Source organism: Colias croceus, chromosome 9 (genome assembly GCF_905220415.1).
Source record: "Colias croceus chromosome 9, ilColCroc2.1".
Classification (NCBI taxonomy): domain Eukaryota; kingdom Metazoa; phylum Arthropoda; class Insecta; order Lepidoptera; family Pieridae; genus Colias; species Colias croceus.
Genome location: NC_059545.1, coordinates 4,662,223 through 4,806,401, shown reverse-complemented (window position 1 = coordinate 4,806,401; position 144,179 = coordinate 4,662,223). Strand labels below are relative to the sequence as shown.

Below are 144,179 nucleotides of genomic sequence, written 5' to 3'. Positions count from 1 at the left end.
ACTTTTTAACAACTGAATATAGGTAGTTGTTTATTGACACATAAGAAATACATCTGACTATAGCAATAATAATAGTTGGAGGTTGCTTTATCAAACTAACATTTTGAAATAAAAAATAAATAAAAAGCACCAACCTATACAATTTATAACAAGAAGAGTATTAACAAAGAATACGCTGAAAACTATAAAGTACGCAGAACAACTGTTAAGATTGCTTCGAGACACAAACAATTTAAACAGCACAATTAAACACAATATATTTATAATTAGAACGAACATTGTGACGTATGATTGCGTCAATTGCAATATAATAGACAATTACAAAGAATTATACCCAAAGTGCTGACGTAAGAAGTATGTATTTTCGTACTACCTACGGATTAATAAAACACCACTGACGCAGTTTTATTAGCCGAAATAAATTAACGAATAACTATGTAATCACAATTAAAATAATTCGCTTCTTGGCACCATTGAGATATAAATTATTCCCTAGCATATCCGTGTCTCGGTCTAGAATACGTATTTTATAAAAATAAAGTCATTGTGTAACGCGTTTCAGCCATTTGCAATTTATTTGTTTATTTTTCAATTATTTCATGTCTATAATCGGGTTAAGGTATAAGCTACTAGCTATGTAAAATGTTAAATATTTATAACTCAACAAATCCAATAATGGGAATTGCAACCTCTAAATCTTTAAATACAATACATTGTGTTACAACTAGGAGAGTTGCTATAAGACAATAAGTCATGGCAAGACGTTACGCCTTACGTACAAGTAATAACATACAAAGTCAGAATAATAAAAAAAAAAAAACAAAAAAAATGTTCAATAAAAAAATTCAGTAACAAATTTTTCCCAGTCATTAAGACATCCTTTTCAGCATTTAAATGCTTGTGGTAGAACATCTCGCTCACCCGACATAACAATAACTTTTACTGTTACACGAATAACATTTTCTTTTATAAAGTGATAAAGGAAAATATTACGTAAAAATTAAAACAAACAAAAAAAACCGCCTATAAACAAACACTGTCTATTTGATGAAAACAGCCACAAAAACTAACGCAACAATATCTAATAAGTGAAAGCAAGCAAAACAGCGTCGTGTTTAATCACACCGTACCCTGATTAGACGACCCTCGCCATAAAAACATTATCGTTTCGTCCCTCCGTAAAAAACATAAAGAATAATACAATGGCCGATCCGATGCATTCGATATTGGCAGTTAGGCGCATCCATGGCGTGCTGATTACATCTCCTACTTATATATTACTATTGGCTAGATTTAATGGTGCTAAAAGACGTATTGTCAGGAACTATTCAAGATAGTATATTCTCGAAATTTATGCAATCGAAAGATATTCTCAACATCAGAAATAAGATTTGGTATTATTCGTCTGGTCTTTTAATGTTTTGAACACTACTTTTGTTTCAATTTATAATCAATTCGATCAAAAATAGTACCTAAATAACGTAAGAAATAAATTTATATAATTCAATTAAATTTCTTAGATAATTTTTATATGAAACAATGTTCGTAATTATCACAACTAACAATATCTACAATTGATACGATGGAAAAACTAATTAACTTCACTTTCAAAGATGAAAAATGTGAGCTTTCATTAAAGGATAATGGTTTATTCCAATTGTAAAATCATCTAATAGATACTTTATGAATAGTTCAATCAGTCGTAATAGCTTTCAAGTTGCGAAAACGTCAATTAAATTGATCATTTTGAATTATAACTCAATTGTTTCTTACTAAAGGTACTGTTAAAACATATTGGTTAGTATAATAACGATCTAGACATGATAATAAATTAAATGTGTTGTTCAAAACGAAACATCCAATCAGTGTTTATTTTTATGAGTATAAAAGTAAATCTTCAGTTTCTAAGAAAAGACACTCGTAAACTATACAATATTCAGTAATTGAATAAATTGAAACCACCATTAAAATTTAGCACAAGAAAACCCTAATGAATCATTATTTAGGGGCTTTTCACTTCGTTTTTTAGATGTTTCATCTCTTACGCTATATATCAATTAATTCCAAGATGGGAAAACACGTAACGTATATTTTAACGAAAATAAATGTAATGTACGATCGGAAACAGCGAATTTTCCTCTTCAATTACAAAGATGGCCAGCTACACAAATAGCCTTGGGGTAAAATCTCAAAGCATTGAAAAAAACATTCGAGCATTTCTGGCGATATGCTTAATGCACCCCCACACAAATTATCGATTAGAAGCTTTTTTATGCAAGAGGGATCGCTAGGGGAGCGAGCCTGGGGAGAGGTCTGAAACAAAAAACGAGTGAAGAGTGAAATAAAAAGTTTAAACAAGTATGCAATGGTGGCCCCAAGATGTAAGAAAATCAATAGTCGATACCGCCCGATGCAAATCTTCTGCAAGTCCATTTGAATTTCAATTCGATAGAATTTGAGATGTTGACGTAATTCCGTGTCGGGATTGCAAATTATTTCGTTACAGGAAAGAAATAGTGCTTTCCATTTTTAGTATCCGTGGCACGGAGAGAAATTTTAAAGCGTGATCAGTGTGAAGTTAATATCAACGTCTCAATTACTTTGTAATTAGTAAAAAAATGTGTGCAAATGAAGCACTAGGCAAGCATTATGATTTCGTATTTTTATATTATCCATAAATTTATCATTAAACACAAGCATAAAAAAGTATTCGAGACAATACAATCCAACTTTTCCTAATATTTCCAAAGTATAGAGAATAAGCATACAAAGTGTTTGTCTGCAAGCAGCGTAATGGAGACAAAATCCAGATTTAGCCACCAATGGCGAAGGTACACATCAATCAACGGCAATCCGTAAAAAACACTCCGAGCAGTACACTTTGCCCAATTAAAACGCCCCTGGGCTCAGATGTGCACTCTTCTTGATCGTTCGAGCGTCATCTTTAAATTTCCGTCGTTAAGATTTAATTTTTATCAGCCCCCCTTGAGGGACGCGGGGCAACCTGTCGCGCCAAATATTTTCCTCCTGCAGTTTTTTCCCTTCGATGGCACTTACACGCCTCCCCTCGGTACGCATTTTTTTATCATTAAAACTCGGAGTGGGGTCGCCGAACCCGCGTTGCCAACTCGCTCTGTCATAACAAAACATAATCTTACGAAAGCTTCTTGCGTATTGCAACGTCGCTTCTCCTAATAACTATGTGGGACATCTTAAAGGACGAAAAAAGCAAGCTTTATATCTAAGCAATCAATTTTCCCATATGCAGATCAGTAGCTATACCAAGTAAACAAATAGACGCCATACTATTTCAGTCAGTCAAACTTCTTTCCTACATTAGCCATAGTCTTATAAAATAGAACCCACACACATCTTGTGATCATTTTCATGGCTCTCTAGTGACCTTGAAATCAATCGGTACCCAAGATCATATTTTTGAGACAGGTGAAATATTTAATAAAAAACTGGTTATATTATCTACAAGTATCGCAAAAGACATCCATAATAAAACCCTTTAAACAATTTTCCATCCAACCAATCGAGAAACAAACAAATACGTTTGTAACGTTACAATGACCCGGCGCGGCGCACGTCCATCCCGTTTTCCAACTTTTTCCGCTCTCGGCCACTTATCACCCGCTCGCCCCTCTCCCGCCGCCCCCGCACCCCCCGCTCGCCACTAATTGCGTCCGTTAATTAGGAAACGTCATGAGTGTTTACCGAGAGAGCTAAGTGTGAAGTTCGGACCCCACTAATGCTGCCGTGAAATTACTTCCGGAGTTGAAACTTTTTCAGAAAATCAACTTGGATTAATTAGCTGATGGCTGGGATTAGACGCTGTCTGCGGTCTAATAAGATTATGGGAGTTTTGTTTCTGCAAGTTTTCAGCTTTACTTACCTTAATTTGGTTGGCGGTTGTTTAATGCTTCTTTGTAACAAAGTAAACAACGTTAAGTCATGATCACATTATGTTATTGCAACGCTCGATATAGGTCGGTTTACTTAATTTAACTAATAATAAGATTGTTCAGTTAAAAGGAAAAATCACTTAGTAGGAAAACATTATTTTTATGATCTGTACATATTTCTAAATTGGCACAGAGAATGAGATATCAAGATCAAGGCATCTTCAAACTTATGAAGATCTGTTGATTAATAATAGTTTTCAACTAAAAGGATAATTTATTTCATTAAAATTATTAAATTTAAATATAATTTAAATCGCATATTTAAATTGTATCTAAATTAAAGATAATGAAAAATGTACGTTACAAAAATGTTAATCTACCAAAACTTAAACTATGTATTATTATGCGAATTTTAAACTGCCGCTAAATTTAAACCAACTACAGTTTAACAACACTCGCACCCATTAATAAGAAAGCATTAAACGTCGTCTTAATAGACAAGAAAATGGAAACAACACAGTTGATACCGTTCTAGGTGAGTCATCTTTAATTAACACCTTACGGCTTAATTACACCGGGGTAAATGAAATGTGCCATCGTGACCGACTTTGTTGAGTCTACTTACACGACTACGACCGATTACGTGGTATTAGTTTTATTTTAAATAATAGTTTGTGTATTGTTTTGTAGGTTGTTTGATATATAATGTGGCTTCGAATTATTGGATTGGTTGGATTGGATAAACAAAAGGATCAACAAATGAAAGCTAATGATGGATAAATTTTTAACAGATTTATGTTCTAAATTTTCGTAAGTTTTTTATTTTTAATGGTGACAGCATTAATTAAACTACAAAACTTTTGTAAAACAGACTAGAATAAAAATAAATATTAAGAATTTTTTCCCTACTTAGAATTTTGGCAAAAAGAATATGTGACTGGCAGCTTGTAAATGCGTACATAATACGCAATATCTTATACCTTGTCTTCATAATTAAGTATTCATTGTCGTACCAGCAGTCAGAGAAAAATAGCATTCATGGTCTTGTCTTATTAACATTCCACCCCCGTGCGCTTCCGATGAGTAATTGCTTTCTTAATTCGCGTCATCCATCCTCAAAATAGGGCAATTTTTCATTCGGCTACTCCAGACTTATATGGACCTATGAAAAACAAACTAACGCTATAAAAGAAAACAAATTATAAGGCAGTTTCGTTCAATAAACCTTCGGCTTTTGTTGAAACCCCTTTGTTGCGAAATTTCAGTCGCGAAAAAGGCTAAAGAAATATTTTACAACTCATAATAATAGTCGTAATGTTAATTAGTGAAAGCCGGGCTTAACAACGTGAAATCGTTAGTCGTTGTTTGCGCGCTGCTGGTTTTCTTTCCCTTCCTAGGCCTTAATTTATTCCCCAAAATATAAAAGGATTCTGGGGAGACGGCGAGCGTCGTTAACGATATTGTAATTTTATTATTTGTATTTTTTTCGAATACTTTTAATCAGCAAGTCTCAGCTCGCTGGGTGGGAGGGGGATGTAAATCAGATTTCGATTTCAATTAGCGAAAACTCCTCAAGGAATGATCCGCTCGAATGAATGAGTATTGATGAGATTGCTCTCATTACAGATCGATGTTCAATAGGACCACGTAATTAACGTATACATTTCAAATAGGAGATGTTTCTATGCAAATTTAAATGATGAAGACATTCAAGTTAATTTAAGTAATTGGATACTTTAATCAATGACAAGTGAAAGGATACTTCAATCAAATGTATGTAATAAAATTTGTTTGAAACAAATAAATTTTAAATAATCATAACTTGCACAAAAACGAGTAAACAAAGCGCGTCCTTGTCAGGGTTATTTCGAACAATTAAGAAATCAATAAAATAATACATCGAAACACCGACTTGCCACTTCATTTCTATGAAAACAATCAATACTAATTGCTAACAGTTTGGAATCAAATCCACGTCATAACATACCTAAGCAGTAATTAGACGCGATTGCACGCGAGCCACAAATAATTCATTAAAGCCTTCAGCCATCACATTCACTTAGACTGTCATGTGGTTTAAACTTAGAGTGGAGTAATTACTGAAGGCTGAAAGGTTAGAAATAATTGGATAATACGGTGGGCTATGCACTGTAATGACACTTAGTTGCACTTGCTAATGAGGCCAAGGAAACCGCTACTCTGTGTTCGCTTTATTACTTCAAAATTTACATTGTTTTCAGGAAACTTGCAGCTGTTTGTAATATACAGCTTTTATAGCAATTACAATGTAAATTGAATTTATATCAATTTGATTAAACCGTACACAAGAGCAACGATTTATCTTTTAAATATTATTTCTACTATCACAAACACTCCAATCTGTGTTAATACTAATTTCGTTGGCACTCACAAAATTTATGTGCAGTCCTCAATTTTTTAATTAAAGATAAAAAGCGATTTCAGAGAAGGCAATTTGCCTTAATTTTATTTACATTGAGTCGACGTAAATTTACATTTAACGCAAATCAAATATCCATAATAAGAGTAAAACAAATTAGAGGTCGTTTAAAAATGTTTCGCGACGAATTCAATTTGTACCAAGTCAGTCGACACGAACCAATTAGAAAGCCGGACGCCAAGGAAGCCGCAATTAAAAAGAATCCTCAAATATCTTCCGACTTAATGACTTCTTTGCTTGTTAATTCCTTGTCACGAAGGAAAAAACCGGAGTCGGATTAATTCCAAGTGCGAGGCGATTGTTTGCATAAGCCGACGCTGGGGAAACATCACCTCTTCGCCACCGGCTTAAAAAAATAATTAAAATTCGTAATCACTCTTGACTCGCCCCAATGCGGGGAAGATTTCTTTCGAGGCTTTGCATTGCGACTTAGCGATTTCTTTTCATTACAGAAATGACTTTATTACGAGCACCGATTCGCTTCCAGACAGGCTCTTCGGAAATGTTTATAGGTGCCTTTAAAATTCTACATGCACGCTACTTCGGAAGTTTAGACGCTTCGTTACGGGTAACCTACAAAACATGTGCAGCGACCAATAAAATCTATGCGGCGTGAACCTTAAGTCAATAGGGTAAGGTTCAAAGTGACGAAGCCGGCTAGACGGTTGCGGTGTCTAAGCTGTTCATCCTCGCATGTTCGATGGTAGTTTCACGTCCTCTTAACAACATATTTGGGCATATTTCGATTACCATAAAGCGCTCGATGTGATATATAGTACGTGCATTTATTGTTTCGGTATGGAGTTCACTCACATAAATCCGTGTGTTGATCGTTCTGTCTTTTAGTTTGTAAACCTTTATGTATCTTTAAATGTGTAATCCTATTAAATGTATATATGGTGAATAGCAGTTATTTTAAATTTGAATTTTTATGATTGTAATAACGAAATGGGCTTCTTTCCTGTCTCAAATACGCTTTTCTTGGTTGTATTGTTTTAAGATATACTCGAGAGGCTTTTAAATTTAAAGTAAAATATTACGTCGCACTCAATAGAATGTAAAATAGACCACAATGGGCAGACATTTCCTTGGTACATTCAAAAGAATTCAAGCTTATCACGGTCTTAAATTAATAAGTATTCAAGTTGAGCCAAGTAAAAATGAATAAAGCTCGTAACACCGAACAATAGCGTAATAAGGATGGTGCATTTTGTCCCTGAGAGCTCGCTTGCAAAACAACAATAATTCATCTCCCTGTGAAAAGATTTTCAGCGTTATTCCACTTGAAATTATTATTATTTTTTCTTGTCGACGTCTTGCCATTGTCTCGGACCCGAGGTAAGTAATGAAGAAAATTGGGGGTTCTTTCGGGACTGTAAGACTGCGCTGTCCAACAATGGTATTAACGTATAATGAAATCCTTTTCAAAATTCCTTCAGTCTGATGCATTCATTTAATTGCGTATCCTTCACAAATTTACAAAGACTTACATAAAATATCCGAGCTATATTAAATACTCCCCATACTTTTATAAATTTATACTCCCCATTCTCTACTTCTATATATCATACTGCTTAATATTCAAAAATTCTTAACTGAATACAATAAAAAGCCACTACAATGACTCCTAAATATTATGACAATTACATTTACAACAATCGATTCACCAATCCCATCTCAGCAGTGGCAAAGTTTCGAGGCCTAAGGCAATATCGTTGCCACTTTCTCAAGTCAAATATTAGTTTGCTATTTACATATGCAAAGCGGTTTACCTAAGCGATATTTCTTTGTCCAACCCGTCTCTGGGCATCCAGCATTTTTAATCTCAAGTCGGGACACGTGGGGCCTTTCCAACCCTCCATGTTTACCTCCCGAAATAGTTTAACGGGGACGATTTGCATCTACTTATGCGGACTCCGTCTTCGCTTGTTAACTATGCCCTTTTTTCTTTTTCGCCAATCTAAATATTCTTTAAATCAGCATATTATGTGGGTTTAGGACTGATTTGGAACTATGCTAGTGTACTGTGTAGAGCGTCTGGTGCAAGAGCTTCATGTAGTTTAAGTTGCTATAATTAAAAATAATTATTATAGATTCACTAGGATTCACTTAGAAGAATTTATTTATATTTAAATTTTCATTCTATATGTTATGTTTTATTAAAAATAGCTACTCCAAATTATTTGAGAAGTCCTTAAAATCAATCGATCGATGGTGACAAATAAAATAATAATCTAATGTTGATTAGGTATTGTAAGGTACATTAAAATCAAAACTGATCACTCCCGTGTAACGACATAAGTTTAATTTATACCCAAGGAAATGTGACATGCATAGGAACTACAGCTGTTCTTAGTAATAAATTTTTCATTATGATTACCAAGAGTAAAAACTTCAGAGGATTTATTTTGCGATGTACCTATCTGTCCTGTAACATGAAAGTGTTTGTACAAAACTAAATTGGCTTTTTAAATTGGTTAGTTTTCGCGAAAATATGATCCGACCTAAAATCCTATGTACACAGGAGTGTTCCATAAAGATATGGGCAGGTTAGAGACGTGGGTCTAATCGATATCCTTATAATGATTGCCGGAGGAACTCGCATACGAAATAAGGAGGGCGCTTGACGTTGAGGTGTCCGGGGGGCGAAGGGCGGGGGGTACAGATATGAGACGATTTAGATTTTTTCCCTCTTCTATTCTTTCGTTTTTTTGGGGGAGCCCCCTCGAAAAGGGTGAGGAATTTAAGACGCCGCGATCGATTTTTCGCGTATGCATTGGTATTCTCGTAATGTCTTAACTTAAGATTAGAGTTATGCTTTTTGCGTACGTGCCGGCGTACGCTATTTTAGATTCTAAGGGCGTAGGATATAGTTCAAAATGAAGTGTGCAGTTTATCAACGTGTGCACGCTGAGAGAGAGCGGAGTTGCATTTATTTTTTGCCAGCATGTTTAAGGTGACACGCGTACATACGTGAAATATAGTTTGATAAAATCATAAGCGTGAAGAACGTTGTACGAAATTTTTGAATGCGATTGTGTAATGCTGGGTAGTTTTAAACTAGTATTTCTTTATTTATCAAGTTTATTGCACTGTTTTTATCTTTATTAAGATTTTATAATTTGAGCCTGTTTTAGAAGGCGTTTTTGGGCATTCTTATTGTACTGATATAATCTCAATTCTTGTAAACTATTAAATAAAATTTTAGTAGGATTATAAGCTAGAAATAAACTAGATTAACTATGGGACAAATTTTAGCAACGTAAGTACAGTTTATAAAAACAATACAAGACTATAAAATGAAATAAATAGGACAAAACTTTTTATTATAATATCTTAAATTTTTTAAAGATACACGATCATAATACCAAAGCTTTCACCAGATACCATAAAGGCTATCTCTTAATAACTGGTATTAAAAAAGGAATAATATTCGTTCATTAATAGATTACCGGCAAACGCCGAGGCGCGAAGTGAGGCCTAAAAGCCTTCCCACAAAAAGGTCTCAATTAAAAATCTGACGGAAGCTTTTAGAAGGTAATCCTTCAAATTGTTTCCAACGCCCCCTCATTAACACCGAAAGTGTTAAAAAATAAACTTTTTAATCTTTATTACTTGACGACTGCGCTAAACGGGTTAAATTATTATAGAACAGGCGTTATCATTTTTTACTCCTTTACCCTTCGCTGGTGTAATTTATCAGGTTGGGGTGATTCTGTTATATTTTATATCTGTGTCTTATTCAGAAATCTGGTTGTGTTCATTAATTTTCTTTTAAACGGCCTTGTCCTCATTGCTATTGATGTTTGATACTTTATTTTCTTCTTTGATTATGGTGATTGATAATTTGGAGAAAAAAATATAGGTAGGTAATTCTATGTTTCTTTGTAAGTTTCATGAGACACTTTTCATAAATTGGTTGAATGGAATCTCTCATAGAGTCATTATACCTACTTTAGATTCTTTTCAAAATCTGTTTTATTGCCCAATAAATTAAACAGGTATAAAATATTAAATATAAAAGTACAATCTAAGCTAACTAACTAACTAACTAACTATTATATTTCTTAATCTTTACTTAATATTATAAAGCTGAAGAGTTTGTTTGTTTGAACGCGTTAATCTCGGGAACTACTGGTCCGATTTGAAATTCTTTGGGTGTTAGATAGCCCATTTATCGAGGAAGGCTATAGGCTATATAATATCATCACGCTAAGACCAACAGGAGCGGAGCAATGCGGGTGAAACCGCGGGGAACAGGTATAGTAAATAATATAGGTGCTGTTTCGTTTAAATTACTGTAAAAATGAAATTAGAACAAAGTCTAAATTATTAAACGAAAAAAGAAAAATAGCAATAAAACTTTCGCGTTAAGTTAATATTCATTATTATTCAAAAACAAACAAGTTACAAAGCCAATAAGTAATTAATTACGCAAATCCAAACAAAGCTAGAATCATTAATAAAAGCAACAAAACAAATTAAAAAGAAAAGCGAACAGATTTCAAAGAAAAAAAGCATTTCCTTGACAAGTTTTATTTACCGCAAACATTGTTAACGCTGAAAAAGTTCCAACGTCATTAAACTCATTAATTAATTCAAATGAATCCGCGAGAAAACATTTACATTCCGCTTCCCTTTTGTTTCGCCAAATAAAAGAAAAACCGAGTCACCGAAGTCTTAAAAAATCTGCTAAATGGAAATTAAGCGCTTAATAAACCCGCCAGTGTCGACTAGAATTAATTAATACTTCTTGTCTTGCAAGTTTTTTGCCCCAGACATTAGACAATATCATTGCTGGGGTCGGCGAGGGAGTGCCTGCATAATGGTGTAATAATTAACAGTCCCTCGGTTTTAAGATTCGTTTTACATCGTGATTTTATTATTTGACAAATTTTGGCCGTGTTTTTCTGGAGTAGCGTATAGCTTACAATTTAAGGTGTATTAATCTCTTAAAATTTACATCTGATATTGAGCTCCATGGTGACATTCAATTCAAGATATATACCATTTTTATATTGATCAGAACTGAATAGATTTTTTTATACATTAAAATTAACCTTGAATAATATATAACAAACAGGAACGAAGTCATTACCTGGAACCAGTAATATAGGTACCATTGACCACCATCAAATTACCTCACAATAATGTTGGGTGCGTATGTAAACATGCCTATAGCCGTCTCAATTAGTGGCACAGAAAAGTTAAATGTTCAAAATTGGTTTATCCAGTAAGGAATTCCATAGCTTTTGAGACTGTTTAACTTCTTAATTAGTAACTCGACGCGTTTTTTTCGAGCCGAAGAATGTCTTCCAGCGTTTTCTAGCAACATATTGTAATTTATTTTTAAAGACATGTTATGGTCACCATTGTTTTATGGCGAGGCGTTAAAAGGATATTGTTGAACTTTTTTTTTCTATTTTTCAAGGCAAACCATTATGAGCATATTAAAAATTTAAACTATGAATAACTCGAAGGACCACACATTTATGATCAAATTCGTAAAGCGACATATTTTTTTTCCACATTTATAAACAGACATCACAGAAAATAAACAAGTGTAAACTTCAATTAAACTTCCAATCGCACTTTATCATAAAACTTGTTTGACAAAAGATTGCGTATGTTAATATTGTATTAAAATAAAATTAACTTTATCATGACACCGTTTTAAACTTGCTTATAATATAGAAATCACTGATTATAAAATAAATTTAAATCTCGAAGTGGGGTTCCAAATGGTCCCGTGTCAATACTTTAAAGAATATCTGTACGGGACGAAAGCGTGAACGAATTAAAAATTCTGTACACAAAATTATCTTCGCATAAACGCCATGTACGAGGCTCGATCTGATAATGTGGCCCATTAATTTGAACAAAGTTCGCGTCGACACAACCGTTCGCCGTATAAAGGTGAGGCGACAAAATTTATAAGTTCGATTACTTTAATCTCGGTTAACTTATGCGAGTACAATTTCAATGCTGACAAAAGAAATGCACGCAATAAATCGTGACCCTCTTATCTGTTAAATATACACGTATTGTTGTAAGTGCGAACAATCTAGAACTATGTGGGTAATTAATATAATGAAGCGTCAAGATGCACGCGAACTTTTGTTGTTGCGTTGAGCGGACCAGGAAAATTCATTTTGATGCTGTAATACCTACATTATGCAACTTTATAAAAAAGTTTATGTCTCTTTCTTTTTTATCGCTATATTTATATACCATACATAGTCTTTATCTATATTTGAATTAGCTTGTATTATTAAATTTACATGTAATTTGAATGACCTTTGCATCGATAGAGTTGCAGTGTTTTTATTTACCTCAAAAATTTATCGTAAAGTCGAAGAAGTTGTTATGTTTCAAGAATGTCAGTCAGGTTGTTAAATAGGAGAAAACATCCCACTTTGAAGTTTATAAGAACAAATCTCAAAGGTCCAAGAATGCGACGAATTAAGTGTCAACTTTTTTTAACAACGAAAATTCTTATCATTGTGAAGTTTTTAAAAAATTATCGGGTCGCGCTGATAATCATTTATCTCTGGACACAACGTAGGAGAAACATTATAAAACTGGTGCAATCTTTACGAAGCTTACGCTTAATCAATTTAGTACTAATGAGGGCAATATGAATCGCGCCTCTTAATCCCTTACTCGAAGGCTGGCCGCAATAAATAAAGGCATAAGAGCACCAGCCATATTTCTCGATTAAGTGCGAAAGTGCACATTCGATCGTGAAAGAACGGAACGCGAAACAAATTATAAGTTTGCATTACATCGAAGGCCTTTATTGTAACGTATGTGTGGCATTCTTTACACATTTCCGATGGACGTTGCACTTGAAATATGTTCGTGTTTATTTAATATTGTCGCATGGGAGTACACAGTGGTAGGCACGTCATTACAGCTCGGATTGGTCACGCAAATCAGATCTCCCTGTCCTCGCAATTATAATCAAGTGCGGCAGAACCGTCGTAATTCTAAAGTAATCAAAGGTTCAGTGTTTGCATATCTGTAAATATGCGTAGTGAAATGGCTGTCTTTGCATCATTTGTTTTGAGACGAGAAAATAATGAAGTCTTCGACTAACGTTTGCATTCGGAATAGAAATGTACTTGAATTGGGAATTTTAGCCTCTTGCTGTTGTTATTTCGTCGTTTCGTCGTTTCAGCCGTGGGACGTCCACTGCTGGACAAAGGCCTCCCTCAAGGATTTCCAGTACGACCGGTCACCGGCGGCCTGCATCCAGCGGCTCCCTGCCACTCGGACCAGGTCGTCCGTCCATCTTGTGGGAGGTCGTCCCACGCTTCGTCGTCCAGTTCGTGGCCTCCATTCCAGAACCTTTCTGCCCCAACGGCCATCGGTTCTACGGGCTATGTGCCCCGCCCATTGCCACTTCAACGTACTAATCCGGCGAGCTATGTCGGTGATTCCGGTTCTCCTACGGATTTCCTCATTTCTGATTCGATCTCGTAGGGAAACTCCGAGCATAGCCCTTTCCATAGCATGTTGGGCGACGCTGAGCTTGTGCACAAGGCCCAGGGTTAGAGGCCACGTCTCTGTTCCGTAGGCCATCACTGGTAACACACACTGCTCGAAGACTTTAGTCTTCAGGCACTGAGGGATTTTGGACGAAAAGATGTTCTTTAACTTCCCGAACGCTGCCCATCCGAGTCGGATTCGACGATTGACCTCCTTCCCGAAGTTGGACCTGCCTAATTGGACGGTTTGTCCTAGGTAGACATATTCGTCAACAACTTCGAGAGTAGAGTTTCCAACAGAGACTGGAGTGGGCACAACATGGACATTCGACATGATTTTCGTCTTGTCCATGTTCATGCTAAGGCCCACTTGTTGTGAAACTCTGTAGAGGTCATCGAGCATTGCATTAAGGTCTTCCATGGATTCTGCCATGACTACGATATCATCGGCAAATCGAAGATGAGAGATGTACTCGCCATTAATATTGATGCCAAGTCCTTTCCATTCCAACAGTTTGAAGGCATCTTCCAAAGCAGCGGTAAAAAGTTTGGGCGAGATCACATCGCCTTGTCTTACACCGCGCTGCAATGGGATTGCCTTTGTACACTGATCTTGTACTCGGACTGACATGGTGGCGTGTTCGTACAAGCTTCTCAATACTTCGATGTACCGATAGTCAATACGGCACCGCTGGAGAGACCTTAACACGGCCCAGGTCTCGCTCGAATCGAAGGCTTTTTCATAGTCCACAAACGCTAAGCATAGTGGCAAATTATACTCCTCGGTTTTCTGTATAATTTGCCGCAGCGTGTGGATGTGGTCTATGGTGCTAAAGCCTTTACGGAAACCGGCTTGTTCGGGAGGCTGGAAGTCATCTAACCTGCGTTCGAGACGATTCGTGATAACCCTTGAGAACAGCTTATAAACATGGCTCAAGAGTGATATCGGTCTGTAGTTCTTCAATAGGGTCTTGTCTCCCTTTTTGAAGAACAGAACAACCACACTCCTGCTCCATGCTTCAGGCGTTGTGCCCTCGAGTAAGGCGGAATTAAATAGCGTCTGTAGCATTCTGAGGATTGGTTTTCCACCCGCTCTCAGAAGCTCAGAGGTGATTCCGTCCTCACCCGGCGCCTTGTTGTTCTTAAGCTGTTTCAGAGCTATCCTAATCTCGTACAGGCTGATGTCCGGGATATCTTCGGTGAAATGTCGGGTTAGTCGGGCTCTTGGGTCTTTCGCCGGACTAGAAACAGGCTTGGCAACTGAGGTGTAAAGTTGCCGGTAGAACCTCTTGACCTCTCCTAATACCTCTGGCTTGGCCGACACTACTACGCCACGATCTGTCTTCAGCTTCGTCAGCTGGCTCTGCCCAATAGACATATCTCTTGCAAACACTTTCGAGCCTTGGTTTCGCTTAATCGCTTCCTCAATGCTTGAAGCATTAAAGGAGCGAATGTCGTGCCGCAGAGATTTAGATATCCGTCTATTGAGCTGCCTATATGACTTAGCATCTTCAGATGTGCGCAGTGGCATAGAGCGCCAGTCTGCCATTAGTTTCAGAGTTTGGTCCGAGAGTTTTTGCGGATTTACTTTACGGGTTTTAAAGTGGGACCCAACCGCGCGGATAGTTTCTACCAGCCTGTTATTTAGATCGTCCACAGAGACGCTACTGTCGAGGCAAGCGAAGCGATTTTGGAGCTCCAGTTGAAAGCTTTCGGGGTTTTGGATCTGGGCATGGCAAGGGCGGAGCGTAGACTTCATTAGACGTGATCTTTCACGTTTGACATTAATATTCAAGATGCCTCGTACCATTCGGTGATCGCTTCCGGTTTTCACCCTATGGATCACAGAGACATCTTTGAATATTTGTCTCTTCGTGGTCATAATGAAGTCTATCTCATTTTTCGTCCTTCCATCCGGGCTCAGCCAGGTCCACTTCCTGTGATTCGGTTTCTGGAAGAAGGAATTCATCATAAAGAGTCCTTCCTTCTCCAGAAAATCAGCAAGTTTCTGGCCCCTCGGATAACGTTGCCCAAACCCAAATTGCCCCACTCTCAACTCATCATCGCCTCTCTTCCCCAACTTTGCGTTGAAATATCCCATCACAACATTGAAGTGTGTTTTCGAGGTATGTATGGCTCTACTTACGTCCTCATACATAATCTCCACTTCTTCATCGGAGTGAGCCGAGGTCGGTGCGTAAACCTGTATGACCTTCAGCGAATATCTTTGAGATATTCTGAGTATAAGGCACGCTACCCTGCTCGACACACTCTCGATGCTTACGATGTTGTTGACGAGAGATTTGTGGACGATAAACCCGACTCCACCTTGGGACTGTTGGTCGCCCTCCCGGTAGAAGAACAAATTACCAGACGTCAACGTTATCGTGTCCTCCCCCTCTCTTCGGACTTCTGATAACCCTACGACATCCCATCGTAATTTGCTCAATTCTTCTTCCAGCTCAACTATCTTTTCGTCCGTCCTTAATGTGCGTGCATTGTATGTTACCAGGGCCAGGGGTCGTGTGGAGTGGTAGCCGGATCTCATCCGGTGATTCTTAGCACCCCTTGCCCCGCCGTTACCATGGCCGCTACCGTAGCCTGGAATAGCGGGGCTGCCGGGTACTAGGGGCCTGGTTGGTGGTGTGCTATCCATGAGGGGATAATGCCAATACTCGCCACGCTTGGCAGGCGGGTTGGCGAGCGCAGTTGGTGGTAGGTAATGAATCGCGGAACGCTGCTGCCCGTTCCGGTATGATGTATCCCTTAGTCGCCTTTTACGACACCCACGGGAGGAGATGGGGAGGTGCTATTCTTAAACCGGCACCCCACGGCACGTTTGTTATTTCACTTTTACATAATTGAAGATATTTTTTGTAGTCTACGAGAAAATGATACCAAATTAAAGTGGTCGTTTTTGTTACTACGAGAGGTCATACCTACACCAAACCAAAATAATCAACCCTGATGTTAAAAAATGACTTTACGAAACCGTTTTTATAATTGAAAAATACAAAAAAAATCGTCAGCAACATAGCCCTAATACCTATTCAGTTAACAAACCAGTTAAACCCCAGTTAATAACAATAATACTTAGTTGATTAAAAATAGATAAAGTATGAAAAATATTAGTATTGTTGACACTCAATCTCCATAATCCATAGGAAAGCTTCTTATAATAAATAATACGTGTACTCGTTAACAATAACTCGCTGCGTAGGCGCTGCGGATCGACAGCGCTGCACTGATTTTAAATAAGCTTTCTCTTAAGCATCGCTTTAAGCGCTTTATTACTAAGCGCTGATGAGATGGAATTCAAATTACTCAGGCCGTGTCGCATATTTGAAATCTACGTTTTTGAAATTGTTTTGGAATAAGGTTAATATCAAGGGACAGTTCATCATTATAAAATAACGATTAAAATTGATTGAAAAACCTCTCTTACATTTTTTTCTCTTTCAATAACGACCCAGTGTCAATCTTATAATGCTTAAAACAAAATTCCAAATTAAAAGAAAATGTGTTAAAACTGCTCAAAAACTGGAATAAGTATATTCCAAAACTCGAATAACTTTCACGGAACAATACAAAAGCTTTCATATAAAGAAACGCAAATGATCTCATCTTAAACGTGTATTTCCATTAAAACAAGATATTTGAAACACAATATATTAAAAGGGCATTGACCTCACCTACACGTGAACTAAAAAGATAAGGGAAAAATTATATTACTTTATATGAAAACTAACATTCTTAGGACAATGTCACCTTGGAAAATTATGACGTTTTAGAATGCACTTTATACTTTAATAAGGAAGTTGAATTATTTCAACTGATTTATGTAACTCCACTTTAGCTTTGCGATAAAGCTTTGACTTATATTTATTTCATTTAATTATAAAGCAATATTATGATATCTTTAAACAGAAAGCCGTTGTGCAAAAATCTTTCTAAGTACATGATGCATGGGTAACTTTATAGTTGATTTTTAATTTAACTGTAATATACTTATATTACAGTTACTTTCATCACTATAACATTAAGCCATTATTAAGGCATTGACCATTTAATTTCATAGACAACTCATGCCTTGTCAAACCTACAAAAACTACAATTTAAAACGACCCCATTTAAAAAGTGACCAAAGCTAGAACTGCCAAAAACAACTCGTACCTACAAAAATAGACTCTCAAGTCTCACCCCTCAAGATTTTCAACACTTGATGATGTAGGTACGTCGGTAAACAAATATAACTTTCTATTAAGTTTTAATCTTATCCATACATTCGAATGCAGCAAACGCGATCTCGAAGCCTATCTCTATAAACACGAGAGCGAGTGGGCGTGTTAATAGAGAAATTACTCGAATATAAAATAAACATAAAGGTGTCTGTAAATTGATAGTGGTTGCGCGAGTCGTGCCATGTTGATTGTAATTTGTAGCTCGCCTGTCTGATCTGTATATCCTATTATACGATTGTTATTAAGGAAGGATGGTTTGATGGCGTTGAGGATGACGATGGGTAGTGTAGTAGAATTCTTCTTCCTAAGGAACTTCTGAACTTCTGCGTCCTAAGGATCAAGGGAATTGGTGCAGTTTGCGAGGATGATGAGGGGTAGTACAGTAATATTTTGGTAGCTTCTGCATCCTCTGGTTTCCTTGACTAAGAAGAAGAAAATTTTCAGAAAGATGTGTATTGTGGATTTCCTAATATATTTTAAGAATAGAAGAATCAACAAACAAGCATGTTTTTCTAAAAGCTCTTTTCAATACGGGTATGAAAATTTTCGTAATCTTAAATGTATTTATAGCATTCATTGAATGAATAAAGACATTTCTTTAATTTAGATTAGCTTAAAAATGTCGTAGACCGTACCATTTACATTTGATACACACTTCCATGATTACGTAATGTAGAATGTTGAGACAAGATGACGCCATAAGGCGATATGATGATATTTATTTGAAACTTAAATGCGTTTTCAATATAATTTAAAAAACATCATAAATAACATTTATAGACTTCTTAATCTAAAATTATCAGGATTATATACATAAAACAAATATGTATAATTTTGGTGTGACTTAAAATATATTTTTTTATGAAAGGTAAGAAAATATCCAACACAAGAAAATATCAAATATATGGTACCTACATGTTTTGTAATGTTTTACTATCATTGAGTGATTTACTTACTTAGTCCGGTTTCCCGAAGAAATGGCCAAAATTCATATCTGTGTCAACCACAATAGTCAATCACTAATGAAAATACCTTTAATAAAGCAACAAATCAACAAAGTATAGTAAAACAAATCGTGCTCATACATCACTTCGCCTTCTCCTTTTATGACGCCAGTTCGCAATGTCCGCTAAAAGCTATTCACTGGCTCGTTTTAAAGTTAACTACGTGAAAATAAAAGCAACGGCTCAATCTTGACTATTTATTTACTTACAAACAAGGTGCAAGACCAGCTTCGTGGTGTGGTTTGTCTAATAGAGTAACACGATTTCGCGTTGAGACGGGGTTTTTGGTTTTTTAATTTGCTTTGCGGTTATTTATGTTGATATCTCTCTCAAGTTCATGTTTTGAAATGGTTGAAAACTTGAAGTATTGTCGTTAGATGAGTTGCGCACAAAGCTTTAATATTATAATAGATAGGATTGACATCTTTTTCAACGAAGGGAACTAAGAATAATAAATTTTCCTCCGTTACTTATTAAATACAATTATTATTATCATATCTGATAGATTAAGAACAGAATTCAGTCTCCAGAGAGTCTTATTATCATACCGTTAAACTAATTTCATAAAAAAGAGTAGTGATCTCAAGCAAGATCACTCCTACCCAAAAATCCTCAACATCAATTAACTCCCATTAAAACTTGATGAAATAAGGACAGGAAGCGCACGGAATGTTATTGTCCAGTTATCAAAGGCACGTTAAACCATCAAGGCGCGGGCAATAAAGCTGGGCTTCCATATCATCCTATCGATAATGATGGAATGACGCCTACGTATGAATTAATTAACACATGCGTGATATTCGGAACAAGTTCGGTATCGATGTCAACGATCCAGCCAAATGGAACGGAACTATAAACAACAGCGACATTTTTATGATGTCGGGTTAATCTTCAATGAGTCATCTCAACATAATGGCGATTGGGCGCGACAAGTGCTATTTTTTGGAGCCTACAGGTTATTAGATGAAAATGAAAGGTTATGTCATGTCAATTCTAACGATGTATGGAGCTAGCTTTTCCTCATAGATGATTTAAAAAACTTGTATCAAAAAATACGGTGGAAGTCGAAAAAAATGGTTCATTGACATAGAATGGAATCATCAAAAGTTTTAGCAATAACTTTGGATTCTGAAATAATACAGACTAGACGAACTAATGTGAAAATTAAATTATTGGGAAAATTTCACTCAGGTATTAAAATTGTATTATACCTACCAACTTTTAAAATTATCTTTCAAGATATTCATTTTCAAAATTCTGCTTTTTTAATTATTTTTATGTCATTTCCACTTGAAAAACATTCAGAACATTATCATTTTGAGTGTTAAATTATGTAGGTACATCTTGGACACGACTAATGACCCACATGTCATGATTATAAATCTAGAGAAGATACAACGGGTTTATTCCTAAAACGAGTAACATTTATCGGACACAGGGTCTGATATCGCGAGCACGCGCGAAAGTCGAACGCATATTTTAGTCTAAATGAGAAGATGAATGAAACGAGTTTACAGTTACAACGATACGTGTAAAATAAAACGATGAACATAACGTTTTTACTGCGAATTTTTACGATCGCCTTAAAATGACATCATTTTGACAACAAATAATTTTGTGCATGTACAAACATTTATTTTTGCATGAACTTAGGTTATGTTTACGGGACTTTCGCCTTTAGAAGCACGCTGGAGGATTGAAATTTGGCGAAATTACCGTATCTCAGGTGTAAGTGGTTTGGTGTGAATACGGCTATAAACCGATATCGAGATTGCATTGAATAAAATCGGACCTGATCATTTTACAGGTAATTGTGCCAGGTGCATTAGTAATCTAAGGTGACCAAAATTAAAAATTTAATGCGCAGTTTTTTTGTTTCGAATTTTTCCAGTTCGACATTGATGAAAGTTGCTGTTTATTACTTGACGTGCTCTATCTCTATCTCTATTATTATTTAAGTCAGCTCTAAAGTACTGTTTTAAATATTCATCACGGTGATGAATGATGATAATGTTTTAAAGATTTATAATAATTACAAAAGGAGTGGTCAAAATTTCCATACAACATTGCATAACACAGCCTAATAACACCATTTCGTGTTATACCGAAATATCTATCATTTCTTAGTGTTGTAAAAGCGGTTTATGAATGAAATGACCGGCGCACACACGCACAGGCACAGCGCTGTGTTTGTGTGCGTCGGTTTTTTGTGAATGGCCAGTGACATCCGGTCCTATACAGTATACAGTATCAAAGACAGGTTTCCTTATCACCTCTCGGGCACTGTCTAAACACGAGATATAAAAATGGTGTTTTATTGCGTTTTACAACTCTCGATCCATGAATATCGATGAAGCGTACCCGAATAATAGGGTTTGAAGTAGGCGTAGGTGTCAATGTGATATAACCAGAAAGGATTTTGGAACTGGAAATAATAATAGCGCTGGTTTTTTTAAGTTAATACTCGACTGTTATGATATTGTTATAAATCACGCGATCGAATGATTCATCTGGAATTTTTTATCGAATGATTTGGTTTTTATCAGTGCTTGTCAAATTAAATACAGTGTTTCAGTTAATTCAAGTTATGATTAATACTGAGGCGATTGTAATCGTTGGCTCTTAAATCTTTTTTTTTTTTCAAATTTTTTGAGATTTTCTATTAAATATTCCTTACGTCACATTATCACATAGTTCTTCCCAAACTCAAAATCGGCAACAACCTTAAGGTCACTCAAGTCCTTCAGGTAAAAATAACAGGCAATTATATATCGTTAAAATACAACATAATATGAATAGTGATATAAACGTAGCAATAATTTCTATTTTATGCGTTTGCCTAACAAATAATAGCAAATCGAAACACCGCTTGTCTTGTTCGAGAAACAAGAACGCTAACAGCTATTGAAATTTTCACAGACACAACACAAAGCGACATTCAATACCGACGCAATAAAAAGCGAGTATAAAGTAAATCAGAATGCCCTTAGTAAAATAAATTTAACGTTAGCACCAAGAACAGACAGCGAACCGAAACAAAAAGTACGCACCCTTCCCAAACCGAGTCAGAGTTAGAGCAAAACAGGGACTCGCCTTATCAAAATTTAAATTTGGTAAAAAGCGGGGGCCGTCTCATTTCAATAACCGTTATATATCCCGTCGCCCGGCGTCCCGCTCCGCGTCCCGCGTCGCCGCACAACTATACGTGATTGATGGCAGACCAAAAACAATGGCCAATTCCCGCAACCCGGCCAAAACGCGAATACTAATAAACGCTTTATTTTATTTGGACTCGAATAACGAGACTCGATAATAAATATCGCAATCGCCTTAGAATCGAGATTATCGGCTTCGCAGCTGCTGAATCTCGAATAAGCCGTGTGCACGCTTTTTGCCCTGCACCCATTATCAAGGAATAGGAAGAAGTGTTTTGTATAAGTGATTGATTAAATTACAGATTTGCTTTATTCAACGATTAAAATATAATTATGGGATTCCTAATGGAAATTCCCGCTGAGCATACTCTTCGAGAGGCTGGCATATTTTTTTGTTTAATTTATAAATCTTATATCGGTCTCAATCTATGCAAAAATCTGCAGTTCTTCATACAACGTCAATAAACAATGAGGAATGTAGATCTCCAAATAAATAACCTACAAAAGTTACCTTAATGATAATATAATTAATAATGTTGCAGGACTAACTAGAAACGTAATATTTGACTGTTTTTATAAAGGTATCAAAAGAAGAAAAACATAAGAATCAAAGAACTTAACATGCTATACCTACATGACAACGAACAAAAATTTCACACAACACCAACTAGCCCCACATACGACCAGCCCATACAATTAGACGTTTACAAGTCTTGCAGCACTAAAGCTGTGTTTTATTAACAAACCAATGTCATTAAACAATTCAACCATGTATCTCAAATGTGTCATCAGCTTTCATAGTTCTAAGGTAACAATTACAGCTATTTTCCTGTTCAACTGCTTGCAATGTGTAAAAAATGTGGGATATTTGATGCGTGTAATTTCGCTCGCTAAGGCCGTTGATGCGTGGCTTTATGTGACTTGCTCATCATGCGTTGCCACCTCACATCAGAATTTCATTAAGAGGGTACATTTGGAGACTGCTGCGTGTTTCACTGAATTGACTAAATCGGCGACTAAATGATTCTCTTTTGATCGTGCTGCAATAACTGTTTTGATCAGGACGATTCAGAAACATCATCTCTGCATAACGTTTTTGCATGTTTTTTTTTTTTATAATAGAAGACTGCAAATCTATGTAGGTAACAGAATGTATCAAGTAATTAGTAGTAGCTGGTATTTAACCACGATACAAGATATCTGACATAAAAGTTAAACATCATAAACTCAGTAAACTTAATAGTCAATATAAAATCTCAGAACTCAAGTGTTTACCTTACGACTTACCATTTGTATTTATTACAGAACAAACTCCGTAATGACATAGATGGCTAATAAGTAACAGGACGACAAAATGATAGTCGCCTTCGATTTTTAATGTACTACATAATTCTTTTACCTCGTCATGGTTATTACCTACTTTAATGCTGTGTTTCGCAACATAGTTGTTACCACGGTATCATCATTTAAGACAATAAAGTGCAAGCAATTTCCTCCTTTATGTCGTTAAAATAGTGGTCAATGGTCTATAGTTATAGTCGTTACGATAATCATGATATTTGAACTACTAGATTTGTTTTGATGATCAATCAAAGTCGAAGTAATGGTCATCTATTTGCATATTAGGAAATTTTCAATGTAATGAGAAACATTTAGACCTCCAATCATCCTAACTTTATAGGCAGTCGTGAATTTGGGTGAACAGTATGGGCCTTGTTGGGAAAAAATAATCATAAGAAGAATATTTTTGAGATTATCTAAATCGCTTAAGATCTCAACTAGATTCAGAGTAAATATTATGAAACAAATTGCATAAAACATTTAAATAACCGCATAAAAATTTAGTAAAATCTACTTACGAAAATGGCAATACAGTTCCACTTTTCGCATCAGCAAAGTATTCCCCTCATATCCCTATAAAAGCTAACAAAACATGAAAATTGTCACTCGATCCACCGATAGCCCAATACAGTAAGGAATTAATCCTGCCTCGCAGACACTGGTGCAATTAACAGCCAAAAACAAATAAGTGAAGAACATTTTATTACAAGCTGTTTTGAGTATGGAATATTAATTTCCGTATTACGGTCGAAACACGATTATCATAATAATGCTTTGTATTAATGAAGGCTTGGAGGCAATTAAAATTTTTATGTTAATAAATGACGATTTGTCGAACCCAGTGTGAGACCGGTCGAACGCGGTTTTAGTGTCCTATTCATTATTAATTAATCAAAAATTGTATCCACTTGATGAGTTTTGTCTCTTAACGATTGTGTTTTTAATGAGGAATTTCGGATCGTAAATTTTGTGGCGATGTGTGATTTTTATTAGTTTCTATCTACAGTTTAATTATAGATTCATAATTCGATCTATAAATTTTGGAATGTGAGGTTAATTAACCGGTGACAGCTATTAAGAATATAAAAAACATTGGTCGTTGTTATTAATATTATCTCAATGGTCGTTGTTTGAAAATTGCGTGATGAGGACAAAATATGCCACACCTAGAAAATGAGAAACAACAAAAACGTTATTTAAATAACAGTTTACAACATTTTTTAAAAGATTTATTTTTAATTGATAAAGATCTATTTTTAATTGTTTAATTTCTATCATTAGAAATGTTTTGCGTCAGTATAATGATAATCGCAATCAAACTCTCTAATTAGCAAATTTCTTTTCACGTAGATAGGTAGTTCCTATTATTTCTGCACGTATAAAGTTGATTTTTACAATTACTCCGAAGTTATAAGTACGCTAATATAAGCCAATACAGATGAGGTTGAAATTGCTGTATTTACCTTCAATTACTCCTTACTCCGTTATTATCAGTAAATAAGCTGTGAAACAATAAAACAAGAAAGTCTAATAAGCGCGTTATGGAACAAAATAGTTGATGATTAACTTTAATCATACATATGGGTTATTACGGTATATACCTACGTACAAACAAACAAAAATTATAACCAGGTAATTAAAGAAAGGGTTCCGTTTTATAATGGCCTGATAATTTGGTTTAGAGCAATTTTATAGTTATTTTCGTAAGTGGCGAGCGATTATACTTAGATGCTTCAAGGAACGTGATAGATTGCCACAATTTTAATATAATTACGTCGGTTATTAAGTTCGAACGGTTTATAATTTGTATTGAATTCAGCTGTTGTTCTCACTGATTTTATTGTGTATTGTTTTATTGTTGTCTTTTAGCTGTGTGTTATGTTTGACTCTATGACTTACTAGTTCAAATTCTAGACGTAGGTATCTAGTACAAACAGTAAATAACAAGTTTTTTTTCGGTTAATAAAACAATACTTACTTTTTCAATTTGCACACTTTTCGTACTTTCAGACAATTTAAATGCTGCCCAGTTCTTTCGAAAACATTGCTTTTCCTTACATTGCATTTGTTAAAAATAACAAAGTGAGCAATAACAATCATATTTTACATTTTTTTTTCAATTTGTTATGTTTTTTTTTTTGTCAATTCAGAAATTCATCCAATAGATATGGCAACGTCACGTCCTCAGTTCATTGCCAGCATAAAAAAGTAAATAAAATTAATTCATTATTTCATCAGGCAATTACGGCACGGACGGAGGCGTTCGAACAAAGGGGATCGGGGCTTGCCTGAAAATTTCATTTGGCTCCAATTATGTTGTTCAATATTGAATTTTCTGACAATAAAGCCTGTAGCTAACTTGGCGCGAATCTGAAACTAGTATCGATTGTCTGTTGAGATTTTAATTCTATGAATATTAAATACCAATACGTATTATATTATATTACGTTTATATAAGATTTTTTAGATTAATGTTAAGATATAGTTGTATGTATCTAGATTTTAGACTGTTTAATAAAATGTGTATGTGTAACAATAACAATAAAATAATATATATAATAAATGATCAACGAATAATCAACGATCATTCACGAGGCACACTGATAAAATATCAAAGTTATAAATTATCAACCTCATTTTAATCACAATACTGAGACGCATTTCACCAAGAAATATCAATACAAACAACACTTCAACTATAGCTACAATAATAGCACTATGCCTATAGTATACTATGTGACAAAGGCTTAGCCTTATCCAGATACGGGACAGCCTCCGTGCGACAGAGACAGCAGCACGCAACAGGTGGTCGTTGGGAGCAATTAAAAGCTCTAATTAGTAGGGGCTTAGCTTTAAAGCTTTTCAGATATAACCACTAGAGTTAGGGGAACGATTTCCTCTTGTTTACGGTTTAAGCGGTTTCCTTTGTCGGATCGAGTTGATTTAAGTTTTAATTTGGAAATTAAAAGTCGCTGATTGGCGGTGTGAAATGACAAGAATTAAAAATTTGCAAACAATTTTTGTGTGGTTGATTTAAGTTTAGACTTAAATCTATCATATAGTTACGTAGGTACATACATACGGAATGAATCTATGAAAAGTTTTTAATAAAACATAATATATAAAGTATTTCACTACCTACATCTAAATTTTATATCCACTTTAGCTTTCCTTGGAATATCTGCATTTCCTTATCAAAGGCCCCAACGATTTTTAAAGAAGGGTGAGGCGGGTGGCATGCGCGTGTGTGCGTCTCGTGTGTGACGATTCATCTATATGTGTTAATGCGTTTTCTTTTTACCAATTTTTGGTGTGACCGTGTTTTTGGAAAAAGTTGGATATTTGCACTCATTATAACAATAGTGGGGAATAATGTAGTAGTAATAGTATTTAATGATGAATACATTTTTATCGTTTCTTTTTAATTCGATTTTGTTAAAAATAAGGTAGATAGGTACTTATATCATATATGATTATTTCACTTAAATCTTTAATACTTATTATATGCAAGTATACATAAATTCACGATAAATAATCAGACTTCTACTGTAAATAAAATATTTTAATACTTGCGTAAAAAAAACTCCTCGTTTTTTAGAGTATGAGTATGTATATCTAATAAAGAGATAAACACATGCACTCTACAATATACATTTTTATTTTTTTATTCTTGTAGCTTAAACAATGATTTCCATAATAAAATTCAAATGACTCTATCCGCCCAAAAGCATATGCACCCACATCTTGGCTTCACACGATCGAAGCGTGCATATTATTTGCGCACACATGCACACGTGCGTACCACGTGCGTGTGTGCGTGATATTCACGATTTTCGCATCGATGGTGTTGGTATTGATTCTGTATTGTCGTTAGCTCGCGACATGTAAAAGAAAGGGTGTAAGGTTGGCTATACACTATTTTAATAAAGATTGTATTAAATTTATTTTGTTATTTTTCGCATTTTTAAATAGGTAAATTAAATTAAAATGAAAAAAATGAATTGCAATGTTATACCTAGTTTGAAAGGAACAATGTTATATTTGTCCTTATAAAAAAGCCTTGAATTCCAACAGCAAATGTTTAAAATGTTACGTTGGTTTATAAGAACTTTGTAAGGACAATAAAACTTATAAAATAAGTGTGTGAAAGTATATTTAATATTTATCGTATGATATAATTCATTGATATTGTATGTGATCACTGGAAAATTTTGAAACTAAACAATAATCTATAGGTAGGTATGTTCCATCGTAGAATATTCAAAGTAAAAGACGTAGCGAATCTGAATTGTATTTACAACCTTTCATTTCGTTTTATAACTAGGTATTTAACTAAATTTCTTCCTATATGCAACTATTAACTTTCAACTCTGAAAATACAAAAACAAGCTCGTGGATAAACCGCCTTAACTAGTAAAAAGGGTCTAACACGAGCGCCATTAGAAAAATGTCGCGATAAGGATGTTCAATCATTTCGCTACCAATAAGGGGTGCTATCGATTTTGCGAATGTCACCCGAATATCCGATATCTACCCTTGAAGCACTACTTTAAATAATTTTTGTTTTTCTCGCGACGCCAATAGATTGGAGTGGTATCTTGGTATGGAGATCTTAATTTCTGTTCTTGTTTGTTTATTTCGCTGTTTGTTTTGTTTTAGGCCAGTATGGAATATATTTTCGGGATTTATTCATATTTTATTTGAGCAACGTTTCGATCCAGCCAGCGCAGCGTCAAACGGAGACAGTTTTATAGATAAATATCGTTTTTAAAAAAACTTTTATTAATTGTAACTTTTGAATGTGTATTCTCTCATTAGGTATCTATAATTATAAATATAGAATGATACAAGACACTTCTATTTTGTGTATTATTAAAATATTAAGCAACATTTTTTTTTTATTTCAGGTAAACAAACAACAATCACTTATCTCCATATCCATTTCATCCACATCTTAAGAAATTAGTATCATAGGTGAGTCACCAATAAACTTGAAAGATAAAAGTCTTCATCACACGTCACGATAGCAAACGTCAGTGCAGTTTCACGTACCTAATATAGGAAAAGATATTATATCCAGCGGCAGTAAAAACAAAACATAAAAAGTTTCCATCCACCCGCCAACAGATGGCGGCGCGAAGGTTCGTTAAGGGTAACACGCTCGCCCTCATATGTGGCCAAGGGAAGTTTTCTCAAGTACACTACAAAATGGTTCATTACTGGGAGCTTATTAGTTACGAAATTAACGAATAGGGGGCGGTAGAATGGAGTATACGAACTCACCTGAAGCAATACGTGTTTAAAACTGATTGTTTGGATTGAGAAATGTTTTATTGAATACACGAAAAAATATGAATAGTTGTTTCATTAAAAGATCACTAAGAACCCTATTAATCATTAATTCGCGATTATAAATAAACTTCTTTAAATTTTAAATAGTAATAAGAGGAAGGCTCTACAGCGATAAAACAAATTATTTAATTATGTGTACTTGAGGCATGCAACTGCAATTTTCAATACTAGATATTCACATAAATTTAGTATCTTTATTACTAAATGGGATAGGTATTGACATTTTACTCCTTTGTACATTTTATGATTCAAGTTAAGCACTCTTTTATTTTTATTTTACATTAACATTTAAACAACACAATAGTTGCAGTCATTCACCCTCACGTACCTAAACAAATTGTAGTAATATAATATGTATGTATGTATGTAATATAATACTAGGTAAGTATACCTAAGTACTATTTAACACAGAATGAACTATCGTAATCGCTAGTAAGTCGCAAGGTATGAATGAACACGGCAACATACGTATTTCGTGTTTGAGCGAAAAGAGTCACGGTTACATCATTCGATACACTTTACGATACGAAGGTCAGGGGTTGGCCGCGAGGGTCAACGGCCGGCCGCTTTTGAATAGTCGAACCGGTTAGCGCGCGAAAATACTCTACACTTTTTTTCTTTTTTTTTTTCTTTTATAGGTTGGTAGGTATACGAACTTTTTTCGGCTTCTGTGTTGGCCTACTTGAAATGGTTGCTTATTAAATTAACTGCGCATAATTATATGGTTTAGGATTTTATTGTGTAGATAAGATTGAACGAAGATCTGATAAGCCATATTAACTTTATAAGTTGAATAAATATTAATTATTGTAAGTTAAATCTGTAAGAAAAAATGTGTAGGCTTGGCAGTCAACTAAAATACCTAGGTTCGTTTTATTTGTTAAAGATGATTTTTCAATTTCATTTCGGAACTGTACATAAGTATTGGAGAAAAATGAAAATGTTTAATGTTACAAAATATTATATATTGAATGTTGCAAAATATTCACAACAGAGGAGAAAATTCTGGATAATCATCATCATCATCATCAGCCCGTATATACGTGTAACCACTGCTGGGACATGAGGGTTCTGGATAATATCAGTTGAAAAACTACGTAGGGTTTTCATTTAGCTTGAAACTAAATGTCCTAGGTACCTAGGTATTGTACCTATTTACTAAAACTATAAATATTTTCATGAGAAATCAATATAAAATGCACCTACTTTTCAAAGTCTAATTATTTAAATCATGTTATAAAATGAAATCTTATTAGGTACATAAAAAAAAATTAGGTACATTATCATTTACATAAATATTCATATTATAATTACAAATAATGTTGTTACTCATTGTTTTTATCTACTCATTAGTCTTACTTATAACTTATAAGCATACAATTCTTTTAATATACAGCACTTCACAGTAAAATAATATTAAATTCCAAATTACACATTCACATAGACAATGTGACTGTCACATAACAGTATTCGCCTATACAAATATATACAGGTGCTTGGTTTTTGCGATCCTCGGCGGGTGGTCTGCGAACCGATCATACCTTTATATGCTTTTAGGGTTCGTTGTTGCATAAACGCTGCTTCATTATTTGTTTAGTGGATGGACTAATTATCGACAGGTGTAATTAAGCTAAATTAGTCTTTATTGTCATAGCTGGTTAAAATATAGATGTAAGATATTGCAAACTGTAATGACGTCTATCGATAAATAATTATGGTCGATAGAAAATAAGTAGGTATGTGTCTTATAATTAGTTTTAAGAATGTCTATGACAAGTAGTGAGGTCAGTAGGTCCTGCCTAAAAAGTGACTAGCGAGCGAGCGAAGTTATCCTGACATTGCAAGAGAAATAAAAATCTAATATATAATAACCTACTTAAATTAAATTTTGTCTAAGAAAATATTTAAAGGTAGGTTCTTAATTTTCCATCATACGATATAGATATAAATAAATATGATGGTTAGATGTGTTTATAGTAGGTTATTAAAAAGGAAATTAATACTGTATAGTGTACCTATGTAATTAAGGTACTATACCTATATGTGCAGTTTATGAAATAACTCTACATCAGGTAGAGACGATTTATAGGTATTAAAACAACAGAACTAACCTATGAATCGAGGTAGGTACTTTCCTTAATTCCGATAACAATAGATACTTAGTTATGTAAAAATAAAAATGTTTTTAATAAAATTGTGACTTTAAGCTAAATAACAAACTACAATATTTTTTGTGACTTTTTATAAAGTTTTGATTAATAGTACAAAATATGTTTTTTAACCACAACCATTAAGATTATTAAAATACCTTTAATGCTTTTTTATATTGCCAGTATTTACATGAATTACATATTTAAATACAATTAAAATGTCTTAATCCTTGAAGAATTATCAACGAATTTGCATGAACACATTAAAATTAAATAAATTTTAATAAATTAAAGACTTGTAATGAATAGCTTGAATACTAATAGAGGCAAAAACTTTAAGAATTAAATATGTACAATTTCTAATAGGTACGTACCTACCTACTTCATAGTTATGTAGGTAATATAAACTGGTTGTCTTTTAAGTAATGTTTTGTAGCATTAAATAAAATAATTTATTAATTAGAGACACGAAATGGAATGTAGGTGTGTTTATGAAATTATTTAGAAGTAGGTAGGTATCTAATATTGGTTAGTTTAATGTGAAGAACGAATTTGAGGAATGAGGTATTTAAATTTGAATAAATTGTTATAGAGCACGTTATTTTTGTTAGAGGAAGATTTAACTGCGTGAAAAAGAATTGCAAACAATTTTGTTCGAGACATTATCATGACTTGATTTCATACCTATTTGTATTGCAATAATTAATGTAGTGACTTTCATAATATTACAATAGTTAATTATTAACGAGAGGATTATTCAGCGTAAAATATATTATATTATGTTTTTACAAAAAGATTTTAAAAGTAAATGATATAAACGGAACCCATTCGAAATAAAATGCGCCTGCACTTGTTATGAATTTACTTTGTAATTGTGTCAATCAAACTGTCCTTCGTTTACATTTTACATGGTAAATATTTATATTTATAACTCTATTTTAAGAAGTTTTTATTTAAACTATTTCGCTGTGGCATATTTTGTAAACAAACACTTTATTTACCATTATTTGTTATCTGCGATACGCATTTAGATATGGAGAATATGTAGGTATTTATTTACCTAGATACTTACTTAGCTATTCCCACTTTTAAAAAGAAGAAGATAAGACTCTTAATAAATTGTATGTACCTACTTGTTAATGTTGAGAATAAAATAGTCTTGTAACTAAACTATCTATTACCTATAACAGGTATCTTTTGCAATACGTAGGTAGGTAAAGGCCTATAGCCTCTATATATAGCTTATAGGGAGGTATGTATATTGTATTATGTATTCAAATTTAAAATTATATCAGCATCGTCTTGATATCTTTAGCTTAATTTGTATTGTCGATTAACTTTAACTCATTGAGCCCCAAGCGGCCCGATCGGATTTTCTATTGTGTCTGTGGTTCCGGGGCCTGAGTTATTATAATTACCTATACTTTGTATCAGTAGTTAACTAACATAGTATAAAGTAACCAATATCATATCTACATTTAATAATCCTATTTCAGACTTGAGTAGGTATGTACCTATGATAAGGGATAACAAAACTTAAGACATTTTTACTGTAAGATATTCATAAGAAAAAGCTTTAATAGGTAGGTAAAGACTCTTTAGAATTGGCTTATATTTGTATTTATAATTGTGCCTGTGCCTTATGCCTATGTACCTATAGAAATTTCTTGACCTACGATAACTCAGAAGCAAGTAAAGTAATACCTACCTATGTCATGTCATGTTAAGTACTTACTTAGATGTAGGTACGTGTCACGTCTATTGACCTTTAAAATAGATACCTGTAATATCTAAGATATTATACAAACTCTTTGCCCTCTAGTAGATTGCTTCGAGCATAGGTAACTGTTAAAATTTAATCTCTTTATAGCTGTTTCAGTGCAGGGATAGACTTTTAAAACTCTATGATACCTACCTATATTAATTGTGCTTTATAATTTATATTATGTATGTAGCTTCTAAAAAATATCTACCAATAGATACGTCTACGTATTTGAAATAAGTTCTAGATCTCATAGAATTGTTGCTGGAAGAGATCGCTATAAAAAAATTTAGACTTTACTGTATTGTTGATATTATTACTTTAATATTTTCACTAAACCAAATATACACTAGCCAGCAATAGTGTCTAATTAATAAAAAGTTTAAGAGCCAGCGCGCACGAGCAACTTTGTCTCCGCAACTATTTTGTCTCCGCAACTATTTTGTCTCTCCCACCCATGGGCTAGTATGAAAGTGCGCGCACGTAGCGACGCAACTCCCCATACAAATTGATGGGAGAGACAAAATAGTTGCGGAGACAAAGTTGCTCGTGCGCGCTGGCTCTAAAAGTAGAGCTAGATATTGGTAGAGCTTTTCAAATAATAGGTACTATATTCCATTATCAGATGATCCAATCTAGTTTCAAGTCTTGTTGGAATCTATAAAAAAATAATTAAATATTTGAATGAATGAATTAATTTAATAATTAAATATTTAACATTGATTTAAAAATTGTATACCTAATAAAATTTCGTTAGCTCTTATTCCATGGGTAGGTAGATAAACATCAAGATACCAATTAATAATTAATTATTAAGTCTACTAAATAGACCTACTTACAAATATAAATTGCTCTTAGGAAAAAGAAGAGATAGGTATCAAAAAAATACGGTCTATGTTTTACACAACGCTCACCTAGACACCTAACACCAGATCTTCAGGCTTGACAAACTAGCTATTTTCAGAAGATACCTATTTTGTTACACAAGTTAGGTATACCTACCTACCTACTCAAACATTTTGTTTAAATAATTTCTATCTACCTATTTATAAATAAAAAGAATAGGTAGAGGAGTTAGTCGAGGAGGAGGTCGGTTTTTCTTTGTATAGATAGGTACCTATATTAATAGCTTAAATTGATAGAATATTAAGGTAGGTACCTAAGGTAGAGAAGGAGATAATATCAATTTATTTTACCGTTAAAAAGAAGCTCTCAAATTCTTAATAATTTAAATGTTTATCTTATACCTTACCAATTGCAATGCAATGATAATTAATTATTGTGTACATAATATCGTTTTTGCCAGTGTAGGTTACCCAGGCATATAAATAGATAATCATGTACCTAGTTTATAGTGTATTCGCGTTACGCAGGTTATTTTATTTATCATACTTAATACTTACGCAGGTTAGGTATTATATTTTATAACTTAGGTATTTCAAGCAATACCCTTATTTTTAAATTTATGTAGACGCCTATTTAAGATATACCTAGGTAGATTCAATTTTTGTGAATAGGTACCTATAAGGAAAGAGATGAATTTATTCAATCAATTTCTTAAACTCTATATAGAGAGCTCTTAAAACAAGTGCCATACCCATTAGATAAACCTAGAATACCTACACCAATGACAGATGTCATGCCAATTAACGCGTTCCAAATTCGAATCGAATGAAATACGAACTGTATAAATCTCTTCTCGGGCGCAGATAAAAAATAATTACGCCGCAAATGCAATTACACAGCGTAATTAACGCTGAGGCGTGGCTGTGTTAATGAGGGACGCATAGAGGCGGCGGCGGACGTAATGAACATTAAAGATTGGCGGGAGATGCGCGCTCCCGCTCCCCCGCTCGCCCCGCGACACCCGCGCCCCTCATTACTTATACAAAATACTTAAGACGCGCGTCGTCCCGCTCTCCGCGCGCTAATAGCTCGCGCCCACTATCGCCGTCCCGTTTCACCCGCTCGCCGTAATTAAGCTCGCCTCGCCTCTGGGCCCCGCCCCGTGCGCGGGGCGCGGGGCGCGGGGCCTCGAGCGGGGGGCGCCCGGCCGACCGCGCAGTGTGCCGGCGACCGTTGACAGAGTAGTGTCGCGCGCGCCGCGCTTTGCAACCCGAACGATATAAGCAGAACAAAAACTCAGTTCCTCATCTTCGTGTGTGTTTCCGTGTCGCAAGTTCACTGTGTTCTGACTTAAGTGTTGTTTTGTTCACTCGGATACTGTACAAGTGTTGTGACTGCGTGTGTAATGCCGCAAATTTTTGTTTAGCGGCGATCACCGGGCGATGCTCACAGGTTAATATTTCGCATTTTCTTATTAGTCATGAGATTCCCACTTCCAAGTTTGAGTTCATTTTGTGTGATAACTGCTAAGTTCCTGATAATATTGTATAATTCAAACATTTAATCCAAAACATCAAGAAAAATAAAGAACATCGCGGAAAAACAACGTGCAAACTTTTTTCAAGTTTTCGTCTGAGTAGAAAAGTTTATGAAATCTTAACTTAAAGTTAAAACATGGAGAAAATTTATTATTTTTATAGTTATTCTCAGCTCGTTTAATAATTTGCCAGCAGTTTTACCAAAGACTCAAATTATAGATACCTATAGGTACCTACCTATAAGATAATCTGATTAACACGAACTTAATAGAAAGCTTTTACTAATTTTCATTACAATAATAGAAACCAAATTTCCAACATGATTCCAATTTATAAAACATCTCTTAACAAAAATGATCTTCCTACCATTTTCTCATAGGAAAGTTGCAAAAATCCTAATAGGTTCTTATTAAAATATGCCATTACATAAAATAAACATAAACATGCATTTAAAGAGATATTTATATTGATCTACAGTAATAAAATATAATAAAAATGTAGTTTAGTACATCTCTACATTTCATCTCGCGAGAGTTGCACGCAATTTTGCGACGGATTGCAGTCGCCGCAGTTGAAAATTATCTTTATTTTTAAATTATATTATACCTAAATTCATTTGTTATGAAATTATTCACATGAAAAATAGCTTTTTATATATAATCTTATAACGTGCTTGGCGATTCTTCTTAAAATCTATTTCCGATTTCTGTTAAGAAATAATCTTCATTTATGATGCAGTTCGGGAATTCTTAGTTTTTGTTAAGAGAGTCTGAATGTTTTTTACATTTTTCATTGAGTGTTTTCATTTGATAACAAAAAATGGGTTTATCTTTTTTAAAAAATAATAATTTGCAACAATTTAAAACTTTGAAATTATGACTATTGTTTATACTTTATACCTACCTACCTAACTAAATAAATATTAATTACTAGGTATTAGTATTATGCGGGTGTTTGCTTTGATGAAAACTAATTAATTTTACAACTCTACATTTCTCACTGATTTAAGTAGGTACCCTACCTTGAACAAAATTATTTTTCTGATTCACGGATTTTGAAATACAAAATCCATTTTAATTAAAATGGTAGGTAAATAATATTTATTAGGATGAATAATATTACACACGAAAATTTTAATTTACTTTTAGATTGTTTACTTCTCCATAATATCTACTTACCTAGGTACCTCTTATAAATTATAATACGTAAGTATGTAGGTAGTAGGTACCTACTCGTGGTAGGTAGTAGTTGATAGGTGTAATATAAGTCGATAGGTATTTTCAATACACAAGCAATAAAATCTTACGATACGATAAGGCTATTTTTGATTACCTACATACGAATTAGTTTACAACAACATTACGTAAAATAATACCTAAGTATTACTATAGTTTCTCAAAAACAATAACTTTAAAAGTAAAATGAATCCCCGTCATAGGTAATTTAATCAATGTTAGGTAATCCATAATACTGAACGCGTCAATAAGAAAATGTAAATTCAAAATGAGATTTAAATATTTAAAACTGAAGGCTTTCATTTGTTTAACAAATTCCGGGTTTCATTACATAAACTGTTAAGATAGTGTTTGCTTATAAAAATGTTATTTTTAAACTAAAGATGTTTAACGCGTAACAAGCAATCGTTTTTTATTTTAAAAATATGTAATGAAATAACAATATGTGTAATTAAACAAAAACAATAGACATTCCATCTCGGCGGGGCGGCCATATTGGATAATTTCAATCATCCTGGAGATATCTCGATGTCGGGATAGAGTCATTATCAAGAGCTTAGATGTGTATCGATCACAAACAACGTTTAGTTCATAAAGTAACTACTACACCTGCGTTAATCGATTTATTTCATAAATATATTGTGCTCTACATTTGCGAAATGATTTATTTTCATACACTCGTGTTGGATTTAAAGTGCATTTTTTTGTCAAATGTCACGACACGTTTGACATTTGAATTCATTAAAGAAAGTTCGTGTTGTTTGGCGTAGGCGTATCTAATGATCATACATAATATATTTATTATGAAAGTATGTAATATGGAAAAAATGCAAATATTTTTTTATTATTTATATAATTCTTGAACTCTATATAAGGAATTGAAAATTATAAAGGTGAAATATATTATGAGATAGATAGGTAGGTATAAGTTTGCACGGAGCACTTAAATGGCATCTGTTTTCTTTCCTACAATATGAGGATTAGAAGGAACTATAGGTACCTACTAGCTAAAGTTTAAAATAATAGCAATTGCCTATTTTCTATGTTCACATAGATATTTTCAATCAAAATAGAGCATGCATAACTACACAATATAACATACTAGAGCAAAGATGAATAGGTATCCAAAAATTAATCAATACAAAATGCTTAGAAACGGTTCTTTTTTATATTAATCGACTTAAACTGTATATTATGTGTAATTATTTAAGAGAAAATTAATTTTCGCAGGTGTAGTATAATCACAATAACAAAATATGGCGTAAGCCTAGCAAGTCGGCAACAATCATAATGGCGTCAGCTATGGAAATTCATCATTTTACATACTGTTTTGTTACAGCTATGTACTTATTCTGGGAATATATTTACATACGATGCATATAAAATTACATCGCTTTTCACGGATTTTACCGGAAAATCAGTTTCGTCTTATTTTTTTCTAAGACACAAGGCTTAGGTAATGTAAGTTTGTGCGTAGGTATAAACAATAATATATAGAAATAAAAGATATTTTCGTTACTCTTATGAATATTTTATTCGTGTTTGGGGTTAAATGGAGTTATACAAACAATAGGTATGAACGTGGAATACAGAATATTTTAATTAAGAAAATTATTTATAATAATACCTACCTACCTAATAGATATTATTTACGTAACGTTATATCAATTCGCGTATAACAAGAAATTATAGAGATACGGTAAACTTCTTAACAATTTATCTACATAGGTAGGTATCTCTACCTTTAGTAGCCGAATTTTCGACATTATCAATAATAAAAATCGCATGCATATTAAAATTGCATTAAAATCAACTTGGCAATTGGGAATCCCATTTTAATAATTTATCTTTAATGGCTTTCTTGATTTGTTCGCGCTCTATACATAGACAACGCTATTTTAGCAGTTCAAAGGTCAATTAATTATTTATTGTTATAATAATGGACAAAATGTAGATCAGTATAAAATGCTAAATGTTATTTTTCATTTTCTGTTTAATTCGTTTTAGTATTTTTCATGTTAACGAATAAAAATTTGATCTTGAAGCTATCTAATAAAGTTGTTAATAAGTAGATTGTAGATAGATACATATAAGGTAAAAGATGATTTAACAATTAATTAAAATATATTTCCTTCTCGCATATTATATCCTAAATAAATATAAATTTTCAGTATTTTCAATTTCCAAAACGTAGTGGTTTTCACGTGACTTACAAAGCAGCGCCATCTAGCGCGGGATAGACGCACTAGTGTTATCTAAACAAGCACTCGAGAGATAAGGGTCATCGTGACAGCCCGAGATGCCTAGTACGATAACGTGAGAATACGATTCGTCCCAAATATTGATAAGGGAAATTGTTTTGACACATTTATAAGCTTTGCGTATTTATAAGTTTTTGTGTATTGATGGGTATTTTTCATTATAATATTATATTCATTCAGAAATAACATATTTTTTATTAATTTGTAATTGCTTTTTGCATTAGTTTTCCTTTAATGTTTTTTGCTTCATTTAATTTTTAGCTATGTTATAGGTAGATGTTCATACGCTTGATCAAACCGAGTAATAACTAATAATTATACACATATCCGTACCTTAAAGTACACTTATTAATTATATTTGTCGAAACGTAAGTGTTCATTATACAATCGTGTTTGTATTACACCGTGCTTCGTTACGTTTGAACAAAAAAAAAACAAACTTAATTAAATATTAGTTTTTAATTATGATGTGTCTGTTCGGTTTTTCCATTCGGCGTTCTAATCGAAAATTAATTTAAATGACCTTGTCGATGTTTTGTATTACCAGAGTATAAATCTTATTGCCTTAAAATAGATTTTATTCGATTAGATTTAATGTGAATGTTTTATTGTTGATTTGATTTTAGTTGTAGTGTCGCCGACCTGTCGCTATCACTTCGCCTAGATACATCGAATAATGGAAATTATACATACACAATAGATGTCCATACAATGAGAAGAAATCTCGTCTCTCGATGACTCGAAGTTGTTATGTAAACGTATCAAAATCAGGCCAGCGAGTTCGATAATATAACCGACGCGCATTTGACAATGTAAATTCCAATTCTGAATTCATGATATACCTAATGTTATGTGACCGAAGACCGTTATTCGCCTCGTGTCTTCAGATGACCTGCACTGTTTACCCATATACATTCAATGACCGTTAAATTTTTATCCAAATTCAAACTCGTTCGCACTTCCCGCCTCGCCCCGATTCTGAAATGTCAACAATTCAATACCGTTGTAAGGTTAAAAGGCATTTATTATCTCATATTTTAAAAACGTTTCAATATACAAAGCGATTTAGTATACAATGCGTATAATATGTTAAAATCCTGTCTCTTTTAAACGTCCGATGTTAGCGGTTGTGTATTCGAATTGTAACACGTCTAGGTACCTACCTACTTCCCGAGTCCGTTTTCTCGTTTAGCACAATTTGTTTGAATGGTGACATCAATAAGTTTTTCGTTCATACGTGCTTATATGGGTATGATAATTTGTTTCCGGTGTACGACGCGTGCGCATGCCACGACAAACTATTACATTCATGGCGTTAGCACGATTTGCATTTGAAATATTTCGTACCGCGCTTGCCTACAATGGCCGGAGAGGCGTCGGTAAATGGCCTATCAAATTTCGTGCTTTTTTCTCGTGCCACAGAAGGTTTCCTTTGTGCATATAATGGTACCATATTTTGTGACACGTGCGCTAAGAATGAAGCCTCCGATTTATTTTAAGCCGTTACCTTTGAACATGTTGGTATTGTTAAATAATATAAACATGATACATATTATGCAAGTCATCAATTACCTATTTACTTGTATTTATAGCGTACAATTGTATTTGTAGAGTGAGGTCGGAACAAAAAGAGAGAAAATATGTTTTGTCATAAATATATACCTACAGTTCTTTCTTAATATTACGTACTATGATGTATAAAAATATTTTTATTATTTCTCAGCCACGGATGCGCGATCGCGACGTCGTCGTGTCCGCGCATTGCAGTTTCAATAACGAATTACGGTGTCGATGTAATAAAATTTAATTGCACGATAACAGTGTGTTCCCGTGTAAAATTTCACTCAGTCCCCATTTACGTCGCGGTGGAAATTGTCGAAATTCGCTTTAACGAGGTGAAATTTGCTAATTAAGCGGAATTAATCTGCGCATTTCTGTGACGTAAACGGGCGTGGAGATGCTTTTGTTTTATTGAATAATTGCCGCGAGGTGATTCGGCCGGGACTGGTTCTTCCAAGGCCAGACGGCTTCGGCTCGCAGCGACACGATTCACTTAAGCGCGCCAAGTGTGGAGGACCTGAAACACTCTCTGAATTCGTGGGCTTTTGTTGACGTGTTTATTAGGACATATTATTATGAAAGAAGAATAAAAATGTTTTTAGTCAAAATATTATTTTTATAAGTATCAATCAACCTAGTTACTTAAATAATAATATATTAAACATGTTCCCAAAAAATTGTGTAAAAATATATTCACCTCTATTACGCTATCGATGAACACAGATAATAAGCGAAAGTTGTTATTATTCATTTATACCCATAAACCGTGTTTCAATTCGCCCGAGGCGGGTAGATACAAAAGTGTGGACGAAAACCAATTATTATCTTCCGTTGACACCTCATAACAAGACGCATTCAGTATGAGGAAACTAATAGCGATGTACACGCACCTTTATGATTTACATTTACACCATACAATCTTAAACAAATGAAAGAATAACTTGATCAACTTTCTTATACTTTACTAAAAGTGTAGTGACCTCTAGTAAAAAGATTTATGTCAAAATTGTAATGCGAATAAGTAAAAACAAATGTACAGGTTTCAAAGAGCGTTTTCTAGTGATGTAGAGACAAAGCGCAGTATCGAAAAGTATTAAAAAAATTAATTAAAACATAATGCGTTAAATGAAAGGCGAAATCAAGTGTTGGTATTGATAAGGCAACTAATCCCTTGTTTATTGCTTAGCTATCTACTGATAGGTATCGGCATTTAAAAGAAACATTTAATAGCTAGTAATCTTCTAATTAGGATTATCACAAAAACAAAGGTTCGATTATTGAGTGCGCCCTTGTGTTTTTCGTAGACTTTTTGATTAAATAATTAGGTATAAAATTATGTAGGTACCATATTATAAGGGTACCTACCTATCATGGCTTTTTATACAAAATATTAACCACAATTTAGTATTAAATAAATATACCTACGATAACCACCTTTTGATATTTCAAAGTTCCGATAATACTAAAAAAGCAGTGAAGTGATTACCGGAGTACATTGTCAAGGTGCAGTACAGTAATAGGTACGTTATCTACGTATAATTAACGATAGTCGATATTCCCAAAAGTTATCTACAATATTTGCTATTAAATAATCGATATCGATAAGCGGTCATTGCTTACACTAACGCGTGAAGTCAGAGTCAATAAAATCGATTTTGAAGCTTCTTGAATCGATTAAACATTTTTTATTCGCGGCCAATCGCTTACTAATTCTTTGGTAATAATGCAAATATACGTCGTAACGTTTGTCTGTTTTCGTTTAATTAACACTTAAAAAAGGTCGTAGTGTATGTTATTGCTCGATGAATAACCCATTCGGTTGCTGCATTCGAGTTTTAACTGACGATTGTGCGTGAACGATTATATTATGCATGCAATGTGTCACTTTAATTAAGTTTTGTTTGCCGCAGATGTGGTTGACTTTTGTATGGAGAGTTATTAATGATCCATTATAGCGTTCCAAAATAAATATGTTGCAAGTATTTATAGGTTCACATAATTTTGTTGCCATTGCATTCAAGGATAGTTAACATGGACGAAGCGCGTATAAAATTGCTGATAACTACATATTTCAGTGATGAATAAGTTTGTAATATTCAATGAGTGAGACTTTTAATTCGGTTGACAAGACTCGGTTCGACTTCCAGCTGGGGATGTGAGGCGAACTATAATTGGTTCGCTCTTATTTACCTATTAAATATTTGCGCATTCATTTATTAAATGCAATGGAAACTTTATGTGCATACCTATGCATTGTCGACTTATAAGTAGGTAGGTTTATAAGTTCCCTTCCAAAAAGAGCTTTGTAAAACAAAAAGTAGGTAATCTAATTACATAATTGGTACACCGATATCTCGTCACGTAATTAATAGGTATCGTATTTAAGCAATAAACATTACGATCGTTATATTATTTTACAGCTCAATTTATACAAAATAAACAAGTATTAATTTGATTCTGTATCTCGTAATAAACGCGCCGGAATTTTGTTTTTTTGATAATTAATATTGCTGGCAATTAAACAAGTCAAATAATTATATAAATTACACGGGATTAGCGTTGGCGGCGCTTTGAACGGTTATCTTTATGTAAGATTATAATAAAATTATTAATAAATTAGTTGACGTCATGTACCTACATGTATTTATAATTTCGTTTGAAATATGAATGTAAAGATTATCTTTTTAACTAATTTTGTTCACTAGATACTAAATTCGTCATTATAAAAATATTTTAACAATTACAAGACATGTTTGGATGCGACTTGTAAACAATGTATTGTTTTAATTTAAAACAAAAAATGTATTCCTTTCAGGCCTTTTATAGCAGTTAATTACCTCAGTACAAAATATCAAAATCACATACAAAATACGCAATTAAAAGCCTAATATGTATTTATAGATAGGTAGGTAGGTAGGTACATAAGCCCGCATACGTCCACATGTCCGCATCGCCTCCAGCTAAATGCATTCGACATTCCAAATTACCCTCCCAGCTCCCATTGTTCAGGTCTAAATGCAATAAAAATTATCTTAAAACAATACCACCCTCGGGCCAAGATGCGTTATTTCACGATAATTATTTCAAAGATACGCCCTTAACGCTCCTTACCAACAGGTGTGGTTACAGATTTTATACAACGCTTTCGAACTTCAAAGCGCATAAAAGTTTACGGTTTAATAATTATGAATTAACGGTCATTTATATGCTTTGAGATTCTATACAGCAGGATTACCTACTTCTCTTTCATCAAAATCATATATAAGGTATAGAAAACCTTAAATTTTTTTCGTGGAGTAATTGTATTGATTTAACGCTAGGTTAATGTAGACATTGACGCGCAATAAAAAATTCATTGCACCGTTCACGACCATAATCAAAACGAAAGCAACATAAACTTGAAGTATCATTTCTAAGTGTTAGAGCCATTGTTACAAAAATTATATTCTAAGTGTAAGTTTTCAACAAAACATCGTTAAAAGGTTCGAAAACTAAACGAATGTCAGCGGAGCGTGTCGGTTAAGCGTATTTTAATAACATTTTCGGTGTCCAAGGTACTACGTAATTACTGTTTATGTCATCAACACTCGCCCCAACACAATTAAGTAAGTTTTTTGGGAATGCGCGACAATCACGTTTTGATTACGGTCGTAAAAACGTGGACACGACTACGCTGAACAACGATTAACTATCGGCGGGCATATTTCTTCACACCCGTGTTAAAAAATCTGAAAGTCACAGTTTATGATTTTGTTATATCTAGTCTATAAAATATAATTAAAAAATATGATTAAAAAGTATTCAAGTCGTTTAAAGGCCCTTAATTTCACAATCCATACTAAGATAACGTACGAAAATGTGATGTTTTGTTTAGAGTCATTTTTGTCCACATTCAAGAATTACGTAATTGGTGTTGAAAAATACAATCCCATGTCGCATTCACACGGATCGTTACAAGTGGAGATCGTATCGTAAAGTACGCTTATATTAAATGTACTCCATGGGTTGTGGCCTCAGTAATTTACCTTACATTAAAAAGATACGCAACTCGTCTAGAAACAGAGCCAACCCGTGAATTCTAAGGATGTTTATAAATTGGTAAGAAGGTCACGTTTTATCGTCTCATATACTACTTACATCCTTACTAATAAAAATACGTAGTAAGGTCGCCTTTGAAAAGAGCTCTATGTCCCAAAAATCAGTTTTCCTGCATGACCGCGTTGAGAGAAATTTTGCATTTTGCAAGTAAAAGTTCATAAAAGCCTGAGGCGCAAGTTATTTTTAGCGAAAACCGGTTCTAAATTAATATTGTTGGTCATAAACTAATAATTTAATTGAGGTATCTGATAATTGTAAGTTTATTGTGTGAACTTCCTTCAACTTAGCTATTCTAAGAATATGTAATATATATAGGCGTATCCTGAGGCGTTAATTCTAAAACATGAATTTAAAACGAGCAAGTTGTAACCTTTTCAAAGTTTACTCTGAATTTTGTAAAAAGGATAAGTCAAAAATATTTATATGTACATATTCATATTTTATCGATGCTTATTAAAGAGCGGCTACCACTCGAGTCGTGAGGTGAGAACGATGGTGCCCCCTGCTGCGACCGTTCAGAGTGAGACGGGAATACCATTCGGAATTCAAAAAGTTATGGCATTCCTTTTTTAATTCTTATTTCATTTTATGTGCCAGACGTTTACCCTTTCCGATACTTCAATCGTCAATAAAACTAACAAAGTCCACCTGGCCCGCAATTAAATGTGTCATCTCCCGTGATGCTCAACTTAAAGTTGAATCGTATAAACATATATTAATGGTAAACAAGCACACAACCTTCGATGCTTCAAAAATTTCCTCACTTTTAATTACAGTAGCGTTCGTGTGAATCTGAGTCGAGCAAACAAGATGTCGGACACCTCGCGCCATTAGCTCGAGTTGTTCAAATATCGAGTGTCGTGTTTGCAGTCGCAGTGTAAACATCGACAACGCAGTTTGCGTTACGCATCACTAGCAGTTGTTTGTACGCTCGCGGTAAAGGGTTGCCCTCTACATGTCGATAAATATTCTCCTTTTGTTTGACTTAACAAATATTGCAAGCGTCAAGATTCCTACCGTTTGGTATGATGCTAACCTGTTATTAATAAAGCTCAATTTTAATGCATATTAGAAAATTTTTATTGAATAAGTAATTATGTTGTTTCGTATATCACGAACGTATGTATGCCACAAGGTAATTAAAATTCATCAATGATAAAACGTTTTCACTTCAGATTTTTAATTACGACACAACCATAAAAACAATGTAATGTCGCGCTTTTATCAGCGTCGCGTTATTAATTTAAATACATTTTAACTATCCATAAATTCCGATATTTTCCATTAGATCCAAAGGCATAAATAATGCATGAGACGCCTATTATTGTTACCAAAACTGAATAGATATACTTAGGTATATATACCTAGGTATGTTTTATGCAATGGGATAAAAATGTTTTGTTATGTCATGCGGTTAATAGTTTAAATATTCAAATGGAGCTCTCGTTTAATGTTTTTAATCAATCACAAAGAACGATTAATTACTGAGATATACCGTCTGTGATTGTTATACGACTTCGACTAGATATGAGATGAATAACGAGGTCTATTGTCCAGTGCATGCCAATAAAGTTCAAGGTGCTATAATAAGATGTTTATTAATTAAGCGTGTAGAATTAAACCTTTGATTAATTCGGACAAAAATAACCGTCAGAACGATAACAAAGACGTGACTCGAATTTAAAACATTTAAATATTGTCACGGACATTTGTATAACGAGATTATTTAAATTGTTCAGTTAGGTGTGGTTGTATACATATTCAAAATATAAATTACAATTTTAAACAGTAATGTAATACCTAATACATACAATAATCTACTGAACCCCGAGATAGGAACTGCAAACAATTGTCATAAAATGTATTTTGTAATAAATTGCGTATAGGTTTTGTAAACCTTTCTAAAGCATTCCATAGCGGAGTTCTATAAGAATAATTAATATGACATAAAACAGGTAACGGTAGAGATTATAACTACCGGTTTTACTCATCCACAGCCATTTGTCGAAACGTCCAAGTGTATGGGGCTTTTGTTTCGTTTAACTTTCGACGATGATCGGCAGTTATTCGATACCTGAGGTTTTTGCTTAATTGGAACGTAATTTGACCGTTTATTTTCACTAAATTACGCATGACTGAAATGCCTTTTGGAATGCTGTTTCATTTCCTCTCATATTATAAAAAAATATTACATATTTGTTTGAATGATTCCGATAATATTAAGTAAGCAAAACTTTTTAAGGTTCAATGTTATGATGACTTTTTCCAAAATAAGTACATAGGTGCCAAAAACAAAACGTGTTAAATACGACTAGGAACCTTCTAAAGTTTAGGAACTTATTTATTACCAAAAATGTAAAAGTAATGCAAAAATGTTCATTATTTATACAGAAGTGTTAATTAATACCAGAATAGGATATCAATTGCACTATAACAAATATCTTATTATATGAATAAGCATCTAAGACAGCAAATGGTCGTGACATGTACATAAACATTTTCCTTATTATAATAAAGACTATGAATCATTAATTGTATAATTAATCGCCATTAATTTCTATGCGAATATTATTCAAATTATAATTAACATTATATTCGTATTATTCTAACTATATCGGGTCTCTTTATTGAATAAAATATCAATATGCATAAAAATTAACAGGTGCGTTTCGATTGCAAGAAATAATTAGTAATTAATATGCTTTATTATGTTATTGTGATATTTTTATACCAGAAAATAATAGGTAGGTATACCTAGTAAGATAATAAGTACCGGTTATATATCGCAATGGTTCAATATAATTTTTGTCACGAAACAAGGCTAGGATGTAGTCATTAATTTCCTTGCAACGCGCTCAGTTCATTCATATTCAGTTACTATTTCATTGATAAAGCGGTTGTCTATCAAGGCTATTAGATACGTGTATCATATATTTAACGATTCAATAGATTATGCAAAAAACAGATCTGACACTTGGTTACGTACTTGATTTTATGCCGAACGCAAATACCTTCACGACTCACGTATCGATAGGACGATATTATTGTGCTTTAGAATCTAAAATGGTTGAGTTAAATTGAAATATTTAAACTCGTTTTCTTATTTGTATCAGTTTCCAGCGTCCGCTATAGATTATCTGCCTTCGTTGGTGGTGCATGCTACCGGTTTTACGCCCAAACATCGCCTCATTATCAAAACAAGAAGCCTTCGTGTCAAAACATATATTAAGCCCGAATGAAATAAATGCAAATAAATTAACTACGTGATTTCACGGTTCGATATGAGGGTAAATAAATATTTGTCATTTATGTTTACCTTTTTCGTTACGTTCTTTTTGTGATGGGTAATGCAAATGGCGCGCCTACGTTTTAAAATTAATCTTTGGATCCGCGACTTATAAAAACCAGTAGTAGTCTTTAAGTGTGAATTTGGTCATTAGTATGTATAAAATTAATATTAAAATATGCGATGATGTAACCGGCCATTGTTGTTAACTGGAATTAAAATATTTCTAATTTGATTCAATTCACAGGTACCTACTTAGATAAAGATTGAGATTGTATCGATTAATTCTTAACATTTAAACTCGCTGAGTTGTGCTCCATAGTACAGTTGCAGTTAAGTACAACTTTCTCTTCAGTGCACATATAATTTTCTATATAGATACTTAATCTGAATGTGAATATTAGATACCTACATAATAATTCCATACTTGGTATTAGATAAGCAATACTAGCAAGCAAACACGAAAATAAATAAATAAATATTACAATATTAAAACTCAAGTCAAACTTTGTGCCAAATAACACTTATAGTATCAAAATTAAATGCTAAATAAGGAAAAACATCGACCAAAGATGTAAGAAATTTCGTCATCAATCGATGGATCGGGTAAAGTCGTTAACCTATAAAGAGAAGGGTGTGTGTTTGTGAGGCAGGCCATGTTCGCCCATAAACCATATCCACGTGTGCTCAGAATAATTACGGCTCCATAGTACCTAAGAGCTGAATCATAAGTAACCTGATGACGTAACATTTGCTGATATCGATTTTAATCACTTTTAGCATTAATCTGTAATCAATCACTCATCCGTTTTCTTGTTAATCTTTGACGTTAGAATTTTCGAATTTATTAAATTAAAATTAAATATTTTTTCGTAGGTGTTACATTTTTTAGGTATTTTTATTGACCATTTTCAGTAACAGTATATGTATACAATGTAAATCACAGTATTAAAATTCCATAAGGCCAGCACAATGACTCTATTAGTGACATTCCTTAACATCTAGCCAAATTTATGTTCACGAAAAAAACTTTAATGGTCCATAATAATAGTATGATTGACATTTAAGCGATGACATAGTTTCAATATAATTTGAAATATCGTGCAGGCGTTTTTACCAGCCAATAATAAATTAAAAGTATAAAAAGGAAATTTATTACGAGAGATGTAATTAATGGAGCTTACAATCTATCTAACGTCAAATTTATTTTTATTAATATGCCAGTATTAGAATGAAATTATAAATAAAAAGCTATTTATTATGTAGATACGGATTTAAAATCCGGTAGCGGTTAGAATCGCCGCGATCATCAATTCAAACATTTAAATTCGTCCGACGGAAACATCACGCGGCGATAAATAATTTACGACCTCAAAAACACTTTGAAATAACCAAAAATTCATTTCCATTCATAAGTTCGGACACAGCCTCCGCCAGTGTACCGCACGAGAGCCATAAAAACCTGTTTAGATTTTGATAATTTTATTAAACATCGAGCGCTCGATCGCCTGCGCCGGCCGAGGGAACCCTAAAGTCTCATATATTACAGCATTAACACAAATTATACGAGTTTAATGCCACAACATAGAGCGTGCGTGGGTGTCTTAATGTTAAAATGTGTCGTCTTTAATTATTACGATCCGGAGAACTTTAATGTCTTCGAAATGTCGCATTCTTTATTACAATAGAATCTTCACAGAACCGGATATATTGGACCTATTATTGTATCACAACATATTTTATTTAATGTTGATAATATATGGCTCCGGTCGGAATGCGATAGCTTCGAATTTGAAATACATAGAGCGGGCATGCGATACAGAATGTTATAAATTACCCCTTGTTGGAGGCGAAGCATTAGTGTTGCGACGATACGCACTAAGGCACCGGTGCGCTCTGTAATTACTGATGTCTATTCACTTTGCGTCATTACATAGGTTCTATATCTTCTTTTCTATCCACGTTAGAAATGTCGCTGTCGTGTGGCGTAAATAATTTCTTTCACCCGTTCCGACGTTCATTAGGGGCACATTGTCTCGAACAGATTCTAATGGCGTTACCTTCATAATTTTATTACGGCAATTTGCTTCAATTATGTGAAATACAATCATTCCTGTCACAACGTCGACTCACAAATTATAATTAATAAGCATTAGGTTTTCGTCCTTGGTCGTTAATAGTGCTAATACGTGTATCACAATTATTTGTTACGAAAGCCGGCCACGTATACGCCGGTCCGGGCTACACTAATACAGCTTTGATCTTTAGTTAAGTTAACTCTTCAAATTTTTAACACAAACACAGTTCAGATTGGAGTTGTTTATTGCTACATACAGAATCAATTGTACAAACTGCTTCGGGCACTAATAGAAGGAAAACGACCCATCGGTTGCGTCAGTAGATTAATTAAACTTCTTACGACCGAGTACGTATTTCCTTTTACGGCCCGAGTAAATTATTTTAATTAGGAGTTTTCTATTTGTCAGACACCTGGTAAAGCCATTTGACATATTACCTGTGCTGTCTCCGGCTAACGGTCGGGTGAATGTGGACCTTAATTTATACAAATAAGGTGTAAATTAGTATGAAAGTGTTAATTCAGTCGGTCGTTTTATGGAGATGAGCAATTTTCAGGACGATCCCATTGGTCGAGGCGCGTTAACGCGACGATCACGAGTGGTATGTTTTCAAATAGTTGTATCTATAATTTGATAGTCTTTACGTCGTCGCTGACACGTAAATTAAATTATATTATTTGTTTTAGAGAGCTAATGCTAATTTGTTTTTTTTTGGGTCTAACTACTTCATTATATTAAACTCAACGATGTTATACAGCCGTAAGTAATGGGTTTGATATTTATGCCGACAATGTATTTTATGGTTAAGTGCTTACTTATTTAAACAGAATATTAAATTCAAATTGGTACATCTGTAATCTTAAAGCCGTCGTATTCATTGAATCCAATGAATATATAGCATCGTTTAGGGACAAATGATGAGCCATTTTTTATAAAAACGTCGAAGGCACGTAGGTATAATACTAAACATTCGTCACCCCTGGTTGTTCGTGGCTCACTGAAGAATAATTCAAAAATGATGTTTTATTTATCTTTGACAGTCTCATTTGTAAGTTATAAGAATAAATTAACAACTTTCTAGAAAATACCTAATAGAATATCGTAAGTGGTTTCGCAAACAAAGCCTTGTGTCGGTTCACGTAGCGATTTCCTATTTGGTGGCATACAAATGCTGATAATTAAATTTTGAGAAAAAGTCGCGTCTCCACTTAATAAGTGTGACACGACACGACTTTCTTGCGACACGACAATTAGCGTCGGAATGTGTTAATAAAACAAATTTCGAGTCACTAAACAATTTCAAACTGAAATATGAGCTTCTGGAAAATTATCGAAGTGGTTACAATTATAACTAATTTGACATACCTTTTTACTGGCACGTTGTTAAGAAAGATTCTGAGAGAGTCAATAAGTGAATTGTTATTTGACTATTGCGTATGATTTAATAGCAGTGGTACTACTGAGGCTTCAATACAAAAAATGTGCCACCAGTGACCGTACACTTTTTGCTTGTTTATTAAGTTTTTTTAAAGAATCGTATTATTTGACAACAAAATGAAGAATGTCATGTCACGGCTGCGACGTTGCATCGAGCCCACCCGTAGAAAATGTAAAGTATGGTAACGGTAAAGCTAATTACAAACAACATTCAATCGCATCTCTCACGACATTGATTATAACTATTCGATGGATATACGCAAAAAATGATTCGTGACACGTCCAACAAAGAAATATAAAAAGGCTAATACATAAAAAACGTGTTGCTCAACAATTAATTGTTAAATGTCGAATCTATTATACATATCTCTTAGCGCCTTCAGCGATCGAGTCGAAATCATTGTCGTTATCGCTCTCGCAGAAGTATCGATGTCGCTTATCGAAACGATTAATTATCGTTTCTCGTTCGAAATTTTTATTTACTTGTACAATGTCTGAGCAGAACCAATAAATATACCTTTATCTCGAATGGAAACCAAAAATGTGGGACGATTTCATTTCGATATTACAAAGTACGTGACACCGTAGGGCTGCCAAACTTATGATATCTCTGCAGTTGGCGACAAAAACTGTTCTTATTTAATTCTATCGGCATCAAATCGTGAAAGGTAATTTCATAGTGCATTTTTATTTTGATACGCTTCGCTATTCGGCGTTATTCACTTACCTTGATATATTGTTTTTTGTACAAATTCTTAAAACACTTTAGGCTTTCGAAAATTCCAATTTAATTCTTCGCGTTTCATTTCACAGTTGAATCCAGAGTTCGTGGGAGCAGATGTCGCATTCAATAATCGAAGTATTATGAAACGTTATCCCAATTAGTTCCAAATGCAGCTACGTACACATGCGACATTATCACTATTTTGTCTTATTGTTACGCGAAAATATGAACCCACACGATTTGGGGAATTTGTTATAATCCGCGCCGACCCTATTGTTATGCATTGTATTCACGGGACGGAGGATAATCGAGCTTGGGGGAAATTGGAATGCATCTAACAGGAAAGTGGTAATTTGTAATTTTGTATTAATAATTCATTACAATATTCTATGACGATATTGGATTAGGTTTTCTCGCTAAATTGAAGTAGGTACCTACCTAAGTAGCACGAAGCTTCGAAAGCTCCACATACCTACTCTAGGCTCTCGACGAGATCTCATAAAGTATGCATATCTAGTGAGTTTGTGGGATGACAACTCGTGTCATAGTTGTTATTAAAATGATCGTTGAATACACAAAGGTACACGACTCGGGTGGAGTGGATGGTGCGGCTCGCGGAGGTGGGAGTTGTAGTGCGTCGCGTATCGTGTCGGGTACGAGCGAGTTATTAATAATCCGCATTGACGGGCCGCGGGCCGCGCGCCGCACGAGCGACGACCGGCCGCGACGACATTCCATCGCATTGTCCGCTCCGACCGCGACACTTTTGTCTATTCACGCCGATATATCACCTGCGACGCTTCAATGTGCCCATTATTTACACTAACGATGATCGTTACATCGATTAATTAGTGTAACACTACAGATAAGATAGGGAAAGCGATCGCTTTCAATTTCCTCTCGAGGGGCACTCGGCGTTAAGTGCGCGTTAAGTGCGGACAATCGAAGATAAAACGTACGAGACGAGACTGTCCCTTAATCCGGTGATCGAAGATTGCGTGAAAACGTTTTGTCGTGGGGTGGCCGGTCGCTCGGGCGCTCGGTCGCTGCGTCGCATTGTTTGCTTCCTAATTTGATTGCCACAGATGGACGCGCACACGTGTCCTGCCGATACGTGACCGTCTAATTAAACTTTCCAGATACTTGCGATAACAATTCATTATCGACACTTTTTCCAGCGAACATCAGTTCTTTTTATTTTTAAACATTAATGAACAAATTTGTCAACAATAAGTACCTAAACACTTCATATATCTTCATCAAGAGCTTTCCTGCCTTAAGTTTAATAGATTCAGTGTAACATAAACTCGATTTTAAAATACATAGGTACGTTATAGTTCAGGATACATCGCCCATTTTTGCAAGTGACTACTATCAAGCTGATTTTCCGTTTGTAGCTTTATTTTGATGAGACGCCCAATAATTTCGTGTACGAAACTCTCGATTGTGGTAGCTAACAGAGATAACAAGGATAAAAATTTTTGATTTGATGGTTCTCAAATATTTATTACGCAATTTGTAGGACAATATGTCTGTTGAATTATATAAACATTAACTAAGTGAAAACAAAAAAATCAGCTTGTTAGTAATCATTTATGATGACCTCGTTATCGATACACTTTGGAAAGGGGGACTCTTTGAACCAACCATAGATTTTGAAGGACAAATATTTTTTCGAATAATTTAGGTAATTAATTATCTTGAGATTGAACAAAAAAAATTCAGTTAGTAGATAATAAATATTTGAGAACCATCAAATCAAAAATTTTTATCCTTGTTATCTCTGTTAGCTACCACAATCGAGACTTTCGTACACGAAATTATTGGGCGTCTCATCAAAATAAAGCTACAAACGGAAAATTAGCTTAACAGTAGTTACTTGCAAAAATGGGCGATGTATCCTGAACTATTAATTTGTCCTGATTAGACGTCAGCACTAAACTGGTAAAAGGATAGCGATGGGCACATTATAGGAGCAGCGCGTACATTCGCACTATCACCGCTATAACAGCCAAACAGCTGCAGGCCGGCCGCCCGCCGCCCGCTGCCCGCCGCCCGCCACACGCGACGCTCCACGCAATATCATAGACTACACGATGTGAGCGGCTTTCAATTGATTGTAATGCGAATGTGTCTTGGACAACTGTGATTCGAGTAACGAACGTCTTCTGGTTTCCATTAGGCGGTTACTGGTCATTCCACTCTGACCTCGCGGTGAGAGAATGTGTCGCCGAGCGAGCTCGCTTCTATATTAACAGCATTATAAGGATATTAGCGAGAATCGCCCGAGGCTTTATACCTATCTATGGCATCGGCCCGGTTAATATGCTTATTATATTGTGTATCGCAAAAAGCGAGGCCGTGTATTTAGCTGTAGGGAGTAATTAATGGAATGAGTCTTATCCTGAGATTTAATCAGCGCCTCTAATTATTGGGTATACGGCATACGGGCACACTTGAATGGGTGCCCTTCGTGATTTGATATGACACTGATACGTTTGCGCTTACTGATAAATGATTAGTTTCATTTGAATACAATTTGCATTTAAAGCGAATTTTAAACGATAACAATATGAGTTTACTGCCGAGCTGCTAATGGATAAATTATAAATGAATATTTATGTTGTTTGACTATATTATTGGAAATATTTTGTCTCTATGTCGGCATTTATTTGACAGTGACATATAGATATTTTTAATGAATTAATTCATAATTCATACTTATTTTTACCATTACACATTGTATTTAGTAAACATAAAAACATAGTTAAGTAGGTACATAATGTTGTTCATTTTATTAAATACAACCATCCAAATATGTTGAAATCAAACTAAATTCACATGGAATTCTAAACAACGCCTGTATTACAATGGCTAATCAATTGTTGCTTATGAATACTATGAATGAAAATGACTCATATAGATTAACGAACAAAAATTGGTGAACATGGGAGAGTCAGTTATTTGCATATCAATCCCGATTGACACGCATCATTAGGCTTAATTGCATTTCCCTAAACATTAGATATTCAAATAGACCATGGCGGACGATTGTAACAATTATTTAACAATTAAATGACTAGGATTCAAAACTATTAAGCTAATTTTTATGTGGAGCGCTACTTGATTTTGAAGCTCCCAAATCAATAACCTTTGTCATACTAAAGTCATGTAATTTAAATCATCATATACCTACCCAAATATTGCAATTTAAGTATGCTCTACGTCTACCAAATTATCATACCTTCTAGTAGTGAATAACTAGGTGATTCACCAAATTGTTAAAACACAACAATAATAGTTTTAATTTCTAGAAGTTTCCCATCATATTTCACATCGTACATGAACATTTATACGATCGAGACGAGATCGGAAATGATTAGAAAACTCTTTAATTACGTGAATGCTAGTCAATGCTACCTACATGTCAATTAATGTGAGTTAGTAATTGACGTTTAGTTTCTCAAACGATTATTTAATAACAAGCTACGATTAGTTATGAAATAATTACACGTGTAGATAAAAAGTAGCTCTTACTAAATTCTATTCTGAGACATTTTTTCTTGAGATATGTTACGAAACATCAGTGTTGGCTTTCTAAAAGTATGCTCAATGTGTACTTAAATTATGATAAACGTTCAAACAGTCGTGCTTTTCAAGTAGTCAATGTAAATAGATATTCATTGCACCACATATCACTTATATTAAGGCCAAAGGGCTACTTAACCCTTATATGTTGTCTCTGGGTGCGTGTGAAACTCTAGCTACATTATCATTTGCCACGATACCAGTAAAATATAGTAATTTTCCATTAACACTATGTCGGTTTGTAAGTTTACAATCGAATTATCACAATCATAATGAATAAAAGGAATCATCATATGACTTCATTATGTGACTGTTAAATTAGTTTGGCCTCGTTTCCACATGTCTATTTAATAGCTATGTGACCATACTCAGCCAGCAGACTATAACCTAACTTGGAGCTAAAACTCACTTATAATTAAATAAAACGAACTCGACGTATATCATCAGAGCGCAAACCATTAATCACGATCTGAAAGAAATATAATAGTTCAATACATTATTCAAGTTTCATTGCAATGTGCACTTTTGTCCCCCGGGTAAACGTACCACCAACTGACACAGGAATCTGTTCAAAAGTGTTAAATCGGTTAATATAATGATGATAGATGCCGTCCCGACCAAACAGCCCGCAGCGGGGGTGTTTTACCCCACTATACAAATAAAATATTTTTATTATTAACAACTACCACGTCTCTTTTCAACACACGAGCGGCCAATCACGCCGTCCCGTTCACACAATTTAATCGAAATCATATTTCTGTTTTGTCATTATGGTATCACATTTAGAGAGTTCCTCTCTTTTGTCCCGTATTTCGAATCGATGGTTTCTTGTTACAAATGTAACTTTTTTGTTTTCTTTTCGATAAGTCACACTTAAAGAAACGAGAAACCTTCGGAGTGCATTCAACTCATATTTCATATTTTTGTAAGGCGCTTTGCGAATAAGTCGCCGGTTGCGATATCTTCGCTACGTGTCGCCATCTGTTATCAAGTGGCGAAATGTGTTCGTTCGTTTTTTCTGCTTGTTTACTCATTGTCTATGAATGAGACCGCCGATTCCCATAAAAAGGTGCAACCGTGTCAAAACGGACATTGTTTAAGAACCTAAGACAGGCATACGAGTCTTTCATCAACGCGGCCTTACCTGTGGGAGTCACAAAAAACGTGGCAGGTAGCCCATTTGTTTGTTATTAATTCTCGCATCGATTTTTTTATCACCGGCCACTTTATACTGTAAGAATATTAATTATAATTATAAACGGGGCTCGTCGCGTTCGTTATGAGGTGCCTTTAGTTTTGGTCCTAAATTTAAATCTGATCATTTATCATGCGACAATGTCGGTTTTATCTGCTTCGCTTTTTGTAATTTATTATTTTTTATGAATACAGCCTCGGGAGTGGGTGCCTGATGAATTACAACCTTAAGCTGAGCTTACATCATGAGTGCCTTTAAAATATAATTAAATAAAAAAATAACTTCTTTCGCGTTATCTTTAGGGTAATGAGGTAATAAAAAGTTATTATAACGTTTAATACGTGTAACAAAAGTAGGTATGAAGATTAAGATATTTCTTATCGTATATTATAAATAAATTGTATTAAACTAATTAATGGGTTTTGTACGTGTCAATAAAAATAAATGCGCAGTCGCAAGAGACAGGTCGACGGCAAATTATCAAGAAACGCCCGCGCACGCTTTCTGAACACACTAAATGTAAGAATAATACTTAACTGCAATGGCTGATGTTACTTGTTATACCCACCTACCGCTATACCGCACCTACAATTTAACTATACATAGGTACACACATTATGTAAACATACTAGACTTGTTCATTATTTTTATCCATCCACGATTAATGTTAGATTTTCGCGATACAATTGATCCATTTTAAGCATTAGACATGGTCACAGTGCTACGCCTTCAATTAATATCAGCAAAAGTATTGTTTAAAGTCAAGGCTGATAGGGCTTCGATACAAATTCGTCACGAACACGATTTAAATATCGTGATAATATAAACAATAGTGAGGTCATCTTCTTAGACTTTTGGCAACACTTTCAAATTACATAGATTTCTGTCGCGACTTGAAGTATGAAAAGTGCAACTCTGTAATTTTTAAAAGAGTTAATAGGTACCTTGTTTATTTTCATATAATATATGAGATAAAAGCACAAGGAAATACTTATAATATTTCATTTAAAATTATTTGCTACATAATTTGTTTAATACCATTCAACAATCTCATATTATTATTCATCTACTTTGAAAGTACAATCACAAATAAGCATTGTGAGCAGATATTTATTTGATCGTAGCGTGGAATAGAGCAATTATCTGTGGCCATACTCAAATGACCAATCACGTTTAGTGGCTGTTACGGAAGCAAAGCTATGTTAATCGATTTTACCGCTCTTTCCAAGAAATTAATATAAACAAAGTTAATAAAGCACTTCTTGCACGATAAAAATAAACTGTATCCAATTTATATTAACTACTGCATTTTTTCATCGTTTTATTCGACGCCCTTTTTCTATCGAACAATTAGAATTTAACGCGTGAAGACAAAATCTCTTACGATTTAATAAAAGTCGTTATGCTTCCTTATATACTCGATTCACTATGTATAGTAAAATTTATGAACAATATAAGAATAAACGAATCCAACCACGAACGAAATAAAAGCCAAATCTCTCGGCACTCATAAAAACATTTGGCAACAATGGAGTCGTGGAAGCCGCTAATAAAACACTTGCGCTGTACCATCATGTGTGAATTCATGAAAAACGCTTAGATCCCGGCGAATAAATAAAAGATGGTTGAAGTTCGCGTCTCAAATTGAATATTAGATTGAAATTACGCGCTCGAGCGGTTCTCCTCCGCCTTTTGTTGTTCCAGTGATACATAGAGCGCGCGCGCGCATACAAACAGCAATGGGAATTTTAAATTAGCATTCTTTTTGTGTTCCGCGCCACCCCAACCTACCCTCACCCTACGTCTTAATAATATGGAGAAATTGAGTTGCTATACACCCTTTAGGAGGTGCGGGTGCACGGCACACCTCACGGAGGCTTTGTAATTGAATTTGGATATTCTCCCGGATATAACGACAGCTAGTTTTGAGGATGAATAAAATTGTGGCGGCGTATTCGATATTATGACTGTGACAATATCGTCTGTTGTTGCGGTAATCTTTCGTTTATGTATGAGTCAGGTAGTTCTTTTTATGTATGACTAACTGGTACCTACTTTAAAAACGGTTTATGTGTTACAAGATTTCTTCTGGTATGTAAATCTCCCTCAACAAATGAAAGATCAAAATAATGTTTGGATAAACACCTAATTGAAGCCTAAAATAGGTTCTATTAATCCAATCAGTGTTCCGAGAAACAACGATAGCATGATTCTGATATGTAATTACTGAACGCTATTAACGTCGTCCGTACAAACATGGCCGCTGATTGCTGGTTTCGTTTTAATTGCGCACACGCAGCTCGATGGAACACGGATTTGAAGTATCGTGGATATCGTGAGAATCTTAATTGCTATTGATTTTAGGTAACCTCATTAGAGGTAACCAATTGGTCTATAATTATTGCTGAGACCTGAAATTACGCGCACATAAGTGATTTGGATGCTTCAAGGTCGATGTGGGAGGCTAAAATTAAATGGTAACGACGAGCATGGGTAACATTTGTTTAAAATGAAATTTAAATGTTGTTATTCGTTTTGCAAAAAGACACAAATCAAATATAAACTATTATGAACATTTTCTTCATTTCCCACATTTTCATTTCCACGATCAAACAATTCCTCAGTAATAACAACAACTAATATTACCTATACCTCTATTAACGTTAATATTTATTCCATTACAGTCACATATATAATTACAAGAAAAGTAATTTCATATTGAAATTTGATTAACCCACACCGAGAGCCACATAATTACGCCATGGAAAAAACACAATCATTGAAATTATCATTAATGACACATTCTGGAGACTGGTTCGGCGTCACGCTCATCTCACAGAAATGTGATTAAAACTAATTCGTGGTCTACCAAATTATAGTGGTTGATCAGCGGATGTCGCCACGGCTTCGGCGCCGACTGAACCAAAAACCGCACGTCATTGTTTTTTGTACTCCAGCCCCGGCCCCGGGCGCCGTAGGATCCCACCTCGCCACTAATTAATTATTTCACATGTATCGATCATTAATTACGATCGACCGACCGTCCGATATCCACCCGTTATCTTTTAATGACGCTCCGCAATTTGTCGATCGTAATTATCCCACAAATCACATACAAAAATGGAATATAATGATTTGAAATATTAACACGATCGAAACATTATCCGGCGCGGGCATTAATAGCAGAAAGCATCGAGATCGAATCAATCTTAATCTCGTACGAAACGTAATCCAGATTTATTTATGACGGAACGTGTGTGCTATTATGCTCGTCTGCGGCAATTTGCTTCAGAAATTGTCTTAATCGGCCGCTCAAGGGACTATTTATGTATAATTATTTCCAAATTCGACGCTCCGTTTGATGCCTTTCCGCTCTCTTTGAGGTGGTTCGACAAAAAAGTCATCTGTTGTAACAATTAAGCCTCTAAAAAATAGAAATAAGTATCGAAGGGTCCGCAATAATTACAGCTAAAATTGACGGTTCCTAAGAGCACATGGTCTGAGTGGCGCCTGCTAGGTTACCTGCAGCATCATGCAAAGATAATATTAGGATTGCTCCTATATTTATTTTGTAAATGAATTAATAAAAATTTGATTATCGTACAACATAGGTATAAAATGCCATCAGAACAAAAACATTGATTTGATATAACTCAACCAAAACTAGACAATACTCTACATCAATACTTAAGTACCTACTTAAGATTCTTACAAATAAGTAGAATGATACTATTAGATATTGGTTTCTAATAAACAAGATAAATAGTTTACGAGGCTTTTCCATGATTTTAACTAGAGTAACGTCGAACGACAGCCGACAGGCGCCTCACACAATTAGCTTCGAAAGCAAATAAATCATAAAATCATCTTCTTTATGATTCGATCTCATTTAGAAGATTACTCGGTTCGCTCACGTTCTAAGCCTTGTTATTTATTTGTAAGTTTTCCTTCTAAATATATGCGGGCTTTAATTAAAATGACAAATTAATGGGAAAGTTAAATTAGAATTGTCGCTAATTGACTTACAAGATTCACATTTCACATACGTCGCGCGGTATAAGAACGGATCGTCTTTCGCAATTTTACAGTCACTTTGTTTTAATTATACCTTTCTCATTGGATTATTTAATTATATTGTCGTCTAGTTTGTTCTATAGGATAATAGGTATTATGTTTAATGCTCAAGCACTAGTAATGCTTGCAAATTGAATTTTGCTGTTACTTTGTTGCATGTATCACTTTAGCGTAGGTGTACTAAAATTAACGTTTTCTTAGTTTTTTATTTCTATTTATATACATAGTTTTAAAACATGTGTAACATAAATGGGGAATGACATTAGCTAAAAACTTTTGTATTTTGCATAATGGCATACTTACTTAAACACAAAAACAACTACAACTACCTATAATACTAATACCATATATTTAAACATTATTTACGTAGTTATTTTCACGAACAAGCGTTGCAATGCAAGTTCAAATCCATTACGATTTAATGAAGGTTTAAAGTTAAGCCCTAACGGTGGACAATGTCGGATCGAGCCTTACCATGTTCTACTCGATCGTTCCCACGTCTAACAAGACTACCTTCATTACGTACATCTTACATGCATTCCACACACTTATGAAAGCATTAAACCGTCTTCAATATAATGTTAGTTACATTAAAACTGATATTTGTATCCAATTTTATGCTGGTAAACGTGGTTTAAGTTTTTCTTAAATATTTCAAGTTTTTCAAAGAATGTAAGATTAGGTAAAGATCGTTTATAAAGATATTTTTGTTCACAATATTCCACGCTCATCTCATAATTTTTTATTAGTATGAATTATATCATTCTATTAACCATTTCTCAAATTGTACCTGTGTCGTAGGTATTACGTACATTCGATTTTCAATTCAAGCAACAAACGAATTTCATAAATTTCCCCCCACACCAGCATGAATTTATGATAATAACAGCTACGACATTAAGGAAAGTGGTAAGCGCAGCGATTGTCGTGGTTTCTAATAAACAGTAAATTCTTATTCGAAAGTGATCCATGGATCACGAACTGCATTTAGACCGAACATTAATGAGTCCTTTCATTACTCAAGTTACTTTATCAAGTCTGAAAGTATTTACTTCTCAATAATTTATAAATATGTACATCGGTTACCTTTCGGATTCAACTGCCTAATTAAATCGTTTATTAATCACGTCGTCCTCATAAAATTTTAAAAGCCATTATGACAGTCTGATAGCAATTATTGTAGTCAGTTCCGATGCGGGCAGTTTGTCTGCACGCGGTTGTGTGTGTTAATAGTCATGCAAAAACACGCATGTGTGCATCGGAACAAATATTTCCGTCGTATTTTTCTCACGCTCACATGCACACATTTTGCGTTCGCTGTATGTGTGAGTGTTTATTGGGAATTAGTTCTGCTGCTTACATCAGGGCATCGGTGGTAATTGACGACACCACTGATTGTTAGCGTTACGATGGGAATCCCTGCACGTGCGTCCTCATTAAACATTAACCTTATTGAGTGCCACTTTAGAACACCATTTGCAAAACACAAATTATAGCCGCATCTATTTGCCTCTTATAATTTCGCGTTTGTTTTATTTTAATGACACAGCTCCGCGCGAATGGGCGTTCCTATTCAATGTAAAGTAATATTTTATACATCGCCTTTCTTATTAGAAAGCGTTAACTCTTAAACGTAAATACAAATAGAGATTCATTCTTTAGTTGGAAAAATTGAGTCATAAGAAATCATGTGTTTTAGAGCGTTCACCTCTCTAATTACCGGTTCTTTGCATAATTTCCATACACATTAGCACTGCAAAATTATCTACAAATTGCTGCCTCCGCGAAATGCTGGATAATTACAATTGTAATTAAAGCCTTTTACAATATCAACTAATGGCGATGCTGTACAAAATGACATTTTAATTGCGCATTATAGAAAAAAAACTGAAGTTAATAATTTGTTTGAATTATTCGTTTCCAAGCAGAAACCCGTACCTAATCAGGACGGCGAACACGTCAATTGGATCCCAGGACAAGGCATTTCATTCACACAGAATAACTGTCGTTTAAGTAAATATTGACTTTATCGAATTCTGGTGTAATATAATTTATCGCACAATCATTCTCAAGGGCTGTACTCGACCGTTAGCTAAGCAAACATACAAATAGGCGCGGTTCCGTCCACACACGAAAAAATATCAAGGTCTTTTAATTGTTAAAAATGTCTAATTTAATTGCATAGTTTATCAATATTAAACATCCGGTGTAAGGTTGGGAATATGATTAATTTTAATACATTATCGTTAACATCCTGGTATTATTCACTCATTAGTCAGTGATTAGAGACTCGCAAAACTAATTTATTAGTAATGCTAAATTAGTAGAAATAACCGTGGCTGTGATCGACAACAAAAGTGAATTATGTATTGTGAGTGGTCGGGAAAATAATATTTTAAAGTGAACTCAATACCATAATAAATAGTAAATAATAATGTCATCCCAGGTAATATTTTATATCATCAATTATTTTGTGTCAAACGTCAATCCAGCGATTAGTTATCTTAAGTCTGTCAACTAAATAAATAAGTAAAAATACTTATAATATTCATGCCTTCGTTAGGCGGGCGTATGTGAGACACAGTTATCAATGATAACGTTCTAGATAACGAAGATGACGGCTTAATCTCAATTTTTAACAAATTTTAGTAGGTATTACTCAATCTATTTCGAGAATTAAATTTATATAGCATTTATGAATTTTGACTTTACCGTGTAGGCCAGAAGGATCACTATCGTATAAAATCTCGTATCATGATCCATATGTGTTTGTTTACCGAGTTCCAAGACCATTGGTTGCTTAATTGTAATAGTGTCGCCGGCCGTTGACAGGATTGACGGGCTGTCATTTGGATAAATGATGCCTTTTTGTTTGCGTAAATATCGGATAGATAAGGGCCGATTATCGTGTATTTTAATTTAAATATTTAAAATGTTTATTAGGAATACCTTCGTATGTGGCAGCAGACATATCAACTTGATTACAATCTAAAATAATATCAGCCTTATAAATTTAATATTATAATTTATTATATGATTCTTATGACAGGGGGTGTATTTATAGTTAAAAGTAAGTAAAAATTTAACATAGTATTTATGAATTGTTTCAGGAGAGCATGTGATGCCGGCCCTTGACGCCCGGCGCCATGCCCACGCCGCTGCAGCCCGGCGGCCCCGCTAGCGGCCCGCCTCCGGAGCGCAAGCGGCGCCGCAAACGCGACGACCCGCAGAGTTCAGCATCGCTCGAGCCAGACGACGACGACGGCAACATGAGCCCCGAGGAGGAACCCAGAAACGCGCCGGCAGCCCCGGCAGCGCCCACTCCGGCCCCGTCCTCTGCCCCCGCGCCCACTTCGCCGCCAGCTGCCCCGGACGCCGTAGACCTTACCTCGCGACGTGACTCACCGCTCCTCTCCTCTGATGTTGAACATTTTGACGGCAAGATAGTTTACAATCCTGACGGCTCCGCTTACATCATCGAGGACCCTGAACTATCGGAGGGTGAAACGAGCTTATCGGATCTACCTAAAATAGAACCGGGCTGTATCGTCGATAGCAGAGACAGCAACGTCGTCGAGAGACAACTTGACTTTCCTCAGATTGCGAGTGCTTTTTATGTTTCAAGAAACCCTTCTTTATACGGTGCGCTGTATGGAAGACTGGCTGCTGAAAGAGTGAGAGCGAGACCTGACGCGCCTGTTATGCATAGTTATCGAGTGTTCAGTTTTCGTGGAGGAAAAGAGACTCCGAGACCCCAGTCTCCAACCCCTGAGTGTCCTATTAGTGTACCAGTTAAACCAATTCTAATGTGTTTTATATGTAAACTAAGCTTTGGCTACGCGAAGTCGTTTGTAGCGCATGCACAGTCAGACCATAGTTTATCATTACTTGATACAGAACGAGATGCATTATCGAGGGAAAATGCATCTGCCATCATTCAATGCGTCGGAAAAGACAAAGAACCACTAGTCTCATTCTTAGAACCTGTAGGTGCTGCTGCACCACCACGTGCTTCCGTGTCTGGTAGCCCTGCAAATATGTCAGAATTATCGAGTCCATCAGTAGATAAAAGGCTAGACCTTATGACACCGGATAGAGAAAACGACAATATGTTACCTAATGGATCATGCGATGACAGAAGACCTAGCCCGCCTGCGTGGAGACCACCTAGATCAATGGCTGAATCTCTGATGCCACAACATTCATTGATTTCAGTAGCTCATCCTCATACTATTAACGCGTCAGTACAACCACGTGGAAGTCCAAATTCATCTCCTCCATTCCAAGCAGCCCCACCAGCTTTTCTGTCGGGCACTACAATAGGAGTATGCCCGGACCATTTAGGTGGAAGGCCGTCAGGTGCTGATTGCCCAAAATGCGAGCTTATTTTAAATTCTGGTAGATTAGGTGGACCACTAGCTGGTATGCACAGTCGAAACTCATGTAAAACACTCAAATGTCCGAAGTGCAACTGGCATTACAAATATCAAGAAACATTGGAAATTCATATGAAAGAGAAACATCCCGAAGCAGAGACAAGTTGTATTTACTGCATTGCAGGACAACCTCATCCACGGTTAGCAAGAGGTGAGACGTACACTTGTGGATACAAACCTTACAGATGTGAAGTGTGTAACTACTCGACTACGACAAAAGGTAACCTAAGCATACATATGCAGTCGGACAAACATCTTAATAATATGCAAGAGTTACAAAATGGTGGCAATCCTGGAGAGAGCAACTTACCTCCATCACAACATACACCACCAGGTGCACATAAGCCACCATTACCACATCACTCACCTTTAGGACAAAAACCAAAGCCAACGTTCAGATGTGACGTCTGCAACTACGAAACTAATGTAGCCAGAAATTTGAGGATACACATGACTTCTGAAAAACATACGCATAACATGCTTGTCCTACAACAAAATGTGAAGCATATGCAGACTTTATCGGCCCTACATCATAGACAACAGAGTCAACAACAACTTGAAAGCCTTTTGCATTTCCATGGGGGAGATGCTCCACCACCAAACCCAGAAGCAGCTTTAGCCGATATGGCATACAATCAAGCGCTTATGATTCAGCTGATGACCGGCGGACCTGGACCGTCTCCACCTGAACTTGGCGCTCATTTAGACGTGGGTCTCAACCCTGATGCCATGGAACCACCACCAGAACCAGCTGACCCTGAACCCGAAAGGACTTTCCATTGTTGTATATGTAACTGTTTCTCCACCGATTCCTTGGAAGCCTTGGGTCACCACTTAGCTCAAGACCGCACCAAGATAAGAGAGCAAGAAATCCTAGCGCTAGTAGCTGGTCATTACGTTTGCAAATTATGCACATACAAAACAAACTTGAAAGCAAACTTCCAACTGCATTGCAAAACAGACAAACATCTGCAAAGGCTACAGCATGTTAACCATGTGAAAGAAGGTGGACCTCGAAATGAGTGGAAATTGAAATTTTGCGGTGGTGTTGGAACTGGTGGTGCAGGTGTAGGTGGTGTGCAAGTGAGATGCTGCGCGTGTGATTACTATACGAATTCGGCGCATAAGCTACAACTACACGCAGCTGGTGCTCGCCACGAGGCAGCCACGCTCTTGCTAAGACATGTTCGAGACTGTGCATCAAGAATACCACGTGATCGCCCTCGTGTGTACCGTTGTGCTTTGTGCGGTTTCGGAGCCCCACATCGCCTCCCACTCTTACAGCATGTGCGCTCCGTCAAACATCTGCAAATGGAACAAATCCATCAACTTCAACGTCGGTCAGAAGGCAAGGATCCCACACCAGACGTGGCTGAACTCTTCCAAGTCATACCTCAGCCACCAGAGCTACCCAGTCCATTTGATCAACAAGAAAATGGTAAGCTAATAATGTATTCTATACTTAGTTTACAATATTGATTTATTGTTGATTATAAAATAAATTTAGCATGAGAAATTCAAATGAGTTTGTTAAAAAAGAATTGTTTTAAATAACCGTGAATAAATTCCATATAGGTTCCGATAAAATTATGTAAGCAAAAGAAAAAAGCATATTTAATTTAGTGTTAATAAGGAAACTGCTCCGCGTTCGTCACTAATATTTTTCCAAGCATGACAAACCTATTGTTACTGTACTGCACACTTCCTCGAGTTATTGTCTCTTTAAGTAACAAGTCTTAATGATACTTAAAACTAAGAAACGAATATAAGAACAAAAAATTACAAAAGGTTTAGAAAAAAATAAAATGCAATTAGTTGCGCGTGCGCCACTTCGCGAATAATTTTTTCACTTGTCACTAGATGTCGCTTATGCAACACTTTTCGTGAGCATAACATTGTTATTTATGACTATTATACTTAACATATTTTGCAATATTTTATACTATAAACCGTGAAAATTCCATTAAAATTAATGTAACTAGAACCATTACCGGTGTTCATATCGATAAAATAATACTGAACCGACTTATGAATGTGATTTCGAAACGTCACTATCGGTTTCCAATTTAAAACGATTCGTTCCTTAATCAATTTTGTTTTGCGTTTTTTACAAACTTCTCACTTTTGATCGAGTTAAATAACAAAAGTTTTCTTTTTTACGCACCAAGTTTTCGGCGAAATAAGGTGTTTAACATAACGTACGTTCTATTATCGGCATCGAAGGCTTCATTAACGGGGGACGCGTGACCGACGCGTCGTGTTCGAGCCGAGTCGCGACCATTTAAAGCGATGAGTATTTAGCGAGGAATTCGTAATTACTATAATGAGATAATTACACACGGACAAAATTTAATTTGAAGCGCACAATATTAGAACAGGTTTCTTTAATAACGTACGCCTTACACGGTGTCGCCACAGTCGGGCTGCGCCATTGGTCGGAAGCGACTCCGCCCCGCGAGCGAGGGAGACGACGAGAAGATTTGAATCGAGAACGCGAATTTTCCATAAGTACCGCACGCGGGACAATGACTCGCATTACGTATGTGGCCGTCGCGCATTAAGAATGATTGCCCCCTTGTGATGAGGCTGCTACATCATCTTACAATGTCGCCGGCCGCATTGCCCGCTGATGTTTATGGCCACGGTGAAATACAATAAACTGCGAGAGAAATGTGGAGGCGAAAGAAATCCGACTTACACCATTGTGTCCCTCATATTTATGCTTATTACTTATTTTCACCTTACCGAGTAGACACTTTAAACGATTGACGTCCATAAATTTAACTCTCCCTTTTTTGAACCTCGACACACTAATTGGACGAAAAATTTGTCGAAATTGTAAATAAGTCTTCGCTTTATCGATATGGTTATTATCAAAGAAGGCACTAAATTAAATTCAACACATTACTAACACAATATCGTGTAAGTAATAGAATTTAATTTTATGCTGACATCGTTAAAAAATTCGTTTGACTTAAATACATCGTATTATTAGGTATGTTGCTTTTGAAGTCATTAATTTATTATTTGGAAGTTGAACGCAAAATAAATTCTTCAATATTTTACTCGATACAATTCTATTAAATTAATTTCGCAGGCCCCAATTCAAATTGCGACATACACTGTTTAAGCTTATTGTATTCCAGACGCCACATTGTAAAAATCCTGACCCAAATCTCACAAAACAAAGCACAAACTGCACAATACTTACTTTACGACGCCATAACGATGTGGTGTTTCCTTAGAAAAGACCCTTTGTCCATTGACAAAAAGCGTTGGAGATCGCATTTATGCAGACATGGTCCCTTTACCTGGCCATTGTTCTATGCTCCTACCAGACTGTCGGACGACGATTTTACGTCATAAATAATTACATTCACTGGTCACTCCAGTCCACGATTAGGGTCAGTCTCTTTGATTATTATTACGCGTTCGGATTTACTTATCCCTCTCCCCTTCATTAGATGTAACGGTTACAACTGCTTAAAACTATGAAACGAGTTCCACAAGGGACCGGCTGCTTTCAGCTGCGCTGGACTGTGAGATAATTTCCAGTTTTAATTAATTGTAAATATCGCCCCTTACTTGTTCCCTGTAAGATTTATCTTTGCAAGCTATATTCGTTAAAGTTTGGTGATCAAATTTTAATAATCAAACAGATTTATAAATTTAAAAAACTTTAAAAAACGTTACTTCTCCCTATAAAAAATCCTATTGTCTTGGTGTCGAAATAAAATGTCTTTATTTTATGATCGCGGGTTTCATTCCCACAAAAAGTATTATCTTAATCTGTGACGGAGTTCGCCTTATCACATATTTGGCGTGAAAAAATATCGCATAATGTGTCGTGATCATTTCACACATTTAAGTCGCATTCGGACGTCGCTTTTATGGTATATGGTACCTATAACTTTACATTTATTGATAGTCAGTCTCAGTTTTTATCTAACAATGGAAATATCGGTTGCTCATCTAATAAAGTATAATTATTGTAACGTTATATTAACGAATCTTTCCGCTTCTCGCATCGGTCGTTTCTTTCACCTTCCTTATTTAAGCGTAAACAATACGGACCTTCTTTCACACGCTGCCGCGGACGTATCCCTGGTCAAATAATAAATACCCTTACATGTTCTCTTAGTAGCTGTACATCTCTCTCGCACTCATTGTCACATCCACATACGATCTGCCGAATGCATTTGATCTGACGCGAAGCGAAATATTCGAACCTTTTGTAATAATGAACAATGATTGTTTGCCCGTCCTGTATCTCCTTTGTGTGCAAAATTACAATATACTTGTTACGTTAGTATTAATGCGTCTGAGAATGTGTGCGTACAGGATGGATAGAGCAATACCTTTGTCTTGTTGGGACGACGCAAACAAAACGAGTCTTACTAATAATATAAAGGAGAAGAATTTTATTTTTAACTTCAATTCAGAATAGTAACAAACGCTCGCACCGAACAATAGTTAGCTTCATTTATAAAAATAATCTTTTTTGTAGATAAATCTCACGTAGACGTAGGTAGACATTGTTAACATGTTCAGATTACCGATTACTATCCATTCGGTTTGCACATTCCGCAGAGGAAAGTTCGTGGTATACGCCCACGCGTACATGCCGTGCTCTAGTGACACGATACATATAATAATCGTTGTTATTTATCTTGTCAACAGATACTAAGGAGCCCATTGATCAGAAACCTGAGTTGACCCAAGAACAAAAGATGTTGAGATTTTTGGAACAACATCAGCAGCAGCAACATCAACAACAGCAACAACAACAGCAACAGCTTTCGCAGCAATCAATGCAACAAACTTCCAGTGAGAAAGACGAAGAAGAGCTTACGGGATCTCACCCATGTCCGTATTGCAATTTTAGTTGTGATAGTGAAAGCAAACTTCACGCTCACGTTAATTCTATGCATAGTGATACAGCGCGGCATTTCATTTGTCCTTTATGCCAAGACGCCTTCAAGGACCGACCCGCGCTCGAACGACATGTAATGCAAATCCATTCCGTGAACTCTGAAGGTCTACAACGCCTTCTACTCTTAGTAGACCAAAGCCATTGGTTGAATGGCGGTGCGCAAGCGCAACGTGAAGATTCAAGACAAGGCGATGAAGAACGCGAGATTTCATCTCCACGCTCAGAGGGCAGTGTGGACGGAGAGACAGAAAGATGCTCGACTTGTAACAGAACATTCCGCAACGTCGACGAACTTTGTCATCATCAAAATGAGTCAGGCCATTTAGAATTAAAACAAACACCACAAGGTCCCGGTTACGTTTGTTGGAAGAAAGGATGTAATCGTTACTTTGAAGCGGCTCATGCCCTACAGAATCACTTTAAAGAAGCTCATGCGCGCAATTCTACTGCAAACATGTCGGTATCGGAGAAACACGTTTACAAGTACCGTTGTAATCAATGTAGTCTCGCATTCAAAACAGTTGAAAAGCTTCAATTGCATTCACAATATCATGTTATACGCGACGCTACTAAATGTGTTTTGTGTGGACGCAGCTTTAGATCAATACTGGCGCTCCAAAAACACGTGGAGACTTCACATCCTGAACTGTCTGAAGATGAATTATCTGCATTCAAGCGAAGCTTGGCGTCAAATCCCCTATTGCAATCAAGCCAGGGTACAGCTTTAGACCCAGCTACTGCAGATTTATTGCGAAAAGAAGCGTTGAGAACACCAGATGATGACATGGGAGATATGGAAGACAGAGATTCGAGTGCCACCGCTGCTGACGAGTCTGGTCACAATGACGCTGAAAATTCAGATGATTCCATAATTTATAAAGATCAACAATTCTTAGAAGATTACTTGAACTCGCAAGCTATGGCTGAAGATTCTTATAATGATCCAAACAGAAAATATAAATGTCACCGATGTAAAGTTGCATTTACAAGACAATCTTATCTAACCGCACATAATAAGACGCTCTTACATCGAAAAGGTGAAAAATTAACATATCCTATGGAAAAATACTTGGATCCTAACAGACCGTTCAAATGTGACGTATGCAAAGAATCATTCACACAGAAAAATATCTTATTGGTTCATTATAACAGTGTCAGTCATTTACACAAATTGAAACGGGCCATGCAAGAACAACAGAACAATAACAATCCGCCCGTTTCTCCAGGCGCGGGAACAGCGCCATCGAATTTAACTCTCACTCCAAAAAGTACATCGAGCGAAGAGGATGATCGTAAACGATATAAATGCAATATATGCAAAGTGGCTTATACGCAAGGCAGCACGTTAGATATTCATATGCGATCTGTTTTGCATCAAACACGTGCCGGAAAGTTGCAAGAGCTCGCCGCTGCGGGCCACGTTGACTTGACACGGCCTTTAGTAGAGCAGCCGGATAGAAACGACCCCGCCAAAATTTTACAAGACGTATTGTCGCCAAAAAATACATCCCCTTCATCTACGAGCAGCGGGGGGCCGCGCTCTTCGCCCCCCGCTCGCCCAGGTAGCCCTCGGTCCCCACGGGCAGGTAGCGCCTCGTGCGAGCGATGCCACGCGTCATTCCCGACTGGGGAGCTACTCGACGCACATCGCGCTACTTTATGTCCGTTTGGCGATGCGCGGGCGCACTCACCACTTGGAGACGCAGAAGCAGCCGCTCTCGACGAGATGGTAGCGAAGGGCAATCCGCCCAAAAGGAACTCGCAAATGTATAAGCAACTTTTAGAAACGTTCGGCTTCGACCTCGTGATGCAGTACAATGAGAATCAGCGCCGCAAGTTGCAAGAGGAACGTGAGATGGCGCGGGCGCCGAGCCCGCCGCCTCCGCCACCCGAAGAGAAGCCCCCGGACAGTGAAAACAAATCTACGTGTCAACATTGTAATAAGGAGTTCTCTAGTGTGTTCGTTTTAAAGACTCATTGTGAAGAAGTGCATAAAGATAAAGTTCCGCTCGAGTTTTTGGAACAGTTCGCGGAGCAATTTAAATCTGAATATGAGAGGAAATCGGGTGCGCCGAACTCGCCGCGGGCCGCATCACCTGCGCCGCAAGGTGACCGCTCGCCTTCACCCCGTGGTGATAGCAATGGCAATTTCACCGAGAACGCGAACGGCTCTGGTGAAGCGCAGGCTGGGGCTTTGCTCGCCGCACAAGTGCAAGAGATGCAGGCGGCACTCAACATGCTGCAATTGCAACAGCAGCTCGGACAACTGCATCCCATGGTGGCCCAGATGCTCTCGCTGGGGTTGCCTCTCGGCTTGAACGTCGGGGCCCTCGCAGCGATGAACCTGCAGCCTCCCTTGGTGCCGCTCATGCTGCCGCCACCACCATTCGACGCAATGCCGTTTTCGCATGACGCCCAATTAAAACAACAACAATTAATACAGCAACAACAACAGGTAAGATTTTTGCAATATGTATCTATCAATAATTATTAATTATTAACATTTCATGATAATACTTTAATATTTTCAAGTATTTTGAATATATATCTACTAAAATATTAATTATTCTGTCACATACAATTAACATCTTTCATTCATACAAAAAAGAAGTAGATAATATTTATTACTCTAATGGCATATTAACATTGGATTTATATTTAGTCAAATTATTTACTATAAAAATTTATTCAAAATTGACTAATTATACATCATTTCGGTTAGGAATCAACCAATAACAGCCACACATAAGTAAACATACAAGAGATATTTAAATAATTTTCTTCATTAAGTTTGAAATGACTAACACATTGCCTCTATTAACATACTCGAATAAGCTAACATAACAAGCCATGTGTCTTATATATAGTTATGTTTCTACTTTACATACTAATATCTCTTGCAAATTTTATTTACGTACGTGGAATAATAATTAATTGTAACTATAAATCTAAACAGATACATCAAATGTTAATTGACTAACTACTTCATTTATATTATGTATATGTACTTAGAGTCGAGTATAGTCAAAGCAATATAAAGCATACTGAGAGATATGTTTACATATGTACAATTATACAACTTACCTTAATTAATTGCTCTCTAATAGACTATAGTTACTAGGTATATAAACAATACAAAATACTCATCCTGATTTCACCTAATGCTTTATATGAAAACAAAATTATATACGTGTGTAATTATGTTTCCATTCGTATATTTAATCGTAGCAAGAAAATATACGTACTTACATGTTATAAGATAAGCATAAGCTGTTTGTCTAAACCAACAGAGGGTCCTTTGTTAGGTGCCAAGGGCCGGGGTATTATTATCTCTAACAATTACCTTATTCAAACTTACCTGCAATCGTTCGTATGCGTTAAGAATATTAACTATTGAAATTACAAATTAAGCTTTGATGTGTTCTAACTTTATTTAGTTTTAAACATAGAAAACTACGTTTTGTAGAGGCATATTTATTTAAAGTTAATATAAACGGTAGAGACAAGCTTAATGAATATTTTTTTATGTATTTTATAGTTTAGAAACTTATTTCGATAACATACACATTTAATTCTTATCTTATCAATTTAAATGTGAATTACTTACTTAACAAATTTATATAAGTTTGCATTAAAAATCAGTAATTTTAATATTTTAGTATACTTTTATACAATATTATTTTCTTGTTTGCAGGCTAACGCCGCAGCTGGACAGAAAAGAGCTCGTACTCGTATAACTGACGAGCAATTGAAAATTTTACGATCGCACTTTGACATTAATAACTCGCCAAGCGACGAAGCAATTGCGAAAATGGCCAAACAATCCGGCCTAGCTACAAAGGTTATCAAGCATTGGTTCAGAAATACACTTTTCAAGGAACGCCAACGAAACAAGGATTCGCCTTACAACTTCAACAATCCGCCATCTACGACATTAAACCTTGAAGAATACGAAAAGACCGGAGAGGCTAAAGTGACGCCTTTAGATTCTTCAGCGAGCTCCGATGAAGGCAAACCACCGCCCGAAAAAAAAGCAAAAACTGAAGAAATTTCATTGGTTAGCCAACAAGAAGTTAAATCTGAGCCTAACGAAGAGCCTACAATGGAAGAAAAATATAATTCCTACGACGACCGCCATCAAGAGGACAAAAGCTTCATCTTTCCTCAAGCTCCATCCCAAAGTCCTGCATTAAGCAGCTCAGAACTGCATCAAAGCATATCTCGTCCTCAAACACCAACTCACTTGTCGTTAAATTCTTTAATACAATCCCAACTTGACTCAATACCGGCTACGAGTATACCTCAGCCGCCACATCCATCTATGCTACCACCGAAAATAAATCCTAATTTCACGTCCCCAAACTCCGCGCCCCCGAACGTCCTACCTTTGACCCCAAATCGCAGCCTCAGTCCTGGCAGGGGACCGGCCGATTTCGGACTTTCCGGGGGCAACTCGAATGGATCCAACAGCTCGGGGTCTTCTGGCAAACGCGCCAACAGAACTAGATTCACTGACTATCAGATTAAAGTATTGCAAGAGTTTTTTGAAAATAACGCTTACCCAAAGGATGACGATCTAGAATATCTTTCTAAATTATTGGGCTTAAGTCCGAGAGTCATCGTAGTATGGTTTCAAAACGCTCGACAGAAAGCAAGAAAAGTATACGAGAATCAACCGGCAGCTGATCCACCAGCGGGCTCGATGGATGACGCGAATAGATTTCAACGCACACCGGGATTGAACTATCAATGCAAAAAATGTCAGTTAGTATTTCAACGATACTACGAGTTGATTAGACATCAGAAAACTCATTGTTTTAAGGAAGAGGATGCGAAACGATCAGCGCAGGCACAAGCGGCAGCTGCGCAAGTTGCTGCTACTTTGAGCAGCGAAGACTCTAACTCTAGCACCGTAGAACACCACGTTCCGCATGTGCCAGTTTCACCGGCACCACCTCGTACTCCCACACCTGCCGCGCCTAATTATCCAGTATCTCCGGCTCCCACTACACCTCATACGCCAGTAACTCCTTTATCTCACCAACCTAGAGAAGAAAAAGATGGAAATTTTCAATGCGATAAATGCAATTTAGTATTCCCAAGATTTGATCTCTGGCGAGAACATCAGTTGGTTCATATTATGAACCCAAATTTATTTCCCACCTACCCTCCAGATTCCCCTTTTGGGATCTTACAACAACATGCTCAGCTACAACAGTTAAACGCTTCACTTTCAAATGAAGAAGCTCGCCACCCTTTAGTTGCTGCTCTAAACCAGCAAGTAGCTAAAAGAAAATTTGATGAGTTTGAAGAGGCAGATACTGGAGAACAGCCAAAAGATAAACGATTGAGAACAACAATTTTACCGGAACAGCTAGACTACCTGTATCAAAAGTACCAAATTGAATCAAACCCATCTAGAAAGATGCTTGAAAATATTGCTCGAGAAGTTGGATTGAAAAAAAGGGTAGTCCAAGTTTGGTTTCAAAACACGAGAGCGCGTGAAAGGAAGGGTCAGTTTCGTGCACATGCACAAGTTATAAATAAACGCTGTCCCTTTTGCCCTGCTTTATTCAAAGTGAAAAGCGCATTAGAAAGCCACTTAAGCACGAAACACGCTGATCAGTGTGCAAGAGGAGAGATCAACGTGGACGCTTTACCTGATGAGGAGTTAAGTACAGAGTCGACGCCTAGTTTTGGTTCTCAACAAAGTGACAGGCAGCAAAATTTTTCCCAAGGGGGGGCTCCCATGTTGCCCCCTATTTTTCCGCCGTTTCACTCAGACATGGAGAAATTTATCAAACAGTATAGTGAGGAGTCAATGAAGCGCTATGTTAGTGAGCTTCAAGCTCACGCTGCCGCCCAACAGAATGGCAGTAGCAATGAACCATCTGAGAGACGACCTGAACATGGAAAATCTGAAATACCTTTAGATCTCAGCAAACCTGTAGATTTGTCACGACCTGGATCGGACGCAGACGAGAGGTCAGATACGGCATCTGAAACCATGGAATTCTATGAAGAAGATGACCCCACCTCCCCTTTAGCGGGTCAGCATCCAAATCAAAGGCCTCCCGGCAAACGTTTTCGAACTCAGATGTCTTCAATACAAGTTAAGATTATGAAGGCTCTGTTCGGTGACTACAAAACGCCAACGATGGCAGAATGCGAAGCGCTCGGACGCGAAATTGGCCTACCAAAGCGAGTAGTACAAGTGTGGTTCCAAAACGCTCGTGCCAAAGAGAAGAAGGCAAGATTGGCGGCCGGTCTCTCGGAGGTGTCGGACGCGCAGCCGCCCGACGAGTGTCGTGTGTGTGACTTCAAGTACAGTCACAAGTATTCAGTCCAAGACCACGTGTTCACGCGGGGCCACATCGCCGCGGTGCGCGCGCGCCTCGAGAACAGCGCGAGCGCCGCCGATGACGGCACGCTCGCGCTGATGCAGATGGCGGCGCGGCTGGAGAGCGGGCTGGGCACCGAGCTGCACAACGCCTTCCTCCGACCACAGCTCGCTGGCAACGGTGAGTGTACTTGAACGTAGTTGTGGTAGCGTTAGCATGCGCTGTGTTTGAACTTATCTAGTACCTCGCAGTGGCGAGCTTCGCGTTGCATCCGATAATCGCAATTACCGTGAACCGGGCGGAGCTCATGTCGTGCCGTGACGGTCGTTGATCTATATTTCCTACTAGTGATTCCTGTAAATAAACTTTAGATGTATTATTATTTGAGTGAAAAGAACTGTTCGGTATATGCGGCTTTAATATTCAAAGTAATGAATCTCTAAGATCGAAAATTATTATAGCTATCGACGTTAGATTTGTGTCAGTTATTACGAAGATAAGCATGAAATATCAACGGTTAATCGTATATGGCTGATAGTTAGGATTTCAATAAATAATTGTTATCCAAATACTACAATCAATGAATGCACTAGAGGAATAGTTGTTTCGTAATGTCATTAGGACGCTTTGTTCGGTTGTTGTTTTTGAATATGTGAGTGATGGATCGCGAGATGAGTCGCGACGTCTTCGGAGGCGCGAGAGGCGTGCCGGGCGGCCGGTGGGCGGCCCGCTCCGACCACCGCTATTCAAATTCAAACGAACTTAACAATGGTAGGAGTTAGGACGCGTGAAGGACGTCGTATATCTAATGGGACCGATCTGCCGCATATGCATTCGCTCCACATGAATAATCAATTATTCATATCGTGCCAATCGAAAATACTTTCCAAACTTTTTCTCTTATATTTATTCGATTTGAAAATTAACGCCGCATATACACAGCATAGCTGATAGTAATCTGTTGCATAATATTATTCTTCCTAGTTGTTCATATTTAAAACTCCTATTAGGTTTTAGCGATGTCGATTGTTGTAGGTGTGTAATGAAAACCAAATTATATATTTTAGAGAATTTAAAACGATTTAGTTATTATATAAAGTCATAGCGAAGCCTGAAATCTTTATTACTATTTAAATAAGGTGCCTTGTAGGATTCAAGTGTTTTGTAAATTATTATCGTAGCTCCACTGTAAATAAATGAATCGTGTAAAAGTATACTATTAGTTGGTAACGATAGAAAGTTGTAAAATTTGTTTGCGATTGCCGCTCGTGAACTTGTGTATTAGAGATAGATAGATATTAATAAATATATTGTTCGTTTCGTAGAGGCATCTTAAAACTTGTGATATACTGTATCTAATTAGTTCGCATATGTTCACTGAAGGGCACGAAATACATACAGACATAACATAGAAAGTTTGTAGTATTTTACATAATAATGAATTCGATTCGTGTGGGGTCGCCGGCTGCAGTTTCTAACGCATTTACATAAGACTACCTTGAAAATGGAGGGTTAGGCGATATGCAAATATTTTTTCTAATGTTTTCTTGTACATAATGATACCGAAGCTCGTGCGGTCTGAATGTGTGAGCAAATCGTAGCACGCGCTGCGGGTGCTGCCATTATATTTCAAATTTATTATGTGAAAACTTGCCTTCCGTCTTAGCGCCGTGTCATACTCCACTTTACTATTGAGATGCAAATCCCGCACTTAACCTAGGCGCATACAAACCGTTCACTATTAAATCCGCTACAAATATTTCCACAGGTTTTACTTTTATTTGCATATCGCTTTTGTTATTTTTATTATTTGCATTATGTTATGTTTGTATATATTTTTTGTTCTTTAGTTTTATTATCGATTTTGTTTTCGTAGACATATAAACGTCAGGCAGCTGATGTTGACAGATTTGCCTCCTTTTCGACTTCCGATATTTTTATTTTTATTTGTATAATTTAATTATAAACTAATTTTATGCAATCTGCATTTACTTGTTGTTCAGATGACATTATAATTATGATTAACTGAAGCCCAGTGCCAGCCAGTGATATAAATGTGGTCTCTGCCGGCTAAATGCCGATCGGTCGAGTCTGTAAACTGAATAGTATTATCATAATTATTATCTACAGTTATTATATTTGCCGAATTCGTTGAAATAAATGCAATATTTATATTATTGAATTATGTTTTTATTTTATTTTTTGTTTCCTTGGTTCCTTTATCCTGAGTTCTTTATGTTTTTTTAATATATATATTTTTTGTTTTGGGAGCATTCAAATGTTCTCTTATTTAAATCTCCAGCTAAGTTTAAGAAGAATTAAAGCAGGTGAGCATTGTAGTGAAACGGTAAGGTGAGGAAAAAAATGAGCAGTGCTAACACGAAATACCTGAAACTTAAAACAAAGCAGTCTATTGTAGATTACACATAACGAGAGACGGATATTGTTCACCTTTACAGTGAGACAAAACACGTTTTAAATTCATACATTTCCCGCTTCGTGGGTGGTGCTGTCATTGAATTGTATTCAGTGTTTGTTTCTACTAAGCAGAACAGATTGCTAGTCATAATTAATATTCAATTATGTGATACAATAATGCATAAGCAACGATCGTGACGGCATGCTATAATTGCTTGAAGTAGAGCCCAACCACATACAGTTTATGAATAATATGAAAGACACATAATACTTGGAATTATAAAATAATTGCTTCAATCAATAGGTTCATATTTTCTGCTTCTACCATAAATATATTTCTACATTACAATACAAATGTCCTCAAAATCATGTTTATCATTGGTATACAGATTATTACACTTTTTTGGGTGATTAGTTGTTTACTTGCGTAATTAAAATGATAATTTTTTTATATATTCAGTAGATGTTTCTTATATCAACTGATCTGAAGCATAAAATTAGCTACTTTCACTATTAAGTAAGATATCAACAAGTACACCTACTACGTATTTTCATTTGGTATCGATGACTTTCTTATTCAGATAATAGACGTAAAAAGCCTAAATATTTATTCCAAAAGTCACGTCTCAATCATTCATCTTAAACCAAAATAAACTATTAAGTTCCACAGTTTTAAGGAAAGTATACTTTTACCTGTAGAAATCACTCGGTAACCGATATACGTAACTATCATTGAACCATTTCATGAAATTCAACAAAAAAGTATTTAATCCACCCACTCAATATTCGAGAGCTCATTACAAAAAATATTAAATTACAACAGCACAATAGAATAAGGCTGTTGGAAAAAATCCTCCCGTTCTTGGGTACTAGCTAATTATTTCATTGTTAAACGCCAGAGCAAGACGTGCTTACCAGAAAACAACTCTTTTTGTTATAATACAATGGATTTTTTATAAAATATAACCGATAGCGTGATCCATTGCTAGGTATATCATTGAAGGGTATAGATATTTGATATGAATAACGGTGTTCTAATGACACGTGATGCATTGGGTAATCGAAAGCTTTTCATCAAGACGACTTTAAGGGAAGATTACACAATTATTATAAACTAGCGGTCCGCCCAGGCTTCGCCCGTGGTACATATTTCGCAATAAAAAGTAGCCTATGTCCTTTCTCGGATATCAAAATATCTCCATACCAAATTTCATGCAAATTGGTTCAGTAGTTTAGGCGTGATTGAGTAACAGACAGACAGACAGAGTTACTTTCGCATTTATAATATAAGTATGGATTAATTCAAAGAAACTGTTACTATTCTAAATCCATTGATAGCAATACATATAAATTCTGAAACTCTATGACAAGCAATTCTCACTATTAAGTCCTTGCATAAAATTCAAATAAGTAGATACCAATGTACGTATAGATACATCACACCTATTTATTTACCAGTCATCTGCTAGTAAACACACTAATTTCACATGCCTACAAGTAAAATCTCAACTGAGTTACATATTCAAAACCAACCTATTATAATGTCGCTGAAAGTAAAACATCTATAGGTATAGGTGTCGTGGCAAGGTATAATACCTATCTAGGTCTCAACTAATTTCAAGATGTAAGGTAAGTTTCATAACGATTAATTATTTTCCTCCATTACAAAAGAAACTTACGTATTGTGTTATATCTAGACAAATAAACATAGACATTAGATTAGACACTGTAAAGCTGTAATCATATTCTGAATTTTTTCATAATAACTTAGGTATTAAAATGCCTGCAACAGTAAGTTAATAGAGACTGAAGAATGTATATTTTCAGACGTTGAGAAATAGTATACAAATTCATACTTAATTAAAGTTTTTGAATAAAATTATTAATTGCTTTAAGAGCCGATTTTTCAATCCTTGGTTAAAATTTATCCGTCCAATAAAGCATTACCTACACGAACATATTAAAATGTCACCTGTAAGCTGTCTTAAACGGACAATTTCAATACATTTTTGAAATGGTAGTTTAATACGTTATTCGATGAATAGGTAAGTTTTAACCCAGGATTGAAAAATCAGCCCTTACTTTAATTAGGTTTGTATTTATAAATTTCTTATTAACACGCACCCACATTGCAGTAGATACGACAATCCGAACAAAGAAGAAAATATTTACCATTCATTCAACTCTATCTCTATGACTTCAGGTACCTATAGGTGTATACCTAACTTACCTATAGGTATATAAAATTACAATTTATAGGAAAAATATCAAAAAAAATATAATGTAACAGGTAGAGCCTATAATTAACAGATCAATATATAGAAATGAGATTTAGGTAATGTGATAAATTCTTTGTTCTTGCTTAAAATACAGTAATTTTATTATGATGCTCAGAATACATAGGATTTATGTCATACATCAGCTCTATCAAACGACTTAGCAATATGATATCTATGACAACAATCTTCTCAGAAGCAGTTATCCGAATATTGATAAAACTATTTTTATAAGTAGATACAAGTCTTGGTACAAGTCATACCTATAAGTATACATTTATATTCAATTTAAATCTTTGTTTAATTGGATTATACGAATTGCAATAATCTCACTTACACGAGCATAATTTTCAATCAACACTACATCCAAACAAAGTGTAATTATCTCCAAATAGCCTATAGGTACATGAGCGAAATTAAGCTAAATTGTAAATTGTAATACAATGAAGGGGGGAAAGGGGTAAGGGCGTCTCGCAGTCACGTCGAAGATCCCAGCCCATTACTCGCTCCAAACCGTATCGACGAATAACCGCCAATTATTGGATCGCTCTACAATCTTTTTACAATTTCTTCTCCGTCCGTTATTATATTTCTATTAAGCCTTTTTTGTAATCAAACAACTAATGATTCGATTCCATTTCCTAGACGGACGTGCCGTCCCCGCGATGTTTAATGACACAACGTTGGTAATTAGATCCGGATGGTTTGCGGCCATTGACTTACTGCTCATGCTCATCTGTGGACAGCCTAGTGTCGGTTGTATAAAAATATATGAGATGACTAGCTTTCAGAGAATAGTAACAAACATACATAGGTACATACACATTACACATACATCTATCCTCACAAACTTTCGCATTTATAATATTAGTTAGGATGGGGTTTAGGTAACCCTGAATTAGTAAAGAAACTCTGACCTATAGGAAAATCTAGAGCTAAATTTAGTAAGAAAGAGGTAGATACCTACCATTTGTATCTTGAGTATATATCTATGGTTACAGGTATTTTATCAGTAGAAACATTATGTAGACATAATAATTACGTAACCTTTTAAAGATAGCTAAATAAAGTCTTCGAGAAATGTATTCAAAGAGTTTTAACCGTTCTGTTGATATCTCTTTACCTTCAAATTCGTGTTCATATAATCATAGTAAAGTAATGACATTTAAAAGCTAACGATGTTACACGTTTAAGCGTTCACCATTATTATTTATTACTATTTGGTAGGTACATTATAAGTTCAATCACCTATAAGGAAAACCAAGACAAACGTATTAATACTTTCCAATCTGTGGTCACGCTGCAATTTGTTACTACATTATTGATTTTGCGATGAATTGTAATGTATTACTGTCCCGTTAAATACGATTATCAAGTCGTCATATAAAAATGTGAACTTGTTGAATAAATCATTAGCTAGGTATTTGATGCACGACCTTTTTAACCAATTTTTAAAGTTCCTATAATGATAAAATGTCAAAACAAGCCTGCCATACCTAGTTATTACATCGTATGGACTCAGAACGTCTAATTACCAGAGTATTACTTAAAGCTGTGATTAATTATTATTTTAATCGTTTCGCTAACAAAAGGAAACAAGTGAGATTAGCGGTAATTATCCGTACGGTACTACATCGTGTGGAATGTTCTAAGGGCTTGTTAGACGAACTTATCTCGTTTCGAAATTGGCCGTTGTTTGTGTGTCGTCATTTGAGAAACCACGAGGAGTAAAATATCATATGGTTGAATGAATAAACGTTTAAATTAGAAATATTAACTTGATTTGGTCAGTTTTTTATTACTTTCTATTACCTAAATAAGTATACCTAATGTGGTAACTTGTAATATTCCTAAGAAAGATAATTCTTACTTATAGAAAAAAATAAGGCATTTACTCTACATAGATGTACGTAACGAAAATATCTAAAGTTATTAGGACTATACATGAAAACTTCAGATTAATCACTTAAACTATCAACTTTGAAACATCTTGTAAACTACGAATAGGTCAAAGTTACGACTAAAGCCTTTATAGAAATACTAGCTTTCCACCCGCGGCTTCGTCCGCGCAGTCAAAGAAAAACCCGCATAGTTCCCGTTCCCGTGGGATTTCCGGGATAAAACTTATCCTATGTCCCGGGGTGAAAAGTAGCCTATGTCCTTTCTCGGGTATGAAAATATCTCCATACCAAATTTCATGCAAATTGGTTCAGTAGTTAAGGCGTGATTGAGTAACAGACAGACAGAGTTACTTTCGCATTTATAATATTTCGTATGGATTTCTACTCCAACTCTACCCTATATAAATTTTCAAGTAACTACCTAAAGCGAAAATAAATCCAGCATAATAAAACTGTAGTTTACAAATGAGAAAATCGGTAACAAAGTGGTACAATCTAACAAGTGAGTGGTTAGCGCAAACCGCTGCCACGCCCGACTCTACATTTTCATTACCACCATAAATGGATGATGATAAGCAAAAGTGTCATATAAATTAATTGTTCCTTTTATTATTGTATTAATCATAAAATCTTAAAAAAAAGATATTTATAAAAAAAAACAGCTAATGTATAGATACTTTAATAAGCTTATAATGAAAATATTCATAAATGTTTAAAGGAAGGTAGGCATAATGTTTACTTGATTAAGACTTGTCGTCTAATTTTATTTTAAATTTCTTTGATAGAAGACTGATAAAAGAAGTTAATGATAGACAAACTAATAAAGATATGTTATAAATTACAATATTTACATATTGTTGAATTTAAGAGACCATTGACCATAAAAATGTTGTTTTACTTTTATTAGTAAACAATATTAAAGAACAAGTTTATCTAATATTCATACCAAGGTAGGTGGTATAATATAATTTGATGATCTACAGCAGTTCGTATAAAATCTTGATACCTAAGTACTTGATATTATGAGGAAAAGCCTTTGACGTAGGATTCAAAATAAAACAGTTAGGTACAGTCGTTTAGACAATACTTCTTCATATAGTATTGTTCAAGGTATAGAAAATGAAACACATAATTGTCCTTTAAAATTTTATTTCATCAAATAACATGATCATAATCGAATAACACGACGTCTCTTTTTAAATTATACCGAACATCTAATTGACTAGGTAATTTATTACAACAAATTTAGTATTTTTTACACAAAAATTGCGTATGCCGTATCGCTTATCACATCCAAATACAAGGAATGAAGCAATTTTTACTTTGACTGCCTATTGAGGTTGCAACTTAATTATGTTTCATGGTATCCACAACCGCTCAACACAACTGCTTGACATTAACACTTTAAGTACTCATTGTTTAAGAAAAATCCACTTTAATACTTCTCTGTCTAATTTCGCGAGTTTATTTTTTACCTGTCTTCTCCGAAAGACCATAATATAAATCAACTATGTGCAAACATTTATTATCTCCAAATAACCTATACTGGTATAATCCTTCTAAATATTCAAAGTGAAACTTGATCGTAAATTTTGACCTTCTTTACCGAACGACCGAACGATGATACATTTTACATAAAATTTCTTACACAATACCGAACTGAAAATAATAAAAGAAAACAATCTCATTTAAAACATGACTGCAAATTAAATAAAAAATACACAAGAGCTAGATTAACAAGAATCGTGGTATTTTGCAGAAAACACGGCATATCGAAGCGTAGATTTATTTTAGCTTTACATAGATTTGCGATACAGATTAGATAATTGTAAATTTACAAAAATTTGCGACAATAACTTAACTACATTGTTATTGAATTGTGACTCAGATTGGATTGAACTATAATTGCGTGAAATAGAGTTTGCTATAACAGCGGTGACAAAAAACATCAATGCTTCGCAAAAGTTTAGCCGAAATTATACGGATAACTTGCTGTCATTTTAATATTATTAATTATAAAGCACTCGATGCTGTAATTGAATCGGAATGATCATCGTCATAATTTTTTGTAGTACTCCGTTGTTATATTAAAAGCATACTAGTCATTGAATAAATGCCTCTCGAAAAACGAAATGGGTTTTGCCTCAAATAATGTATAGGCATCAGTTAGAAAAACTTATTTTATAACACTACTAACGGTAATATTGTGACAGTTAAGTTATTAGGTTTTTTAATAATGCTGGAAATTTTGATCATTTAACTTTTATCCTTTATTATCTACCTATTCATTTCTAGTCTGATCTATTTCATGCAAAATTTTCTTTTTATGTGTTTCCGAATCGCACAAATTAAGTTGTTTATCTGAAAAACTCGACCAACAAACTAAATGACCCTAGAACATTTTGTCAGGTGTTCAGTACCTACGATGATAAGATTTTTTCCCAGTATCTCTTACACTCAAATTAGAGGTCATACCTATCTATTATGATTATGTAACACTTATCCTACTCATAACCCGGGACAATGTTACGCAAATTTATCTTAATCAAAATATGAAATAAACATTTTTGCACCCGACTCTAAGACCTCGATAGCAAAAACGCAATTTAAACTTTACATAAAAAAAGAAAGATACCGACGTATGTTGTCTTGAAAAGCAGAAAAGCGGTTGATTATGTGTATAAATGAAATAAATTAAATTGTGCTCATGTCATGTTTAACTGAATTTGAATTGAAAATACGTTTACATAGCTTATCCTCTAAATAAAACGTTCCGTTAATTGTATTCACGTATAAACGTTTTATATGAACTGTTAAATATCTCACTTAGTATACAATATTCAGAGGTATCTAAACTTTACCAAATACAAGTATATTGTAAATGAAATTTGGCGTAAATAATTCATATAGCGTAGGAATTTAAATGTTATTTAGATATCGGCAAATACTTAGCGGGTCCCGGCACCTTCCTCCTGACCAATCCAGGTAACAGCCTATTTTCAAGATAACACCAATTTACCTACTAGTTTGATGTAATAATGAATACGTCGTTGTTTCGAGTAAAAGATGGAGTCGTCGCTTTGATAGTCAGATTCTCTTGATTTGCAGCTGCAATATAATCGATTCCGTCTGTACTTTATATTCCTTGGATATTAAATGAGCGACAAAATCGTCACAAATTACCTTAAGATTTGACTGTCAGATGATATTTATGACGGGTTTGATCGAACGACATGTTACACAATAATAAAAATATTATCCCTTCAAGATTTTTTTAAATACAAACACTAGGGGTTTTAATAAGCTCTAATTAAGTTGTTATTACTAGACATTTACGTATTGATAGTATCTTACATACAATAGAATAATAAATACCAAATCTTCTATAATATAAAAATGAATCGCAAAATGTGTTGGTAAGCGCAATAACTCGAGAACAACTGAACCGATTTCGTTAATTCTTTTTTTATTACATCTCTTGAAGTACGAGGATGGTTCTTATGGAGAGAAAACGTAAAAATGTACCACGGGCGAAGCCGGGGCGGATCGCTAGTTTAATATAAAATTATTATTTATTAATTAAGTATTATAATATTGTGAGGGTTTTGTGCTACTGTCAAAAATGTATAATATGTAAGTACCAAAAGTTCAGCTTTTATTACGAGGTATAATCATGCTATTTTGAGATCATACTATTCAATAATGCAATCGATTTACAGAAATATTCTATGCCTCACATATTATGTCTAGAATGCTTAGAGCGAGCTCTATACCTACTTAGTCTATAAATAACTTACCTACATTTGATTCGTACCTAGGTATGCAAAAACATAACAAGTTTATAAAACTAAGTATATTTAAAACTACTATAAAATTGCCTGATGTTTAGAAATGTACTGATATATCTGGAAATATAAACTAAAATTACCCAAAACTAGATAGACGATTTCAATTTTAAACTAAGATCACGATGTAGGTACCTACAGAATATATTAACAAATTTTATTCACAATTTAATTCCAACAAATAGCCGTTATATAAATTTTACTTTTGTTGATCCAACTCTGAAATTTTATTCATATTATGAAAAATATTCACCGCTACCTCGTTCATTTGATTTTTACTTTTATTTTTTTTTCTGTTATCTAACTACCAACCTGTTGATTTAATTCCAAATATAAAGTGACCTCTAAAGTCTAAGTCAAGACTTATAAAATTCTTGTTATTTGAAATGGTACCTATATAATAATTGTGTAAAAAAAAACAAACAAACAAACACATTTCTTATTACAATACTAATTAAAACCTTTTTTTTTACAGAATCATTATTTAAATAATTTAAACCACTAGTTAAATAAACTGGTGACTAAATAACCCTTAACTATCACGTAGCAAGAATAAATCAATATGAATTCATGCATTTTACATATTTAGCCATCATCATAAAATCAGAGAACCTTCTTGGCTTGCCTTGTCTTATTTCTGATTAATTCATAGTGGAAAATTTTTGTATCTTGAGGAACTTCATTATACATTGTGAACAGTTATTTTGACTTTAAAAGGTTGACACGTGACTTGGCGCATACGCAATAGTCAATTTTGAAGCATATAAGTAAGTAATATATTAAAATTAATAAGTTTATTTTTCGCTCAATTTATGGAATATTAAATTGATGACCGATAGGGTTTAGAAACGGATCACGGATAGTAAAAAGCATTGTCGATAAAAGGCTCTCAATTTGTGCTTTTGTCCAATTTACGTACCTACTTATTATAAATTTGAAAATTTCAATAAACACTCCGCATTAAATGACATAAATGTTTTTCTTTCCTTCTTTCTTTCTTATTTTAGTTAAATCTACTAGTAACTACAACTTACTATTAACTTATTTATTCATTATTTTCATTAAACATAAAATTTACTACAAATTAGAATCATTTATGACTGAAAATAAATCACATCGGAGTTCCAACGGTTAGTTTAATGTCCCCGTTGAAATCACTCGCTCACTAATTTGAGCGGGAATCAGTGTACGAAGTGTGTGCGGCTAAAATGGCGCTTACCGACCGCAGATATTAAAACGTTCTGTTTAGAAAGCTCGCTTGTTAAATGCTATGTTTGTAATTATATTCCAAAATTAATAAAATAACTACATAAAGTACTACTAACTAATTTAAGAAATAAATCATACTCTTATTATACATCTATCTATAAAAATCATTAAAATATTATTATTGTAAAACTATTTCTTCTATATAAACTACAGTGTAGGTAAATAATATTCAAATCTATCATAATTGTCATTTATTATAATTGGATAAAAACTTCACAAACAGCATTAATAAATTATTTCTGAGTAGCTCGTAATTGATGTTAAAATTACTGAATATTCATTATAATATCCTCCGAGTACTCTACAGAACATAGTCCCGCGTTTTCAAAGAAAACCCGCATAGTTCCCGTTCCCGAGGGATTTCCGGGATAAAACCTATCCTATGTCCTTTCTCAGGTTTCAAAATATCTCTATACCAAATTTCATGCAAATTGGTTCAGTAGTTGCGACGTGATTGAGACAGACAGACAGAGTTACTTTCGCATTTATAATATTAGTATGGATATTACAATACAATCAATTAAAAGCTTACTTACCCATAACGAAATCGCACAGAAGCGTCATTTTATCGCTCCACAGAGCTAGGAAGGGGCCCGCATATCCGTCGTCCTCTAATTGAGCCCATTGCGAAGCGCTAAATAGTCAGGATTGAGCCGGGACTAGATTATTATCTGATTGAACGATTTCAGAACGATCACGCTAACGCAATAAGGAAGTTCTTGTCTAACCCTGGTGGGAGAATCGTTGTCCATTGTTTCAATAGATGTACATGTCAGTTTTAATCAGCGCTCTATGGATGGGTAGGTATTGTGATTTTGTTTATTGTTTTCAAATGAATTTAGAATTTTGACGGTTTTGTAGATTAACCGTTAATGTTATGTTAGGTTAGGTTCTCAGTGAACAATTCGTATTTTGAAACATTTCTTGTAGAAGATATTATACAGATACTTGCAATTTTCTAATCAATAAATAGCGTATATATACCTAACTATGTATGTAAGTACTTTTATACTAGTAACGTTATTTTTGTACAAGATGATTTAGGTATTTGATTTTGATCTCAATGATCAGGTACTGAGAAAAACTAAGATTGTAGGTGCAGATACTTATGGTGTATTCGACTCATGTGTGAAAGAGTGAAAAGTAGACGATATTTTTTTAGATAGCCCAAAATACCTACGACGTGAAGCTATGAGATGAAGCTAGTTTATTTACATTTAAACGAGTATTTACTACATTATATTTTTAATCATAACTTCAAAACAGCCAGCAATCTTATCACAATCTAACTCAACGAGCCAAATTAATGAACATACGTCACACACAAGTGAACACAATGAATAGTTACATTTAACTTGAAAAAACATATTGCAACGCAATCCACCGATTTTAAGGGCTCTTCACAAAGCGCAGAGCTCATTATGAGGGCCCTTTGTCCTAAGAACCAGTTCCTTTATTTAATTCTTTTATTTGGCAAGCAACGGGACGTTCAATAAGTGTATCAAATCAAAATGTCCCCTTAGTTTTGTATTCATGGACTTTTGAAACGGCCCTACGACTTAACTTTAGTTCTAATTAAACTGGATTGTCTTTTAGTAGTAAAGATTTCTCACACTGATTGTTGAGCTTAGCGGAAACATTAAATACGAATATTTAATTATCGCATTGATTTAGACGTAGAATTAGCAGTGATTTGTATTTAGCGTACATAGAGCAAAAAGCAAATAAGTAATATTTTTATTATTTAAAACGCAATAATCGAGCAACAGTATCTTATGACTTGAAAGTTCCTACATACTTACTTTAGTGATAGCAAAATAATATTTTGTCAACGAAACAAATATAATTTTAAAGCTTTAGATCATTCATTCTGCTTACCTAATAAGACAGGTAATTTACACCAATTTTGTTTTTAATTTTGCAACTGTCGCTAAACGTGCTTTCTAAACCATCTATTTCTAGTACACAATAAAAAATACCCAATCTATCAAATTTTAAAAACATGAAACCACTTTTACCGCACAACGGCGAATTTCTCAAAATAATTCTATAGCGACTTTAATTCCCAGTTACGAAGACAATAAGCAAACATTTGTCGATGCGATACAACAAAGGCAGCACTGTTATTACACGAATACACCAACAGAACGCTACAATTGCCATTAATTGCACGTTTATCGAGTTTCACTTTCCAAAACGGATGCCACAAAGCTAAGACCACGGTCTAATGCAAGTCATCGTCGCGTGATTCCCCCGTCACCTTTGTTTACACAGTCTTTATTCACTTAATGAGTCCTCTAATGGAGCCTGCGTGACGCCGTAATTAATAAACCCGACAATTAATGTTATTTTGATTTACATTTCTGCTCTACTTCAATCGTCCAACGGCAAACTGTATCAAACTATGCAATGGAAGTGAATCTGAGCTTTTCGAAAGCTTATTTTCAAATTCGTTATTATAAACACGACTGGCCGTGATAGCGAGTCTAAGCTATAAATTACAGCATTATTTGTGACAGCATTGTAGTCTCTAATTACAGCGACTCAGTTATTAAGCGTTGCGTCAAACAAACGTTTAATTGCTATATCTTTATTGCAATTACACGCGTCCGTGCTTCGAGGGCACTTCGCGATAACAGATTTCTCTTCTGACCCGAGATAGTAATCTAATTGACAATTAACCGAACGACTAAATCATCGACCTTGCGCGCTTAAACTCTACCACGGGATCCATTTTTTCATAATTAACTGCAATAAAACGTGCTATTGACACGTCCGTTGTTCAAAAGTCGGACCTTGATGAAAATCGTCAACAATAACAATGGTCACAAATTTGTCATTACCATCAAACGTGACTGCAGCCCGAACGCGACTGCACGTAAGCTTATTTTAATATCACCCTGATTTTTTACCCTTTTACATGTTTTTCGAACGCTTTTTGCCAGAAAACGTGACGGTCGCTTTTCATAACTGATAAACAATAATCAGGTGTCATTTCGACTAACCTTCGAGTTAATATACGTGGATTAACATAAAGCCTTGTAAGTTTCGTTTGAGAACTCGAAAATCACAAACATCTGCGCAAAGAAAATTTCAGAATCATACATGCGTAATTCCTAATAAGAAAACTTTTGGAATCACAATAATTGGCTTATATATTCTCTGCGAAAATTGGATTTCGAATTATAGGATATTATACTGTTTATTAACTGTACCACCCTTCTTTGTGATATTTGTCCTTTAGATACTTAAATTTCTCAAAATTCCAAAATAATCGATTTTTTTTTAATCTTTATCAAATTTACGCTATTTAAAAAATTCACTGTAAGAGTCACATGATTAATTGGTGTTTTATCTTTTTGTTTCATGTACCATGCGATGATGCTCATAGTATAAGGTATAAATTACATAACAATCGATATAATTTACTGACGGTAAGATAGACAATAAAACATTTCATTACATCTAAAATAAGTTGTTCCAATATAATCTTTGAATCGTTACAAATCTGTTATTTAAATTTATTGCCAAATAGCACTATTTCGTAGGCTGTTATTTAATTTACACATCTGTGACGTTTCAAATAATTTACAGCGATTGTGGTCACGAGCAACGCAATCTATTAAATGTTTAAGCAATAATTAGAAATCACTTCGCGTCGTATCGCTATGTTCGTTCATGCCGTTGAGCTGCATTTAGCACATTTCAAAGGTAAATCCGTATCGGATCTCCGCGGACTGATTACTCCATGCAGTAGGTACACCTGTTGAGCTTACATTACATATTTCTTAGAAAACTCAACAATTTCATTTTACATGCTAAATACACACTGCCGCCTCAACTTTGATGTCATTTAGCGAAAACAATGGAAAGATCCGCGCGCACACTGGCATGCTAATTCGTACATTTTATTTAAATTAACTTATTCTTATTATAAACGTGATACGAGTCCAACTGCTGCTAAAATTTAATTCTATTTTAAGCGTAAATGAGTCATGAGTTTCATAATGGGTTCTTTACACCTCGATCGTACAATTACTGTGATTGCTTTTGCCGATGAAATATAAATACGTATTCGAAAGTCACATTAACTAATAGAGATAGCTTAATGTTTGAATGTGCGACGTGTGTACTGTACTGTGTATAGAGGTGTAATAAGTTTGATTTAGCATTGAAAGCCATTGGTGATTTTCTTGTCATTTCCGTGGCGGCTGGATAATTTCTGTCCCGTTATGATGCGTAAAGGTCGGTCGTTTTGTCACGCAGCGCCGTCCGTTACATCCTTAATCCAGTTGATTTGCATGACGTGCCTTATGAGCTTTCCTACTATCATAAAGTGATCAAATAAGTTATCAAACGCGACAATAAATCAGTGGCTGTGTGACTTTCCCTCGGCTGTCGTTAAAATTCGACACGGTGACTTACGCTGCATATTTTCTGACATTTTGCCAGCTTTTTGCTGTGTGCTGTTATGCTAATATCTAATGATGGGTTGTTTTAAGTTCCCAGTTGTATAATGATCTGTGTGGCGCCTAGATAGCCCTCTTAATGTTACTAACATACTTTAAATTGCTTTGCGAAAGGGATTCGTTTTTGTACGAATCTGTCAACTTTCATATGTGACGTTAAATTGAGGAAATTTCGATATTTCGAAACTAGTAACAAAGCGTAACTTGTGTGTCAAAGACCAAAGTAAGCCTTTATATCCGCCTATATACCTACCTATACATATATCTATAGATACCTATGAAACAACTATAGATATATGTATAGGTATATAGGCGGTAAGGGCGGCTTAAGAGAACTAAGTTCATGTGTAGCGTTAGTTATAATAACGCGTTGATTGAAAAAAATGTGGCTTGCTTAATAATCCGAGATCATTGGTATGCGTGTAACGAACATTCGAACAAAAGAAGTTTTAACATCCTGTCCCGATACCACACCAACTGTTATTATTATTATAATGACTTAAATTTATAGCTCCTTAAATTCGCTGGGCAAATGTTATGGAGATTTTTAAGAGAAATGTGTATCGATGCATAACATGTATGCTCACTTTTATGGGATATCGTCCTGTGCCCTCATATCAAGCCTATAAAATAAACAATAATCGACAGGTAGGTATTGGACAAATGACAATAACATCGCCGTAAAACTAATTTGATAATAAAAATCTACAAGACTAATACGAGCCTTATAAATTTCGATATTTATTAAGGTATCAAAATTACGGTTAGCGGATGTGGATTTTTCCTTTTTTATGTTAACTGCTATTAGCAATGTTTATTTTTTGTTGGTTGTAGTATCGATTGCAATTTGAAATAGAAAATTTGAGTTCGTTATATTAATTCTTAATGATTCATAAAGCCCCTATAGGTACTATGTATTAGGTATGTTATGTTAGTGTTTCTTTTAGTTTTGGTGTAGGCAATCTCAATGTCGTTTAGAAGATTCAGTTAATATTTTAATTCTACTGCTACTCTCAACAGCAGATTTCAAGTTTACTCAACTCTGTAGAGTTTAGAGCGTTTAAGTGTCATTCAATAGTATTTATTTGAAATCGTTCCAAACTTAAAACAACCTTGATTTACAGGTAGTAAACTAACTCTTATAATTATATAAAAAAATAATCAAAATGTAATGTCTATAAAAATCTAAAAAAAAAATCACACGCACTCAGCACATACACATGCGTAACAGAATAAAAACCCTCACCATGTCCACTATATAATTTATGTGTATAATATTGTATTTATGTTCGTACAATCCCTGAATCTGCATTAAAAGCGCTCTGCCGTCTGAATGTTGCGGATTTTTATGCAAATACCATACAATACAAAGATTGAATGTCCATCACTCGTCGACTATCTCGTTTTCGTCTAATTTGAATGACTAATGCATGCATTACATTACTCCCAGGTATACCTTTTGTATAAATACATAAGTATGGGTATATGATAAGATCGTTCATAGCCACCAATCAGGTACTGTTAGGTATAGACTAGCATTTCTTAAACATACAGGAGCAGAACATATTACCGAGAAATAGATAACAAATGTAAAAAATTAAAAATAAACGTAAGCTTTTTAGTGTAGGTAGGTGTTTCGAAAATGTTTTCAATAACAATCAAAATCACACTGTTCTTATACACAAAAATGTGTTCTATGATTTTATATATACCAGGCTGTTTGAATAGCTAAAGTTTCAATTAATAGGTACTACTTGTATGTTCACATAACCTACTTATAAAATGGTAGAAGGTATAATACTTAAACGCCTATCACATTCCACAAACGATTCCAGTATTGACGTAAGTATAAGTAACTTTGAATTATTGAAAGAGCCGTTTCTCCCCAAATTTCCGTTGTATAATCAACGCTTTTCTCGCGTATTTTTATTGATTCCCCCGGAGCTAGCTTCCTCCCACCGCCTCCAAAGAAGCTGGGATGGGATCTACCTCCTACCGCGCATTCATAATCGTATCGACACACGACACTTCCGTCACAGTAAATACTGCCTTAATTTCAGCAGCAGACAGCTCCATTTCCCATCTCGTTTAACCCTCTGAAAGAACGGATCGAAATCGTGCGTTACCAGCCACGAAACATTAAGCGTCATATAAATTACATTAGCATATAAATAAAGTATTTTTGTTGTCGCTCGCCCTCGCCTCGCGCAGTACCGCTCGGCTCGTTTACGACGGCCAGGGTTAACCCGGGGACATTTTTGTTCTTTTTAGATAAATCCACGGTCTTAACGATCGTAAGCAAGTACATGTTATCGGTATACGTTTATTGCTTATTCGAACCCATAAATAATTCCAATGGAAACATGAAATTAATTTCATTGTCGAGACTGAGTTCTACTTACTCCTATATCATAAACTTGTTATGAACCTATTTAAAAACATTATTTCGTTCATTTTATTATTTCTATAAAGAATCAGAGATAAATAAATAACATATTGGCTTTCTTATCAAAGTACCTCATTATATTCAATTATACGTTACCTTTGCATGATTCTACTAGGAAATTATACTAGTTACCAACTTAGAACTTCAAGGTTTATTTTATAAGAAAACTGTTATTAAGGGTCGAAATTCTAATGTTCGTTTTTTCTTAAATAATAAAGATTTTGTCCTTAACTAAACTAGCAAACTATTTTAGGGGAGAGCTCGTAAAAGAGACATTTCTGAAGATAAATTGGGCAAACAGCGATAAGAGAAAGGAGATAAAAGGTCCACTTTGTAAACTGTAATTATTTCAGTAATACACCCTAACAGATTCCTATATATTTGTTCTTATTTTCTCGTATACTTAAAATGTTATATTATAAAAATATAAGGTTCAAGAATATTCAATTTATTTCCTAATAGTATCATTATTATACTTATCTATAAGTAGGTAGATACCGTAAATGCAGTTCTCGTACGTATTTTTACAAAACCATTTCCTTGTCAAAGCTCGTTATCAATAAAATACCTTCGAATATTAAAAGCACGTATCTATTTAATAAGCTTATAATAACATTACATCCTATTACCGTCTAACAACATTACTTTCTAAAGAATAATGTACATTATTCGGAAAAATCAAATTGCTGATACTACTATGAGATCCTAACCCGCCCCTTTACGAAATTTATTCCCAAAGGTATGACGTTCAATCATTGACATTTTTTTCTCATTTCGCAGCGTTTTTCCTTATTATATAGGAACATATAAAGGGCATTAGGCATGTCGGATGGGTTGCGTAGTGAATGCTAAAATGGTTAAGAAAAATAACAAACGAGATTCATATCTCGGAGATTGGAATATGTTTTGAGACATAATTTCGGACTTTGCGACACGTAGATAAATGGTATCCCGGTCATTCATTTTGAATAAAAACATCCGCTTTATTTCATACAATACATATTTCGTAACACTAAATATATTAAATATTATTTTACAAATAAACATTGCAATTGATGTTTTGTTCGCTATCCCCGCGTACTTTTCTAACATAATTTACATTTATTTTCTTTTGAAATTATCGTTAGAGATGAAGAATAGACGGCAAAATTGGCTAAGCAAGAACAAATCAAAAATATATGCACCCTTCCTCCCTACGTGAGGTGGTTTAGAAGTTACGATTTACATGAAGGCTCGTCGCGTGCTATGATTTTTTATTTAAATCATACTATTTATAGTCCTTTCCAGCTAAGATGATTTCTGTGACACATCGATTTTTGACACGTGTAGAGATGTCTTTACTGAAATCATATCAATTGTTTCCGATAGTCGATAATATTTTATATGGAAATGAAATCGATTTGAATAAAGTACCAAAATTAGTTTTTTCGGCATTTCGCCAACAATTAACTAAGGAAACTTAGCAAACAACAGCAACAAAAAGTCAACAATAACAATTAGTAACAATAACAGAATACAACGTAAAATATCAATATAAAAATGCAACTTGTATACAAGGCTGACGCACTCGTACAGACGATTGACTCGATTGACAAACGATCACAAGATGGGCGCCGATTATATGATTTTCCAACTCTATGATTTTTCAACGATCCATTTCATGTACACGAATTGCGTAGGTATTATATTTGTGTGTTATTTTATTTTATTTTTCATTATATTAAACTAAACAATACTGTTTTTTATTTATAAGCTTAAGATGTTTCATTTCGATATTTTTGGTAATAATGCCGCCATAAAATAAAAATATTATGCAATAAAATTATTTTGGCGTTTTAAACATAAAATACGTAATTCGGAACACGATGAAGTGTCACAGGAATCATCATAGCTGAAAAGGACTATAGATATGCCACAAGACATTCCTTTTGCTATGACAACGGGGTCTTAGAAAGAGCAGTTTTAGTGTCGACTGACGCGTGAATCGAATTCATTGATTCGGGATCAGTTGGAACCGTTGCCGTTTGTATTACATTCTTTGCCAGATTTTAATAGAATTTACTAATGTCGCATGCAATTCTTTCCACTATTGTTGAATTTCACAAACAATGTAACTTAACTTGCGGTTAAATGGATGATTTTTTTCCATTTTATGAAATATTTTGGGATGTAATATGCGTAATTTTTCTCATGAGTGGAACTTTTGTTCGTATTTTTTTCTTTACAATTTATTCCAAATGTCTGTCTGTGTATATACTAAAACTTAAATAAACAATTTCTATATAGCTTACAAAACATTACATAAGAGGCTCTGTATAAAGTTGGTAAAACACAAATCCCCTGTCACTTGGCTCGAATCCGTCAAGTTCATGCCTATTTTATTAGCCGACTTATAGTAATGCGACATATATCACCCCAACTCTATCTTATTCAGCTCAAATCCGCCTTATTGAGAATTTGCGTCTATTTCATTTGAATCACAAACGTATATTATATATTTAAAGTCCAATGTAAATTTGTGTATTGATGTACCTAAAAATAGAGCTTTATAATTTATATGTATTACAATTCCATTCAAAGTTATACTCGTACAACAAGAAAAATATCTCATATATTTGTTTAAACGCTGCTGATAGCAACATTTTTTTATAAGAGAGTGTACATGTTTGGTTATTTACCTGCCAAGCTGATTCACAAGAGGCTACCTAACTAACTTCGCATTAACATCCTAATCATATCATCAAAACATATTGACTACAAAACAACGCACAATCAATTACTAATACTTACTATATTCCTCACTAAATATAACAACTCACACGTATCCAAGTAAATAGAAGTCCGAATACCTACTCTAAGAGCCAATCGTGGGCCAAACAATCGCGCTCCCTAATGAAGCAAGGCGCCGATCACTTCTCTTGTTATAATTAAAACAGTTTGCGCATGCGCCAACCACGCCCAGCCGCACAGCCTCCGCAACCCCCCTTTAATTACTGCCAAGACATTACCCCTTAATGTTATATAAGCTTTTAAGGAAATACCGCTGCATGATACAGGGAATTCGCTCTTATTGTGCTCATGTGTGATCAGTTTGAGATACAAGTATGATTCGTGGGGTGGATGCCAAGAAACGCTTTTAGCTTGTATAAATATTATAATTACTTACTGTATTGGTTGATTTAAATTATTCTTATACCTACAGCATGTGAAATAAGTTTTTATTATGGTTACTATATTTTAACTTCGATATTCATATAAAACATAATATGTAGAGCGTTCTTTAATCCAACAAAAAATTGAAATCCAAACACGTGAACATGAACTCAAACATATTCACGTTCGATAGTCGTAAAACGATTTCAATTTTTCATTGTACGACCGAAATGGGAGCTAATTTCAGTGAAATAAGCCAAGTATATAGACGTATATAGGAACTCATTTGTTAGGGGATGTAAGGCGAATGCGGCGCACGTTTGGAAGCTTTCTCATTTTTCACTACATTGATCTTACGTGTGAATTATTGTTTGTTGCTCTCTGCCGTCGCAAGAAAACGTTTTACGACTCGCATTATTTCTTTTTTGTAAATAACATTACTTTTCCAGCGATCTCTGAAAATGTTCTGTTAATCCTTCGAGTTTACATTTAACTGTATAGTAAAAGCGTCTTATGAATTACTCACATACATTACTTTTGCATAATACATACAAAATGAAAATTACAAAGGGATAGTGCGGCGAAGGCGAGCGTCTAAATTGAATCGAAATTTCATTTTACGCCTCAAATATCACGTACGGGCATATAGCACGGTCCTATCTAAGAACGTCCGTTGTCAAATTTTAATTTCTCCCTCAAATATTTACCGAAGGAAAAAGGATTCCCCGGCGGGCCGCGCTCTAATAAGTTTTCCATAAGCGTAGGGGGAGGGTGGGGTAAGGCTCTTATTGTGTTTGCTGAAGCCAGCGCATCCGGGCGCATACCTAACAAGATGAATATGTACCGACCACCCCCGACCCCCCTAGCTGAAAATACAGCAATGAAATTGCATTTTAGAATACTAATTCAGATTTTCTTGGACGTCATTTGAATTCTCATGTCGCGTATGTTGGAAGTTTGAACAGCGCTACGAGATTTATTATATTGCATTCTATTTTTAGTTCTATTTATGATTTAAAGATTTTGAAAGGCTGTCTTTTATAATATAATAAGTATGTGCTTTTATTAAACATCGATTAATAGAAAAGACTACAGATTAAACAGCTTTGTAACATGAAGATATATCTAGTAGATTATCAACAAAACGATATTTTATTATTGTTAGATGGGTACCTACCCATAAAACTAAATAGCAGCAAAGGCTTAACTTTCTTCAATCAACATTTCGTCAGTCGCCTCCAAATTGGTCAAATATCACTTTTTGCCTTAGATTATTTCGACAAGCCCTTAATGTTTTTTATTTAACGCCAGTATTGAGTGGTGTCGAGACTCGAAGTCCAGTATAATTTATTGGCTGTGTTCGCGATCGACGCGTGGTTTTTCTGTGTTTTGGACCGCCAGAACCGCATCACATTGTATCTGGGAAATCGTCTACTGATTCCTAACCTAATACTGTAACTCGCGCGCTATTCATTGCAGATTTGTGACGGCGATTGGAATGTTAGCTTTAACCGAGCAATCGATGGACTCGATGGCAAATGTGAGAACGTTCTCGGTCGTTATGTTTGATAGTACAAAAACAGCATAGTAAGCGAAGCTTGCGCAGGCGAGTCGCGAGTTTTTGAGCGCGTATCACTTTAATTACCTGGTGGTTTCAGAGACGCGTCGTTGAGATATTCCGGTATGCGGCTCGCCACAGAAAAGCGCTGAGAAGAAATTTTGGCGTTTAAGTACTTAATTATTTTGCTCGGCAGGCAATATCGCAGTTGTCGAACATTTTATGTTCGAAAATAAAGATTATTAAAAAGGTAGAGATGGTTTTACTGCTATAATTTACTCTAAAAAGGACCATTAGAATGAACTGTATACTGTGTCTTTGTTTATCAATCTTTCCAACATTTTTATAACGTATTATGAAAACTCTCGTTCTCATAACCATTTAAGTCAGATAGAGTATAATTGCAGTGCAATTTCAGAGTCAAAACCCTCTTCCACTTTACATAACATCATACAGCAGACGTACGCTAAAATTACCGAAGCAAAACCACCCTACGAAAAAGAAAACATACATTTTTAACGTGGTCTCCGCTTTAGGGTGAAAAGGGGGGAGGGGGAAATTACAAAAGAAAACAGGCTTAATTTCCAATGTCATCTCCGCTCCGCCTAATCCTCTTATCGTTTTATATTTTTGGCCTTTGAAAAATTCATTTATTTTCCTTTGTTTAAGGAAAACGTTCGAATCGATTAAAATTAATACGCGTTTACAATTTAACACATTTTCTCGGAATTCGATCTCCTTTGTCATAAAATAAAAATTTGTAGGGTATTAATTAATATATTTAAATTATAATTTCTTTATACATCTCGTTGTTACAGATGTCGTTTTTATCAAATATAGGTATTTATTTAGTCAACCAAAACACATTTATTTACCGATATATTTTCGCATTAATAATATACAAAAAACGATTAAATCGCCGGCACGTTTCCCAGCGCACATCTAGACGTTCATTATAATACACAACGGACAAATATTCCGTGGTCAGTATTCTTTTTCCATCTTATTGGTCGATGCAGATCCGAGCACACAATACAACGTCAAAGGTGGATGTCGCATTAATCAGGTATAGTGCAACCATAATTCAATCAGCCTATGGTCAGAAGCTATATCTGCACGGAATCACCAATTATTGGATGCGCAATGTACGAAAACGTGACATTTTTTTACGAGTGACAACGCGTGACAGAAATTCCGATGGTGATAAGAGCTATTAATAATCCATTAGCCGTTTCAGAATGAAATATCGCATTGTATTAGCTATTGTAATTGACACGTGACATGGCTGTAGCGATGTGCTTCTAAGATAGTGATTGTGTTTTTTTCCATTGAGAAAAGATTCCACGCGTTATATTTTAAACGCAGATGACAAACATTAACATTTAAATCTATTGTTGGTTATTCGTCTACACATCTATACGTATCACGATTTATGATCTTCGAATTTAAAACAAATAGGTCTGCCTACACATGTTTCTCTACATATTTAACGAGAGAACGCAAGAACTGGTTAATCTATATATGTATTATCATAGACATAGAATACATAATATAAAAGCTCAACTAAAATTCATCGTAACATGGTCACCTCAAATGAAAAGCAGCAGTAATCCAATTTTGTTCATCCCGTATTCATTATCAAATGCCGCATCCACGCTATCTCTGCATCAGTACCAAGGAGCAGTCTTTCATATTTTACATAGAATGCAGTGGACTGTCAATACGAGCGAGCACTCAGTCTCAATCACTCAACTGTGTATCGATTGAACGTTTGCAAATAGTACCAGATAAGATTCTTCGAAGACGATGGATGGACGATTCTTTAACGACCCTTTGCCTAATCAGACGAAAGCTAGATATACGTTTTACTATTAATTTATATTATGCAAATGCTCTGTTTCTAGGCATATTGTGTTAAATAGTAAATTATGAAAAAATCATAAATTATAGATATTCTAAGAAGTTTTTTATAACGCAACTCTTTTAATGGAGATTGCCATATTTTGTTCTGGACAATATTTATAGATACATTAAATTTAAATACAAAAATATGTAGAGACTTCAATATGAAACAAAAATATGTAGACTGTAGAGACTTCAATATGAATGGATAAAGAATGCTGTAGTTTTGATAGAAAAAAGCATATAAAATGTAAATAAAAACCGTAGAGTATTAAAATGTATTCTTCTCAGTTTTGTTTCATGTTGTTTATATGTTATATACTAATAATATTGAACTTGAAATTAATGTTATTTATTTTCTATATTAGACGTTATTAATTGGTCTATCCCAATAAAGACGACAAGCGGACACGTGTAGAGCCCTTTCGGATAAAAAACGGTACCATGGCGAGCGTATTCAAAATATTTCTTTGGGCAGCCGATTCGGAGTTTTTAATTGTTGTTTTTTGTCCAAAATCGGTTTTTTGTGACCGATTCAGCGTGCAGTTGTCATTGTATTCGTTCAGGTTTTGATAACTTTTTTATGTTCATCCATTTATTTGTATGTTTTAAGGAATGACTCGGAGGTTTTTATGTCCTCCATATTGAAATGCGATGCTTAATCAATGTTATAATTTGAGTTTTAATTTGATGCTTTTTTGGTTTCATTCTCGGTTTAGGGTTGAATTTATTCGATATCTTGGGTATTTATTTTATTTAGTGCCAAAAGTAAATATCTTAGAGCGTTAATAATTCATTCCACGTATTTAAAATCGATAAAAATAGAGATGAATTGCGATATACCTATACAAGATAATAAATAGAAAATTTAAAAAAATATCTCTTGTTTGCATTCTGCACACTAAAGTAAATATTTAAAATACACAACGTGGTTTTCTTTATACTGCACGCAATGACTTCGTTATTTTTTGCCAAAAATAAGAAATTTCTACACAATTTAGTCTATCTAATAGCGTTCAATTTCGTTATCTCGATGCGTTTAATATCCGACAGCAGTGCGACTCATTCCCAGCACATCTATCAAATCATTGACTGCACCCCACTAATGCGAGTTTTCATAATGTTTTATTAAATTCTAACGCGATCTTTTATCATCCATTTGCTAATAAACTGTATTTTATAGATCTTTCAAAGTTTGGTTAAATATTTTTTTGCAATGGCAAAACAATAACACTTTTGTCTAGTACCAAGTCTAGTACTAATCTTTATTTTTATTAATCTATATTCATGTAGATAGACTTTTTTCAATAGGCATAATATTTATGAAAACCATTGATTTATTATAATTTGTTGGACATTCATCTTCAAATAATCGTAAAAGCATTCAAGGAAAAAACGGCTACATTTAACATGGAACATCAAAACACTTATTAAAATGTAAATTTTACGACTAAATAATATTGCATACGCAAGTGTTATTCGCAAACAGATCTGGGCCAATTTGAATCTAATCGTAACGCCAGAACAAAACATAAACTGTTTTACGATCACCCCGTTGATTTATTTCGTATTCATAATTTGTGTCTGTACATCCGTGGATTTAATAACCTCAGATAGAGAACGCTTAGACGAACGTTAAACGGTTGCCGTCTTGTGTAAGAAACATAAAATAAGCATTAAGACGCATTAAAGCCGCCTTTCAGTGCAGCTGAATCTTTTATCCTTAATCTAGTTGTTTTAACGTACAGATTTGCTTTATTGACTGACGTCGTAACAAGTTTTATTGATATAAATCGTTATTACGCTAACATTATTTTATTGGCGCTATTTTGGTTAGCATAAAAACGTAATAAAATATTACTCATCATCGGATACATTTTTAATAACGTCAATGTAGAGCGGAGCGTTTTCTTGGCGCAGTTTCTTTCCTTGAAACACACTAAATTATTTACAGTACGTATCCGTAATTTATACCCTCTTTACAAACCAGCAAAAGCTTTATGTTTTCGGAATAATAAATCAGGTTAATAATCCACGTTTCTACAACTTTTTTAATTCTAATGCTTCCTATGTTTCGTGGCATACGAAAGCTCTACAATCTACATGTAAGATCAATTAAAGTGAATCAGTCTTTACCTACAGCAAAGGTAAACACTTAATTAACATCGTAGAGTAACAATCTCGCAACACTTATCAAACGTCTATAATAATTTGAGACGCGTTGTTATGGCGAGGTGCAAAAGTGGCTGACCTAACATCACGCCGGTGACCCCCGCTCTACGCGCGTCCCGCTCGCGCCCATACACCCGTCCCTCTCGCACATCACGCCCCCACTTTTCATAATCATCTCTTTAAAGTCACATGTTCTTTAGGTCTTTAAATTAATGAACCCTAAATCTCTCGCGTTAAATACTAGTTTGGATTGATTCGGCGGTCGCGGCGAGGTCTCGGGCAATCACCGTCATCTATTGTCATGTCGTCTTCTTCAAACTCTATAAACAATCTTTTATTTTCACTTACGAGTATAATCGACGTGCGCTTGTGGAATTTCTGTGTCTATTCTTATCGGGTGGTCGCCGGTAACAAGAGTACAAAGGTTGTTTTGAGGTGCCACACCGTGACATCTGTGCGCTGTGCGCTGTTCTCTGTGTGCCGTGTGCTAACGGACGAGTGAACTTTCATGTCATGATTGTTTCATTTTATATCTGTTACAGATCTTTTTTATTGTTAACCATTCGATACAGTTACAATTGATTCTGTTTATCATCTTAACGAAAATGAGCATTGACTGACTTAAACGTGTTCCGAGCCTAATCAATATTTAAATATCTTGTAGCCTTAAATACCTTGTGGCAGGCAAATAGCAGTAATTCTCTTCAGCACTATTTCTTTGGTTCACATTATAAATCTCCGTAAATCCAAACAAAGCGAGTATCCAATAGCGAATTATCATTACACAACGTGGTGCAATTTGTCATTTCGTATTTCTTACGCTCCACAACATATTAATTGCATTCTTCTGTAAATAAGTTCTCTTTGTTTAATAGTGAGTTAAGAATGCGTCCATAATTTGTAATGAGAAGCGATCGTGAGATGTTCTCTACGGCTTGCCTCTTAATAGCCCGCCTCGTTACTTTGTTCCCATCATAATGCTGAATCCGAAACTTTTGCATTTTATTTGCTTCATATTCACACTACATTTACACGTAAACCAGTTGAATGGAGTCTGTATTTTTCTCGATGATTGATTTACCAATTTACTAAGTAGATCTAGGTACTCTACATTGCAACGTTTATATTAAGACATATTATTTTAAACTAACACTATAGATTCGTTAAACTATAGGTATTAGGTACATACTAAATAAACTAATTATAAACTATAAGCCATAATAAATCATCAATAAAACATGTCGAACAACACACAGTTATGAAATAAAGAAACATGACGATGAATATTTATCTTAGGTGTCTAATAAGGATGCACAACGGCCACCAAACGGCGCGCAATAAAAACAATCACACAAGCAATTGTTCGACGTATTTGGCTAGAATTCTCAAAAACATCACTCGGTTAAGATGTTTACAAACCTCTAAATGTTGATACAATGATGCCCGTAGTCCTCGTGGCAATTTAAAAAAGCGAGACCCATTAAGAGTGGCACGAAGTAGAAATTAAGTGCAATTAGACTCGCGGGACGGTACCGGGAATGCTATGAAAAAGACAGGAATGCGCCCGCGACGATCTCCGCTACGTGTCGATCGGCGCATACCGACGATTCCTCCTCTTAATCTTGTATGTAATAGAGATTTTCCCCGACGACAGCTCTATTAGAATTATCCGATGAAATTCACTTCTAATAGTTACTGACACTTGAAAGAAAATAGGTTTAGCGCGGAAGTAATATATAAACTGTACAATGTCTGTGAAATCAAAACCTGTATATTCGATACGTCTGTAATTTGTTTTTATGTGGTATCATGTTGTTTCTCTTCGTTTGTGTGTGAACACGTAATAATGTTATTTTTGTATTTTCCAGGTATGTATCAACTGTAAAAATATGGTCATTCTGTAAGTAATAACTGTAAGATTAATGGTATCTTGTCCTCATATACTCTTATTGATTATAAATGCTACCATGTCGGTATAAAATATTATTCTAGAATAACTGAGTTCCTACTTATAAAGGCTTAATAGAATCATTAAAAATGTTCTATTAACGTTTTATCATCAATAGTATGCCTCATTTATCCGGTACAAAAGAATCATCTATGAAATAACACGACAATACAGTTCTTCAATTATAATTAAATAACAATATCGCATTAAACAATACATCGTTTTAGGCACTTGGCTACAGCGTATAGCGTGGTATAGCGTATGTCAAACAGCGGTGTTATTGTTCTGGGAGCCCTCAAGTGAAATACTGCCCATAACTGATATAACTGTTAATTATACAGCACACATTCTGCGGTATTTCGAGCACTTTGTCTCGAGTTATTTACGAGGGAACGAGCGGTTGACCACGCGGCGAAGATTGCCATTTCACCGCTCTACACTCGACTTAAAACGTTTATATGTCCAATAAAACGCACCGGCTTCTTAAAAACAATAATTAGTTACAAATTCATGTACAGCTCAATAGATTTGGAACATAGAGGTTGTTCGATAGCTGGAGAAATTTTAAGCGTGTCACATAAATGAAATCTATACCTATCTTTATAAACGAAAGTTCCCACAAACCTTTAAATAAGTTATATGTAATGTGAGTCGTCCTCGCCGTCTATGGAGAAGCTGTGGCTGGAAAGAATTGTCATTATTTCGGATACAATTTCGAAAGTCTGCACGTCAGACGATGAAAAACCGCACGAGACTTTTAAGGCGACAGGAGCATACTTTATGTGCCTGGTGTCAGTCATACGATCATTCGATTAACATTAAAAACTGTAATTAGCGGGACACATGCCGTTCCTTAAATCCCATAAATAGAGAAACAAAGAGTCTTTAATTTACCTACAATGTTGATGACGCAAAATCGACTATCTTTATTCAATTCAGCTCTTGAATAAACATGTATTATTCACATGTATTTATGGAACATATATAATGGTTTTTAGCTCGACATAACGATCGTGTTTTGTGTTGAATAGTGATGTAATATGATTAATTTGAATACCATCAATTAAACGTTTCCGAGTGGACATAAAACTGACTGCTCGTCCTGTCCAACAATGGCTCGGACGCGACCGCATAAAAACTCGTGCGACATAAAATATTAATAGAAATGCACGTGTGTTCATTGTCAATAAATTACCCAAGTGACAGAGCAATAAAAAAGTGTATTTCTTGGAGTGAATGGGAGGCTGTGAGGAGGCTTCGATGCGAGGTAGCCAATAAAAGTGGCTGGCGGTCGGTCGTAAACTTCCGCCGTAGACTGCGTGGCGAGACGCTTGCAAGGCCAACACATCCTCAAGTCACTACTAAAAAGTACTCTAATATAGACAAGCTCATAACAAATAACACACATTGCTTCAACATTTTTACTTGTAATTTTTCCATAAGCAACCGAGGAAACGCTATATTTCTATGAGTAGAATATAAATTGTTAAAGAGCAAAACAATTGCAGATAATATTTTATTCCTACAACAATTCACGAAAAGCGCTCGATCCCATAAAGTTTTAAACATTATACAGCTAAGGTAATATCGAACGTTATTTCGCAATCATAATGTTATCGATTCACTTTACGATCGCCCAGATTCAGTAATCAATTCATTATACATTTATCAGACTCACAATAGACAATTTGTAATACGAAATGATACTAGAAACATCCGCGTAACATCGCAGTGTCGGACACTTAATTCGGTCCCTAACGTAATACAATAAGAGGCATGAATGTTGCATGAGTCACGTGGAGTGCTTCGAGAGGTTTTTTCCAGAGCCAAGTGCATCAACTAAAGGTCAGGGGACTTAAATTAAATTAGACTGTATAAATAATTTGTAGTGAAACTCGACATCGGATGGACGGCTTGACGTACCACTGAGATATGATCGGTGACCCGCCGGCGAAGCCTCACCTCCTAATCTCCACGATTCATCTTCTAATACCTCGTCTTGTTTCGTTACTGAACAAAAAACATGTAATGCTTTTAATTAGATTAAATTGATTTACTATATCGATCGGTCGTGGCGATAGGACCACGCTAGAGGTAATTAATCTCTGCAAATAATGATCTTTAAAACTTTCGATGGCCTATTGTTACAAAAAGTCGGGATCTATTAAATTAGTTTTTCGTATACGGCTCGATACGTTCGGCTGTTAACGTTTCTAATTATGCTGATGTTATCTTAAGGTAGCGTTTACTTTTGTAGTTTAAATTTGCGATACCTGTAAAGTAATTAGCAATAACTCGCTAAGCAAAGCGTACAGGGATGGGATGGCTCTTTGTGAATCACCGACAAAGTAAAACGGTTGCGTGCCTCCTAACCAAGCTAAATTGTTTCAGACAAAAGTTAGATCATGAATAATTGGAATATTATAAAAATTAGCAAAATGTTTGTTAGATATATAATCACAACCACAATTACAATATCAGTACCTACTCTTACGTTTTTGAACTGTAATATATTTCCTAAAAATACTTAAATTACACAAATTATTTGTTTTATAAGTAATTTCAAGTTACCTATCCAATATTTATCTCAATTTAAAGTCAAACATGATTTTAATCATCAGCAAAACATACCTGCTGCTCCAATTATATATTTTAATAACAATTTTTCATTAAATTGAATCAAAACGTACAGTTAAATAAATTGAGATAGAAATATAAACCGAGATGAGAAAAAAAAACAATACCACCCAACTTTATTGACAAAGTTTCTCATGTATTTGACGAAACAATACGACACGTCCGTCGAACCCTCCTGATCCATAAAGCGCGAACTCAGCTAATGAAAGTTGAAAAAAATTAAGTACAAACTTGCAAATTTTTCATTCCCCTACATTACACTCGATAAACTAATCACAACCTTATCTTCATACACATAAAGTCTTATTTCAAAAAGCTCGCTCGAATTAAACGTAAATAAATGTTGGTACTCGATATCTACCTGCGTACGCTTTGAGCTTATTGTCTACCTAGGCTTCGATGAATGCAAACTGCGCAGCCGGCGATGGGTCAAATTAGGGTTGCCAAAATTATAATTGTTAATCAAATTAATTTGTGAATTATTAATTTCGAAAATTACGATATGAAAAAATATTAAAATGATAATAGATATGTAGATACTATAAACATGCTCATATAAGCTGATTAAGAAATTATTACGCATATATGAGATTGAAAAGTTAAAAAATAAAAACTATAGGTTTCATTATTCAAGCTAGGAAATTTAATAAAAGTAACTCAATTACTAATTTAATATTTCCAAAAAACAACACCTCTTCCAGTATTGGACTACTTAAGTCCACATAAGGTTAGATTTTTATTCTATATAACCACATTTCATAAAATTTTAGCACATTGTAAAACTCAAATGCACATCCCTATTTTAGTTCATACGCCTTTAACAAAAGATCTCATAATTATTATTTTTCATCTGTTACGTTTTTGTCACAGTTATCAATCAACGTAAGGGCCGATGCTCTATCGTTTTCTAGCCCACGTTGAATCTCATCTAGCCGTCCCTCTCCAACATCATCCAATGTAATTATAAGAACACCTGGGCGCAGAAGAATGTCGCACAAAGAGACAAGTAATGACTATCCGAATCTTAGATGGAGAATATTTTGTTACCGAGAAAGCCTTTTGCTTCATTAATTATGAAACACAATACTCTTTACAATTTTTCTTCAAAAATTATGCCCTTTCAAAGCTGTCATTTTATTTGATAAATTACGTGTAGTTTTTATACGTGGTTGAGGAAAAAAATAAGTTTGTTTCGCTTTCCGTGTAAGCTACTGTTTTTGATTCTGGGAAGCGCCTATCGAATATATTAGTTGATACGTGCCTAGTATGAACGATTTCACAGATATAATTCCTAGAGCACAAAGAACTTTTAATTCCTTAAAAACAATAGTATTACAAACCACTTTAGCATTAGTGTAAGCCGAGGATTTGTCTTCGAAACTCTTTGTTTTCAATTTGAACACGCGTCATGTCTGAATGCAAAGACTGGATTAAAGAAATCTTTATTTACAATTATTGCTAGTATTAACATTTCTTTTGTTTCAGTGTTTAAATTGAGAACACTTAACGAGTTTATTTGTGTTGAGAATATACTTGGGTTTATTAATTAATTATTGGGTTAATTATTATACCTACCTTAAAAATATATTTTACGCATCAAAATCATATTACACCTATGACGTGTTATCTTATTTTCTTTCCTCATAAATAACCGAAACTAAACTTTATACCACTTACTAATTATACCACTTACTTTTTACAAAACGGATTCAATCTTCTATAATCACGGTACAATCTTACCTATTTTTCACCTACCTTGCTTTCAAAGATTTACATCAAAATAAGTTCGATGCAATCTAATTCAATACGCGAGTTGTAAGCTTATTTAAATAGGATTAAAAGTTCATAACTTACGTATTTACACTGAATCCGCCAGAGCAGTAAGATGACGGGAGGCATGTCCTTAATGAAGAAATATAGCAGGCTGATAAGTCGCCAGATAAGCGTCCGCGCTTCGGGCAACACTGCTAATATTAATTATTACTTGCAACACCAACCTTGAGCGAAAAACGAAGTATTTTGGAGTATTATCAAGTGCACTTGTGAAGGGATTATAAAGTAACATCTGTTATGTAAAGTGTTTTTGTTATAATATTGAGCCTTGCATCCAGAAACTTTTAATAAACGTATACCATGTCGTGTTAGTTATATATTTTAGTCATAAAAATAAAATAAAATACAATAAGGTTATGCACATATTATTATCTAATATATTTATTGTTATGGTTATTGAAATTTTGCCACAAACAAGATTATGAGTGATGGAATTTATTAAATTGAAACTATCGGCGGTCAGCAAATCCCCAATCTGTTTGTTTAGGTCCGGCCACCCTTAAAATATTTATTTTATCTCAGTTTGCCGAAGTCGCGTCAAAAGGTTGTTTCCATTTTAGCCCGTGTTAAAACGAAATGGATTTTCTTATAATTTATATCGTCTATTGGCCGTTTTGTTTACTCGGTCATCGGTTCAGATATGTAGAGCTAACATCACCAAACTAACGTTATCTAAACCAAATAACTTCGCAGAATTAAGTAAAGTTGTCTTCTAGGTAATTATTGATTTTCTTCGTTTCTAATATCCTGCTCAAAAAACTGGTGGAGATAGTTAGTTTTTGTATTGTGTGGTTAACATGGCAATAAACGATTGTCCACAAATATTGGTGACAAAACGTTATCTGTGGTTTTCGATGAAAAAGTTCATGAGTCATTCTAATTATTTTTGTCATGCAAACAGTTTTCATGATTAAATCGAGCTTTTCTTACAGTTAAAGTTGTGTTTATAGACTCGTGTTAGTCTTAACTCTTAAACGTAATGTGGATTATCACAATTCACAATACAAGATCGCGAAACTCACCTTTTAATGTTCAAACATACAGAAAGATTTGGCTATTCACAGAATCCGCGCAGAGAACCAGTAATTTTTTAAAGTCATACTGTATCCTAATGCAAGGCAATAAGGTCTACAATACATTCAGCTTTCACGATAGGATACGCAATTATAAAATTGTCATTTCGGTGGGCAAAAATTGCTACCTGAAGCTATTGTTTACGAACAATATTGCGGTTGTGCCTTAGGGAAGTAATCCTCGAACAAACGGCACCTTTTATTTTAAGTTTGTGACGTAAAACCGGCTTTGTTTTTGGATTAAATATTTTTTTGGAGACGAGGAAACAAAAGCTTTGTCTATTGCTTCCACACCGCGTAATTTATTTCAATGGTTATAACTTCTGATTTTATTGTCGACTCTACATTCTATACCGAATGGCGTATGCGTTAGTATCATTAATTTTTTAAACTATAAAAAAATACTAGGCAAACAAAACAAGATATTACGCTCTATCATAATTACTTACAGACTTTACAAAAAAATAAGAGCTATCTTACTACATTTTATAAACAAACACAGCAATAAATAATATAAATATTGATTAATTACTTCTACAAGCAAACAATAAAGACGTTCGTATTTAAAATGTTCGACGCAAATTAATCGAACTACTAAAGGAATTTCACATGCGTAGATGTTATTCAGACAATTTGCAAGCATGTAAGCAATTTTATCATTGCGATCAGAGGCCATGTTTTGTCATCGGCGTCGATTTCACGGTGGATGCGCCCGCGCAAGCAGCTGTCTATTTAAATGGATCCATGTATTAATCCCCTCTGGATCGATTGTTTTTATAAACGCGTTCCTTGTGATAATATTGCACCCGGGCTTTTAGTAGCACTGGGTTATATTAATCTTTTGCTGTTTGGGCTTACGAGTAGGTATTATTAAAGATATATTTTATAAATAGAAATAAAATCATTTTACTAGAACTTTGGATGTACATAGAACATGTAGAGCCATTGAAAATTTAAATGCATGAAAAATATTGTTTTGTTTACGATTTCATTAAAAGGTTTCTTTTCAATCTGATAATGTTAGGACTTAGGGAGTATAAACTAACCAAATAACATTACAGATTTCTATCATAATGCTAAAAATAACTGGCTGTAGCCTGTTACTGATTTTTAAATGCAAATTTCAAATAAAATCGCCCACCTTGTTAATTAATTTCAATTCCTTTGTACGGGGATACTATTTTTTTAGCGAACGGCCCGTCCATTGATACAATTCATTGTCCGAGCCCGCCCCACGTCACCTGTGCTGAATGGGCATGGCTTACAATGAAAAATGTATTTTTTTCGGCCCTCTTTTGTCGGTGGCAATACTATTTCATGTGGAACAATTATCATTGTCTTTGGCACCTCAGGACACTGCGGTTACAGATATCTCAAAGATTTTCTTTGTATTATTCAAGATTTTTATAGACTATCCCTTTGTTTTATTTGGAATCCCCCTTTGTTTGAAACAACGAAAAAAATTGCACAAAGCTCCTTTTGTTGTGTTTTAATACACACGACAAAAATCACGCTTTTGTATTACGACGATCTAATATAAATTACATATTGGAAAAATATAACTAACGTCATTAGAGACAGAGGGAAAGCGGGATTTAAAATCAATTTAATTTCGAACACAATTTACGACTGGTAATAAATAACGTCCTGCATCGGTTGCGCGCCATTGTCGCCATTTTTTTAGGCCATTAAAAAACCTATCAATGACTTCCATTCCGATGACAAAAATCAATCGTTACAATGACCCCGACGTGTTAGCGTATATTTGTCCTTTTCTAATAAAACTATTAGTTTAATCCGCGACAGAGACAGACGTAGTGCATAAAGAAATCAAAAAGTATTAACGCGTGGAACAAATTTCAATAAATAAGCAAATAAATTGCCGGCCGATAATGTAGTATTGTTAGAATGTGGGTAATGTTGATTTATATGAATATTCATATAGATTTAATTTAGGTACAGTAAATTTTACAGTTAACGGGTGTACAAGTCAATGTGTGCACATAAAATATGACGTAATGTAAAATTTGTTATCAACGTATTGTGTTGTACGATAATAATAATGTGATCGTTTTATTTCTATTAAACAGTTTCTAAAAATATCCTTACCTACAAACGTGTGTAGCGTGTAGGTCTAAACTCTACAAATTAAAGAGACAAAAATATTTTAATTGCTAATCAAATTATTGTAGATTTATTTATACACATAATCTTTCTCACTATGTTTTTTCAAGGATATTTTTAGATGACTCTTGCGAAGTAGGTACCTATCTCGAAAATATGAACTGATAAGATGAAAACGATAAGTTTAAGATAACACGCTATTCGAATAAAAATAGCCACTTTAATACAAATAATTATGTAGTTGAGTATAATTTACACACATGATATATGGGACCTTTTTACTTTAATAAAAGCTTACATTTTTATTAATACCATCATTCATGTTACACGTGTTTTTTTTAAAGTAATAAGACAATTATATGTATTTCAGATAATTTTTTAAACGGTACTCTATACATTTAAAAACATTTACCTACATGCAATGCTTACCATACATTAAAACAGACCTTATTACCGTGCATTAGAACTCAACCATGTGCATCATCCCAAGATGCGCCTTGCACATAATGTCATGTCTGGAAGCGATTCGTCTAAACAAACAAGCTTTTTAAATGCTACCTAACTTGTCTTTTTTATATCGCTATTTGAATATTTACATCGTTTCGTAAGCTTCGTGTCACGGCACCGCCGTCACGTGAAAGATATTTATAAAGAAAAGCGGTGTATCGCCGATGTAGCGTTATTTCCAATTTAATGATTGCTAATACTAAATCGACTCAGTCGGCACGTCAACTCGCCTTTCAATGTTTACCATTCGATTGACATTCGGTTTAGTATTGACTGTATCGTCCCCTTGCAACTAAATTTGTGTAACGAGGTAAAATTTCGAACTAACTTCTTCCTTGCTCTTTTTGTTTAAAATGTTTTAAAAGAAAAATAACTCAAAAGTTTATTGAACCAAAGACAAAAACAATAAATATACAATGTACCTAATTAGCGTCTATTTGATATCATGCATAATTTATAAAAAACTTGCATGCATTTAACGCGATAAAAGCACTATAAATCACCCCACAACTATAAACAACTGAGCTTCTGAAATGTTTAACCACAAACTTGAAATAAAGCCGTGTCATTCACTATAAACAGTAGAAAAAACGGTTGAAAAACTTCATCAACAAAAGTGACGAAAAAAACCCCGCGATCACATGCAAATGTCGCCGCGCGACTCCGCTCATTACGCCGCCATAAAACCATAACAACAGTCATTACGAGCACAATTAAAAAAAAACTTCGCTAATACCAACACTCGGTGAGTGTGACGAAAACCGCTTACTGTGCACCCACATAGTTTGTTTTCGACATAAAAAATAACTTCAAAAAACGAGGGCGCCACCGTCTTATGCAAAAAACTTCTTATATATTCACCCCTCGCGATTCTATTTTTAATGAAAGCTCGTCGTTTTTTTTAATGCTACTCGACGCAGTTGTTTTGACGGATTGCAATCTAGCCACTAATTGCTTTTTCCTCCTCAGGGTGAGCGTTTTACCTCGCGAAATTACATTTTATTAATTGAATAATATTAATGATACCTCCTCCAGGCGATCAATCTTTAATGACGTTTTTAATTTTTTATTCGTCGCCGGGTGACGCGACTGCCTCTCCAGAGCTCTCGAGTTTTCTTTTTTTATCTAACGACCACGATCGATGTTAATTACGTATCTAATGGCTCCTGTGATACACTTCCATTAATAATATGTCGGACGACATCGTCCGCGTCTCCAACATTTAATAACGTATATACGAGATTAATATTGCATCTGTGTCGTGCGTTATTATAAAAATACAATTCGTAACTTCTATTTTTATTAGATAAATATCCCGGATTTCTCTATTAAATAGGGAAATATCATTCGCATTATAATTTGCAAAGGCAAACCCCAGCTTTACGTAACACTTAATTAGAATACGGTAAAGGTTTAGTTATCACAAAAGCAGACAGGCGAAACAAAGTACCTCATTATAATGCAGTACTTCATCTGAGTGAAATTAATCCAAAAATTCACGACAGCTGCCACGTGGAGGCCGAGCGAGCGAGAAACGTCAAAAAGTTTATCTATGAGTCGCTAACTAAACAAACCTTGATTCATTTGAACGCATAAAATGCAACGTATTGTTCTCCAGCCTTTATTATTACTGCTCTTTATTTAACCATTTCATTCTATCATAACTATTTTTTTCGCAATGGATATGCGTCGGTATAATTTCTTTTGTTCCGCACTGACATTGTTACTTTTTTTATATGTTTTATTGCGTCGCGGTGTTGCCCTGGTGTGCGCGTGATTTATTCTCCCTTTAAAAACAACACCCGTGGAAGTTACGATTAGCTGGGAAATGTAATATCTAATTACTATGTGGGAGCACGTACGAACATAACTCGTGCGTATCCTCCTACCGATGTGGTTTATGGAATTGGATCCTCATATTTCGGCAGTTTTTCTGTGTTCACGCACAGTTACTCACTGTCTTAGACGTTGTATGTTTCTCGTAATCTGATATTACACTCGGTGCATTCCAAATCTCTCCTCATATTTTATGCATAATTTTCGAATGCGATTCTCTCCCCCGGGATGATATAAAGTGTTCTTAAATTCAATCGTCTCAAACAAAGGACGTCTCTCCCGACTAAATGGCGCTTTTTTATCGGATATTATAATTAAGGTGAAATGAGACCCAAAACAGACGTTTTGAGCTCACGAAGAATTAATTTTTTTCTTCAAAAACTACCAATTTGATTTTTTTTATTTATGGATTTATTTAATTGAAGAGTTTGTCTAGTGACGTGCGGGAACCGAAACACGATTGAAAAAATTTGCCTCGATAGAAAAACGTTGTGAAGTTTCCTAAAAATTAAACGGTCAATCAATTTCATTTGGACAATGGTAAAGTAATATCAATGAAACTTTATCCACATCCTTTTCCATTTAATTCTTGAGAGACGTGCGGGATTAGATTTTACATTTAATACATCAGTAATTTAAAAAAAATATATTTATAAATTATGAGCACAAAATTGCGCGTAGGCCGGTCGCTTCCGCCGTTCCGCCTCCTGTTAGTCGACGCTAACGCGTCTTAGAGAGCAGTCCTGTACAACTTTTTCGCGCGGTGCCGTTGTCTACTCGCATACGTGATTTAGTGTTAGTGATACTAAAGTTTTTCATAAACATGGTGAATTTTGGTGGCCAAAACATTGATGGTGAGAACATTAGGAAGAAAATGTTGCGAAAGCAGATAAAAAAACTACAGTTATTGAACCCAAATAGGTAAGTTTGATGTTTATCATGCTTATTTATATTTATTATGTCTTTCGGCCGCTACAAGTCTAAAGATTTCAACTTCCAATATATTGATTACTAGGTATATTTACAAGTCTAATTTGAGAAACGCATAAATCAAAATTTGAAAGTTATTTTTACTTGTAATAATTAGTAATAAATATTATTTTAATTTTTTGGAGTATTATATGTTTACTAAGTCTGAATTGAGCAACGCACAAATCAAGATTTTATAATTTTATGCACTCCGTCTTTATTTTTATTTATAACTAGAGGTCCGCCCCGGCTTCGCCCGTGGTACATATTTCGCAATAAAAGGTAGCCTATGTCCTTTCTCGGGTATCAAAATATCTCCATACCAAATTTCATGCAAATTGGTTCAGTAGTTTAGGCGTGATTGAGTAACAGACAGACAGACAGACAGAGTTACTTTCGCATTTATAATATTAGTATGGAAGTATGGATTTTATTATCGGTATAGAATAGATAAGTAATGTTTTAGTTTTTTTTTGAGATTTCATCTTTTCCAATAAATATACTACTGATTTGTGTATGTATGTTTATTTCTAACAGCGAAGCGCGACCACGAAAAATCCGATAAGCAGCCTGCAAGCCAGGACGCAATAAAAGACAAACCATGATTACCAGAAACTGATGTGGATCTTCAGACAGTTTCATATAGTACTTTTTTGTGTAAGTTTATCTTATGTTATTTATTTATAAGTCATAAGATTGAAGATAGTAAAATATTTCAGACTAGTGTAAGTTATCACTGACTGGTTACCACTTACCAAAATTTGTTTTTATGCATATTATGCATAAGCATAATTACTTGTAAATTTTATATAAAAAAATATTTGAAAAATTTGTATGACGATGCCGACAGTCGACTTTTTTTACGAGCTCGGACAATAGAGCGATAAATGAACGGACACAGCTGCGAAATTTTACTAATTTTTATAAAAGCACTTGTTATACTAATTGCGGTCAACCGTAAAATTTTGCAAACAAAAGAACGATTTTCTCAGAAAGTTTGCTGTGTATGACGCCGACAATCGAGTTTATTACGGGCTAGGATAATAAAGCGACAAAGGAACGTACACAGCTGCGCAATTTTTTCTAGTTTTGTGATGAAAGTATCTTTATAATAATCGTGGTATTATAATTGGTTTATCAATGAATTTTTCTATAAATCTTTTTTTGTTATACAGAATTTTCGTTTCATTCATTCTCTCCTATTATAACTTATTGTGGTTGTTTCAGCAGCACAATGTACAAGGACAGCTCAAAATGACGAGCAAGAAACATATTTATTTTCGGAACAAGGTGAAGAAGAAAAAATGAAAGTCGTATCAAGAAGATAAACATTGGAACAATAAAATAGTACCAAAACCAGCATTCGAAAATATCTGTTATGTTATGTTATATTATATATCAAATGTCAAAATTCTATCTTATTATCTATACTAATATTATAAATCTAAAGAGTTTGTTTGTTTGTTTGAACGCGCTAATCTCGGGAACTACTGGTCCGATTTGAAAAATTCTTTCGGTGTTAGATAGCCCATTTATCGAGGAAGGCTATAGGCTATATATCATCACGCTAAGACCAACAGGAACGGAGCAATGCGGGTGAAACCGCGGGGAACAGCTAGTATATCATATATCTGATATTAAATATATCAAAATGTCGGATATATTTATTAAAAAAAAATCAAAATTGTAAATAATATTTTTTTGTTATTGATTTTTTCAATAAATATGATATATATTATGTAAAAAAAAACCAAACGTAAATAGCATAAGTCTATTATGTATTTTTATTATCATATTGTACGTAAAGTCCCCATGACGAAAAACTATAAAATATTTTGTTTACAAAGATGTTCAAATAACTTATATAGGTAGCGACAATTCTAACAATAACAAATCATTTCATCATAAAATAAATTAGTCGCAAGCTCACTTTTTGTAACCAGACTTGTACCAATTAAAAATCGACCTTCGTGCAAAGGAACAAAGGTCGTTTTTCTAGTCCGATGGGTCCGGCAACGAAAAGACGTTGCCGGATCGCTTTACTCGGCTTTAACCGCGCGAATATAAGAATTTAAGTAAAGTTCATTGAACCTCCGTTAGTTCCGTATGTTTCCGTCATCTATTCAGTTGTGTGGCATGGCGAGGGGATTTTCGTGAAGCGTCCCGCGCGCTCTTATGCTCCACCCAGGGGGCGTAGCCCAAAAGGTGCACAAACACGATTGTATTTCGTCTTAATGTTCTTTTTGTCGCGTGCTGACGTGCCCCCGCGCAAACAATGGGATTTTTAATAGAAGGAGATATAAATATTTTTTTCTTAGAAACATCGGCTACCTGGCGATAAAACAGGCGACAGGACTGCGAGCGAATTAATTTAGAATTATAATGGGCAGGTATTTATGCATTCAACGACCATAGACATACCTATATATATGAGAAAACTAATCTTAAGCTCACGATGGCTCATGGCATTCAAATCGATGATTATTCAAAAAAAAAATCATCTATGGCGATTTTTGCAAAGGGAGGAAGCGTAAGTATTTTGAAACTAATCTAACCCTCTGGCCAGCGCGGCCGAACCCTTCTCATCCCATAAAAGCATTAATAGTTAAATGTATAATATGCGTATATTTTTACTTGTGGGTATAAGGAGTAAGTAATAAAAAACTGCATTATATCACCGTACCCTCGTTATATTACGGTCGTGTCGCGAGGGTCTCTCGATGTGTGTAGGGTTTTTTATATTCACAAGATATGAAAGTCGAGCATTAACAGTTTCGAATACGAGGAAAGCTGGATATTATTCGATTTGAACAGAAAACAATTTTGACCAATACCTATTAATAGGTAGGTATTACTTAATGAGAACGTTGTAAATTTGGCTGACTAATTGTATAATTAAATTGTCTCTATTGCACCGAATATTATCAGTATACCTAATGATTTTTTGTTTTCTTTTAAAGAGTGATATGTACTTTAGATACTTTAATTAACAACGCATATTATAAATTGTAACCACGCAAAAATTAACGTACGAAAACTTTTGGTTTTAAAAATAAAAACAAATCTGATCGATATAGTTTATTCCATGAAATATTGACTCAGGAAATAATTAATTTTCGGTCCATAATTCACATTGACGTCTCATATTACATATTCTATAAAAGTTATACACTATACATTAAAAGCTATTGATTCATGACCCTTTCGCGATGCCCATAAAAATAACGACTTGCCTCCAATTACTAATAAATCGTAACACCAAAATAAATAAATGTCTCAATTCCTACTTTCGCACTTTTTATATACAATATTATTAATACACATAATATACTTTACATAAATAGGTACTGGAATAAAGTAAAAAGTCAATTACTTTCTTTTAATTTAATATTCAAAATAATTCGCAAAATCATCAAAATTTATTATCTGTATTATTTTGTTCCATTGTTTGTCATTATTTTCCAACACTTGATCTTAGGTACCTACAACTGGCGCAAGAATCACTCTCATTTACAACATCACCATTATTATTAACTCATAAACTTCCATAGCAGTAGAATGAAGTAAAACCATGAACAGTATCCCATTAAATTCTAGTAAAACAAATAGATATTAAGTCCGAGTATAGCCATTCCGCGCCATAAAAATAATCAAATATATTCGTTCCGTCTCATTTGGCCGCGTCTTAAACGATTTCTTTCGTCCGACCTTTATTACTGAAAACATAACTTCTCATTTTCTTTTTTATCCCTCGCCTCCGTAACACACTAGGGGTACTGAATCAATACGTTTAAAGCTATTTTATTGTGACATAAAATATAGTATCACCAACGCGAACGTAATTACCTACATTTCATATGCAACGCGTAAAGGAAGTTAAGAAAGTAAATAACAAGCAGACAATAATTAATTTTTAATTAATTAGACTTTAGCGCCACTAATTTAGTTAAAAAATAATATTTATTTTAACAGATAGGTACTGAGCAAACAAAAAGCAATTTTTTATTTGCCGAAGGACGCTCCAACTTAAATAAAGATAGCAATCTCGTTACAATCACGTTATCATAAGGATGATATTTGCTTGGAAACGAAATATAATACATAAAAACACATTGTTTCATTTACGCGAAATATGTACATAAAGTGTTTTATCAGTGGGAGCCCACATATTGCGAGGGGACGGGATTTTTTCCTCATCTAATGCGGTTAATTTCCTTTTTCCTCTTTATTTATAGTAATCCCTTTATAAGGTGATTACGAAAATGTGTTTTTGTGGACGTAAAAGAGCGCAGCGTGGGGTCCCACACATTCTACGGGGCTTTCGTGAGTTAAAAAATGATATATAAACAATATTAATTATAATAACAATCACCATCATTATTGGAGAAAGTAGACACCTGTTAGGGCGGCAACAATAGAATAACTTTTTGACACGCCAAGCTCGAGTTCGTATTAGTACTTCCTTAGCACTAATCATCAATATTTATTTATTCATGAAATGTATTTGTTGTTGATGTGTGCGTGCGTATCTATTATTTTTTTTTTTATATTTTGTCAAACTAAAGTCTTATGCCCGGTTCCTATATTCAACGGATCGTCATAGTATCAAAGCTACTATCCGTTTTTCTAGAACTAACTACGAGTCGTTATTACCGTTCCACAATTTTATTTCTTGACGTGCTATCGACGGACATCCGTTGGTCATAAAAATACCGAGCCCTCTTCACTCACAGATGTGCGTTTCGTTATAAGCCAAATTGAAATTAAAATAACACAAAATTCAGGACAAAATAAGTTAAATATACAGCCGAATTATAAACTTTAAGAATAAAGTTTCTTATTAATAAAGAACTAATACTAAAGAACTATATATTTGTAGACATCTGCGTGATAATTTTCCTTCTAAACAACCTAATGCGTTACACAGAAAGCAAAAACGGAACGTTTTTCTCGCGCACGCGTGCATTGCTTGTCAGTTGTCAAATTATTGTCATTCATTGTTGATTGATGATTCATTGTCAAGTTTTATAATTAAAGAATAACAATACAACGACCACTGTTTATATATTATTTTATTAAAAATGGATATTACGCCGGTAAGTACGCCTTTATATTTCTTCTTTAAAATCGTCTGCCGCTTACTTTTTGCTTCGGACACTTTTAAAGTCAAACATATATTTCTGTTACAGAAATCGAAGAAGGCTATGAGCAAAGACGAGATTGCTCAATTTATAACCAGTAAGGAGACTAATGCTTCTACGAATAAATTAAAGGATGAATGTTGGACTTCGTTGACCAACACATTTAATGCAAAAATTGGTCAAATACCTACCAGGAAAACTTTTTATTTTCAGCCAAAAAATTCAAACATAATAAGGATGATGGACAAATATTATGAAGAAATAATTGAAATACTGAACACACAATAACTAATTAATTTTTGTATATTATTAAGCAATATATCTAGACATACGGTAGAAAAAGAATTTGTAAGGTAGTGCAAAATGTAAATCTTATGTAAAAAAATGTATTTAGTTCAGAGAGCCTATTACAGCGTTAAGGAATATAATATAGAAGATGATAATCGATGGAGGGTTGTCGTGTAAGAATCACAGGACAGTTCTTTGGCATATATTATGTAGTTACATATTACTATGTAAAATTAAACTGTAATAAAGAAATAAAACTTTTATTCCATTTTATTATGTACTTTTATTTATTTTTTATTATTTACAATACAATGTTTAAAAAATTGATTTCTACATTGCAAACATAGACACATATATATACTAGTGGTCCACCCCGGCTTCGCCCTTGGTACATGTTTATGTTTTCTTTCCATAATAACCATCCTCGTACTTCAAGGAACATTATTAAAAAAATAATTATCGAAATCGGTCCACCCGTTCACGCGTGATGCCGTGACCAAGGGAAATAGGTCTGCCACTGATATCGATATTGTGCCTAAAGCATAGAACCTCAGCGTCAACAGTAATTGATGTTATGGAGATACCCCATGATTCCTGAAATGACAACATAAATTAGGTATGTAATAAGGTTAGACGTGTTTGGTATAATATTAATGCCTCCATCAAACTAACCTGGCTCCTTTTATTCGTACGTCTGGATAAATTTCAAGAAGTAATTGTTCAACAGATTCTTTATCAAGTCGAAATCTCAATTGAAATTCGTGAGAATCCAGGGTCGCAAAAAAATCAACTCCTTCTCTATAATATATACTCTTTCACGCCCACTATCTTCTTCCGAAATTCGATATAATATTAAACACTTCTCTATCACTATCTGAACTCCACATTTCGATATTGAAGCGGAAACAATGAAATAGTAAGAATTTAACCGCCCGAAATCGACGGGTAAACAAAATGCTATACGAATAGTAACTTTGACAGCATAATGACATTAAAAATATTTATAGGAACGCGATAAACTGTCTTCTCCATACAATATGCTTACCGTTCGTTAATAGTAACCCTCCCATCCGTCAGTAGGAAGCCGTCGGTAAGTTGCTTGACGAGACGTTTTTTATAGGAACGATTTTCGCTTACGCTTGGTTAATTATACTACTATTCGTAACTAAAACGGATCGTTTTTCAAATATAGGAACCGGGCATTAAAGGATTAATTGAAATTTCAATAGTTATCCAAATATTTACAGATAATATTAATAGTCCTCATGGATCATCAGCTGATTCGATCACGTACGTACGTAGGTACATAACAAAGATTGAAAAAATGCACCAACTTTTTGTTACCTTAAATTACGCGGAATTCTAGAAACTATGTAAATGAGCGCGAATCGTTGATTCGGTCTGGTCGAAAATCCGAATGCAGGATGGACGTGGAGAGTGACGCGTCGGGACTACATAATATGTCCTTGAGCCGCCATTCATATTTATATATGTAAGTTAGTCGCCGCTGGAAAACATCACGTGTGAGAGATTGAAAATTGAGAATGTTCCGTAGTAGGCACCGTAGCCAGGTAGTTCAGTTGCTTACGCATTATGTGACCTGACTTAAATCAATGATGCATGGAATATGATAAAGATATGGCTGGCTTTTCGAAATGGCTATACGTATCCCTTAACATACGTAGCTGACAATGAAAATTAAACTTTTAAATCTAAAGTAACAGAGTAATAATACAGGCGTTATAAAGTTAAACGGTGCAATATCAATTGTCTTTGTAATTGAATTTACACATACCAACTATAATTACGTTTGAAATGGAATTATTTAATTGAAGCGTCAACTAATAGAAGCCATATGAGAGCAACAGTTTAAATTTCTTCATAAAATGCTCAAACGCAATTACTTAGCGCTATGTGGGTGTTAACGCCAATGACGTTAATGTATGCCTGCGAGAATTAATCGCGAAGCCTTTCCAAAAGCTGTTATATAAAAATATACGTTGCAAAACAAGAGCATATTCCATTCATGAAGAACTACAACATCCTCCTACATATTAATCATTAATAAACTGTTTCAACACCTCATTAATATAGCTCACATTTCAAGCTGCAAGCACACTCCAGATATCTCGTTATTTCTCATAAAATATAAGGAAATATTACAAACATAGTATTATCTTGACATAATCTTATAACCACAGCGAAATACCTGCTCTATTTACAACATACCATTAAATATTAAATTAAAATTTCATGACTAGACCCCGCTTTGTTTTACGCGATAGCATTTCGACCTTTGTATTATGATTTGCGTACATAGCAGCCATTATTAAAAAATAGAAATGTTATTATACTTTTAAATCATATTGGATTTGCATGTAACTTATAATCGAAGTCACTGAGCTAGACCAATAAAGAGGTCAAAGTATTAACGTATCAAAATTGCTTTTAGTGGTATTCGATAGGTATTTCGTCCTTGAGCTAGAGTTTAGACAAATATATTTAAGAACATATTCAGACATTGATTATTATCAATACTTTAAATTACTATTATTCCTTCACATAATTTTTAAGTTATATTTCCTTCATAATCTGTGATCAGGGCAACTCATAAGGAAAAATCCTGAGTTTTGTCCAAAGCATTATCGATATTCTAACCTATCATTTTAATTGTAGGTAATAGTGAAGCGTCTGAAATATATTTACACTTTTGGTTCCGAATAACATAAAGATTACTTGTAGAATACAAAAAATATAGATTATTAACTTTCCTAATAAGACGAAAAAGTCAGAAAGTGAGGCATCTTTCATAACATTTTTTCTTACTAGAATTCTTAATACCTTTATTACCTTTTAATCATTTTTACGTACTATGTGTGTTGCATGTGTGTGTTTTAAGATAAATAGAAACCAAAATATTATATTCCATTCAGTATTATATAGAAGGTATAATAGTTCACAAAAACGAAAGTTGGATTGTAGTGTCAAAACATGTGTGTTGTATGAAAACACAAAAAGGATTCATTCACAACGCACGGATCGCCGATGTTTCCCCGGGTCCCGTTGTGTGACATTGGACAGGAGCCTTGACCCAATGATACCAACTATTCGCTGTATTTTTTCGTGTTTTTCTCTCTCTGCCATTCCGCCAGCGCGTGCTGTCCTCATGTTTTGTTTTTATATTCTAACATCGAGTACGTTTGTACGTGAACTACAGTTTCAAATTCAAATTGTGTTTTGACTGCTATGTGAAACAAGCCTTGGTATTCGGTTTGAAAATCTATTTCGTTCTAGACAAACTTTGATTTATCTAGATTGAATTGATTAACATTTCTTAAATATTCTGTATATCTACAATTAACCTAATTTTTGTTAAACGCTCCCTTTTTTTATTTCCTTTAATATATTTTCAACAAAATAACATGGACATACATATTACATATCCTTGATTTCTCTGCAATCAATAATAAATAATAATGTATTCAATTCATTACACAAACAAAGTATCTTAATAGTTATTCAACTCCAAAATTATACATATTAAATAATCAGATAACAAATCCCGTAAAGCTTACTCTCATAACAGTCTCTCCCTCTGCATAATTGCATCTTCGTTTGAAAAATGTGTTTTGCCTGAAGCACTGATTTACGCATTCAAGGTGTACAATAATAACGGTGGCCAAATATTATCTAACTAACGTACACGAATATGTACCTTACACAGTTAATAAAAGGTACATTTTTGTCTGACACGATTGAAGTGTTTTTAGAGAAAATGTTGAGTAAACGGGGGAGTTACCACTTGGAACCCTCGTTTTTTATCACAATTTTTCCCTCGCCTTAATTATTTAGACGCTGGGTTTGGTGGCGTCTTAAGAAAACTATGTTGGTTATAGCATAATGTTTTTATTATTATACCATGGACACATATTCTTATAAGAAATTTTAAATTAGCAAGAATATTATAGTTTACGAAAATAATTAATTCTTAGCTTTTAGCTTCTTAGCTCTATATTTTCTGTGCTCCAAGTAAACAAGTTTATGCACCTTCTAATATTATTTGAATGCCTAATGTATAAAGTCGATTGTGATAAAATTCGTTTGGAAACATTTAATTTCAATATTTTCAATGAGAAATATTTTATGCTAAAAAGAAATTTTTTGAAATTTCGCCATGGTTTTATCGTCACCTCGACAATTTAGACCTATATGAATACTTTCACCAAACAAAGAGTGTACTTATTGTCACATTTTCGCAATCCCTAGAAACTGTTCAGTAAATACGATTCAAATCACGAGTTTGCAACACCTAATTTTACCTAAAAAATTCTCAAAAGAAAAATATTTGTTCGTTTCTCGCGATCTTTCTTTAGCGGTCGTTATTAAAACACTCCCCTCAGAAAGTTGACTCATAATAAAGGCCGGCATAATTTTTCCTTTTAAAACTTTTTGATTGGATAAAATAACGCGGGGTGGGCGAGGGAGGCGCTGCCGGCTATGCCTCAATATTGCCAATTCTAATTGTTGTTTTCTATAACGATGTTTACGCGTTTGTTAGTAAAGGCCACCTCGTTAAAAGTTAAAACGTATTCGCTTGTTCTCTAAGCAAAACATCATTTTTTAGCTTAAAAACTCACTAACATTTTAATGATACATGTCGAACAACTTTGCGATTACTTTTAACATGATTAATTTAAATACTTTGTAAAATCTTGTAGTTAAATAACAACTCTTTTGTTATTCTCAAATGGCCAGTAGGTACCTAAAGATAAAAGGAAAATTGATCTTGCATTTTTTATCTGTGGAGAGTATGGGGAAAGAAATCCCATATAATTAATCTCGTTTGAAGTTCAAAAATCGATACCAACCCTCCCTTTGTAAATATAAAGCCCTTCAATCGATTAAAATTGAAAAAAGCATCGACAGTTGAGTTTGACAAGCTTTTAAGAATGTACATTGTAAAATTAATTGTGTAGGTACGGCTATATGATATCTTATTATATTTTCTATGTACAAGAATAATGATATATTGTAACAACTGGTTTTAAACATTCAAAATGTTTCGTAAAAAAATTGCCTTGCAAAAACATAATTTACCATCACATAGGTATAAGTTATATCTAGTATTAATCTTGTTAAGCCATGTCAGTAAATCAATACAAAACATCAAAGCGAAACTGTATTTTCGTATAAAAATAAAAACTTCCGCATCATATTAAAATTATTTTCGTCGAAAACATAATAACCAAAAATAAAACGTCACGGTATAACGAATTCTCCATTTAGGGTTGTCCCCCGATTTTTTCAATTTAAACCATTTGACAAGCCGCGCGTCCGACGCAGCTATGGCCTTTCCGATTTTGTACAATGGCAGTTTTCAATAAGATTGGTTACACTACACTAAGCAATGCAATCAATCAAAATTGCAGCGGTCGATCGATTGCAGCCCTTACAAAAGCACATTGTTTTAATTTTATAACATTTTTTATGTCCCAAAAACGGCCGCATTACACCAACACAATAACCAACTACTTAATCGCATTGAAATAAAATATCGACAAGTTTATTTAACGAATATAATGTTCTTTTATTGTTATCATAAAAACACGTATCTCATTTAAATAATACAGTATAACTGTTTAAAAAGTCGACAGCTCGTAACGCCTCTACATTGTTCGAAATCCTTAAACATTCCCATTTAATATAATTACTGACATAGAAATAATTACACAGTCAGCGGAGTGTGAAATATCTACAAAAAGCAGCACTTGTTAGATAGTTCATCAACAATGTTTACCGTCTCTAATGAGTGGATGAACCGCTGTTATCATTCACATAATCTTTCACACCTCTCTGACATGTAATTATTATTGGAGTTTTAACTTATTTCTTACCTTTACGTGTTGCCAGTAATTTGTTTGAACAATTGTTTGTTTTTATTATACCCTGGTATTTCATTAAATTGTATAATTGAATTTGTTTTTGTAAAATCAATCGTGTCGATTTGTAACGGTAGAAAATAATTTATATACAAGGTTATTGTATAATGTAACACATGCCGATAATTGTGCTGAGATTAAATTACTGTAACATTTTTTTTTTATAAATTGTGAGCATGTAAAGAAAATTATAAGTCATAAAAATAAATATTGAACATTCTTATATGTGATTTATATTAAATATTATTATAAATAGTCACGGATGAATTAAAATAGAGTTTAATACCACTCAATGCTGTTTCAGTTAAAAATTAAAGCTATAATGCTCCTTAAATATTGGAGTTTTGTTAGGAGCCTCCTGTCTAAATGTATCCACTCGAACAGATGTTACTCGAATAAAAGTAAAAAGTCCAGTAGGCCGGTCTCATTAATGCTAATATAATTGTAAAGCTATAATTTGACCCGCTTCAAACAACAAATTAGTAGATTATAAATGTATGAGCACCGCCCCTCGGCGTGTTTCGGTAAATTTTTTCATTTGTCTTTCCGAGAGCGTTTTGTGGATATCATTTATGGTTTATGATTTTTTTGAATAGATTTTTCGTAATTATAGCTCTACATACCGCTTCTTAACTTGATTATAAGAATTTTGTGAAGGGTATTTTTCTAATCAGTTTTCCATCAAGTAAACTATAATCTACATTACTTTATCCATCATATATTAAGTACCTTCACGACATTAAAGAAACTATTTTCAACTTTTACTATGTTCTAGGTTATCATAGTTATAAATAAAGTTAGTAAATTTACACAATAAACATTATGTATATTACATACCAAAAGCTTATAGATTTAGCAGCGTCATTACAATTTAGAATTGACACTAACAGCTCTCTCCTTAATTACAACACTGACCTGCCTCAACTTTCCCATGAGTTTCCCAACCCTAGCTCGTTAATCGTCGCTCCCTAACGAAGCAACAGTTAACCCTACAACACGCAAATTAACCCTTTCTTCGCAACTGTTTAGCCGTTTATTGAATTAGAACCTCAACATTGTTTAGGGTTGGAGGGATGATATCTTGTTTGCAAGAAGATTCCGACATTAATTAATAGCTTAACCCTTTCGCTGCTCTGTGATTAACTGATTCATAATTGTTATGAAGATTTAGGGTAGCGGGTCAGAGTTTATATTCGGATTTATGACTGAGATTAAATAAACTGCTGACAGATTGAAACGTTGTAAGTTTTTAATTTTTCTGTAATAGTATTTTATCACAGGCTTTCATTCATACATAAGATAATATGTTCTATTTTGTTAAAAATAGTTGTCGTGTAAGTAGTTGTTTATAATAATATTATCAAAAAGTTGTAAAATCTAATATATAAAAATCAATGCCACTTTTCGTTGTAATTCCATAACTCGAGAACGGCTGAACCGATTTCGATAATTCTTTTTTTATTATATTCCTTGAAGTACGAGGATGGTTCTTATGTAGAGAAAACGTTAATATGTACCACGGGCGAAGCCGGGGCGGACCGCTAGTATGTGTATATAAAATGTGCCTTTGAAATAAATTTATGTTAGAAAAACAAGTTTAAAACTAAAACAAAAGAAAAGCACAATTATCCTCATACAATCACACCACCAAAAATTCCAGCAACATTCAACAAAGGCATCCCGCAAATTGATTCCTAAACAAAACAGAGGCCAAAGTCGAGCCGGGAAAATCGGAGTAAAGTTAAATGAGCAGTCCACCCCAACTGTTAATTGCTTAATCACCAACGTAGACGAGCTTAATTGCCCAATGACCGACCACTTAAATCCCGACAATCCCCGGCAATTTCCCAACAACTTCCGACGAGTTTAAGCGGCTGTAATTACAAGGCGAGATGTTTAATTACGCTCCGTCGCTTGCTTGGACAAGAAGGAATTAATTAGAAATTCAAAAAGGCAACGGGAAGGGAGAAGGAATTTATATCATAACTTTTCACTTTTGACGCTTTGTCAGTCAGCGTCTAAATATTAATGAGAAAAAACACAAAGGAAGTGAAAACGGACTGCGTTTGAAGAAAGTTCATAAACGATGACAATGTGGCGCCTAAACCTTATTTAAATACTTTTTCTCTGTTCCACCATGTTTTTATATAATTAGAATGAAAAGCACTATATGGATATAGAATTATAAACGTAATGTTCCATATTAGGGTAAGCTATTATAAAAAATATACGTTGGTTATAAGTGAATTCAGTTAGAATGTAAAAAATGGAAAAGTAATAGTTAGTGTAAATTTATAATTTTTTGATATCCTAGAAGAATTTATATACTATGTAAAGAACATAATATATTCGCAAAATGTTATAAATAGTTCCATTAAAAAATAATAGCACATAATATAACAGCGTAAGTAATAAGATCGACTCGGGTGTACTTAATTTAATATCAATCAAGGTAAATTACACTGCGGATAAAGAGAGAATAAAATTAAAAGAAAAACGGATGCTAACAAGTCTCGGTTACAAATTAAACAGGCTGAGTGTCAGCGAGGCGAGCTTGCTGACTTAAGGAGATGAGAAAAATCTAATTACAATAAGACATTTCGTACCCAGTTTAATTGAGAACTTTTAAAGTCACTTCCCCCTCCCGCACCCCCGCGCCCTGTTTGCATTTCCCCCTTATCGCTCCAGCGTCGATTACATTTTTTTAACATTTTTTAATTTCGTTCGAGCTTTTAATTTCCTTCGCGCTCGCCTTTTCTTTTATGCCGCATTTTTCTGTTTCCTTTCTCCGGTGGATATTTCACACCGCCATTATACCGGCCGTAATGAGATTTTCTTTCATTATGTTTAATCTCCCGATTAATTCAAATGTTAATCTCCTCTTTTCACGAAGCTTTTTACGACTTAAATGCTACGGTGGCGAGATAGACACAATTGTCCACGGATTTCGGCGCGGCGTTTGGAAATAATTAAAAAACGTGACTTTTGTGCATCGATGGTGTTTCTGGGCGACACGCTAAGGAAGATCGGTTCGGGCGATTAGATCGTCAATAATTTAATTCGCAACAAATTCAAAACGCCGGACCCCCAGATAGGTGTTCCCAGACGTGTTCGGAACGCCAATGGCGAGTCTAGGAGTCGGCAAATTGAAAACACCTCCGGGGCTGTAAACACGTCACGTGATTTAGGTTTTAATCAAGTAGGGACGCGCCGCCCGCCGTAATTGTGACAAATCCTCTGTTTGTCCGAAAGAACCTTTAACTCGGCAGCGGAACGGCCCGTTATAGCTCTTCGCACGTGCTCCGGCAAGGGAGCCTGTTTTTTGTCCACACATGTGCTCCCTCCGCCCTGAAGGTGGCTTGATTAATTTTTAATATTTTTTCTTCCAGTTCACGTACGCAATTTTCACTTTCCCGCTTAGACAACGCTGTTTGTTACCCGTGTCGATGGGAAAACGGCGTCACGTCCGCGCAGTAAATTCATTGACTTCCAATTTAATGGTGAACTCATGTCGTTCGCTAAGTCGGGTTTTTATCTGTTTAACGCTAATATGCGACAACTAGTTAAACTGTTAAGTCGCCCGCGCTACACCTACATAACTCATTAGTGAATTAGTAAGACTCGCAATTGTGCCCGTAATAAAGTCAAAGACAATGAAAACATTCAGATGCGCTACATTAATCCAACCTTCAGAAAAATTCCTAGCGGTAGAAATATTCGCAACGGGTGATTGTTGAAAATAAAAATAAAAATATCGAATTACTGACTACGTCCATTCAAACCTGTTATGGTACACAACGTAGAGGAATTTTTAGCAATGAAGTAGTACATCTGCACATTAGTCTGTAACATCGCGGCAGTAATCTGTCGCAATTATCGCGTGGCGCATATCCCGATTAGACGGCGGGACGGCAATTAGGTCGGCGGACATACGCGTTAACCTGCAATGAGGATACGCCTAAACAACGACTCATTGTACCGAAACGACTCTATTATGTACATTCCTGCCTAAGTCTTAATGAAAAATCTTCGACGTCAGCGGTCATCTCCCCCGTTCACAAATCAGATCGGCACTCTTTGTAAACTCACCTCCGTAACCCACCCTTCGAGTTCAAAGAGCGCGGGGCAATGTCCAAATTATAAATTCGCATTAGAACGGACGCGCACGGTTCGTTTACTATTTCATTTTGGTTCAATATCGCCACTCTACTTTGTTCCACACACACTCCCTGCCACCCCACGCCACCCGCGCCTTAAGACGCCGGGAAATATCTGCGTTTTAAGCTATATTTCTTTCATCCCTCATTTTTGCAGTTCGTAGCAATCTGAAATCCAACACGTCCCCCGCAGGGGTCTACCTCCTTCGGGTGGCGACCCCCTATTCTTGTACCCGGATAAAAAAAGCGATATCTATTTATAAAATGTACGCACTCGTGTTTGTTACGTGTGTGGACGCGAGGTTCGCGCGTGTGTGCGTATTCGCTCATTTGCAAACCGTCTCCTGAGATAACTGCCTCCGTCGGTTATCCCGCTCTTATTGCCTCTTTCTTTCCTTGATTGTCGAGTGTGTGGAAAAGTTTTAAGATCTTTCGTAAATGGATATTGATTTTGTCGCAAAACGAAAAAGTTTCTCATATTGTCGATGAGAATGTAAATAGGCTGTGAAGACTCGTTTGGAATATTAAATTTGTAGATGAATAAAAAAGATTTGGTAAAATCGATCAAATATTTTAGGTACAATTCTATAATGGAAGTATTAGTTTGCATGTAATGGCAGATAACATTATTTATCCATTTAATTGCTTGGTTATTGCAGTCTAAGATGCAAAGTAAAGAGACCAAATTCAAAGCGTCCTCGTTACGTGAAGTAAGTATTCGAGTAAATAAAGTAAGGTAGACAGCGGGAGGCAGCCGCTTCGGCTCACGTATGAACGTAATTATAAAAATTGAAGGCAAGGCCCGCTCCTTGGGATCTCTCCCTCGCTCCCGCGGCGTCGTGCATTTTTTCGTACATATTAAACTTCCCTCCCCCACCCGCCACTTCGCCCCGCGAGTCCTCTTTTTAATCGATTTTCCCAACACAAGGGGTGAGTCCTCTGGGGTGAATGTAATTTTTTATGCGTTTTTTCCATCGACGGAGACCGTCGCCGGAGGTGCCATTACGCCACGGCTTGTTGAGAATATTTTAATTATAAGGCATTAGCGCGTTTTATGATAGCACTCCCGCTTGAGTTTATAAATGATCGAGAGCTGAAGTAATTAAATATTTGAATGCGGTGAGATTTCCGCAGGGAGTTTGAAGGAACACGGGATAATGGACGTTTGTGGCCACTCAGGCGTCGGTAAGATGGATATAAAATTTGATGAAATTATTGGTTAATGGCCGTTAAAATTGCTACGGGGAAGGAATAACGATTATGCATTTTCTTCGCGCTTTAGTAATGGATGTTCCGAGATGTACTTAATCGGTTTCATTTATCGGACATTGTAATTTTGTCATCTGTACTTTAAATATTTTAAGTGCTTAAGTATTCACACGTTAAGAATGATGGGAACATTTTGTCTCTGCAGACCATATTTTAAATTTAATTAACACCTCAAAGGATATTCATTTACAATATGACACCCGCGTAATATTATACTGCAGTGCATTTGCAGAGAAGCCTAGACATTTAAAATGTTAATAAGATTATAGTGGTTAACGCAGGTATTGTGAATTTACACGCGTGCTGAGTTACAATGATGGCTCATACCTGACACCTAGGGTTTCCTGCCTCTGTACTCATTCAAGCTTGAACATTTTATTATATAGAGTACTTCTTAAACTTATTAAGAGTGCGTAGGCGATGTAAGCTCTGCTCAGGTTACCTACACAACACACTTGCATGCTGCATAATCTAATGCAGGTTTTTAACACCTCACAATATAGAATAGTGGTTAAATACTTCATCATTGTCACCATTTGAGCTAAATGTCTGAAACACGAATTTATAATCTAATGCAGAGCATTATTTACATGTGTAAATATAATATTTAATACAAAACTGACGTAATAAAACCCTATAAACGTACTTATGTAAAAAACATATGAACGATAACATCTCGCAAAAAATACTACACTAACGTCTAAACAATATTTATTTATATCTAAATAACAATCGGTTAATCCCCTTATACGGATGGACAGCATGTTCTTTAAACGACGTAAACTGTCCCAAAGCAGCCGAGTCTAAATCACTTCCCAGATGTTTGAGGTCCACTTTAATTACCATCCATCACTGAGACAGGAGTATCGCTACATCGAAATGCTACCAAATAGGGGCACATAGTAATTGGTCCAGCTAATATGGTCCTTCGAACCCCTGAAAGATTTCACTGGCATATATTAGATCTTGGAAGTCGTGATTATACTATGAACTGTAACATTCAATTGATTGTTTAGAGTTCAATGATTTCTTTATATGCTCTAAACACAAGTTGTGTTATTAACAATGTTTTATTCAATGTAACATCCTGTTTGTTTAATTCTTACTTATAACCCATGAGGTGCGAAATGCTAATTTAGCAACCATAGCAGTCAAACAACTAGAGTTAATACGGCGACATATGCGGTTGATATTTATGTGTTTAAATAAAACAAACAAACAGTACGAATATAATTGTTGAAAAGGCAAAAGTCCGTATACATTACGTCCTTAACTCCAATAATAGCATTCATAATGAGATGTAAATGAGCGAAGAAGTAGCCGACTCGGTTCGCGTTATAATAACGCGTAACGACCTACAGGACCGGATTAAGAAGCCCTTTGACTTAAACCTACTTGTTCGTCCACTGAATTGACCAACTCGACGGACTTCACGCCAACGACATGCAACCTTAGCTACATATTAATAAAGTTGAATATAAGTTTGATAGGCTCATACTTTAAATACGATGTTTCGCGGTGTCAGCAGCACAATAGTGTGGATATTTTGAAACTAATTGGCAGAAAGGGTTGCGAATTAACGTCAGGGCCGAGTGTGGAAGCGGCTTTGTGTCACGGTTAATAAAGTCAATATTACTGGTTTTAGTTATAAATCTAGTGATGACTTTCTTTATTTACACGACAAACATATTTTATGCCTTACCTATATATTTTATGCCTTACCTATTTTTAAACATTCGATTTGTTCCAGAATACTTATTTAAATTATACATTGACTACATACTTTATTCACTAAAAAACAAACATCTTAATAAGAACTAAGACTAATAATAAATCATAATTTTAAAAACTCACACTAAAATTTCGCTCACATTCTCAAAAAACTATATATCTCTACGTAACCTAACCTCATCTGTCAATAACTATAGTCAATGGTCATGTCAGAGTCATTACAGAAAACATTGTAACATATGAACAATATCTGCACGATGCATCATTACGCTTGGTTCAATCAAGCCGATTGTTAACTAAATCAAGCTATGCTCCGTTTCGCACGATATTATTCAAATAGATATCCTTGCATGCAGTTTGAATGGTACTCGCAAAGGAATATGAAACAACGGCGCCAATGATCTATCCGCTAGCGATACGTAGACTTTTGTGACTACCTAATGTAAAAATGTAAAAATATTTTAGTAATTATAAAATCACATTGATCAAAGAATGAAAAGACTTGAAAGAAAATTTTTTAATCAAGATATTTGAGTTAAGTACTTAGCTTAAAATATTTTTAAAGCTGCTTATGATTTATGTCAATGCTCTTACTTCTGTAAAGGTTAATTGCTTTTAAGAAATATTAATTTAAATCTATAAGAAATAAATGTTTATTTTTTTTCCCCATTGTAGTAAATGAGCTCAGATTATGTGTCAAAATAGTGACTATATAAACGGTCATTGCACTCGATGTTTAAACAAAACGTCGACGTATCAAACGCTATGTATTATGCATTCTTGAATATAAGCCGCATAAAACAGAGTCCGAATCAATTACGGAGGCGGGCAGGCCTCGTTAGAAACGCATCACGAATCTACAATCGTCTGTGAAGTAAACAGTATATCTGGTGCTAAGGAACCGCGAACAATGGATCACCCAAATTAGGTCTATATAGGGACAGCAGATTGATGGCGCGCAGTTTTTACCTCGTACGATACATATCAATGTCTCAGATGACAACGACTCATTTGCATGTAAAATTTTAGTTAGAATTGATTACTGAGAAACTTTGCATAGAAATAGTTGAGATAGTTTTCTATCTAGAAATAGTTTAAATGTGGACAAGATACCAATTGCATTTATGTTTATCAAACTGTTAGCGTATAACCGTTACTAATTCATCTTTTTCCGTTGTTACAGGTGCAAACCCGCCCCCCATGCAGCCGCAACCTCAACCACAAGGGTTAATCGTCGAAACTGGAAATGGGGCAAGCGTACTTCAGCTACCAGCAACTACTTTAGAACAAATCCGGCATATCGCATCAGACCCCGGAGCATCTACACTGCGCTTACCGCCCTCCGCTACAGAAGTACCAGCTGGGGCCCGCGAACTAGACTACGACCTCTGCTACGTATGCAAGCACTGTAAAGTGGCGTTCCCGTCTCCTACCCCGCTCCAAACGCACCAAGCTCGCTCGTGCTACGCCGGGCGGGACTCCGCTCGAGGCGTCATCCGCGTGGTCCAGCCCTCACTCGAGTGTAGAACGTGTCCGGGTGAACGGTTCCGCAACGCGATGGACTTCAGGCGACACGCAGAGAGCGAAGCGCACATACGGAACTCCATGCCGTCGCTCCAGCCGCCCGTCGCAGAACCGCTGACCCATGAGATGGAAGATGTGGTGAACCAGATCACGCTGCTGGCCGCCCGCGCCGCGCAGGACGCCACTCCGAAGGAAGCCAACGTGACCTTCTGCGCTCCTGGCCCGCGTTTCCCTCAGCCGGGCGAAATGCCCCTTGCCAGCGCCGGTCACTAATCCTATTCCGAAAGAAATGTATAGTTACTACTATTAGAGCCCCTCGCTCATGTCGTTGTCCGACAACGCAACAGTTCACTATTAGGTCTTAAAGCTTCTTTTCGTTGATCGTAGCCGCCACAAACGGCACTTTCCTAGGTATAACATTTAAAGCTTGTAGTTGTGTAAGTTTAGGTTAATGAGAGCTGGGTGTCGGGGTGGGCCCGCGCCCAGCCGGCCGTCGCCGCACACTGGGAGGCGGCGGCGGCAGCCGCGAGGTCGCGCGCACGCTGCACTTCATATCATACGTTAGACAGGTTTTAATATATACGTTTACCGTTGCGGCGCCGCGCTGCGACCGAGCGGTGGCAGCTAATCCTTTACCATCGTCTCCCAGGAAAGCAAGTTCCTATCTTTATGGCATATAATATTATCGATATTGATAATTACGATTTAATTATTTGTTTAAAGCTATGTAATACATACATATAATCGTTCTAATTTTAGGCATAGATATGTTCTCGTAAGAAGTTCCTGATGCATCGTAAATGTATGAAGATATATATACGTATATGATTTTTTTAACGTGAGGCGAAGTTAGGTACGTATTAGGCAGTAGAGCGGTCCTCCTCTCGCGCGGGTTTCGCTCGGAACGACTCGACCCCACGCAATGGAACATGCGACCCTGTCGTGTAGCGTGACTTTCGACGAAAGTGGCGCGCACACATAGGTACTTAGGTCAGTACGGAAGCAGGAGCGGTGGGAGAGTGCCCTCGCACTCGCGAGCCGCCCGTGGAGACGCGACGGTACCGCGTAGGCTTATCGGTAACGGTTAATTATAATGATTATTATTGTAGCAAACTTTTCCAAAACGAACGAACTCGAAACTCGGGCTGCGCGCCAGCGCTCAGCCTACCTCGCATACAAGTGAGTTTATTTTGGAACTAAGTGTGATTCTTGAATTTTTATTGATATTGTAATGATTATTATTAGTAGTGGCATAAGTGAATGGAGGCATGGAGGTACATGCGGCGGCGACGCGACAGCGCTCGTCACAACGCATGTATATTCATAACCTTACTGTGTGCGCGGAGTCCCTTATATTTTCAATGGCACAGAAACGTTATTAAAAATATTTTACATATTTACATTTTATCTAGCGGAGTCTAATACAATATTTTATCTATGAGCGGATCCTACTACAACATTGAGTTTGTTTTTTATAAAGTGCAATGTTTTATTCCACCGGTTGCCGGCGGTCCTTGTTATGCCTATTGTGCAATGGGGCGAAGCTTGCGCGCGATGCGTCTCCCTCTGATCGCTTTACACCTCCCCAGAGGCGTCTGGGGTTACATTAAGGCTTCACAAATTTCATTTCGTATTCCATCTCGAAGCACTTAATTCGACATGACCGTATCGCGACGAGACAGATATTACGGAGACATGTTACTGTAGTACTTGTCTGAGCCGCACGGAGAGGGAGCCGCAATGCGCGGACGCAACGTTTCCGACGCGAGGCGCGCGTTTATACTACATTATTATTTTGTTTGGCGGTGTTGATATGATTAATATTTATTATGATGATAGCTCCTATTGAAGTTTGTTGAAGCGTTCCGTTTGCAAACTCCATCGCGTACGTTATCGGTTTAAAGGTTTTAAATATAATATTTATTTTGATCGTTTTACAATGAAAGGTATGCAGTAAGTTTGCGTTAGCGTAGGTGGACGTGTCGGTAAAGCGATGTTGTGTCTCCGCGGACGACAGCCCGCGGAATGAATCATGGTTCCTATGTATATTTCAATATTAGCGCGACTAGTTTCATTATAATTTCCGAACAAATTTTAATATTTAAGATTAATTCGGATCAATCTGTTGTATCCGCTACTTGACGTGCCGCCACGGCCATGTTGTTTATTTAGTTTATAGCCTGTTCTATTCTGTTTCGAAATGTTTGTAACGATCAGCACTTTTGTATTGTCGACGAAACTTTTAGTTATATTCTTAATATTTATGTGAGTAGAATTCATTATCTCTAGGTATGTAATGGTTACTAAATACAAAAATAAGTTTTACGATCGTAAAAAGGTAGCGTGTCTATCATAGTTCCTATACTGTATTGTAATACTAAATTATTTTAAAATTCTTTAATAGTAAAATATACCGTTCCTACTATTGTAATCTGTAACGAAGTTTTAACGTGAACTGATGTAGCGCGCATGCGCGTGAAATACACGATGTTTTTAATGTTACTCGTCTGAAATTCTGGTTTGTTTATTGTATCAAGTGAGTGTCACTGATGTTTGCGTTGTTTCCTTTGATCGGTTCTGAGTTATGACATGTGTAGCGGCGGCCTACGCGCAGCTACGCGACTACGACGCAGTCACCCGTAGCAACAACAGATATCGAATACATTGTCAAGTGTAAATGGTAAAAATAAACTCAAAGTTAGTTTATCAGATACTGGAGTTTTATTTTTCTGTTAACCCCTGTTTTTACTTTATTGTGGATATTTAGTTCAAGTGCTACCTCTGTATTATGCAAATTAAGAGACTGATAGATAGTCAATTATTGTAGTTCGAAGTTATGACCTGAAATACTGATATTGAAATGATGAACACAAAAAGATATTGCCTCAATCTATTATATAGTCTTTACATTTAAAGAAAATGTTTAAGCATTACTTATTTAAAACTGCTTATTTGATTTATCTTCATTTAAATAGATTATTTGAGATAAAAATTAGAAGCAAAGCCAAAATGGCTACTATTTTAACATTTAATAGATATTAACTTATACAATATTTAATGCATAATTAAATATTTTTCTACAATCCATGTACTAAAAATACTGAAACACACCCATTTAAAAAAATAGTTAATATTAGGAGTAAAATTAAATCATAAATTATAATAGATGAACAATGATAGGTAAAAATATAAGTTACATGATAATTGATAACTAATGAACAAAATTTTAATACACAAGATATTTTATACAATACATTCTTTCCTTATCACCATACATTCCAAGAACAATTGCGATTCAACCCATAGGTAATCCTAAAGCATCGTAAAACCACTATCTGACTTTATCTTTCGACACGTAAAAGTTTATAACAACTATTTCACGCCAGAGATACGATAAACGATTTTTAAACATGCTTGTATCATAATGTGCTTGGAATATACTCTTTTTAGTGGAAATACCACCCTCCACAGATAAAATCTACAACCTGACATTTTAATTATGTTTCTTCGGTAAATGGTAAAGGTCAAAACCCACTTATATAATTTGATAGCATACTTGATGGAAAGTTGTTTTCAATAAATAAATTTAACTTACGCTCTGTTTTTTTTGAGTAAAATTATGTAAATTTTCAATTATCAGTTCAATATAATTATAGAAAAGGCAATTTAAAGAAGCTAAAGTGTAGATTTATTTTTAATAACATTTAATCGATGATTTATAGTCAGAATAAGATTATGTCTGTACACACACACACTAGTTTTTTTTTTTATAACACTTAATTTCATTGTTCGAAATTGAAATAATAGCTAGGTACTTAATAATAATACATTGCTGGTAACGAGCTGGCACAGGAATTTATGGAAAGAGAATTCTCTACGAGGCAACCTGAAACAGAAGGAAATAATATAAAACGGTAATTATGTAAAGATTCTAATAAAAACACCAGAACTTGTTTCGTAAATCTTGAAGTTACTGCTACGTTATAAATTCGACATTAGATTTAGATATGCCTATATGCGTCCGAACTGTTGATCACTTAAAGAATATCTCATATACCTATGAGTACTTATACATTAATAAATTAACTTATACTGGTATACAAAATAACGCATAGATAGTAAAGAAATAAAATACATATTATGTTGATTAGATAGCAAATGCATTTGATGCGATTAAGTAGAATGGTAATTAATTTAAATCTTTATTTAAGTATTTTTGAAAATTCACGTAGGTAAATTGGAAAAAAAACAGTGTTTAACTAAACCAAAACATCAAAGCCGGCCAATCACATCAGTGTGAAATTACATATTGAATACTTCAAACAGATTACGAAGTCTCTAATCAAGCGAAATTTGAACAAAAAACAGAACCCTTAGCGCTTCGATCCTAGAGCTGTCGCACGGCCGGATGCAAAGGGGATTTGTAAGTTATTGATTATATCGGAATGGGGTGGCAACACCCTTGGAGGTGGCTTAAGATATATCGGTCGCATTATTTTACATATATGAGACATAGTTGCAGTGAGAAATATCCCGTGTGGACGAGAGGAATCTATCGAGACGAAATATACTGCGTATTTGCGATGCTCCACTGGAATTCGTTGTGGGTTTTATGTAACGTTATTGCGATACAATGCTTAATATTCATATAAATTTCAATTTTGCAATGCATTTTCTGTACAATCTTCATACTTAATTTCATATAATATATATAATGGATATAAATAGGAGTGAATTGAAATATAAACCACATTTTCTTATATTTTAAGATGCTTATTATTGACGATTCCCATGGCCTCTTCTCAAAACTTCTATTACAGTTTCATTAAATTCTTCATTCTTTTTCTTTTTGTCATTGATAGTTCTTCGTTTATCTGAAAAAGAAAAAAAAATGTTACTGTCGAGTAGGTAATAGAATTAGCAACAAATAAAGAAAATTATTACAGATTTACGTAAATAAGTATTATATACGCTGCAAATTCAAATTATTAGTAAGCTAATGGATAAATTTAATGAACTGAGAAATTAAACTTTAAGAATTTTCTGTAGTAACTCAAGGAATGTTAGATTTTAATAGGTACTATAATTCCTCCTCAATGGATGAATGAATTCCTCATTTCTATTATTTTAATAACATTCAATTAAAATTAAATTGAAAAATTCCCAAACAGGCACAATTCAAAACAACTCCCGAACATTTGAGTTGCCTCCATGCCACACGGAGGGGCGGGCACGCATGGCAACCCTTCACGCGTTGGCGCCAAATCCTTAATGCGCGATTTAAAAAGAAAACTGAACGGGAACCGATTGAGATGGTAATACCGAATGTCCCGAACCACCGATAACTCCCATTATAACGATGGGGAGGGAATTTTAATGTTCCGCCATTTTGGCGCAATGCTCAAATTTTACGACCGCCGAGTCATTATGAGGGAAATTATTGGCGCTCTGATTGCTTTAGCTGTGATAAAAATTCTCAAGTCGGCAATAAGGTGGAACTAATCCAGAGTTAGATTGAAATGGTGGAAACTTAATGGATGTACTCAATAAATTGCGCGTATAAATGAAATATTATTCATTTTTCGCGGTTAGGGGAAACCGGATTGGCCTTACCTTGGAACTTTATTATGAGTGATACTACCTACTCTGATTTGATATTGTAGTCGTCACGTATTCATATTAAATTACAGTAATAAGGTAAGAAATAATATCATACACGGAATTTTCCTAAACCTAAAATAGCACTGTATATAATATTATATATCTACCTAGTCGCTATTGAGTATACTACCACTTTAACCATAAAACTTCCATATAATTCTTTCTTTACTTGTACATACCATTACCCAACTAAATCCTAAGATAAACCGTCTTTTAATATAGTCCGTTTACGCAAGATATATTACTATTCAACTTACTTAAAACTCCAAGTCCATCAAAAGTTGTGAACAAAGCTTAAAAGTTAAAAGAAAATATCTCAGTCAGGTGGAGTCTTGAATAGACAAAGTTTTGCGAGAGCCGTGATTAATGAGACGCTGCTTGTTTGGAGCATTCACAATGAGGATTACAGGCTTTGCCTCACATTAGCTACCGAGTGCTTTGCGGAAAACGCTCGTATCGTCTGTCATACTAATGAAACAATGTAAGCTGTGTACGCAATCACTGCTATTTCATAACGTTGAGATTTGTCAAGTGCTATGTGGTTTGCAGGAACAAGTATTGTAGAACTTTATATGAAAATTGTGATTTTCTGATTTACTGATTTACCTTATGAATTGTACTTATTAATTCATAATTGTAGTTATGAAAAAAAGTATACAATTCAAACACTCATTTTAGTTATCGTTAATTATTAGTTTTTGTGAAGAATACGAGAAAAGCGTGTGTATTAAAATTGTAATCTTTAAGCTTAGGCAAAATATAACGTTCCTAGATGATTCTCAGCAATGCAACACCTGATTGTTTTTGTATCTTTACAAGTTTTGTGCTTTATTTGACTGATTGATTGAAACAAAATAAAGAGCCTACCAGTCTTGAGTCAAAATCGCGTTACAGAAGGTAGAAAGAACTACGAAGTACGAAGACTATTTATAGTCTAGTTTATTTACATATATGTATATGATTTTCAAGTCATCAAATGAGCACCAAAAGCGCATCTCGCATAGAAACCAAGAATGAAATCCAATGAAACGTAAAGCCAATTCCGAAGCGCTCGGACCAAGGGTTGTGCATTTGTGTAGTTGTACAAATTGATCACCCCGTGTTTATCTCGACCTCCGACCCCTTTATCTACAACCCCTTGCATTGACTTTGTTTCGATTTACACGATTTCTAATGTGTACTGCCTTTTTGGTCGTGATAAGAATTGTTAAATATTTGTGCAAAGATGGAGTTTGTTAAGAAATTATTTGTATTATGTGAGTTTATTTACTGCAGAAATTATATTGTTGATATTGTATTCTCAATTACTTTAATAGCGCTAGAACACCATTTCTTCCTCTTTTAAAAAGAAACTTCAATGATTGTAGAAATTGCTACCTATTTCTGTGCAAGTCCGTTTAGTCAGTTCGTATAGGTATATAAATATTTATAAAATGTGTTACAATCATGAACATTTTGATACGCATTCAATAAGAATTCATTGATATATACATGTATAGAAATAAATAGGAACGACGTTAAGTAAAATTTGGAGCTTTAACATTTTTTTTATTTTTTGTATTTCAACTTCTCTCATAATGTTTAAATAGGCAATAAAATTGGAGAAGCCTTCGATATTTATTAATAAAAAATATAAATATCG

At 34.8% G+C, this 144,179-nt stretch overlaps 1 protein-coding gene across 2 annotated transcripts; it reads left to right on the top strand.

Moving 5' to 3' along the window:
* The first annotated feature begins 34,947 nt into the window (after positions 1-34,947).
* Positions 34,948-137,155, top strand: LOC123694179 (zinc finger homeobox protein 4). 2 transcript variants are annotated; one of them, XM_045639525.1, is made up of 6 exons: positions 34,948-35,159; positions 63,892-66,655; positions 69,898-72,605; positions 73,845-76,671; positions 91,592-91,597; positions 136,536-136,610. In XM_045639525.1, the coding sequence occupies exons 2-5, from the start codon at positions 63,928-63,930 to the stop codon at positions 91,594-91,596; spliced, it is 8,268 nt and encodes a 2,755-aa protein (XP_045495481.1). In that variant the 5' UTR covers positions 34,948-35,159; positions 63,892-63,927; the 3' UTR covers position 91,597; positions 136,536-136,610. The 2 variants fall into 2 exon arrangements, with proteins under 2 accessions (XP_045495481.1, XP_045495480.1); XM_045639524.1 differs by lacking the exon at positions 91,592-91,597 and having other exon boundaries at positions 136,536-137,155.
* Positions 137,156-144,179: the final 7,024 nt, after the last annotated feature.

Excerpts from the sequence above, each read along its gene's own strand:
- LOC123694179 (XM_045639524.1), top strand. The coding sequence starts at position 63,928 with ATGCCCACGCCGCTGCAGCCCGGCGGCCCCGCTAGCGGCCCGCCTCCG. Across the intron at positions 72,606-73,844 it reads TAATACAGCAACAACAACAG|GCTAACGCCGCAGCTGGACA; the intron begins GTAAGATTTTTG and ends TCTTGTTTGCAG. Across the intron at positions 76,672-136,535 it reads ACCACAGCTCGCTGGCAACG|GTGCAAACCCGCCCCCCATG; the intron begins GTGAGTGTACTT and ends CCGTTGTTACAG.